The sequence below is a fragment of the Cetorhinus maximus genome, chromosome 13, assembly GCF_964194155.1.
Source record: "Cetorhinus maximus chromosome 13, sCetMax3.hap1.1, whole genome shotgun sequence".
NCBI lineage: Eukaryota > Metazoa > Chordata > Chondrichthyes > Lamniformes > Cetorhinidae > Cetorhinus > Cetorhinus maximus.
In genome coordinates this window covers 33797898-33933935 of record NC_135891.1, presented here as the reverse complement: position 1 = coordinate 33933935, position 136038 = coordinate 33797898, and the positions used below count along the sequence as shown (strand labels likewise).

At 43.3% G+C, this 136038-nt stretch overlaps 1 protein-coding gene and 1 long non-coding RNA gene across 2 annotated transcripts; one reads left to right on the top strand and one right to left on the bottom strand.

Moving 5' to 3' along the window:
• Positions 1 to 24582: 24582 nt before the first annotated feature.
• On the bottom strand, positions 24583 to 113149 carry ptgis (prostaglandin I2 (prostacyclin) synthase). The gene is made up of 10 exons (XM_078555236.1): positions 113057 to 113149; positions 77688 to 77811; positions 69926 to 70104; positions 65939 to 66082; positions 63277 to 63431; positions 62865 to 63046; positions 43602 to 43755; positions 40015 to 40196; positions 36436 to 36587; positions 24583 to 33457 (listed from the first exon to the last, which is right to left on the bottom strand). Exons 1-10 carry the CDS (start codon positions 113125 to 113127, stop codon positions 33310 to 33312), a joined length of 1491 nt encoding a protein of 496 aa, XP_078411362.1. The 5' UTR covers positions 113128 to 113149; the 3' UTR covers positions 24583 to 33309.
• An 8762-nt stretch (positions 113150 to 121911) lies between these two features.
• LOC144688536 (uncharacterized) lies at positions 121912 to 122648 on the top strand. Its single transcript, XR_013578431.1, has 3 exons — positions 121912 to 121981; positions 122143 to 122297; positions 122512 to 122648. It is a non-coding gene; the product is annotated as an uncharacterized LOC144688536 (long non-coding RNA).
• Positions 122649 to 136038: the final 13390 nt, after the last annotated feature.

Genomic DNA, 136038 nt, shown 5'->3' with positions numbered 1-136038 from the left:
ACAGTCCGAGCTGATCTCAGGCCCAGTCATCTGGCAAATGGAGGTCATGCTTTCCTTTGAGAGGCAGAGTCTCCTTCGGTATTGCACCTCAGACACAGTGAGGTAGCTGCATTGCTGCCTGTAAACCCTGGCAGCAGGATAGTGGCATTTTCTGTGGCCCTATCCACCATGGACTACCTGCTGGCCCTGCACCCCTTGTGCCTGTGCCTGGCCTCCCACAGGTCCCTCCCCTGGAAGCTGCATAGGGACACCTGGCCTCCTCTCCCATCTGCCCCTCTCTTTCTCTTCAGAGGAAGTGTCACCAGCAGAGACCACAATCCCCATTACCAGGGTTATGGAAGGCTGTCTGATACCTGGAAGGGTCCACACGGTCTTGCAGACGGCATTGAGTCCTGAAATGAAGCCTAGAATTGCTAGGAATGAAGCCCCAAACAGAGATGAAGCTGCCAAGTATCAATAAGCAACCAACTGCAAACTATTTCCGAAACTCTTCACTACTCACACTGGCAATGCTGCTGAGCCTTTTTATCCCGTCCTTGGATGAGGCTTGTGAAAATGTCGGCTGGTCGCCTGCCCGTTTTGTCCATGCGACGAACAGAAAATCGCACGGGCAAGGAAAAATCACAGTCAATTGGACTCAAGGGCCTTAAGAGGCTGCTTAATTAATGGCAGGAACCTACGCACACCCGATGAGCAAAATATTGCGCGAGTGCGTGATGATGTTGGGATGCACACCCTACTTCATCGTGCAATATTTTACTTCCGATTGGGTCGGGCACACGTCCACCCACAGGATGAAAAATTCTGCCCCATAACCCTTTCTATTTTGCCTGGTGTGATCAGTCATTTGGCAACTAACAGCGTAGAGTAGCACTACAATACCCCATGCTAAAACTAGTGTGTGAATTGAGCAGTATTTTGGAGTTTTGAAATAATTATTACATTGCTATGAGTACATTACAGATTGTATAAGCAAAGAGGTGCAGGATGAAGTGATTGAGGCTCCCTAACATTGTTATCAAGTGAGACAATATGCAGGGCACTGAGAACTTCAGCATCCACTGGAACATCATGATGAATAGGCAAAGATGTAGCTAGAAAAATAATTTTTGGACATCACTTGTACAGTTGTTAGCACTGTCCAAAATCCTGGCATTGTGTAAACCATGACACCTCCCCGACACTTCTGTCAAATATTCCTTCGATAAAATTCATATCATGGTTGCAAATTTTATTCTACAAAAATAAGCTTGAGTCTGGCTAAATTTCCTGACTGCAGTTCCAAAACAGAAATAAAATACAGACAGCTACATCAAATTCAATGCAGAGAAACTTAATTTACAATGGATTAGCCAAAAAACAAACATTAAAATATGTTGGACTCTCACTTGAAATAGGTGTGAAGTCAATGCCTCTCAGCCAAAGCCAACTTTGAGAAGGCCAAACCATTTTCCAGTTCCAGCCTCAGTTTTATGCAGTTGGCAATATGCTAGAACCAAGTTAATGCCCTGTAGTATCTCCCTGGTTGTAGGAATTGTCTGGCTTCCACTCTGAGCCCACTGACAGGCCTAAGGTTATAGCTTCATGTCATGTGTTGGCTTGCTGGCATTACACAAAACAAACAAGTTTAGTGGCATAGTTGATAAAATATTCCAGCCAAATCAACTAGAGAGTAAACATACAAGCTGTTAGTTGCAATTTATTTCTCCTAACTATTGGCTATGCACAAACTTGAGGCATACATTTTAGGATGAGCGGTTTCTGAATAATGCGGAAACAGATAAGTTTCTTTTACTATTTGTCTACAAAGAACTTGCATATGACTAATAAGCTACTAAAATGGCAGTGTTTCGAAGTTTTACATTTCCCTAAAAAGAACTTTGTGGTGGCTGGCTAGCTGTTGTCTTCTATAGAATCTTTTACTGTTCAAGGCAAGTTTCTGCTTTTTATTCTTTTCGCTTAACCTCCAATAGCTGGTGAAAGTTCTTCTTTTGTCACCAAACTAGGAACCTGCAACTTGCTATTATTTTACAAAGCTAGTAACTAGTTAACTAATCAAATAAATAAATAAGTAAGGTTAGGCAGGCATGGCAGGGCAGGCAGTGTGCCATAAGGGCAACATGAGGGAGTTTGTAGAAAGCACTGCAATCCCCAATAACCAGATCTGTGGTGAGTGTCTGCAGCTTGACCAACTTTGGCTCAGAGTTGCTGAGCTAGGGGTCCAAGCTGCAGACATTGCGGGGCATCAGGGAGTGGGGAGAGTTACCTGGACACTTTTTTCCAGGAGATAGTCACATCCCATAGGTTAAATAGAACTCTAGAGTCAGTTAATGGTCAGGGATAGCAGGGTGTGACTGGAATGGAGATCCAGGATGTAATGATGGAGATGCCTTTGCCCATGACTTTGATGAACAGGTGCTTGCTACCTGTGTGGATGAGAAAAAGGACTGTTGGGTGGATGAGAAAATTGACCATTGCACTATGGTGCAGGATACCATTAAAGTAGAGGGAGTGAAAAGGAGGTGGTAATGATGGGGGACAGGGGATAGATAGTGTCCCCTGCAACCACGACTGGGAGTCTGAAGGTTGTATTGCACGGTGCCAGAGTTAAAGTCATTGCCACATGACTGGAGATGAATTTGAAGTAGAAGATGGAAGATTCAGTTGTCGTAGTCCACGTAGGAACCAATGACAGAGGTAGAACTAAGAATGATGTTCTGCTGAGAGAGTTTGAGGAATTAGGGTCCAAATTAATAAATCAAAGGTAAGTATCTCTGGATTGTTACCTGAATCATGCACCAATTGGCACAGGATCAAACGGATTATAAAATTAAATGTGTGGCTCAAAGAGTAATGTGGGAAGAAGGGGTTTCGATTCATGAGGCACTGGCATCAGTACTGGCAAAACAAGGAGCTGTTCCATTGTGATAGGTCCCACTTAAACCAGCTGGAATCAGTGTCCTGGTGAATTGTATACCTAGGACTGTGGATAAGGCTTTAAACTAAAATGTGAGCGGTGAGGGTCAAGTGAATGGAGATTAATAAATCTAAGGAGAAAAGTCAGGGCCATTGAGCACTGTGGTGTTTTGGGTAAAGACGAGAAGAGCGGGACAAGAAGGGACAGAGAGTTTAATGGTAAGAGTGAATCAGCGAATAAGGTCCATGCAAAGAACAATAGTTCTACAAGAAAAATTCAAGGCTCTTTCTCTAAATGTATGAAACAGTTGTAGATAGATGAATAGCAGCGATTGGCTCCGTGCCCATTCCCGACTGGCCCACCCAACGGGGAGAAAATTCTCCACTTAGTTAAAGATCATCTGGGGAAAAGTGATCAGAGTACAAGTGAAATCCATTTTAAGGCTGAAAGTGACATACTCCAGGCCTAAACAAGAATTTTAAACTTAAAGTGAAGCTAATTACATGGGTATGAGGGAACAGCTAACTAAGGTTGATTGGGTAAACAAGAGGCAAAGGTATGGAGGCAAATAAACAATGGGAAATATTTAAAGAAACAATTCAAAATGTTCAACAAAAATACATTCCATTGAAAAACAAAATCTCAGTGAGAAAGTTCCATCTGTGGCTTGCTAGGGAAATTAAGGATAGCGTTAGCTTAAAAGAAGAGGTTTATAATGTTACAAAGAATATTAGTAAGCCTGGTGATTGGGAGCATTTTAGGAACCAGCAGAGAGTGACCAAAAAGTTGATAAAAAGGGAAAATTAGAACATGAGTAAACTCGCCAGAAATACAAAAACAGATTGGAAGAGCTTTTACAAGTATATAAAGAGGGCTGTAGCTAAAGTAAAAGTTTGCTCCCTTAGAGGCAGAGACAGAGGAAATTATTATGGGAAATAAGGAAATGGCAAAGATATTGAACAAAGAATTTGTGTCTGTCTTTGCAGTTCAAGACACAAATTAGATGCCAGAAATAGAGGGTAACCAAGGAGCTAATAAGTGTGAAGAACATAAGATAATTAATCGCGGCAAAGCAAAAGTATTGGAGAAACGTAAGGGACAAAAATCTGACAAATTCTCAGGACCTAATGGCCTACATCCTAGGATTCTAAAAGAGATAGCTGCAGAGATAGCGGATGCACTGGTCATGATTTGCACTGTAACTCCTGATACTGATTGATCCAGGTACCAGAGACACTTATGCATGCAGTCAGCTCACATTGCGTACGTCGGCACATGCAAGGTTTCTTGCACTGCTGATATTATTGGTGTGTGCCCATGAATCTGGTGCCAGCATGGGTTTATGTCTGTGCACAGTGACATCACTCGCTGCCTCCAGCTCAGGGAGCTCTCCTGTCTGCTGTTGGCCTGCTACCTCCGCAACCTCTCGCTCGCCCATTCTTGCATGACTCTTGTCCCTTGCCAATCACTGGTAAAACCTCTATTTTGTCCAAACACGACAGCTTTCTTCTCTGGGTTTCAGTTGGTTGATTGAAAACTTAATTTCTTCAAGCATGTTCACACTCCACAGCAAGAGTTCCAACTCGTTGCAAAACCGAAAGGGTTTCAAATTCCAGAACCATTAACTTCTCCAGCTTTTCAATAACTTGAAACAAAGCAATTAATTGTACACAGCTTGATTGTGTAAATTGGAGTCAATAGCTCCTCCACTTCTACACAAGAGATTTTTTCCTGGTTAACAAAAATCTGTACCATTGTTTTGAAATATATTTTAATATGTAATATGATAATATATTAATACAGAAAGCAATGTGAGAGGCGCATCTACTGAAACAAACAAGAGTGGGTAGTTATATTAACATGCACTAATGTTATGACACAGCAGTTGGTAAAGGCTGAGTTTTTAAATCCCGGAAGGAAACTTGAACAACTGTCATAACCGATATTTTCAGTTGGTATTTTTGAGATGCAGCTCTGAATTCAGGAATAAGGCTACCAAGCCTCAAAAGGTTTCTTATATAAAACTAAATAAACATTTATTAATTTAACAACAAATTAAACACATGCACATGTCCACAAATTACTACCATAATAACTTTTAAACAAATCCCCAAATTAATCACTCCCAGGTAAATCTGCACCAAGGCAACAATAACCCATAGGGCAGAATTTTCCCCCATCGGGGGGGGAAGTTGAAGATCGGGCACGCTGCCATTTTACGTGGGCGGGACTATTAAGGCCCACACAGCGTGACGTCCACAAGGAAGCGCTATACGATCCCTGTGCAAGTGTGGGGGGGGGGGGGGGGGGTGGTCCCTGAGCCGAGAGTGCGCTCTTTTGCGCATGCGCGTGAAAGAGCGCACTCATCTCCCTGAGGCAAAGTGCTGCCTCAGGAAGATCTGCTGTACAGTTAAAAACCTGAAAAAAAGAAAAAAAAAATTCCTTGACATGTTCCCTCATGAATTGGGACATGTCCATAACTGTTAAAAATACTTTAATTAAATTTTTAAAAACCTACATGAAACCTCATCCTGCTCGTGGATGGGGTTTCATGCTTTTTCTAATGCCCGCCAGGGCTCCTGGCCCACCCGCCAACCTTAAGGTTGGACGGGCAGGTCCAATAATTACTTTAATGACCCTGTCAATGGCCTCAATTGGCCATTGACAGGTCGGCAGGTACACAGCTGATTTTGCTGAGTCCCTGCCTATCTGAAAATTTAAATGGGGCGCGGTGACATCAGGCGTTCCGCCCGACGTCACCGTGTATCATTTTACGCGTCGGCAAGCGGGCCTCGCCTCCCGCTCGCCAACAGGAAAATCCTGGCCGTAGACTTTAGACAGACACCAGGCAAAGCACATTTGACCTTACAAATTCAAAATGAGGTCCCTTACAATTTGGTTCCTTTGCAGACACAGTTGTAGGTTTACAGGCTACAGGCTGGTTAGAGCTGCCTCTGACTTACACATACAAACTCCTTTCTGTTTATGCCTAGCTTTTCCTTTGAATGTAAATTTTCCATGGTATCCTAGGCTTTTAATGTCACATCTTCTAACAATAACATTTTCATCCCACTAATTTCATTAGTAATATAAATACATTGCTTGGCGTCTCCCAGCCAAGTGCAAGATTTTACTCCCACTCTTTATTCAACAAATGCAAAATTACACTTTACCTTCTACTCTCCTTGCTGTTTACCCAATTAACATCTCAAACTACTATACATCAAAACACCCAAACAAGCTGGCTTTAATCCAATTAAGACACACACATAGACACAGACCCCACTACAATTCCAATTTAAAAATAATTTCCAATTATTTCCAATAACATTAGAGACATTAATATCTCTTCATGACATTAAAATGTCAGATTAAAACTCCTTCCCTCCTTCTGCCTTTGTTACATCTGCACCATCTTTGATGCAAGCAGCTGCCTGAGATATTGTTGATTTTTGACGTCACGGACACTGAAAGCACATTTGTGGGTGGTGCGCCCTCTGCAGTAGCAGTATCACCAAAATCAACCTGTGATTTTCCAAAATTCTTTAGGTTCTAGAATGGCCCCTGTTAGCAAATGTAATACTGCTATTCAAGAAAAGATGGAAAGAAAAAGCAGGGGACTACAGACCAGTTAGCCTGACATCTGTCATTGAACAAATGCTGGAATGTATTCTAAAGGAAGTCTTAACAATATATTTAGAAAATCGTAGTATGATCGAACAAAGTCAGCATGATTTTATGAAAAGGAAATTATGTCTGATGAATTTGTTTGAGTTTTCTGAAGGTGTAACTAGGAGCATAGCTAAAAGGGAACCAGTAGATGTAATATACTTGGATTTCCAAAAGGCGTTTAGCTAAGGTGCCACCCCAAAGGTTAATAGACATGATACGGTCTCATGAAATTAGGGATAATATATTAGCATGGATTTAGGATTAGTTAGTGGACAGGAAGCAGAGAGTGGGGATAAATGGGCCTGTTTCAAGTTGACAGACTGTATGTTGTATAGTGCTGTAAAGATCAGTACTGAAACCTTAGCTATTTACAATCTATATTAATGGCTTAGATGAAGAGCAGACAGCAATGTATCTAAATTTGTTGACAACACAGTTAGGTAGGAATGTAACCTGTGAGGAGGACACAAAGGAGCTGAAAAGAGATATGGGCAGTTTAAGCGAGTGGAGAAAGGCAAGGTTATTCACTTTGATCATAAGAATAGAAAAACAGATTATTTTTTAAAAGGTGCGAAGCTTTTGTCGATGTTCAGAGGGACTTGGGTTTACTCATACAAGGAACAGAGAAAGTTAATGTGAAGGCACAGTTATGAAGGCAAATGAAATGTTGGCTATTATTGCAAGGGGATTAGACTATAAGAATAAGGAGGTCTTGCTACAATTGTATAGGACTTTGGTGACATTGAGAGGCTGTTTCCCCTGGCTGTGGAATCTAGAACATGGGGCCACAGTCTCGGATAAGGGGTTGATCATTTAGGACTTCGATGAGGAGAAATGTTTTCAATCAAAGGATTGTGAATCATTGGAATTGTCTACCACAGGGGATTCTGGAAGTTCCATTGTACAGGATATTCAAGACGGAGATTGATAGTTTTTGATCTCTTGGAAGTGGGCAGGAAAGTAGAATTGAGATAGAAGATCAGCCATGATTATATTGAATGGCAGTCCAGGTATGAGGGGCCAAATGGCTCACTCCTGCTCTTATATCTTAAGTTCTTATGCTTCTTTTGAGACAAGGAGAATAAAGGATCTGCGCTCATCCATTCACTATTTACAAACCCTTCCATTTACAGCCTTGCTTTGGCGATGACGGTTTCACTTTCTTGTGCTTTTTTCTTTTAAGGCACGCCATAGTTGCAACCTGGGGCTTTCAGAACAAGAAGCTTTTAATTCCATAGGTTGATTAAATAGCCCTCTCGCTTTGAGGTGCATTTCATTTACTCACCTTGGTGACATTTTTGTCACTGAATTTTTTTGGACCTCCTTAACTGTATGCTAGGTAGAGAACACCTCACTGACTTGATAGGGCACCATTTCCCATACACAGTTCTAAAGCCTGCTGAGCCAAAGATTGCCAATCATGACCGCAAAGTGTGCCTGCTTGCCTGCCACCAGGGCATCTATTCTCCAAGCAATTCAGCAGTCATATTCACATTTATTTGACCATTATATTCAGGCACATAAACAAACATCCTGCCTGCACATGGGATATTTTCGGTAGTCTGCGGAGGGTACAAGCCAGAAGAAAGACTAGCTGGCGTCTGCTACTTTTTACTATTATTAGTGCAATGGGCAGACTGCACGCAAAGTAGAGAAATGAGCTTGATGTAGCTTGTGAAAGGCGTGTAAATCCTTTATGAAATAACAAATGCCTGTTAGCCTTGAAGCATTTTGATATGAAGCGGTCCGCTAGAGATTTCAAGGCAACAGTAAATCAGTCCAACAGTGGAATGATTGTCACTGAAGCATTCTTTTATACTGGAACTCGAATAGCTATTTTAACTACTTTTAAATAACTAAACTGAACTCATATTGTGTTATAGTTTAGTGGTAGTAATGAACCCGAAAGACAAGGGTTACATTTTAATGTATTTCCACTAGCCGGTAGTGTGAGAATGACAATTTCTTTAGAGTTTAGCTTTGAAAATGCCTTTAAAGGTCAATATTTCCAGTAGCTACAAAGCCAGATCTGAAATGGATTTTCTAATTGCCACTGGGAAATTGTCTCATTGTTATCAAAGCACATGTGCCATATAGTTACATTTAGAAACACAATATTGCATAGCAGGTTGTGTCCTAACAGGAGACCACGTGGAGTGAGGTATGTTAACTATTACATATTTATATGTACCACAGTACCACATTATGTTTTGCATTTACTAAGTGAGTAATCACGGGTGCCTCAATGACAGATTATTTATTAATAGTAGTGGGGAATTTTAATTGCTCTGTTGTGGAGGGGAGAGGGTAACCCTCAACAGTGTTTTTGTATCAATTTCTTCTTCATTTTAGCACTAGGGGAAGTCAGAAATAGAAAGTATTTATTTTAAATATATAATGTTAATACTCTCAGAACTGTATTGTCAAATCTTAGACTGTCAGCATTTAAAATCTACATCTTTGACCAAGCTTTTGGACACCTGTCCTGATATCGCTTTCTGTCATTGCCTTGGGACATTTTGGTAGGTTAAAAATCAAATTTCTGTTGTTGTTGTGGCAGCTGGAGAGGGAGGATGAAGTCTATTGACTTGGTAAAATATGAAATCCAAGCCAGAATAGGTCAGATTTTCAGCAACCTTGAGGGACTTGACAAACTGACCAACAAACAGCCTCCAAACCAACAGCAGAACTCTAAACAATAAGTGAATTAACTGAAATCCAGTAACCTCTCTGCCAGAAAACTGCCAAATAAAGTCAACATTCATTAATCGATATGACGTCAAATTCCCTCCTTGGTTTTCCCACCTCATTAGAACTGGTATAGTTAAACAGCCTATTACAATGCTATGCCAATAGGTGAAATGTGATATATTTGCCTCCATGGGCAGCATTTCCCCCCCCACCTGGGGGGCTGTGCGGGAGTGGGTTCCCGATCGGCACCCCCAGTTGGGGGCGTGCCACCATTTTACGTGGGCGGGCCAATTAAGGCCCGCCCAGCGTGACGTGCACCCAGAAGCACTCTGTGCTCCCTGTGTGGGCGGGGGGGATTCTCTGAGCTGGGAGTGCGCTATGCGCGAAAGAGCGCACAGATCTCCCTGAGGCAATGAGCTGCCTCACGGATTCCGGCTCAAATTTGAAAAACAGATTAAAGAATAGGAAAAATTTCACTGACACATCCCCCAATGTCACACTGTCACATGAGCTGGGACATGTCCATAAATTTTATTTGAAGAGTATGTTAAGATTTTAAAACCCTTATGAAACCTCATCCCACCCGTGGATGAGGTTTCATGTTTTTTCTGAAGGTCAACCTTAAGGTTGGACGGGCAGGTCCATTAAGTGTTTTAAGTACCTCACTAATGGTCTTAAGTGGCTGTTGTTGGGTTGGCAGGTGTGCAGCCGACTCGGCTGTGTGCCCGCTGACCTGAAAACCTGAAAACCTAAATGACATGGGGCGACGCCCTATATCACCCCGCGTCGTTTTACGGGGGGGGCCTGCCCCCGCTTGCCGAACAGAAAATGCTGCCCCATGTGTACTTTAATGATTCTTGATGCAAGGGACACTGTGCTTTCCTGGTATATAGGGCTGAATTTTGCCGTTGGCGAGTAGGGGGCGGGGCCCGCTCGCTGACGCGCAAAATGACACGGGATGATGTCGGGGGGAACCCCTGACGTCATCCCGCCCCATTTAAATCTTCAGGAAGGTGGGCGGACAGCGAAACCTGCTGCAGGCCTGCTGACTGTCAATGGCCAATTGAGGCCATTGACAGGATCATTTAAACAATTAAAGGACCTGCCCGTCCAACCTTAAGGTTGGCGGGCAGGCTAGGAGCCCTGGCGGGAATTGAAAAAACATGAAACCTCATCCACTGGCGGGATGAGGCTTCATGTTGGGATTTTAAAAGTTTAATAAAGTTTTGGTGAAATTTATTAACATATCCCATCTCGTGTGACATTGTCACATGAGGGGGACATGTTAAGGATTTTTTTTCTATTTTTAATGTTTACACAACTTTCAGTGCTCTCCCTGAGGCTGCGCTTAGCCTCAAGGAGATGTGCGCTCTTTCGTGCGCATGCGCATGCTCAAAAGATTGCACTCTCGCATTTGGGGAGTCCTCCCCCCTACCTGCACTGGAAGTGCATAGCGCTTCCCGTCGGACGTCACGCTGGGCGGGCCTTAATTGACCCGCTCGCGTAAAATGGCAGTGGGTCCCACTTCTCCAGCGGGGATTGGCTTCCTGCCCAGCGGAGATTGGGTCGGGCCCGCCCGCCCAGCAGGCAGAAAATTCTGCCCATAATGTTGATAATGACATTAGTCTCAAAAGTGGGCCAGTTTCTTTTGAAGCAGTTTTCCCTTTCTTCTGTCTATTATATCCTGTGTCATGCCCAGTACTGACAGCCCATATTCTGAACTGCAAACTAATTTTATATGTTAAAAAGACTGGACAAAAAGGGTGGAAAAGATAGCCGACCAAGGCCACTTGACTTCTTTTGTGGATTAGAACCACTCCTCTGTCTCAAGAGGGAACCAAAGAACATTCCAGACCAATGTGGTCAATGTGCTTCCCTGAACCTAATCAAAGGGTAATTATCTGATTTGCAAGGGTTGTTTTAAAACAAAGACACTGACTGTCTCAAACCCTCAGAGGTGTTAACCCACAACACAGGGTGTAGAATTAACATGAACTATACCTTAATGGAAAAGACCTTGAACTCATGAAAAGTCACATGGAGAAAGCCATGTTTTCTCCGCCGATGCTGCCAGACCTGCTGAGTTTTTCCAGGTAATTCTGTTTTTGCCATGTTTTCTTTGTCTGTTTAAAAGATCAGCTATGCAAACAGTTCCACCAAAGCATCAGAAGCATCAGTTCAGCCAGTCTGTGAACCAGACTCAGAAACAAGCTGGGAGACATCAGGCAGCCAGAATATGTAACTTGTTCAACTAACCTCCTAGCTATTAGACTACAAGAAGCCTCATAGCCTGCTGGGAACCCTTCACTTTACAAGACCCTCACTCCAACTTTAAATCATTGAATTCATTCAAAAGACCAGAGGCCTACCACATGGGAGACCAGAGATTGTAAACCAAAGACTAAGGCCAGGATTTTCTGGCCCCACCATGACAGGACCCACTGCAGGAGATTCGGCGGCTCAGTGAAAAGTCCATTGACTTTCAGTGGGACTGGACAATCCTGGCAGCAGGCGGGGCTGGGAAATGCCAACCTAAGATAACTGGTAATCTGTAAAAGTGCATGACCTTTATCTGTATCTAATCTTTGTGTATAGAGAATGAGTGTGTCTGATGGTGAGTTTAATTCGGGGTGTCTGAGAATAAATAATCTTCTTTATTTTTAAACTTACAAAAGCTTTCTGCTGAAATATTTAATCGGGATTCACACTCAAACAGGATAAGAAAAGGCGCACCTCTTTCCATACAAAAGATACTGATCAGGGGAAGCAAGAGAGCACATGCATTCTATCTGTGACACCTATGTTTAATGGCATGCAGAGGTGTAACTGACAAGAGACTAGTTCCTTACATGTCTTTTCTATATTATCGTTATCACAATATGTTGTTTGATGCTATAGATATGTGTGAAAGCCTGACTACCTTTAATAGCACATAATTTGGCCCTTTTCCTGGGGCTTAGATACCAGGAATACACAGGTGCTCATTATATCCAGAGCATTTAAAGTACAAGTGGAGGCAAAAGCATTCCATGATGTATTCCCATAATTGTCATAGAAGAATGGCTGTTTGAAAGCATCCCAATCAAGTTATGTAATCTTACATGACAGAAGGGAGGTTCAGTGTGATCAATAGCCAACAAATGTCTGACTACTGCACTAACCTGTAAGGGCACGCAGTACAGGTCTATTAAAACTAGTAGCAGTCTATTGCAACCTTCACACTGGCACCACCTCTTTCCAGGCATACTGTAATATTAACCCAAGGAGACAGGCTATGGACTGGCAAATGGGGTCATTTTCCTCACAATTAGCACCTCCACTTCAGTGCCAATCAATTGTGCGATTGGACGCAGTCACTGTTCTATAGATTCAGACCTATATTTAGGTATTCATTTTCTTTCTTTGTGTTTGTCACTTTTAGTATTGTCCCATTTAAACAAAAACTTTTAATGTGTAAAAATTTGAGATGTTTTTATCCTGCTCAAAGGACGTAACAGATTTTTGTTGCTTTATTCTGCCACTTTCCCACTAATTGTTTACACTCATTTGAAATTTTAGCGCTGCAGAATTTCCCATTTACTGTGGCCCCTGCATACCTGCGTCCATATTTGTGGCTGGAGCGACGAATGATTATTATTATTTTTTATTCATTCATGGTATGTGGGCTTTGCTGGTTAGGCCAGCATTTATTGCCCATCCCTAGTTGCCCTTGAAAAGGTAGTGGTGAGCTGCCTTCTTGAACCGCTGCAGCCCATGTGGTGTAGGTATACCCACAGTGCTGTTCGGAAGAGAGTTTCAGGATTTTGACCCAGCGACAGTGAAGGAACGGCGATATATTCCCAAATCAGGATGGTGAATGACTTGGAGGGGAACTTCCAGGTGTTGGTGTTCCCATCTATCTGCTGCCCCTGTTCTTCTAGATGGTAGTGGTCGTGGGCTTGAAAGGTGCTGTTGAAGGAGCCTTGGTGAATTCCTGCAATGCATCTTGTAGAGGTTACACACTGCTGCTACTGTGTGTCGGTGGTGGAGGGTGTGAATGTTTGTGGATATGATGCCAATCAAGCGAGCTGCTTTTTCCTGGACAGTGTCAAGCTTCTTGTGTGTTGTGGGAGCTGCACTCATCCAGCTCATACAAACAGAATGATCCTGAAAAATTATGTGTGATTGCCATGTTACCATCATGTTAAGATCTATACCATTTAACTATTTAGAACTGACTTATAGAAATTCACAAATATCAGATCCACACTAGTGAAGCATTCTATAGCTTGAATATCATGGGTCAATATCTTTGTAGTCAACTTGAATTGATAATATTAGAAATCAAAATTAATGAACAATCACCTACAAATGCTGAGTTTAGAATATGCAAATTCAAAGAAATTGCGCACATACAATGGAACTTGTTCAGAACCCCAACTACAGTGCAACTAATCAACATCAGCTACAAAAGAATTTTAGGCACAGGCTGCTCCAGGCTCTTAATCTCTCTTTCCAATGTTTGACTTTGCCTCTTTTGAACTTAGAAATAACTGTGTCTGGTATTATTGTGTGATTCTTAATGTGCTTTCAGGAAACCTTAGAGAAAGCATTAATCTTCTTTAAAAAATGGCTGATACTGCCATTGAAATAGAGAACAGTGAAAATTGATATGCATGCATTAAGCATTTGCACAATAATATCACATAGTAATTTTTAGGATTTTATTTCCATTACCTTGACAATGGAGCCACAAGTCACACTCTCAAGCAGAGTTTGTGGCAGTTCCAATTGACTAGCATTATTTTTAATCACATCCTGTCATTACAAAATGAGGTTGATGAATTAACAGCAAATGCAAAGAATATTAAGTGCATTCAATATTGCAAACAATTGTCTGTAGTGGAATTATTTTGCTTAACAGTCTTCAGAGAGTGTGGCTGCTTCTCACCTGGCTGGACTGGAATACAATTTCACTTTTTTGTTGTTTTCAATTTCTGTTTCAGAACATTTGTTCTGTTTTATGAAACACCTGCATAGTCTGTATATATTTCTTTCTCTCTTAAAACCTCATTATAATGCCCAACCTAATGCATTGTCAAAGCAATTATTCCAGAACATGGGCCCCAAGGAGACATTAAAACTGCAGTGATGCTATTGTAGGAACGTAGAAAGAGTCAAAAAAATAATCTGACACCTAGGTCGGAATTTTCTGTCCCCGTTAGCGTTGGGTGCCATGGCAGGTGTGAGCGGACAATATGGCTGGAAGGCCAAAAATCGGTTTCACGGTGTTGTGAAACCAGTTTGCGATCATCCACTCCAGCGGTCAATGGCGGGCCTTGTTTCCCGCCGCTGGACGTCGGGAGTGTCATTTTAATACATCTGCATATAATTATAATCCGTGCCCGCCGGAATCATGCCCCCACGCTGGATCATCCAGGTGCCAATGTGCTTCACAACTGTACATAAGCAACATGCACTTGCCAAGCTGCACTTCACTCGGCACTTTGAGGTTTTCCTACCTTGCTTTGGGCAGCACTTGCAGTCATCAGCACCAGGCTTCACAGGCAGCACCACATCACTTTCAGGGGGGCTCACAGGCAGGTCTGCACCTACCAGTAAGGTGCAGGGGGCTTTTTAATGGCTGAAGGACTACGGCTTATTTGGGGAAGAAGGGAGAAGAGGCTGCAGGACAAAGGCTATACTGGGGAAGAGGGGTATCCCAGGGTGTGTGCGGGGGCACATGTTGATCTGTGCAAGAGGCCTCAAGATGGTCAGGGCTGAGGAGGCAGTCTCCAGAGGAGATGAGGCCAGATGGAGATGTGAGGGTGTGTGTGTATGAGAGTGAGTGATGATGTCCCTTGAGCTGACAGTGAGTGAGATGCCAGTGAATGTGCGATGGCCTTGTTAGCGTGTGAGTTTAGAGTGATGAGATGTTTGCCTTACCCTGGTGGCACGGATGAGATCATTCATCCGCTTTCTGCACTGGATGGCCAACCTCTTCTGTGCAGCATTGGCACTGACCACCACTGCCACCGTCTCCCAAACCAGCGTGGTGAGATTGCTGGACCTCCTGCAGCCAGAGCTGGGGTGAAGGACATCACGGCAGCCTCCAAAAGGCATTCTAGTGATGGCTCACTGAACTCTTCTTGGCTTTCAGGGCCCTGTCTTCACTGGAGCAGTCCTGTGCTGCAAACATTGAGAACTGTGTGCGTGGCTGCAGTTTAGATATGGCACCCGAAGTGAGGAAATGGTGAGGTAATGGCATGGTGGGCAATTCAGAGACCGCCTGCCAGCGAGACGGCGTGTTTCCTGTGGCTGCATAATTAATGAGTTGGGAAGCGGAAGATATGGCGTGAAAAGCCGCCACTGCGGCTGGCGGGTAAAATGTCCTTTGTCCTGTCCGCTACTGCACCTGCTACTGCTAGTGCAAATCTGGGGCGATTCTGCCCCTAAACACACTCAGTGACACTTATCATTAGCTGGAGGTTGCAAACTGGAACCGCAGAACCCTGATGCCACTGTAAATAAGTTTGGGTCTGAAAACCTTCTTTCCCATTACAGGAAATCTTATAACAATTATGTTATGGTGCTAAATTATAACAGGCCTTAACTGGACAGGAGAAGTCATAATATGTTTGGAAGAGCCAGTGTAAATCAACTCTACAAGCTTGCAGTGAACCTGAAGGTGATGTGCTCTCAGCTCACTGTGTGCTGCATAAAAACTCTTGAAGGGCTAGTCTCAGAATGGTACTCAGGTGTCAGCCTTGGCTCTGTAGTCATAATTTCATTTTTGTGTCGGAAGTTCATGGATTTAGGTCCACTCCAGAGACCTGGTTACATTCCTGCCTATAGGCAGGAACCTCAGTGCAATACTGAAAGAGCTCTGCTCTGTTGATGATGCTGCCTTTCAGATAATATATTAAACTAATGCCCAATTTGTCTTCTCAGGTCAACATAAAATACCCAATAACACTATTTTAAGAGTCAATGAGCTCCCTTGGTGTCGACATCAACCAACACTTTATAAAACAAGTCATCCGATCATTTATTTCATTATTGTTTCCAGAACCTTACTTTATGAAAATTAGATGCCACATTGCCTACATTAGACAACAGTGGTTATACTTCAAAAGTACTTCATGGAGTCAAAGGTGTCCAGTCGGGAGAGATAAAGGGTGAGACGAAGCAGGGGTAGTAAGGATAGTGAAGAAGCAAAAGGGAAGGGGTGTAATTTTTTTATATTGGTGCTGTGCAGATTGAAGTGCTGCTCAGGTGCTTCATTTTCATTAAGGACTCGTCCCCTAATTTACATCTTTTGCACAGCTTCTGGTGCCCATGATGCCATCCATTATAATGCCATTGGTGTCTCAGCCATATTGCAAACCTCATCCTTCACACTGTTAGGATCAGAAAAGGCTAATTGCTTATAGCAAGGCCAGACTGGAGTGAAGCAAAACATTCCCGATGCAACAGAGCAGGTGAGATTACTGTATTGGTATTCTCAGAGTATAGTGGTGACATAATATTCACTTCTTCCCCGATATGATGACTTCACATGAAAGTGCCATTCCAGAGTCACTTCTAATAATACACTGAATGGGCCTCTGCCATTGGAATATCAGATTCATATTGTAATTGAAACTTCAATGTTGGTGAAGCCCTGACTACTTAATGCACACACTGCACTTATATTGTAATTGGCAACTCCATTTATAAGAAACATAACAAAGCAAAGAACAGGAAAAGACTAGCTGGACCACTAAGACTGCCTCAAACTGTTGTGGTGCAACTTATATAAATCATGAACCCCCAGCAGCAATCTCTGTTTATATCAACCAGTTTATAATGTAGGGACAAAGTATAACAGTAGGAAATTCCTCATATCATTAAAAGTGATCAAATAGGTTCCAAAAGACAACCTCCCAATACCCCACCTCTTATTTGTGTATAGTGATACAGTCAAAGTCACTGCTGAATGTTTGCTGCAAATCTGCTTTCACTGCACGAGGTAGCAACTCTCAAAAGAAATACCACCTGATATCAAACTTTTTTTTACATTTAAGTGACTAATACTCATGTTCCCTGCTTCTCCCTAACCTATCTATCTCAAATAGCCTATCCATGTGGACTGAATCTATTTCATTATTTTAAAGACATCAATCAAACCTCCTCAAAATCTGTGTTTTCCTGGTTAAGAAGCACAAGCTGTCTAAGCCTACTATGGTAAATAAGAGCCTTAAAATTATGTATCGATCTAGTGGCTGTCCTCTGAAACTTTTCCAAGGCTTCTATGTGAGGGAAAGAAAACTGGATGCAATGGGGATAATTTTCACCTTCACTTTTTGGGCAATAAACTGGTGGAGCATATCAGTTGCCTATGATAGAAACTGAATGGTGTTCATTTCAGCTGCGTTCAATAACAGGCAGATGATCCACTCTGCCATTTTGCCATGTAAGCAGTGAATATGAAAATTAGCCCCAGTTTTCTAAGTGAGGCCCAACCAATGTTTTATGTAAGGACAATATAGCAATTTGTGTTTTGCATTTATTCATCCTCGCAATATACCCTAGCATTCCATTTACCTCTGTTAGTCCCCATGTGGCACTGGTCATTGACCTTCAGAGATCATGTACTTCAACACCCAGGTCCTGCACAACAGCAATACAAGTTAGCAAAATACTGTGGATGCTGGAAATTTGAAATAAAAACAGAAAATGCTGTAAATACTCAGCAGGTCAGATAGCATCTGTGGTAAGACAAACAGAGTTAACCTTTCAGGTCAATGACCTTCGATGAAAGGTCATTGACTTGAGAGTATTTCCAGCATTTTCTGATTTTAGTCCTACTCAACAGCCTTAAGCCTGCACCCTCCATGGTGTACACATGCTTGATGTTAACCTTACACATGTGCATAACAGCACATTTACCTACAATAAATGGCACCCACCAGATGCAGGTTCATTTTCTCATCATATCCAGATCTGTCTGTAATCTATATTTCTTATCACAGGTCCTAATGCCCACATGAATCTTTTCACCATTATAAACTTGCACATGGTTCCCCAGAAATCTTCATGGTGATCATTGACATGTTTGATATCCTATATGTCAGAATGGGAGAAAATAACCACCCTTCACACCCCTCTTCTGTGTTTTCTGATACCCTTACCTCCTCTTCTGCTTTGACGTCCCAGTGCGTTCTCTGTAAATTTCTGTAAGCCCTCAACTGTGTTGGCTCAGCCACTTAGGGAATTCCACAACCTCCCAGCAACAGCTGAGTTCCTGGTCATGACTCACGTTAATAAAGTGACTTCTCAGCTTTTCTAGTAAAAGCAGAGATAGAGCTTAAACTTCCCAAGCCCACTAAGGAAGTAGGGGAAGGGATAAAGTCATTTGGAGCTGTGGCAGGGGCTGACCGGCCATTTTACAGCCTGCCTGATTTTCCTTTAAAGGAAAATCCATCAGTGTGTACGACAGATGGCTGCTCCACTACTGCCCAGCAGTGAAAATTAAAAGCTACTACCTGGAGTCAATACTAAGTGCAGTCTGCAAATAAGGTGAGGGTTAGAGGTCAGGGGATAATTAGACCAGTTTATGCAAATATAATTCAGTCCCCCTTTTTAAGCCATGCATATGTCATTTTTAATAGTTATATTATAATTTCCTATATTTACATTTCCAATGCAAGTTGCCAATGTAAATTTGTTATTACACCCTCCTGCCAGGATGATGCTCCAGCACCTCCACTGGGGGGAGGTTATAATTACAGCTTAATAAGTTTCCCCAGGTAGTTTCCATTATAAATAGGAATGCCGGAATTTATAATGGAAAAAGATCACAGGAAGTACATATAGATGCAGGTTATAATATATAATGGGGGCGAGAAATTCATTGAAAATAGATTGAAATGCAAGCAAACATTTGATTAAATCACATTTTTGGTGCGAAGCCTTGCCCGCCAGAAGCTCACATCATAACGCTGAACGGGAAGCTTATGGGCAGGGTTCCTATTGATTCCTGCTATTCACTCCAAGGAGAAAAAGGTGCTCTGGCCACAGTGCAAATTCAGGACCCTGACCCTGTAAGGTGTATACAAGCAATTGCCCCCTGCAGCATACATGCTGGATCACAGCAATGATTTCAACCATTAGTTTGCTTGCTTTCAGAGGGCTGCTAAAAATCTACGTCCCACCAAGAAAATGTGATTTAATGTCTTTAATCTCAATGGACATAGAGTAGCTCAAGATTAATGAAGAAAATTTATTACATATCTTACAGAATTCTGCAAGCTTTGGCACAGTACAATTGTGTGGGAAGATTTTGTGCTTATAGATGAGCATTGGCAGAGGACCAGATATAGCATAGTTTTCCACAACCGCCGTTTTATTACATGCTACTACCAATCTAGCAGACAGGAGAATACAACAGAAACAGTTCTTTGTTAAAAGGCAGTCTTGTGTTGATGGTATAGCTGCATAATGTCACAGGATTCATGCCTTCTCCCCTTTTCTTTGCAAAACAGAACATACAGATGATGACAACCATCTTGCCTGGGTGATTGAGCAATTAAAACCGTTCCAATTATTAAATTGCTCTCAAACCACCCACAATTTTTATGCAGGCTTCTAGGTGAATGGCTAAGCCATCAGACCAAAGTTATTGAGGCCCTTCTTTAAATAGATGAGGCAGATTTGGATCTGTGAATCCATGTCTCCTGACTGCAATGGGATGTGTTTACATTTACATGCAATTTGAACTCACTTTCCTATTTCTGCAGTGAGAATTCTGCATCCACGCAATAGATTCTAGGAAATGTGGGTCAAGCTCAAATAGGGTATAGAGCTGGTAAAGGGTCATCACTCCTATTTTTTTTCCGAATTCCTTGGATTTGGCACACACAGATATTAGGCAGAAAAAGTCAGGTCTCACACAAACAACAATTCGATGCCTTTTCCAATGGCTTTCACAAAGTGTCAGCAAAGCCCTGGGTTCTAGCTCTGGATTGTTTTGATGAGCTGAACACGGCAGGGTGATAGTTTGGCTGTACAATAGTTCTTGAGTATCCTTAGGGCAGGTGGGGGAAAAATCAAGCAGGTTCCTATTCCGTATCAATATCTAGAGATGGAAATTGCATATGTTGTCATTATTGAGGCAGGACTTGTCTTTATTATTGCATAGAGGGCTACCATTGACAGTCATTCACAGGTATGAAGGACTGACTTTTATGCTTTGGGCAGGAAGCAGGAGTTGTGACCTTTTCCAGGTCCCGAATCCACCCCTGGGTTTCGACCAGGATGCCCCCTTAATTGATATGAAGATAGGTTCCCTGACCAATTAAAGGCTGGGGCTGGGCTCTCAAAGCTGAAGGGCCAATAGGAGGCCTTCCAGCTTGACAGGAGCAGCAGACTGCATAGAGGGTGAGTAATTGAGAGGGTGCTTCAAGATGAAGGCACTGTCTCACCAACTTTTAAAAAATACTTTCAATAAATAACAGATTCAACAGCCAGGCTACCACAATGTGAAGGGACAGGGAGATTGCAGGGGAGCAATCTTTGGCAGGGAGGGCGTTTAGGCCTCTTGTCTCGCTGGCACTCTCCAACATGTCACTGGTGCATGCCTCCAGGCAGTTAAACTGCCCCCGTTACATCGGAAACTGAGGGAAATTTCCTGTGAGCCTCTTTTAGCTGCTCTTAACAAGGCTCTAAATGAGCCTAATAGGCTGCCTGCCTCACAGGAACCTGCATTGGAAAAATATCTGTCGCCGGGGATGGTATCAGGAGATTGGCATGCCACCGATGCCAGTATTTTTGAGCCTTGTTAACCTTTGTTCCTGAGCTCAGCCAGGCCCAAGAATTCAACACAAAGAGTAGCCAAATGGGGAGATACCAGAAAGCTGTCAGATTCCATGAGGGTAGGCCTTAGCTTTGTGCAATTCTGTAAAATGTGATAGCAAGTCAGCAGCCCATTTGATATCTCTCTAGATTTTTATAAAGTTAATAGAAATAAAAATCAGTAGTTTGGTGTCGTCTTCTGCTGTATGGCTGACAAGGAAGCACCCCTGCTCTTACCACCTACCATCAGGCCTATTGGAAGGATTTACAGGCTGATAATCACATTATGAAGACACCTTCCATGGCCACCAGGTCCTGATGTGGGACTTGAACAAGGGGTCCTGGCCCAGAGGTAGGGAGCTGACCACTGTACCACAGGACCTCTCCCAAATTAAAGACACAGTTCCAAAAAATAACAATCTATAAACCTTATAATTGTAACAATTTATAAAATATCCATCTTACAGCAAAAATCACTGAAATGCAAATCACAAAAATGAAAGCTTACAACTCATATTAAGGTGACCACTTTTAACCAAGTTTTTCTTTTTTACACATAGCTTTAAACTTCGTTATATATTTCATTCATAGTTGGTAGTACAAATTGCAATGGGATCCAACTTTAACTTTACTCTTCTGGTGGAAAGTAGGCATGTGGGCATTTAAAAACAAGCGGCTTGCTTACTCACTTGGGACTCAATCCTTTCTCAGTATCTTCAGTATTAACCTGCATGGTAAGTGTCCATTGCAGTGGGCTTCAGATCTTCAGCCAGAACCTGGGGAGAGGCGAAGACTTCAGAGGAACTGATGAGCAGAGGAACCTAATTAAGACTTTCTGTGTCTCAAATGCTGTTGAGTGACTATTGGTGCACTGGGAAACTGTTTAATAGTCAAGTTTAAGAGACTGAGTGGGTGAGGATGTGCCTCCCTTCCCAATGGAGACTCTGGGGAAAACTGACCCTGGCTTAAGAATTGTAGAGCCCAGAGCTCATGGGTAGTCAACAAAAATGTAGGATACTCAAGGAACATTGTACTTGGTACAGGATCTGCGTCAATTCTTTGATGATGCGTGGCAATAAACAGCAGTGATTATGCAATCCAGAGCCCTCATTTGTGGCAAAACTTCAGAGAAGCTTACAGATCTCAAAGTATCGAATGACATTTCACTGGAAAGCAGCAGACATTTTCCTAAGAAATGATCAGAAACCAGTGTCTACAGGTTCATGAATGGCAGATCATTGGCAGTTAGGCCCAGTGAACAAACACAATACAATCTGTGTCTTGCTCATCATATTTCCCTTTCGTTGGCTGCCTGTGCATGTTCTTCAACTGGAAACCTAAATGTTTGTCTGCAGAAGGTCTTATGAATGTAACTATCAGTGTCTAGAAATTTTTTTTGCACAATTACCCTGATTTTGGACATAATTTAAACTGAGATCAAAGCAATTGATAACATATAAATGATAGAAAAGCTATTTACTGTGGGCTGAATTTTAACTTAAATGGCAGATTTAGGTCAGGTGGGAGGGTTAAAACACTAGGAATCTGTTTCCTGAATCAAACCCACCACCAACCTGCCCATTTCCAGCTTTAACTGAAATCAGGAAGTGGGTAGGCAGCTAATCCCCTCCAAGGAAGTGAATGCAAGGAGCCTCATTTTCGTGCAGGTTTTGAACTTTAACTGCTGTCAGCGGGGTTTCCACAGGGTTGGGAAGCCTGGCAGCTTCCTCAAGGTGAGGACTCGAGAGATTCAAGAGGTAAGTGCCTTCATATTATTGCCTGGATCCAGGTGCCTGACTGAGGAGCCTTCGCGATCAGACACTAATTACTCCCTCCCCCACACCTCCCCACTAGGCCGTGATCCTACCACGAGGCCTCACCCTATCTCACTCCTCCACAACCACCACCTCTAACGCCTTTCCAATTTTCCAGCTGAGTTATCACCTACACCCCCCATTCGCACAGGCCCAGGCTCCTGAAACATCCCCCAGGATCGGCAGACTCCTTATTGTTACCACATCCCAGCCCCACCTCTGATCGTTCCCCTGGTTGTCCCTACCCCTTGCCAATAGATGCACCCCCTACCCCACCTCCTCCTCCGCCCTCCCCGCCCACCCACCCCACCGTTTCAGCTATCCACTCCCACCATCCCACCCCAAATTGACCCTTAGTCTGTCCTCAGTGTGGACTTAACTGCTGCTGCGGCCTTCAGTGACCGACTCCCCTCTGCTATCCCACACTGCTCACCCAATGGAAGCCCAGCTGCTAGTCAGGCTGGACCTCCAGGTGTGGTGGAAAAACTGATCTGTGACATCAGAGACACACTGAGGAGTTAAAGCTCCACAAGGTGTGGAGGAAATCTTGAATTGTGGCCCCCCCCCCCCCCAACAACTAACTAACCCCACTAACCCATTCCCTGTAGGTCTATCCGTAAGTGTGTTATGAAGCAGCTTGTTTCCTGACTGAGTTACTGACAGCAGGAATGATGAACACAGCACATTACATCGTGAACCTGTTTCTGCATGCTCAATAACAACTTGAAGAGAGTAAGAGAGTGATGATAAATATTCCAGCAAATAAGTGGTGAAAGAGTACATCACAAAATTGATGTGGTGTTCAAGCATTTGACAGGAAGGTCCTGCACTTTTCTAGGTTAGGATATTATTATGCAGCAAATTGCTTTCACTTCTTGCGCGGTACTCTGAAACACTAACAACCTATTCACATCTAAAAATTGTGGAACTCTTGGGCATGTCCTTGTTCCACCATCAACAGTTATTATCAATGGCAAGACCTTTATTACACAGCAGTACTAATTAGGCTGATCAGAGTTACGCTGACTGAGTGGTAGCCAAAGGACATGAAGTCAGCAGTGGGTTGCCCTCCTGCTGTGATAAGTAACCATAATTGCCTTTGGAACATTGCAGCAACTGGTGCAGTTAAGCAATCTGTGCAGTGGAACCACATTGAAAAACATTGCTGTTGCTGTATGGTTTATGGATTAATGTCAGAATGCAAATACATGAGGAGGGCATGTCTCAGTTTTGTCAGACTATGTACAGCAGGGTATTCTATCTGTATTGTTGACCTGGTAATCTTTAAAACAGTCTTTAGTGGCATTTCCAATACTAATTTGTGCTATGTGATGTCATACAAAGGTTTAATCGCATCTATCATTATCAGCTACTAGCAATTTTATAAAAAATGTCTCTGATAGAAATTTGATTTATTTTTTAGAGCAGTGAAATCTGTGAGATTTACCTCTGTTGTATCAGCTATTTAAAGTGTAACTTACAGTTTCTACTGAATACAATTTGCCTGTTATTCATGTTTAATCTATGTTGATTTTAGTTTGACGGTTACAGTAAAAGTTTTAAAAAGTGAAATGTGTTCATCGTTCTTTTTTCTCTTTGGGCTCATTTGGGAAGTTTGATTCTTTCACGATCTCCACTTGGATCGGAACAATAGAGAAAATGTTTAAATCAATATTTGCACTGAGAAATAATATTTACTTAAGTTCAAATATTATAACATGATTGTTCAAAAGATTTTTTTTAAATCCCAAATCATACACAATTCATTATACAAATATCAGAAAGTCTATATTCTGTTATAATTTTCTGACACATAAACAAAGGCTAAGTTTTCTAATTCAAAAACATATATTAATAATTTTAATTAAAAAACAGAAACCACTATCATAAAGATAATAAAAATTGATTTTATTATGGAAACAAATAATTTCGACAATCTGAAGGTTTTTAAAACTCAAATTTGGTATCTTACTATGGCCTCTCGATTCAACTTAGCTTCACTTCTGGTCTTTTGCACCTTGGGGGAGTTCCACAAAGTGGACTTTTCTCTTCATCAATATTTGTTTTATATGGCAATGTATGTTAATCATAGGACCTCTTGAAAGTGTAAAATTGTACATTAACTGTAGTGCCAAAAACTTTCACCTTTCACAAACATTGTGCCCTACAACAGTAACCTTTTTCTGACACAATAATGCTGACAGCACTAACTGTGTCACCTCACTGAATAGTAATTCTAGTATCTTCATAGAAGCAGATGTTTTCCACCACATGACATGACAAACTCAGTCTTTGGAAGCACTGCCCTTCTGAGAGGCCAAGGAAGCTGAGCCTGCTTGTAAACTCAATTACACAGATAATATCTCCTACATCCTCAAACTCTCTGATGTTTCCTCCCTCTGCTCATCACCCGCAGGCTTCTCCACATCAGGCTGTTACTGCCATTGATGGTCATCATTCTGCTTGTCCGAGTTCTAATCTGAACAAGCTGTGACACCACCATCCTGATCCTGAGTCTCAATACCTCAAAAGTGTGCAAGTTAGTCTCTCAGTAGAAGTAATGTCAACAAACCCTTTCCCAGTGGGAAATAAGAAAGCAGCTGTGAGCACTGAGCATTTGTTGATGTCCAGATGCTTGACTTTTAATGACTTCCGTGGATTGAAAATCTTGTCTTCGTTTCAATGACGAGTTTCAGCAAGCCTGAGAAACTCGTGTCTGTCCGCAAGCATTACCCAGACCTCCCTGTCGCTTGCCATTTCAACACTCCACCCTGCTCTCATGCCCACACATCCATCCTTGGCCTGCTGTAATGTTCCAGTGAGGCTCAATGCAAACTGGAGGAACAGCACCTCATCTTCCGACTAGGCACTTTACAGCCTTCCGGACTGAATATTGAGTTCAACAATTTTAGATCATGAACTCTCTCCTCCATCCCCACCCCCTTTCCAATCCCCCCTTTTTTCCAATAATTTATATAGATTTTTCTTTTCCCACCTATTTCCATTATTTTTAAATGTATTTCCATCCATTGTTTTATCTCTACCTTTCAGCCTATTTCAATCCCTTCCCCCCACCCCACCCCACCCCCACTAGGGCTATCTGTACCTTGCTCGTCCTGCTTTCTACCCTTAATGTCACCTATTAGCACATTCCTTAGATAATATCACCACCTTCATCACCTCTTTGTCCTTTTGTCTATGACATCTTTCGGCAATCTCCACCTATCACTGGCCCTCTATCCAGCTCTACTTGTCCCACCCCCCCACCCCCCCTTAAACCAGCTTATATTTCACCTCTCTTCTATTTTTCCTCAGTTCTGTTGAAGAGTCATACGGACTCGAAACTTTAACTGTGTTCCTCTCCGCAGATGCTGTCAGACCTGCTGAATTTTTCCAGGTATTTTTATTTTTGTTTTTATATTTAACTTAAATCCCATTTCAAAATCTTGGGCAAAGCCCTTATTTAAATATTATAAGCAGTAATCTGCTTCTCTGGAGGAAATTACACATGCCCATTAAGACATACTTGAGTTAAACCCAGAAGTCAGCAAGTTGGAGCCAGCTTCCAGATACATGGATATTTCCACTGACTTTAACCACCCTCCTGAGCCCAACCCATGCACTTTTTACTGTTAAAATTCTCTCCTTATCTCTATAGATTATCTCAAAAGTATAAATAAAATTACATACATAAAGTCAATATTTAAATAGTTTGAATAAAGTATTAACAAATACATGTTACAAATATGTGCCTTGTGTAAATGCATAAATTTCATTGCTGTACTAAATGAGAATATGATTGTATCAGTTAAATAAAAGGCTTGAATTTATAAAGCACTTTTCACAACCTCAGGATATCACAATGTCAACTAAGTATTTCAGAAGATTAATGATTTTTGTAATGTAAGAAACATGGCAGCCAATTTGCACACAAGATCACGGAGGGAGTAATAATTATGGTCACATGAAATACCCTTATATTCCATCCAGCTCATTGATGTGTACATGTCAACTCTCACAAGCTTATTATGAGAGATGTGATTTCTGAGCATCACTCAAGATCTTGCACTGGGACTTTCAAACTCATGACTCTTTTTGCCTAATGCACACGTGTCTGCAAAAGTCCCCAAGGCTTTTCCCTAAATGTACCAGGTCAGTGGACAGTTAGCGCTGAGTTGTGGCTGACAGTGATCTGAAGGTAATTTCTACATCAGGACGAAGAATAAGCCTAACTTCAAACCAATTTTCAAGTGGGATTGGCGGCCTGCCCAGTCTCAGTTAAGGCACGAGGACACTACGCCATCTTTCAGTGTACAACATGGACGATTCATAGAAAGTGATTAAACCTATCTAAAGTTTTGCATTTTTAAAACCTGTGCAGATCTGATCACTAGCAGACTGGTCACTTACAGAAGATGATTAAAAGCGGTAAAACTGGTTTTAAATGTTGCAAAGTTTGAAACACATTTCATTCAATTTCTCTGAAATTGTTTATTTTTTACCTTTTCAGATTATTTAGTAAGGGGTAAACACTAAATATTTTATTGGGCTGAAAATCATGCAGCCCTCACAGGAGAAGCTAATATATAGCAAATAAGTGCATTTTTAATTCAGGAGGCTTACAAGCTTCATTGCCTTTTGTTTTTCCAGTTCAGTGTTTAACTAACTTGCTTGAGTCATTTGATGAGGTAACAGACAAGGTTGATGAGGTTAATGCTGTTGATGTGGTAAAAGGTGTTTGATAAAGTACCACACAACAAACCAGTGAGCAAAGTTAGAGCACATGGAATAAAAGGGACAGTAGCAAGATGGATACAAAATTGACTAGGTGACAGGAAACAGAGAGTAATGGTTAATGGTTGTTTTTTTGGACTGAAGGAAGGTTTATAGTGGAGTTCCCAGGGATCGGTGTTAGGATCCCTTCTCTTCCTGATATATTAATGACCTAGACTTTGGTGTACAGGGCAGAATCAAAATTTGCAGGTGATGCAAAACTTGGAAGTATTGAGAACTGTGAGGAGGATAGTGTAGAAGTTCAAAAGAACATAGACAGTTTGGTGGAATAGGCAGACAAGTAGCAGGTGAAATTTAATGCAGAGAAGTGCAAAGTAATTCATTTTGGTAGAAAGAACATGAAGAGACAATATAAAATAAAGGGTAGAATTCTAAAGGAGCAGAGGGACGTGGGTATATATGTGCATTGAACGTGGCAGGACAAGTTAAGAGAGTGGTTAATAAAACATATGGCATCCTAGGCTTTATCAATAGGAGTACAGAGTAGAGGGGAGGCAGTGGTGTAGTGGAATTGTCACTGGACTAGTACTTCAGAGCCCTAGTGTAATTCCCTGGGGGTCCAGGTTCAAATCCCACCATGGCAGGTGATGAATTTGAATTCAGTAAAATATCTGGAATGAAAAGTCTAATGATGACCATGAAATCGTTGTTGATTGTCATAAAAACCCATTGGGTTCACTAAAGCCCTTTAGGGAAAGAAATCTGCTGGCCTACATGTGACTTCAGACCCACAGCAATATGGTTACCTCTGAAATGTCCTAGCAAGCCACTCAGTTCTCAAGGAATGGGCAATAAATGCTGGCCCAGCCAACAATGTGCACATCTTATGAATGAATAAAAAAAACAGAGCAGCTATGTTAAATCTGTGTAAAACACTGGGTTTGGTCTCAAGTGGAGTATTGCATCCACACTTTAGGAAGGAAGTGAAGGCCCATTTGGAGGGTGCAGAAAAAATTCATGAGAATAGTTCCAGGGATGAGGAATTTCAGTTACATAGATAGATTGCAGAAATTATGACTGTTTTCTTTGGAGAAGAGAAGGTTGTGAGGAAATTTAATAGAGTTACTCAAAATCATGAGAGGTCTGGACTGAGTATAGAGAGAAACTGTCCCCATTAGTGCAAGGATTGAAAACCAGAGGGCACAGAATTATGGTAATTGGCAAAAGAAGCAATGATGACATGAAGAAAAACTTTTTCACACAAGTGGCAAGGATCTGGAATTGCACTGCCTGTGAGTGTGGTAGAGGCAGGTTCAATTGAGGCTTTCAAAAGGCAATTGGATTATTATCTGAAAAGGAAGAATGTTCAGGGCTACAGGGAGAAGGCAGGAGAGTGGCACTAAGTGAATTGCTCTTTCAGAGAGCCAGCATAGGCACAATGGGCTGAATGGCCTTCTTCTATGCTGTAACCATTCTACGATGCTATGATTGTGTAATATGCACTGGTTCACTGAATCCACAGATTTATTAATATTACCTTGTAGAACTTTTAATTTGTTAAGTATTGCTTAGGTGTACATATTACCATGGCATTTTTCCTAGAGGGCAGTCTTCAGTTCCAACGCTGTTAATATTTGACAGGTGCTTACATGGAGATATATTTTCCTTTCTGACAATTTTTTATCTGTCTTTTCAGGGGTTTTTTTGACTGGCATGAGTTGTGTAAAATTTCTATTGGTCATGTCGGAAAAGATAAATTAAAGTAAGTGGCGCTACTACAGGTGCAAATATAATGCAGACCAGAGGAGTTCCCTACCCAGTAAATAAAAGCAGACTTTCAGGTGAACGCTCATTTTGCCTTGTTTGTTCTAAGGACATCAGCATTGGAAATTTGGGAATAAACAACCTCAAAAAGTACCTGTGGCAGTATCTTTAGGTTGGCGAGTGGAGGGCGGGGCCCACTCGCCGACACGTAAAATGACGCGGGATGACGTCGGGCGGAACTTCCGACGTTACCCCATGTCCATTTTCAGGTTGGCGGGGGTGCAGCTGAATCAGCTGTGTGCCCACCGACCTGTCAACAGCCTATTGAGGCCATTTAAAAAGTCATTAACCTAATTAATGGACCTGCCCATCCAACCTTAGGGTTGGCGGGTAGGCTGGGAGCCCTGGTGGGCTTTAGAAAAAGCATGAAACCTCATCCACGGGTGGGATGAAGTTTCTTGAGGGTTTTTAAAAATGTAATAAATGTTTGAGTTAAAGTGATGGACATGTCCCAACTCATGTGACAGTGTCACATGAGAGGACATGTCAGGGAAATTTTTTCAACATTTAACTTCAAAGTTTTAATTCTGAGCCGATCTCCCTGAGGCTGCACTTAGCCTCAGGGAGATTGGTGCGCTCTTTTATGCGCATGTGTGAAAGAACGCACTCCCAGCTGAGGGAATCCCCCTTACCCGCACAGGGTGCTTCCTGGGGGACGTCACACTGGGCAGGCCTTAACTGGGCCGCCCAGTTAAAATGGTGGCATGCCCCCAATTGGGGGCTCCGATCGGAGGTGCGCCTGCCCGCGCCCGCTCCTGCACTTCCCCTGGAAACTTATAAACATGTAAGTTGAGCTGTGGCCTGGAAAATGCAACAGTAGTTAACAGGCTTTTTTAGTCTAATACAGCAGACTTTTAAGTCAGAGAATTGCAAATACTCATTACTTTTTGTCAAGTCATTGCAAAACATGGATTATGCTGATTGTGTTTGCAGATCATTTCACAAAACTCGTAAAGCTGACGTTTCCTGATTCAAACATTGCAGAAACATTTTCCTGAGGGAAAACAAAAAAACACTGCAATAACAAAAGCTCTTGCCAATCTCTATTCTGAATCAGTTGTAACTCATACCAAAACAGGCCCTATTGCTTTAATGGTGGGTGAGAGTAATGATGTTTGCAGTGAACAAGGAGGTTTGCATAATTATTAGGTACTCTCATCAGACTTTTAAAACTGTAAAAAGCGACCTCTTGGCCATGGAAGTACATAACATGACAAATGCAGAAAACTTGTTTAGTGTTATGAATTCCATTTTTGTTAGCCACCACTTTTCATGAGAGAATGTTGTTGGTTCCTCTCCTTACTGCCTTTTTAATTTTGTAAAGCATTTTCAAATATATTAATAGAATTGTTGTAAAAAGCTCTGACCACTATTGAGGTTTATAAATCAGGTGTCATTCTATATTGATTTATGTTTGAAAAAATAGCAACTTATGATTTATAAACCAAATCTCTTGACTTTTAACAGTTTGCCTCTTGACTTCTGAGACAATAGGATAGGCGTTACTGAACCTATATTCCAGATTGATTTCTTTGTTTGATCCTACTTATCTTTCCAATCATTATCTGGTCATTATATCATTGCTGTTTGTGGGAGCTTGCTATGTGCAAATTGGCTGCTGCATTTCCTATATTACATTAGCGCCTACAAACATTCCTCTATTCTGTATGCATGCACGACACACAGCAACCTGAAAGGTAGCCCTTTTAATGTACTGCATCTGCACAGCCAAGCAAAATATTTAAAGGTTCCACACATTCAAATGAACAGGCTTAGCACAATGAGGGAAATTCAGAGGGGACATTAGCAATACACTTCAAAAGCACTTCATTCACTGGGAAGTGCTCTGGAGTGTCCTGAGGTTGTGAAAGGTGCTTTATAAATGCATATTTTTAAAATTTTAATCTCTCACGAGTTTTGTCAGTTCCTTCTGATTGTGTTCAGTGGCAATATATTGAATAAATTTACAAGCCAAAGCAAGTAAAATCTGAAGTTTGAACAAGGGCCTGAATTTCATGCTACCCCCCAGTGGGTTTTTAGACGGGTGGGAGACGTAAAATTGAAAGAACTGGATTCCCTCTGGGTTCCTGCGTGCCCCGACGCTGCAGCAATTTTATGCTGGGGCAGGCAAGGCTTTGGACAGGATGCCTGCCCTTGCCCAAATTGAGGCTGTTAAGTGGCCAATTACTGGCCACTTAAGGGCCGTTTCCCACCCAACCTCAATTTTTAGGCTGGCAGGAGGACTTACATGGCATGTGGGAAGCCTGAAAAAGAATGGGCTTAGATCTGCGGCTGGAAGGGGGGTTGGGCGGGGGACACCACCATCAGAAGTCCCCTTCTAACTGCGGGTGCCCTCTCCTTAAGGCCCAGAGGTTGCTGGACCTCCCTGTCCTCTGCCCCAGCCTTTCCTCTGATACCCCAATGGCACCCTTTGCACCCCACCCTCCCCCAAGGCCTTCCCTACCCTCCTCGCCCTGGGACCCCTTAAATTTACCTTGTCCTTTGGTCTCGGGGCTTAGGCTCAGGCATCTTCCTGAAGTTCCTCTTTAGTTCACTGCAGCTCTTGTCACTGCAGGGACTGGAGAGCTGCTGGACAATCAGATTGGCTGGTATGTCCCAAAGACGGGACTTCCTCCCGAGTGAGGGGTGGAAACCCGCTTGCAGCCAATTGATGCTCATTCGAGTGTGAAGTGGCTGCAGGGCACTCTTAGTTGGCGGAGATGTGTTCCCTGCTGACTGTTCGGGTGGCAGAAAGGGAATGTCCACCATCTGAAAAATTCAGGCCAAGAAGGTAGTTCTGAGAGTACATTGAACAGTGAGAACTTGCTCCTTCGACATACCCTGAAAAATTGTAGTGTTTGAATAAAAAAAAGTAGATGCACTTCTCTGATGGCATTAAACATGCTTACTTTTTGGTGAAGTCTGACTGTTCACCTTATTTTCTGACTGATGATAAGTCATCATTAATTCTTTTTATTCCCTCTTGACTGAGAGAGTGCCTTTGCAAAGCCAGTAAAATGCAGTTGAGACTGAACAATAAAACAGAAGACAGCTCACTATTGATCTAGAAATATCAAAACCACCCAGGCAGATGCACTCTAGGCAGTCTCCTTAGCTAACATCACTGGAACTTGTCAGCTTTTCCAATTAAAAGCAGCATGTTGGTGATACTTTGTCTATTTTCATGCAAAAATGGCACATTAGTGAACTGACATTGCAGAGTTCTAACTGGCTAATACCTCTTCAATTGGCATAGTAAAATATGAGATTAATTCTATAGTTATTTCATGAGTTATCTCATTTATACTATGATGCCAAACTCTGAAATGGTCAGTTAACTAATGTGTGTCATTGGTACATAACAATAGATGGGGGTTGGATTAAACCTGTTATTTGAGATTCTGTCATTCTTTTCACAGCAAAAAATGATCATTATTGTCATAAAAGGCTTTGCAGTTTTTCAATTTTTTAAATATTAAAGAAAACAGGGACAATAAAAAGGCTCAAAAGTGTTTTGGCTAAAACTATTTTCAAGCCCTTCACTTCATTCATTTATCCTAACAGAGGTTAGCTTACTTGAAAGAAAAACTCTCATTATTTCTTGCTATGTAATTCTCACAGAGATTCTGTTCCGAACTATAATAACACTTTTCCAAAAATGTCGCTTGTTAACTCCGCTCTCCATCAACTGGTCTTTGTAAAAGGAGAACAATTGCTGAACGCAACAGGAAAAGATGAATTTTCATCAAGTGAATAAGGATGTTTGAGTTGCAAAAACAAGCGTGATAAAAATCCCTGGCACACTGGAGGATTCCGATGTCTGTTGCTTTGTTGTCCTTTGGGCTATTCAACCTTGAGTTTATACTGAAACATGATATCATTTTCTGGCTGCATCAGTCCAAATCCGTATCTGCTTGTGTTAAAGGCTGGGATGTCTGTCTTTGGATTAGTAAGCTGAAAATCGAAACAGCTTAACATGATAAAAACAAACCTGTAAAACAAAACGTACAATTAATTTCAGTTAAATTCAATGAAGGTTGTTAGATAAGTGATGCAGCTGAATGTTTACAGTTAAAGATATTTCTCTAATACAGGAGGCCAAATTTTCATGAAGGAGACGGGAAGCAGGAGTCAGGTGAGTTCCCGACTTCACAAACCTGACTTCGTTAAGGAGGCTCAGCCTCCTATATTTTCATTCTGGGGAGGCAGGGGACAGATGGAGTCAGGATCGCTGCCTCCTGAAGCAGGCCCGAGGTGGCAACGGAGGCGGTGCATGGCAAAGCACATCTCCACTTGCTATCTTTTTATCCCTTCATGGGATGTGGGCTTTGCTGGCTAGGCCATGATTTGTTGCTCATCCCTAATTGCACTTGAGAGGGTGGTGGTGCTCTGTCTTCTTAAACCGCTACAGGTCATGTAGTGCAGACACACCCACAGTGCTGTTAGGAAGGGAATTCCAGGATTTTGACCCAGCGACAGTGAAGGAACAGTGATATATTTCCAAGTCAGGATGGTGAGTGGCTTGGAGGGGAACTTCCAGGTTGTGGTGTTCCCATGTGTTTGCTGCTTTTGTCCATCTAGGTGGAAGAGGTCATGGTTTGGAAGGTGCTCTTGAAGAAGCCTTAGTGAGTTGCTGCAATGTATCTTGCATATAGCGCACACTGCTGCAACTGTGTGTTGGTAGTGGAGAGAGCAAATATTTAAGTTGGTGCATGGTATGCCAATCAAACAAATTGCTTTGTCCTGGCTGGTGTTGAGCTTGAGTGTTGTTGAAGTTGCACTCATCGAGGTAAATGGAGAGTATTCCATCACACTCCTGGCACGTGCCTTGTAGATGGTGGACAGACTTTGGGGAGTCAGGAGGTGAGTTACTTGCAACAGAATTCCAAGCCTCTGACCTGCTCTTGTAGCCACAGTATTTATATAGCTGGTCCAGTTTAGTTTCTGGTCAGTTCTAGCCCCCAGGATGTTGATGGTGGGGGATTCAACAATGATAATGTCATTGAATGTCAATGGGGGATGGTCAGATTTTCTCTTGCTAGAGATGGTCATTGCCTGGCACTTGTATAGTGCAAATGTTACTTGTCACTAATCAACCTAAGCCTGAATATTGTCCAGGTCTTGCTGCATATGAACACGGACTGCTTCAATATCTGAGGAGTTGCGAATGGTACTGAACATTCTGCAATCATCAGTGAACATCCCTACTTCTGACCTACGATGGAGAGAAGGTCATTGATGAAGCAGCTGAAGATGGTTGAGCCTAGGACACGGCTTTGAGGAACTCCTGCAATGCTGTCCTGGGACTGAGACAAGTGCCTCCACAACCACAGGGGAGTGACAGCTTTGTTTGATTGACATCTTTATTACCTTGTAAAAACATTATCTTTCTTTGAAGAGTTTTTTCAATGCCCATGTGTTTATTTACACAAGGTTAAGAGGTGTGAAGTGTATAAATGCATTTTTGTCATTGATACTATGAATGGCTGTGATTGATTGACAGCTTTATGAGAAGGTCAGGGGCAATGTATTTCAAAAGGAATGTTGAATGGATTTTTTTTTTGGTTCCCAACTCGGAACTTGGTTTCTCCATGGATCATAACTCCTCTGAGGCACCGTGTTTCATATTTACTAACAGAACAAGCCCAACTCCATCAAAATTTCATGGGGTGGAGAGGTTGAAATGCCCTGCAATAGTGTTGGCAAGGGTGGAAATGCTACATGCAGGCTGGCTGTTCTCACCCTTATCCTGCACCAGAAAAAGTTGCTGGAAACGTGAACTGGGGTGGGAACCCCGGAATCAGGTCCTGCCCCCCATTTTTAAAATCCTCCCAATTCAGCCCATCTCCATGAAAATCTGGACCAGAGTCACTGGTGTTCTTGGTTTGCCTGATCTGTAGACTGACATTTTCCTTTCTGTTTTCACCTTCTCCGTGAACTGGGTGGATAGAATAGCCTTGATACGAAATAAACAAATGGAGGTGACCACTTCAAACTGAGCAGGAAGAGTGGCATAAGTTTTTACTATCACAGGAAAGAAAACTTTGGGCAGAGATTTCTCAGAATTTTCCCAATTTCCTGTCACAAATTCAGAAGTCCTGGAAAAACAGTGCGAGCATCCATTTTTAGCTACTTGTGCTGTTCCTCCAGGAGTTCCATTGAAACTCCCATGGAAATTCCTAGCACTTGTTTGCACCATATAGCACTCCAGTCCAAAACAGACAAACCTCTCTTAGCTGAGATAGGCAGCAATACAATTCAAACTGGCTTTCAACCATAGTCATCTGCCTGCTCTTGTTGGTGCTATGAAGGTGATGAAACTTATGTGACACTGAGCCATTTCAGGCAGCTAGGGGATTTACCAGGAGGTCTTGTGGCACAGATGGTCTTATCCCTGTCTCTGAGGCAGAAGCTCTGGGTTCAAGTCCCACTCCGGGACCTGTTGGCCAAGGAAGGTGTGTTTATAATGCAGCCAAACAGTTTTGAGTATCAACCTACAAATCCTTCCAACACATGCCACAGGCAGTAAGAGTAGGAGTGATTCCTGGTCAGCCATGTGATGGTAAGAAAGTTGGAGCCTCTATCATCACTATCCATAGCTCCAGCCTATAGCATGTAGGTAAAAGTGCATGTTGCCACAGCAACTCTCCCTCCCTGAGTGAACTGTAACATACCACCACCACATGGGGATCTCTGCAATATAGCCATGTATTTGTCAGGTGACATATGGATTTTTCAGCAGAGTTCTGGGGAATTCATCAAGTTTTGCATTACAACAAGACAGCAACAGGTTATGACATTTCAGTTTTTTGGCGTTGCTGGCTTTCCTGTCACTTAAGATACATTAGTTGCTTTGTGAGCTTGTTACAGTTGAACCTGGTAATTTCTCAAGGCGAGTTATACAGAAATATTTGCACTTTATAGGCAAATGACAAATGAGATTTTTCTGTGAATCTATATGACACTTACACTTTTAGGCTAGTAATTGCAAAGGATTGTCCAACACAAACATTGGTTCCTGCACCCCAAGGCATGTTGTAGTACTTCAGCTGTTTTCCACCCTTGAAGAAATCTGTTTTCTTTGTTCCATTTTGGTTCAAAAACCGGTCATACTTAAATTTCTGTAAGTTCAATAAGAAAATGTCATAGCTAAAGTCATATGTCTTGCACAAAAACAAAAATACCTGGAAAAACTCAGCAGGTCTGGCAGCATCTGTGGAGAGGAGCACAGTTAACGTTTCAAGTCCGAATGACCCTTCAACAGAACTAAATAAAAATAGAAGAGAGGTGAAATCATTATTTCTACTTTTACTTAGTTCTGTTGAAGGGTCATTCGGACTCGAAACGTTAACTGTGTTCCTCTCCGCAGATGCTGCCAGACCTGCTGAGTTTTTCCAGGTATTTTTGTTTTTGTTTTGGATTTCCAGCACCCGCAGTTTTTTGCTTTTATCATATATCTTGGAGTTTAGTGACGCAGTAGCAAAATAGTTCACAAGAAAGGAAGGCATGGAATAGAGAGCAAGCTGCTGAGAAGGATTGAAAATTGGCAATGCCACAGAGAGCTCAGTTCTATGGCAAAGGATGCCCTAGATATCAGTACTGGGAACATTGCCATTGACAGTATATATGATTTATATAGAACTAGGCATAAAAACAAAGCTATCCAATTTTGTAGATGACAACAAATTGGGGTGAGGTGGTTCTAAAGAATAGGTAAGAGGTGCCAAAGCACAAAGTGATCTAGATAGATAGTGCTAGATCTTTGAAAAGTAGGCTAATGTGTGGAAAATGGCATTTAATGTAAAAAAATTGCAAGCCAATGAGAACTGAAGATATGTCAACAGTGCTGTGGCAATGTTAATAACCAAGACTAGAACAGTGCAGAATTCAAAAGTGGACCACAGATCTCTGTAACTTTCTATTACAGGTAGTTATTGGGCAGAAATTTCTCCCCGTCGGGGGGTGTTGTGCGGGGGCAGGCACGGACCTGATCGAGGCCACACCACTATTTTACGTGGGCGGGCCAATTAAGTGCTGTGCGCTCCCTGTGTGGACGGGGGTGGGGGGGGTGCGATTCCCTGAGTCGGGGCCTGCGCTCTTTTGCGAATGTGTTTCACCACATTTCTACTTGTCTTTAGTTCTGAAGAAGAGTCATACGGACTCGAAACATTAACTCTGTCTTTCTCTCCACAGATGCTGTCAGACCTGCTAAGATTTTCCAGCAATTTTTGTTTTTGTGTAAGAGGCAAAGGAGGTCAACTGTGTTAATAAGGAGGGAATTGAATGGATATTTAATAAGTGAAGTGATTGAAAGTCAAGAGGGGTGGCATAGTAGATGCTATCTTCTGGACCCTAGGGTCTGCCTGATGCAGTGTAATGATTGTGTCCAGGTCTGTAACTTCCTGTTTCTATGTAGTGATGATCACAGAAATGTGATTTCTACCATTTTTGGTGTCCCTTATGGTCAATGATCTCAGCTAGAGTTTAATCTTAACTGTTCTCTTCAAGACTTACTGTGGCAGAGTCAATAATGGCTTGTATTTTCATGGCCTTCAACAAGGTTGTTGTTAAAATGGCTTCAAATTTCATTTGGTCTTATAGTCAAAGTCGTCTTGTTTTCAGTTAAAGCCACATAACAATTTAATGCTGTCATTCCAATGCCCCTGTTCGATTACAATTCTGTTACTGCTGTTTGACTGGCAATTATTGACACCAACAATAATGAATTATTAATGTTGAGGCATCAGTTAAATTTCTAACCCTAGCCACCACAGTGAAATGCTTTGGCATTGATCAATAAAAAAATAATTGGTTTCATTTGCTGTATAGTTAAGTCACAATATTCGCTCACTTGGCTCCAGCCATGCCTTTTATATATCCAAAAAGTAAGCAATTATGAGAAAAGCTTTGAAGCAATGTTGTTCTTCCCTGAGGGGTAGGACATCCATTTCAGTCAGCATTGACTGATACAGAGCAGTATTTGTGCCAGTCAGGAGACTGCCCTCCTAGCTGAAGGAGACTCCCAGATGAAGTCATCAGTAAATATACCAGAAATAACAGTGCTAATTACAGCACCATGAGTGATATCAGTGAGAATATAATGTTGTCCTTGTAAAGTCTGTATTTGGTTTGCTTTCAGCTGGTATTCTTGTAAAAGAAAATAAGGACATATAATGATCTACAGGATGCAGAATTTGCTTTGGCAGCCCTGCTCTGCAACCTTTATCACCGAGAAGGACAAGAGCAGCAATGTGGTTGGAACCATTGTCCCTAAGTCACGACTTAAACATATAACGTGGCTTCTTCATTGTTGCTGAGTCAATATTCAGGAATTTCTCATCTGCCACCATATTGAATGCACCAAAATGATTGCAGCAGTTCAAGGAGAAAGCTCATCACCCCCTTCTCACAGAAACTATGGATGAGAAATAAAGATAGTATTGCCAGCATTTCACAATCCTGAGAACAAAATTTTAGTAATGTCTTTTAACAGCCAGTATTCTCCTCTGTCATACTACCTGACATCAGAGCACTGCCCCTAAGGAAGGTAATTCTAGCCAGGGAGATTTTAACCCTACCCTTCTAGTGGAAACAGAGCGGGTAAACAGTTAAAATGCTCAGGAAGTGACTTACCTGCCACTTCCCCCTGACAATCCTGATTTTAACCTGCTCCTTTGAGCAGATATCAAAGGCATCCATCTAAATTCAGTAAGGTCCTTCCTTCACTAAAATGCAAATGACTTCATCAGGTCCTGACTGCAATTTTAACTAAGGCCTGTGCAACAAAACTGCTGCATCTTCTCTGTTAGCCTGAAGCAGGTCAGGCATGTGAAGAGGTGCTGTGAGGTAGGTTTTTACTTTCACTTGTGTGGCAGAAGGGTACTCTGCCAGACTTCACAAGGAATATTTTGGTCTCCCCTACCTCAGACCCATACCTGCACTCTAACACTCCACCCCACCACCACCCTCATCCCCACCACCGGCCCCCAGCTTCCCTCCCACGAGACCACTACAGAATCTTCTTCCCAGAATTATCTGTGTGCCTGTGTGTAACAATGCGACTTCCAATATCCTGAAGGCCAGCAACATGGTAATGAAGTCTGGTATGATTGATGCATCCTCACGCTGCCACCATTTGGGTCAAACTAACTGATCCATGTGGTTTCCCACCAGAAGCTAAAACTGATCCAAACAACTTGTCCACAGGACACCACCTTCCACAATGCAACATCTCTTTAGTACTGAATTGAACTTCCGCCTAGATTTGGAAGTCAAGTCCTGGACCAGTGGGACTTCTGTCTCAGCAGCAAGAGTATGAGCAATTGAACCAAATTGATAGCTTGAACTTTGCTTTAGTTACAGTAAGTTTTTAAAACATCATTCAATTATGTTTGGTAATGATTTTGAACTACGGTCTTTGTCAGCTGGTAAAGGACAATACTGTTGAATTGATACCATTTTAGTAATATATTTATACCATGTAGATTTTCACAAGTGAATGGTTTCTCAGCCATTTATGAAATGCACCATTAGATGAATCTAACTTACCTCAGGTTCTTCATAGATATCTGGGTCCATCTGGGGACTTAAATAAGGAAACAGGCAGAGTCTGTCTCCCATGCGGAGGTGATATGTTCTGCCATCTGCAAGCTGCAGTATCATGTCCTGTAGAACTTCTCTGGTAATAAATGGCGCTGCTGTCAGCCGCAGAGTCTCATTTAAAACACTATCTGTTAACAAAAAGGAAGGGCCTTCACTGCATTTTCTGAAATTAAAGTGAATTAATCCACCTAGTTTGCCCACACTGTTCTGTTGAATTTTCCAGTGAAAAATAATAGGGATACTGATAACACACAAGGAATCCATTTTATTATCATTTTTACACTATCATGAACTTAGCACTGTTTGCTCTGAAATTACACTGAAGGATAGATTTGCTGGTTGCAAAATCTCATCCCCAAATAAGCAAAATGTATTCTAATGCAGATTCTGAAGCCACCAGGAGAGATCACTATCTCCTTTAAGCCATTGCAAGCTCTTAGAATAGAATGGTTACAGCACAGCAGGAGGACAATTGGCTTATTGAGTCCATGTCGGCTCTCTGCAAGAATAACTCACTTAGTCCCAATCCTCCGCCCTTTCCCAGGAGACCTTCAAGTTTAGTCCCTTCAGGATTCTTAGCCCATGGAGCATAAGTCCCAGGAGTGCAGGAACAGGTGAGTTTTTGGGGTTTCTGGGCGGGGATGGTAAGGAAGGCCTGGGGGTGGATGGTGGAGGATTGGGCTGTCGAGGGAGAGGCCAGGGTGGGGAGGGAGGTCCAGTGGCCACCAGACTTTAAGTGGGGGGGTGTTTGGCTGAAGGTAGAAGGGGGCTTCTGATGTAGGTGCCTCTCCCTTCCTGCCTGAGGCCCAAACCTGATCATTTTCGGGTTTCCCCCATACCCAGGAAATCCTCCCGCCAGCCTAAAAATTGAGGCTGGATGGGAAATGGCCCTTAAATGGTCAATAATTAACAGTTAAGGGGCTCAATTGGGGCAAAGGTGGGCCTCGCCTGCTCCGAGACCTTGCCCGCCTCAGCGTAAAATTGCTGAGAGGTTGGGGCAGGCGGGAACCCAGCAGGATGCCCATTCGTGCTATTTCACGCTCCCCCCGACCTAAAAACCCACCTGCGGCAGGGCATGAAATTCAGGCCTAAGTCATTAATATATATCAAGGAAAGCAGTGTTCTCAGTAATAATCCCTGGGGCACCTCACTTCCTACAATCCAAAAAAACACCAATGTTCACCAATACTCCATTTCCTGTCTCTCAGCCAATTTTGTATTCATGCTGCTTCTGTCCCTTTTATTCCATGGGCTGCAACTTTCCTGACAAGCCTATAATGTAGCACTTTACCAAATGCCTTTTGGAAGTTCAGATACATCATATCTACTGCATTACCTTCATCAACCCTCTCTTCAGCACAATTTTCCTTTAACAATTTGATGCTGGTTTCCCTTAATTATCCAAGTGACCCATTAATTTTGTCCTGGATTATTGTTTCTAAGAGCTTTCCCAGCACTGAGATTAAACTGACCGGCCTGTAGTTGTTTGGTTTATCCTTACATCCTTTTTTGAACAAGTGCATAGCATTTGCAATTCTCCAGTCTCCTAGCACAACCCATACATCTAAGGAAGATTATGACTACCACCTCCACAATTTCTACCCTTACTTCCCTCAGCATCTTCAGATGGTTCTGGTGACGTATCAACTTTAAGTACGGCCAGTCTTTCTTCTAATTCTTTGTCAACTCTTAGCCCATCCAGTATCTCAATCACCCCATCTTTCACTATGATTTTGGCACCATCTTTTTCCTTGGTAAGGACAGTTGCCAAGTACTCATTTAATATCTCAGTCATGAGTGCTGCCTCCATGCTTGATGTGCTTTTTGGTCCCTAACTGGCCTACCCCTCTTCTTGCTACCTTTTTACTATTTTTATATGCCTATAAAAGACTTTGGATTCCCTTTCATGATGGCTGTCAGTCTTTTCTCATACTATTTCTTTCCTGCCCTTTTTCCCTTTTTCACTTACCTTCTGAACTTTCTAAACCTTGCCCTTCCACATTGTGATAATTAGGTTGACTCCATATGAAACTAGCTAGTGACTGCTTAAACTCCTTTCATGTAAACATAAGATAAATAAGAAATAGCAGCAGGAGTAGAACACATGGCCCTTTGAATTTGCTCCACCACTCATTGCCATTATGGCCGATCTTCTGCCTCATCTCCACTTTCCTGCCCACTCCCCATATCTGCTTGATTCTCTGAGAGATCAAAGATCTATTTATCTCAGCCGTGAATATATTCAATGGTGGATCATCCCCTCTGGGGCAGAGAATTCCAAAGATTCATAAACCCCTGTGTATTGAGATTTCTTCTAATTTCAGTTCTAAATTATTGACCCCTTCTCTTGAAAACCATGTCCCCCATCTTAGATTCCCAGCTAGGGAAACAACCTCTCAGTTTCTACCCTGTCAAGCTCTTTCAGAATCTTGTCTAATTCAATGAGATCACTTCTCATTCTTTTGAATTCCAGAGAGTACAGGCCTAATTTGCTCAACCTCTCATCATAGACCAACCTTCTCATCCCAGGGGCCAAACTAGTGAACCTTCACTGTACCGCCTCCAATGCAAGTTTACCCTTCCGTAGATATGGAGATCAAAACGCCACACAGTACTCCAGTTGTGGTCTCGCCAAAGCCCTATACAATTGAGTAAGACGTCTTTAATCTTGCCTTCCAATCCCTTTGCAATAAAGGCCATGCATGCCATTTGCCTTCCTAATTGCTCACTGTATTTGCATGCTAACTTTATGTTCTTTGTACAAACATACCCAAATCTCTCTGAACATCAACATTTAAAAAGTTCATGCCTTTTTGAAAAAAATCTGCTTTTCTCTTCTTACTACCAAAGTGAACAACCTCATTTCTCATGTTATACTTCATCTGCCACCTTGTTGCCCACTCACTTGATCTGTATATGTAGGACTCTTTCACCTAATACAAAGAGAATAATTTCATCCGGCATTCTTGACTAGCTTTGAAACCAAGTGCTACAGACAAAGGACTATGTATGAACTTATTCCCTGGTCCCAATAAAGTTCAACTGTGTTTAATTTAGATGAGAAGTTCACATGATCAAATATTAATTACAAGTTGACCAGACACTATCTATACAATAGTCATTTTTACATTAGTCTTAGCATGACATTTGTACCAATGCTTCCCAATGTGTGGGTCTCATGCACCCAACAGTAACACAAAAATAAACTTGCCAGATCCACAACATTGCATATGCATGAAAATAGACCCCAAAAAGGAAACATGAAAATGTCAGTGCACTTAATCTTCAAATTTAGTTACTATTAGAAAAAAAATCACACCAGAAAATAAAACTACAACAGAACTGTAAATCCACAAATTCCAAACCATAAATTAAAGATATTCCTATGAAAATTGAAGTAGGGTTGGATCCATGGCCTACATTTGGCTAGGAGCTACTCACACTATTTTACAAAAACTATTATGATAATTGGTTATTAACTTTTGGTAATTATGAAATGAATAAAGCAACATTTTAAGTAAAGAAAATGGTACCGAAAATTGGAGTATTGTCAAGAACATCCTGGCTAATAGTGGACATTGCATGGTTAAAGCCAATTTTCTTGATTTCTTCCTGGACTGCAGACATTGTTTCTGGATGTTTCAGCAGGAATAATAGGAGCCAAAATGCTGCAGGCCCAACATTACCCTAAAAAAAAATCAAAAATTTATGTTGTTACATCTTTTGACAGGAAAGTTTTTATTTATTGAGCTTTTCAGTACATGTGCCAATGTGAAGTGCCAATGGCCATAAATAGACATGTAGGACACAGTTTGGAGAAATCTTTGTTGACAGACCCTCTGGAAAACTGTCAGAGATTCAAGACAGAAAATGATTGAGCTTCTATACATTCTCTGACTAAGAAACCTTCACAGTATCTAATGAACTGCACAGTTGCCTTTTCTATATCAATTTTAATATGGTATACGTGTTTTTTTAAAGTAGGGAATGAAACAGCCTTTCATAATAAAAGAGCCAAATTTATTTTTCTTTGCAATGTATCAAGTCCGTATTTTTTATACTTGTGTTTCTCAGTGTCAGTTTGTAACTCCCAGTACTGTTAACACATATAATTTCTGATGAGAGTGCCAATCTTCCATTAGCCCTGGCAACTTCACTTATTTTTGTATCTTCTGATTCTGCCACTGAGTTTCTGATTTAGAATGTTAGGTTTCTTGGTTTCACTACTTGGTATATCCAAAGCATCTCCAGCTTGGTGTCTCTTCCTAAGCCCCAACTATTATCTCACTGTTTTGAGCACCTCTACCTTTTCCTTTAAGGACCGCTGCTCAGGCTGCTCAAACCTTCGAAATGCAAGTTGGTTCATATGCCAACATCATAAGGCAGTTTGACGGTTATCTTACTGGACTAGTGATCTAGAGGTCTGGACTAATAATCCAGAGGTATGAGTACAAATTCCATCACAGCAGCTGACAAACTTAAATTCTGTTAATTAAATAAATCTGTTATTAAAAGTGAGGAAGAATAATGGTGACCATGAAACTATGAATAGTCGTAAAACCATACCTGATTCACTAATGTCCTTTAGGGAAGGAAACCTGCTGTCCTTACCTGGTCTGGCCTACATGTGACTCCAGAGCCACAGCAATGTGAATGACTCTTAACCACCCCCTTAAATGGCTTAACAAGCCGCATTGTTATGCCAAACTGGTGCAACATAACAACAAAACCAGGCATCGATCTAGACATAAAATTAAGACATAGCGAAGGAGCACCCAGCCCATTCAGCCCTTCAACATTTTCCTCATTAATACCAGGGGACTTGTGCCAAAATTAGGAGAGCAGTTCGACAGCCTGACATAGTCATACTCACTGAATTGTACCTTATAGCCAAATGTCCCAGCTACCTCCATCACCATCCTTGGTTATGTCCTGTCCCACTGACATAAGAAACCCACCAGAGGTAGCGGCACACTGGTATACAAATGGGGGAGGGAGTCCTCAACATTGACTCCAGACCCTATGAAGTCTCGCGGCATCAGGTCAAACATAATCAAGGAAACCTTTGGTTGATTACAACTTACCATGCTCCCTCAGCTGATCAACATTACTTGGAAGAAGCACTGAGGACAGTAAGGGCATAGATTATACTCTCGGTCAGAACTTCAATGTCCAAGAGTGACTCAATGGCACCAATATTGACAGAGCTAGCAAAAGCCTCACTGGCTCTGAAGATGGAAATGGATGAGCAATGATTGGAGCTAGGTTTATTTTCTTTTTTAAAAAAGCCAGATGCCCAGTCATGATTCTGGAGGTGCAACCCCTCCAGGGGTCGATATTTTTAAAACATTCATTCATGGGATGTGGGTGTCGCTGGCCAGACCAGCAATTTTTGCCCTTCCCTAATTGGCCCTTGAGAAGGTGGTGGTGAGCTGTCTTCTTGAACCGCTGCAGTCCATGTGGTGTAGGTACACCCACAGTGCTGTTAGGGAGGGAGTTACAGGATTTTGACCCAGCGACAGTGAAGGAATGGCGATATATCTCTAAGTCAGGATGGTGAATGGCTTGCAGGGGAACTTACAGGTGGTGTTTTTCACATTTATCTGCTGCCCTTGTCCTTCTAGATGGTAGTGATCATGGGTTTGAAAGTTGCTGTCTAAGGAGGCTTAGTGAGTTTCTGCAGTGCATCTTGTAGATAGGACACACTGCTGCTACTGTGCGTCAGTGGTGGAGTGAGTGAATGTTTGTGGATGGGGTGCCAGTCAAGTGGGCTACTTTGTCCTGGATGTTGTCAAGCTTCTTTAGTATTGTTGGAGATGCATTCATCCAGGCAAGTGGAGAGTATTCCATCACACCCCTGACTTGTGCCTTGTAAATGGTGGACAGGCTTTGGGGAGTCAGGAAGTGAGCTTCTTGTCGCAGGATTCCTAGCCTCTGACCTGCTCTTGTAGCCACAGTATTCATATGGCTAGCCCAGTTCCGTTTCTGGTCAATGGTAATCCCCAGGATGTGGCCTAGAGGCCGTTATGGGTCTGCTGGGGGAGTATCTCGCATGATCTATTATTCCCCTCGCAGACCCCACTGCCCTGAACCCACCATGTAGGCCTAGACATGGTCCAATGCGACCTCCATTGCCGACCAAAAATCCCAGTCAGCATATGAACACAAATGGGCTGCTCTCCACCCCCTTACAAAATAGCTGGGGGTCAAGATAGTGGCGATGATCCTGCACAGAGGCTGGCAGTGTCAAATTGCATGTGTGCCTCTGACCCAACCTTTTCAAAATTCAGCCCTTGGTCACAGATCCTAATATCTCTTTCTCTGGCTCGGCAGTAGTTTTTTCCTTTGGCTCTGTGAAGCACAATGGGACATTTTATTCTCTGCTGAAGCCTTCTATAAATACACTCTATTGTTGTTTCCTCACACTTTTTGAAGCATGTTAGTCTGAAATTGTGCATTAAGTGGTTTAAAAAAAGTATAATGTCTGCCTTTCCCTCCCCACTCCCCCCATTCAAATGGCCAAGTGGATAAAGATATTTAGCACAGAGGTTCAAGATGTGTCATCATTTGTGAAACAGTATTCCAGCAAGAAACAGCAACCTTCGGAGAAAGGCAGGGAGAAATTGGAAGTGAAAAGAGTTTCACATCCAAAAGTTCATTTGACAGGAATGGAGACTTTTACATTTCCACCAGTTTAGAAAGATAATCACTATTGCCCAACCTGATTGACCTTGTTTAACTTGTAATTTTAGACCTTATTTAGTGTGCACTGATGAAACTTAGCCATAATTTGATAAATACTTTCAGCTCCCTTTCATCCTGTGATCATTAAAATTATTTGTGCTGAGGATCTCCAGTAGAGAACTATTGTCATAATCTATCTAATGTCCCAACAAAGCTGCATTTGGATTTAAAAGCAAAGCAAATTGCAATATTTTGGTTATATTTTTCACTATTCTATAAATTCCTACAATATACAAATCTTGAATTAAGTGTGAATATTGGGTGGAATTGTCCCAGATTTGCACTAAGTGCGGTGGTGGGCAGGGAAAACGTTGTTTTACCCATCGGCCGTACCGGTGGGTTTTTACACCGTATCATCCCAAACCCACTGCATCAGTTATGCGTTCTTGGGAAACACGCCATTTCAATGGTGGGCGGGGTCTCATTCGCCCACCATACCAACACCTCTCCGCTTCATCACTCCGGGCGCCATATTTAAAGTCCAGCCATGCGCACACTTCTCAGTGCTTCCAGCCCACAACTACTGCAGGGAAGATGTCCACAAAAGGCAAAAAGACTGCAGCCCCCAGGTTTAATGATACATCACTGGAATGCCTTTTGGACACTGTGGAGATCTGCTGCGATGTCCTCTACTCCCGCCATGGCCGCAGGATGGGCAGTGGCATCACCAAACCAGCATGGCTGGCGGTGGCTGCTGTGGTCAGCACCAATGCCCTTCAAAAGAGGACAGCCACCCAATGAAGCTACAGGATGAATGGTCTCATCCGTTCCACCAGGGAAATTCACTCTTCTCATCACTCTCAACTCACACACTCACAAACCCATCACACATCCACAGAGATCTCACACCTCAAGGCAAAACACCACTAACTCTCACACACACCCTCACATCTCCATCAGGCTCACACCCTCTCGAGCTCACATCCTCACCCTGTCCATGGCTCCTCTCACCACATAAACATTCCACGCAGTGCCATGTGTCCTGATCACACTCCATCTGGTTTCATGTAGGAGAAGCCTGCTCACATCAGCAGGGAGAGGTCCCAAACAGAGAGTGGAGTGGCCCACATTAGGCCCCCCCACTCACTTTGAGGAGCGTGCCATCGTGCTGATAGGTGAGGATGTGGACCCTGCCTGCAGTGACGGTGAGGTCAGGGGTGAAGACCCACCTGAGGATCCTGCATCACATCACCCCTCCCCCAATGCAACTGTGAGTGCTCTCTCTCCTGCTTTAGATTCTGCTGCCATGCACTATTATCTCTACTTTTGTTCACAAGGAGCACTGCCAAGGGACTGACACCCTCAGCCAACCAGTCCCTCAGCTCCATCCAGGTCTTCATCCGCAGCCAAGAGGACACCACCTCTGAAGTGAAGAGGTGGAAATAAGAAGCCTGGAAAGCCCATCAAACCACTTACCCCCACCCTCCACCAGTGCAGAGTCACACACCTCGGTGTGACCTAGATCTAGAGCAGGCTTGGGTTCACAATCTGGTGGTCACCGCACGGACACATGTCCACAGCAGGAGGAGGCAGGTTTGTGCAAGCTCCACGGCACTCGGAGAACTGCGGGGGATCAGGCATCTGTGAGGTCCGAGGCAGATGATGAACCTCTGGATTTGGTCTTCCAATTCATCCTGGAGAGTCAGCAGAAGGCGGGGGAACATCACGCAGAGCTGTTGAAAGCCCTCAACAGACCGGCATACGAGTTGGAGGAGTGCGGCCACCTGCTCTCTGATGCAGTGATGCTCACATGTGTGTGCATGAAGTTCTCCATGGGGAGGATGGCAGACGCCATGGAGACCCTAGTCCAGCGGAACGCAGAGATATCTGCGCTCCATCACGGGAGCCATGGGTGAGTTCCTGCAGTGGCAACGCAAGAGGGAAACTGGGCACCTCAACATCCCTCCAGGTGCTCCTTCCCCTCAACGAGTCAGGCTGGGACCCTCGGGCACCTGAAGGGAGGAGGAGCAGCAGCTGGATACCGCTGGGTCATCCACTCAGGAATCTCAGAGGCTGTCCTCTCCCTCCGAGTCCCCTTTGCCTGTGACCCCCTCAACCTCATCCTCTGTCACCACAGAGGGTGCAGCCAGCCCACAAGTGATTCTGGAGGGAAAAGTGTATGTGTGGCAGGGCCTATCAGAGCCTTGTTCAAGCACTCTCACATGCACACGATCCTTCACGTATCACACTTACCTCAATGTCCTGAGCATTTTCAATGCTGCCTGCTGGGATTCATTTTCAGTTGTCCATCTGAGCTGACCTGCATCTCCACCCACTGATCACACTCCCATGAAGAACTTGACCAGGCCCACCACGACTGTCGTTTCACTTTCAATTTGGGCAGCATGGTCTGGATTCGCTTTTTCGTAAGCTCCCCGTCTTCTCCCCTCCCCCAGTCACCCATTTCCTTTCCCACATCACAGTTGACCCCCCTCCCCTGGCATCACCTTCCACTTCCCCTCCGTGACCTACCAGCCACAACCCTTTTCCTTCGGGGATGTCCAGGTGAATGTGCACATTCCCTTCCTTCCTCAAAATCTCACCCCCATCCACATTAACCTCCCTGACCTCCTCCTTCCCACCCCCAGGGTCCATGTCTGTCTCCGAGTCCCCACCAACCACCCTCGCCGTCCCTTCTATCTCTACCGTTGAACCCTCACCCTCCCACCCTGCCGCCTCACTCTGCCTTCAGTCATTCTCACCATTCCTTCATACCATGCCCACCCTCAGTTCGCACTCCAGGAGGGAGACATGGACCTATCAGACCCCTCCCTTGCACTTTCGCCTGCATCTCCCCCACTTCACACCCTTCCCCCCCTTTGCAGCCCTACCTCCCTGGAATCCCTTCCACCCTTCGCACCCCTTCCTACCTAGAACCCCTTCCCCCTTCATGCTCCATTCCTCCACCCTGGAACCCCTTCCATCCCTGGAACTCCTGCCCCCCCTTAGTCCTCCCACCTCCCCTGTATTACCCCACCGCTTAGTCCTTCCCCCCTCCCGACTCCTTCCTCCAGCCTTACCTCTTCCTCCAGCCTCATTCCTTCTTCCAGCCTTACTCCTTCCCCCTTACTGACTCTCTCAGACACACCTTCTTCTTCCTCCACTCTTACTTCTTCTCCCACCCTTACTCCTTCCCCTCTCCGTACTCCTTCCTCCTCCTGGACTCCCTCCTGTCTCTGCACTCTTTCCTCCCCCCACACTCCCTCCCCTCTCCACATTCCTTCCTCCTACTGGACTCCCTCCCCTCTCTGCACTATTTCCTCCCCCTAGACTCCCTCCCCTATCTGCACCCTTTCCTCTCCCTGGAATCTCTCCCCTCTCCACATTCCTTCACTTGCACCTTCCACACCTCCCTTACACCTACCTCCCCAATTGCTGTCTTCTACCCTGTTACCCCCTCCTCCCCGTTACTCCCTCTCCCAACTCCCAACCTCCACACCCGACACCTTCAATCCCCCCACAACCTCACCCACCATGATACCTTCATTACCCCCTCCCACCCTCACCTCCCAACACCTTCATTCCACCTCTCCCAACCTCACCCCATGACACTTTCATTACCCCCTCACAACCTCACCACCCCATGACACCTTCATTCCCCCCTCCCAACCTCACCCCACCGACACCTTCATTTCCCCCCCCCAACCTCACCCCACCGACACCTTCATTCCCTCCCTCCCAACCTCACCCGCTGATGCCTTCAATGGTGACTATCCAACTTCCGTGAATTTCTTCGCAGCAGAGCCATGACCATGAGAAGTCCCCCAGCATGCCATGGACGTTCCTCCAGTGTGTCGTTGCTGTCGGGCTCCAGCATCTTCTGCTTCTTGGATGTCCGCGATGTGAGCAAGGCCCTGGCAGTGAGCCCTGACTTCTGCACATCGTAGTTGTCAAGATATGTTTTACGCAAGCGTGTTTTCCCACTGATGTGGGCGGACGATCCAGCAGAGGGGGGCGGGGGGGAACGTTTCCAGCGGGCTGGCCCTATAATGATATGCTGATCTATTACAATGAGGTTCCCTACATCTGATGGCAGAGAATGCGGCCCGCCAGCAGCGGGCTGAGCAGATGATCACAAACTAGTTTCACGCCGTCATGAAGCAGATCGCTCCATCTCCTCCAATCACGCCACTAAACATGCCAGATGCTAGCGGGCATGGAAATTCCCAGCCACTGTCTTTCAATTTAGAATAAATTCTAAATTTGTCAGCAATTTTGATTCATATTAATATCCTAGGAAACTGGTAACCTTGAAGTACATGCATTGTCATGGAATTAATATGGAGGTTGGTTTCCAGTTACAGCATTGGTAATGCACCAAGTCTAATCAATCAGATCACTCAAAATGGCAATTTGTCCTCGATTTCCATCAAACCAGTCTACTCCTCTTTCTGACCATTTAGACTTTACAGTCTTCAGTGAATTGGTTATAAATTGAAAGTGTCATTAAAATATTGAACATATTTTGCTATAATTATCTTTCATAGAGACTAGAAATACACAATTCAATCAAATTTATCTGAAATTGCTAGATATGAAAACTCACTTAATCAAGTGCACTCAAGTTATTTTCACTTACGGTTTGCCAATGGAAAGAACAGATTACACTTTAATCTGCGGAATATCAAAAGGGCATCTCATTATCAGGACCCCACTTAATAGCTGAGCAGTTTCCAAAGAATTATTAATTGTAGCATCCTTACAATTTTCCTTCCTTCCCCATATCATAGACTTTACTGCAGATTGTTATATAGGGGATAATTGAGTTTAGGAGTTCAGATATCATTAGGCAGGGATCTTTATGTCATCACTACCATTGGTGAAGATTAAGGACGTGGGGAAAATTTCCAGGTTCTTCCAATCTCCTACTGAACGTTTATGGAAAATCGTGAAAACCACAGGGAATCAAAATAAATGGCTGAATTTAGTCATTAATGGAATTTTTATGAAGTATGTGGGTGGGGGAGAGCAGAATTCACCAATTCCAATTAAATGTATCTATTTCACAAATGGAAAACAAAGGAGATATTCTCTCCTCTTCCCCGCTACTCAACTCCTCAATCTAGAGTCAATATTCCATCAATGCCAACATGTTCACTGCCCAAACAACAAAAGGCCCCTCAGAAATAGGTGAAAAATGGGGGGATGCTCCTGTTAATCAAATGTAGAGAATTTCCATGGGGTTCTCCCAATCTCCCATTGTAACTTCAACAGAAGATTGGTGGAAATCCTAGAGAAATGTCTACAAGAAGATTCTGCTGGTCTTCATTTGACATGGATTGGTAATTTGGAAAACGCTTGCAGAAATTCTAGCCATACATAGAAAGAAAGAACTTAATTTTATATAATGTAGTTAATAAAGTACTTCACAAACAATTCAGTAATTTTGAAGTGAGTGTAGTGACTATTGTAATAAAGGATAAGATCTGACAAACAGAATTGTGAAATGACCAGCTAATCTAGTTTTAAAGATTTTTTTTTATTATTCATTCATGTGATGTGAGTGTTACTGGCATGGCCAACATTTAAATCCCATCTCTAATTGCCCTTGAGAAGGTGGTGGTGAGCTACCTTCTTGAACTGCTACAGCCCGTGTTGCGTAGGTGCCCTCAGAGTGCTGTTAGGGAGGAATTTCCAGGATTTTGACCCGGCGACAGTGAAGGAGCAGTGATATAGGCTGGAATTTTCCGGCCCCGTTGTGGCGGGGAGATTTGGCGGCCCAGCCAAAAGTCCATTGACTTTCAGCGGGACTGGACGATTCCGGTGGTGGGGCCGGAAAATACTGCCCATAGTTTCAAGTCAGGATAGTGAGTGACTGGGAGGGAAATTTGCTGCTGGTGCTGTTTCCTTGCCTCTGCTATCCTTGTTCTTCTGGGTGGTAGAAGTTGCTGAAAGGTGCTGCGGATGGAGGCTTGGCGAGTTGTTACAATGCATCTTGTAGATGGTACATACTGCTGTCACTGTGGTGGAGGGAGTGAATATTTAAGGTAGTGAATGGGATGCCGATCAAGCAGGCTGTTTGGTCCAGGATAGCCTTGAGCTTCTTGAGTGTTGTTGGAGATGCATTTATCTAAGCCAATGTCTCATCACACTGCTGACCTGTGCTTTGTAGGTGGTGGACAGGGGAATAAGGAGATTAGTTACTCACTGCTGAATTCCTAGCCTCTGACCTGCTCATGTAGCCATAGTATTTGTATGGCTGGTCCAATTCAGTTTCTGGTAATTGGTGACCCCCAGCATGTTGATGGTGGGAGATTCAAAGTAATTCCACTGGGAAATGGTAAAATTCTCTCTTGTTGGAGATAATCACTGCCTAGCCCTTGTGAGACGTGAATGTTACTTGCCACTTATCAGCCCAAGCCCGAATGTTATCCAGGTCTTTCTGCATACAGGAACAGAATGCTTTGGTAAATAGTTAGGGAGTTGTGAATGATACTGAACACTGTGCAACCATGGAGAACTATACCCTGATTCCCACTGACTTCAATTTTGTTAAGTCTCCTTGATGCCACATGGTCAAATGCTGCCTTGATGTCAAAGGCAGTCATTCTCACCTCACCTTTAATGATGTTAGTTGAGGGATAAATGATAGTCAAAAAAACTCTCCTATTCTTGCTTCAAATAATGCCTTGAGTTATTTTACATTCACCTATGAAGGGTGGCAGAGGCTCCAATTAATGTTTGATCTGAAAGGCAGAACCTTTAACAATACAGCACTTCATCGGCATTGCAATGAAGGGTTAATTTAGATTATATGCTCAACCTATAACTTTCCAACTCAGAGGTAGTGCTACGACAGAGTCACAGCTGACACCGGATAGGTGTTACAAATGGATGAAATTATATCTGAAGGTTATGGGACTCTAGAAAAAGGCATCAATAGGTGAAAATAGATTGAAGCTGCTGTACATGTACAAGCAGTGGCTGTAGCTTTGATGATAACAATTACAGCTGCTTGCTAGAATCAGCAGGAGTAAGACATGTTTAGGAATCATTCAGTGTCACAAAACAAAACTTTCATCTGCATTAAATATCTCTGCCCCCACCTGCAACAAAACAGGGGCAAGGTAACCCATGGTGCATTCTACAGTATATTGTTATAGATGTAACTGTTCACAAAGGACAATTTCCCTTTTTTTCACCTGGCTGGTTTTCACCTTTTTTTTTGCTAAAATGAGATACTCATAATTTGTAAAAGGATACATTTGCTGCAGATTCTTAGAAAATGCATATGGTTATCTAACAAAACAAAAAGAATCAATGAATTTTGTCCTTGGCTTTTATATTTTTAACCTTCATGTATTAGGATAGAAACAACAATTCAAATCATTAAAAAAATCTTACACCCAGAGGAAATGAGAATACATAATGCTAATAATAACAGACAAAATGTCACGTACTATACGTAATGCTAACTGAGCGTTTTACCTTCTGAGATTGCAACACCATGGTCAAGGACATGTATATCTATTCCAAGACTTTAAAGCTTCACCTAGTGGTTATGAAACAGTACTGACAATATAAAAGCAAGCCCTTCAATTTTCATACATTGAATAGGCAGAGGATGAATCAGAGATTGCTATTTTTTTCTCTCAAGTGATCAGATCACGACAAAAATAGCTTTTTAATAAGATACCACTCAAGGGAGAATAATAGCACTTATCACAGCATGAATGAAGAGCCAAGAATGACTTGCATTAAGATAACCATTTACACCATCTCTCAGCATTGTCCCAAAAAACTTCACACAATGAGTTATTTTGAAGTGGAGTGACTTTTGTTCTATAAGCCAACGGGCTAGTCCTTTTACAAGATCCCACAAACAGAACTGAGCTGAACAACTAGTTAATATATTTTTATTTGGTCTTATTGATTGGAGGTGAGATGCTGGCCAGAATACCAAAATAGAGCTCCCTGTTCTTCACAGACCAAAAAAAGATGATTATAATTGTTGAATTTAATTAGAAAACACAGCTGCTGCCATGAACTCAATGAAACATCATTCCCCATCCTTTAACTTGCTCAGAATTAGAAACTGAAAAGGTTTTACTAACTTAGGCTTTAACACTTTACCTAATAGCTCCTATCTGGGCCATGGTTGCTAAAACGTTTTACTGCTCTTTCTTCCACATAACTCTACATTCAGCCATTTCTGTTAAATGATGAATTAATTTACTAATTTACTGTTGCAAATTGAATTCCAAAAATCAGGTTCTAACTGCTGCTAAATGTTAGAAAGAAGTGACTGTTTTACACCCCAATATAATAGCTATGTTAAGACAAAATTAATAAGTTGCTTTTGGGAGGTGAGGCTCCCAGTCAACACCCCAGCTTGCCGAAATCGTGGATCAGAGGATTGGGTGGGGGATCAGCCAATGGAAGTGTTGTGATTTGGGCATTGACCTGTGCTGCTGGTGAGTGAGGCATCACATCAGTAGCCTTATCTCAAAACATTTAGATAATTGTTAAATGATTATTGCTCAATGCTCACTGGTAGTTTAATCTCAAACAAAATATAATTACCAGAGCAAGAAATTTATTTTTTATGAAGGTTCCAAAAAAGAATTATGCTCCATCACGGGGAATACGTTTTGTGAAATACAGATTTGCCAATAATGGTAATTGAGGCTAACCTTTAAAGTGTTAACTTTGTCTTGGTGGTAGCACTCTGACCTCTGATCAGAGATTTATGGGTTCAAGCCACAGTCCAGGAGATAACCCAGCCTGGCACTTCGATGTGTTACTGTTGGATTGCTACACTGTCAGAGGTGCTTTCTCTCAAGTGAAAGGGTAACTTCATCTGCCCTCTCCAGTATACATAAAAGATCTCATGGCACTATTGAAGAAAAAGAAGGGAATGCTCTAAGTGTCTTGGCTAATGTGATCTTTCAACCAGCACCACCTTAACAGACTATACAGTTATTTATTTCATTTCTGTTTGTGGACCCTCATTATACACAAATTATTCCCCGACATAATAACAATAACTATCCAAAAGTACCTAGTTGGTATGAAGTGCTTTGAAATGACCAGAATTTGTGAAACGAGCTATATAAATTCCTTTTCCCTATAAGGCAGTATGATTTGCCGTAGTAATATAACCACATAGCAATAAGAGTATACCATTCAGCCCATTGAGCCAATTCTGCCTCTCAGTTAGAGCTGTATCTTAACTCCATTTATCTGTCTTGGTTCCATATCTCTTAACTCCCTTACCTAATCTCATTTTGTAATATTTAATTGGTGCCCCACCTCAACAGTATTTTGAGGAAGGGTGTTCCGGATTTCTGCTACCCTATTTGTGAAGAAATGCTTCCTAACATCGTCCCTGAAAGACCTAAGTTATGCTCTCTTGTTTGGACTCCTCCACCAGACAAAATAGTTTCCCTCTATCTACCATATAAAAACCTTTAATTATCTTAAAAACTTCAATCAGATCCTTAAACTCAAGGGAATACAAGCAAATCTATGCAAACTGTTCTCATAATATAGTTCTGCATTAATTCTGGTGAATCTGTCTTGCCCTACTCCAAGGTCAATAGCTCCTTTGTGACCAGAACTGTAGGATTCCAGATGCAGTCTAACCAGAGTATTATGCAACTTTTCTTTTCGTTTCATTGGATATAAGCGTTGCTGGCAAGACCAGCATTTGTTGCTCATTGCTAATCGGCCCTTGAGAAAGTGGTGGTGAGCCACTTTCTTGAACTGCTGCAATGCCTCTGGTGAAGGTATGTACACAGTGCTATTGGGAAGGAAGTTTCAAGATTTTGACCCAGTTACAGTGAAGGAATGGTGATATAGCTCCAAGTCAGGTAGGTGTGTGGCTTGGAGGGGAACGTACAGGTGGTAGTGTTCCCATGTGCCTGCTGTCCTTGTCCTTCTAGGTGGTATGGGCTGCAGGTTTGGAAGGTGCTGTCAAAGGAAGCTTGGCAAGTTGCTGCAGTGCATCATATAGATGGTACACACTACTGCCACTGTGTCTAGGTGGTGGAGGGAGTGAATGTTTAAGATGGTGTATGGGGTGTTGCTCAAGCAGGCTGCTAGGTCCTGGATGGTGTTGAGCTTCTTGAGTGTTGTTGGAGCTGCACTTATCCAGGCAATTGGAAAGTATTCCATCACACTCCTGATTTGTGCCTTGTAGATGGTGGACAAGCTTTGGAGAGCCAGGAGCTGAGTTACTTGCGTAGGGTTCCTAGCCTCTGACCTGCTCTCGTAGCCACAGTATTTATATGGTTGGTCCATTAACTTTCTGGTCAATGGTAAACAAAAGGATGTTGATAGTGGGGGAATTCAGCGATGGTAATGCCATGGAAAGTCAAGGGGAGATGATTTGATTCTCTCTTGATTGAGATCGTCATTGCCTGGCACTTTTGTGGCATGAATGTTACTTGCCACTTATCAGCCCAAGCTGGAACGTTATTCAGGTCTTTCTGCATGCGGGTATGGATGTTTCAGTATCTGAGGAGTTGGGAATGGTATTGAACATTGTGCAATCAACAGTGAACATCCTCACTTCTGACTTTATTATGAAGGGAAGGACTTTGATGAAGCAGCTGAAGATGGCTGGGCCCACAACACTACCCGAGGAACTCCTGCAGCATTGTCCTGGGACTGAGATAAATGGTCTCCAAAAACCACAAACCACCTCCCTTTGTGCTAGGTGAGACTCAAACCAGTGGGGATTTTTACGCTGATTCCCACTGACTTCAACTTTTCCAGGGCTCCTTGATGCTACACTCAGTCAAATGCTGCCTTCTTGTCAAGGTCAGTCACTCTCATCTCTGGAATTCAGCTCTTTTATCCGTGTTTGGACCAAAGCTATAATGAGGCCTGGAGCCAGATTGCCCTGGTGGAACCCAAACCGAGCATTGGTAAGCAGATTATTGCTGTTAAGCGCCACTTGGTAGCATTGTTGAAGACACCTTCCATCACTTTGCTGATGATTGAAAGTAGGCTGATGGGGCTGGGTTTTGTGGATAGGGTATACCTAGGCAATTTTCCACATTGTGCGGTAGATACCAGTGTTATAGCTGCACAGGAGTAACTTGGCTAGGGATGTGGCTAGTTCTGGAGCCCAAGTCTTCAGTACTACAGCCAGGATGATGTCAGGGCCCATAGTATTGGTAGTAGTTGTCAGGGCCCAACTGTGGTATTTTATTCCACCCCCTTGAGATAAAGACTAACATTCTATTGACATTTTTATTTACTGTCCCTCTGACTTTTCCTCACTCCTTCTAGGAAGATACATTCTGCTGGCTGTTGGTATCCCAAACTATGCTCTGAGAGGCCACCGTGCAGAGAATCACAAAGAAATTGCCATGCTCTACTACGTTTTGGCACAACATTTTATTGCACTGTACATCTGTTCCAACTTTCCAATAATTTCCTGTTCGATGTAAGCCAAAAGGCAAATTCTTCCAAGAAGCATAATGAAAATGTAGAAGGCAAGATTTCAGTTGCATAACACTATTTTATGCAACATTGCTTTTAAAATATAAAATATTGTATAATATTTATCTATGGAATTACGAATAATTACCACTCAGACTACTTTAATGAGTACATTTATGGGCTCAATGTCTTTGACAGAGGTATCCTATCCTCTCTTTTATTTGTGCCTGAAATAGTCATGAAATAGTAGAAGGATAAGAGGGAAATCTTTAAAGGCAAAAATGGCTTGGGATCATTTTACAGTATAAGGGACTAACACTGCAGTACAATGTAACAGGATCTAGTATTATCATGCAATCTCTGTTTAAAATAGCACTGGTTCCAGCCTGATCTGTGCTCCCCTAAGCAGTATGTGCTGCCAAGGAACTGCTCACAGTATGTGTGCCAGTAAACAGAACCTGTGGGGATACTCCACCAACCTGTGACACTGCTTCAGTTCCAGTGCAGCCCCATAATAGAAAATATTCATGTAATGTGCAAAGTTTCTGTATTTCCTGGGTTACTGACAAGGGGCTGGACCATCCAGAAACTGTAAGTTCCAGAAAATGCAAGCAAAAAGACTCAGTCAGCTTCCATAGAAAGAATGCTTCAAATACAGATACTGGATTCTCATAAAAATAGATTGAAGAGCCCATTTTATTTGACAATCACTCCTTGCCAACTATTAATATAATATAATGGTACTAAATTTATCTTTCACTACTCCAGGGTAAGTGGAGGGGGTGCACTGCTGGAAACAGTATCATCTGCCATATTTTGATGTTCAGCTCATTCAAATTGTCTGGTTTTTGTGAGAACATAGGTCTCATAAATAAAATGGTTGATTTCTATGTTCCAAGATGCGGGTTGTTTTGTTGTTTCAAAGCATGTTATACATCAAGGGATATATTTTCCAATCTTTACAAATGGTTAAATGCACTCCAACAACATTCTGAACATTTTCAGATAAGTGTTTACCCATTTAGAATAAAGTGTTAATGCCTGTCTAGAATAGAGAATATTATGTAAATTTTATGTCTTGAGTAAAGGAGTTCGTTGGCCAACCAAACTCTAACTGTACGCTTTCCTATGTTCTCATATTTGCTGCTTGCAATCAATAACGGGGAGTGACCCTGATGTCAGAATAAATAGTGATGGTTTATTGAGACATAAGGCAGAGCACCAGATCATATGTGCTCACTCAGAAACCTCCAGAACTACACTTACAGTTCCCAGTTGCCCGTGCTGTACAGTGATTCGCCAGTGCTGCCACATGTACACTTGCATTCTCTTAAAGGGACAGGGCACCTCACTTTGCCACAGCACCCCCCCCCCCCCCACCCCCCTTTACTTAAAAGTATAGCTAACAAGCTTAAAACGCATTAAGTATTTAAACAAAAACTATTTACAGGCCAAGTCTCTCAGGAGGCCTTCTTTGATGGGTTGAGCATCGTAGCCCAACAACCTTGGCTGGTGTTTCCGAGACCTCCTTTCCAGGGGCAGTTGCCCACTATGTCCCTCAGTGGATGATTTCACCATCTTCCAGGTGCAGATACAATCACTCCTGCTGCCCCTCCCCTCCAAGCTGAAACAGATAAAGGGCAACAGGCACAAAGCAATACAGCGACGAGCTACATGATGTGTGAGGAAAAAGAGGAAAAGGAAAAAATAAATTCTTTTTGGTTTTCTTTCCGATTAATATCAATAATTTCTCTTTTTCTTCCCGCATGTTCTTTTCTTGATGGCACTGACCCGTATCCCTGTCTTCTCTTTAATTCCGCTGTTGGCTGGACTAGACTCAGGCACGAGCTGAACGTGAATGAGCTCAGTAGTTGGGTTTTCGGGCACCTCTTCTGAAAATTCAGTGCCCTGTAAATTTAAAACTTCAGGGCTTTTACGCAGCTGCTGCTTCAGCTCTGTCAATTCTTTCCGATTCTCATTCATAGTTTCCTGGAGAATCGCATATCATTGCCCCTTCCTAGCTAATTTGTTCCTTAACTCGGCCAGAGACAGGCTTAACTCTTCCTTTTCTTCATATTATTTTCATGGCACAAATTGGGGGCTGATTGAATTTTGTAGCGTATGAAAGTCCTTTAATAGATTTTCCATTTCCTTTCAAAGGATGCAGACTTCAGCTTGAACTCTGACCTGGTGTGACACTTCTATGGGCTTCTCCCGTTGGGTCTTTCCGTACTCAATTTTTCTTGCAGCAACACTTCCGGTTTCGAATTTGGAACTTAGTGGGCCTCAAGATTTATCTCTCCCAGCCAGTTCCTTCTGAGGAGACTTGGTCTCCTGCCTGATAGTACAAATAGGGGTAATTTTGCAGACTGTTCCTCATACTGCACCTTGACTTGACATATCCCTTTCACATTTATTTCTTCACCCGGGTATGTCCTCAGCTTTGCGTCTGAAACTTCTAACTTCAAAGGATGGGTTCCTTTACTCAGATATCTGAATGTATGTTCTCCAATGATGGACATCAACGCTCCTGTATCAACTTCCATCTTAATGGGTTGTCCGTTAACTGTAATGACTACTTGGATTGGTTTGGTTCTACCCACCTTGAGGTTAAATACGAATGGATGTCTGATTCTATTTCTTCTGGCTCTTCTATGAGGCATGTTTCACGATTTTTCCTTCTGCCTTTATAGTGTTGTTTTAGCCTTTCTCTGCAGTGCCGCCTTCTGTGGCCATAGCGGTGGCAGAAAACGCACTCGACTTCTTTGAGTTGCTGTTCACTCACTGGAGGCCTGGATGTATTTCTCTCATTCCTTTTGTGGGCTTTCACTTCAATATCATTGTTTTTCAGTGGTCTGGAGCTAGAGAGTGTTTCCTGCCTTTCCATGGAGTCCGGAGTTTTCATGCCATTTGTTGCCGGATTGTCCCACTCGACCAGATGGACGGCGCCATTTTGTGTATCTTTTATAACTTCGGATTTTCTAACAGCACTCTCTATCGCGGTAGCTAATTCTAATGCCTTACTGAAGTCTAGACTAGGTTTGGCTAGCAAAAGCCTTTGGATAGTATCATCTCCAATCCTACATATCAGCATCTCAACATATCATTAATGGACTTTCCGAATTCGCAATGCTCAGTCAATGCCTTTAAAATGGCCACATAGTCAGCTATTGTCTCCTCCGGAAGCCTGTTCCTTGAACTGAACTTGAAGCGCTGCATAGTAACTGAGGGCTTTGGTTTCAGGTGGCTCTGTACAATTTTTATTAACTCGTCGAAAGTCTTCGAGTCTGGGGCGCTAGGTGACGTAAGGTTGTGGATCAGCCTGTACATTTTTCTCCCGAATGAGCACAAAAGAATCGTCCTCTTCTTCTCCTCCCCCACGATGTCATTAGCAGTAAGGCGTTAGGTATTTGACATACTGAGACAATCATCTGAAATGGGGTCGAATGGATCGACATGCCTGAACAGCGGCATCAGGAACACCTGCAAGGGGACTGCATTTCCGATAAGCTTTCCAGGTAATGACAAATTTAGGTGTTTGGCTTACCGCGGAGTTGCGCTCTCCCTGGGATCTCTTATAATTTTCTGTCCATAGCCATTTTTCACATATTTACTTTTTTAAATGCATTGCCGCTTTAAGAACAGTCACCTTTTTTTAAGTCTGTCTCTATACTGTTGGCTTTTCTCTGCTGGGTTTCGCGCTCTTTTCGAGTTTTGGTGGGATCCCTGCGATCGCTATTCTGCAGAGTTTTTAAAATTTTTTAACGGCAGCACTGCTTTCTGTTCCAATTGCCAGCTGTCACCTATTTTATAAGATAAGTACAGATGCTCTTTGCTTACTCATCTTGAAATTTATTTTTTCAATCCCATCCTCGTCAGCACTTTTATATCTTGTATAAATGAGTTTGTTGGCCAACCGAACTCTAACTGCATGCCTTCCTATGTTCTCATCAATTGCTGCTTGCAATCAATAATGGGGAGACACTGATGTAAGAATAAACAGTGATGGTTTATTGAGACATAGGGCAGAGCACCAGATCATACGTGCTCACTCAGAAACCTCCGGAAATAGACTTACAGTTCTCAGTTGCCCGTGCTGTACAGTGATTCGCCAGTGCTGTCACATGATCGGTATACTTGCATTCTGTTAAAGGGACAGGGTACCTCACTTTGCCACAGTAAATTAATTTATAATTTATACATGAATTTTATTAGTTGTAAAATATTCCTCTAAAAGTCTTAAGTTGCATTTTTTTAACACATCAAAACAGATAAACTGCTGAAATGGTACTTTGCTAAATTTACAAAATCATAATTAATAATCAATTAAAAATGTGTGTCCTTATTTTAAAAATATTGATAAATGAAAGTTTGAATCTCGATGAATTTAGGGGACAAAGTACACTCAACAGAATCCAATTTACAATTTACTGTGTTGGATATCTGTCACATGAATACTAGAAGTAATTGCTTATCAATAAATTCTTCTGTTAAAATATTAAGTGGCTTAGATATCCTACCTATACTTGAATGTGAAGATTTTAAAATGTTATTACTGCATTCAGATAAGGTGGAGATATTTGGGGCAGACATTATGCTACCTAAATCTAAGTGTAGGTTTGCAACAGTGAAAGGCATTTCCTTTTGCAGTGATTTCCTACCTGTGTGGCCCACAGCTGTAGTACCATTGCTCGTGCCTGCATGTCAGGATGCATGCCCTGTCTCTGAAGGTAGTTCCGGTAGCTTTCAAGCCAGCTGCTTCTGTTCACTTTTGAATTTAGATTCTCCACAGACATCAACCGCCATAGGCTTTTCTTCACCAAGGCAGCCTCCTTCTTCTCACCTTCCAAAAGTAAAATAAGTAATTTATTTACCAATCTGCTGTAATTTATATTAATTAAAGATGATTTCAAAGTATTAAATTATGATGAGCAAAAATTAAAAACGACTGTCAATTAGACCTGCAAATATTTTAAATTATATACTAATATAATTTGTTTCAAGACAATTTTTCTTCAGCGTCACTACACGTTTGGTTAATATGACACAGATGATTTGCTAATGGTGACTCACCAGCTGATAGCGTTGATGAGGCTAATTTCATCAAGATTTGGTCCAGTCTCTTGTATGTACTGTAGAGTTGTGCTGAATGAATTCCATCTTTAACTTTTGATGTTTGCTCATTAATTTGTGCAGCTTCATTTCCGAACATCGCAAGGTATCCCGTCCTAATTAAACAATGAAAGCGTCTGCTAGTCATTATCTCAGGTACTGATTCTTGACAAGAAAATTAACATTTTTCCCAAGTGATTTAAAAACTGCTTTGGAATTCATCAGGGCATTTTATTTTGAAGTGACATTGCTCATATGTAATTTCCTGTTTTTTCATAAATGCAAGCACATCTTTACAGCATATAATGCAAGGATCTATTTTCTGATCATCAGCACTAGCAAAACAAACAGTTTGAAATTGGACAGAAACCAAATCCATTGTCCGTCATGATCAAGCGGTATTGTAAATCGATGGATGAAACTGTTGTTGAAAAGGAGCAGAAGGTTTATTACAATCTTAAACTCATTGGTAATGATATGTGGACAAGCTCAAACACAACTTCCCATCATTTTCACTGTGTTAATCTCATGTATATAAGCCAGGCCTTTCGGGGAATTTCATTCAACACAGACAGGGAATCAGCATTTAAACAGAGATCTGTGATTTTCAAATACTACAATGTGAAACTGTCAGTTTAGTGAAGATTTATAGGACAAGGATTATCATTATCAAATTATTTTTCTCGATACTCGGTAACAGCTTTGGATGAGATTTTTTTTGGTTACTGCATCTATAATTTACAACATGGGCCTGCAGTAGGAACCCCACTAATTTTATGTTATTCGGAGGAAGAAAAGGAGGAAAGGAGGGATGTTAGACAGTTTGGAGGATGTAATCTCAAGTTAATCGCAAATGAGATTACACTTGGGACAAACTGTCTTTTTCCATTGTTATCTGTCTCTAAGGCAGAAGCATACCCACATTGGCATTTCTGAGGAAAGCTTTTTTTGTTAGTCATTTGAGGAGCAGCACTAGCAGTGGGATCAGCTTGAAACTGACCTCCAGTTAATCTCCATCACAATGAGTTGTGTGTTACTGTCAAGGTTGTCACAGTTTTGAGTTTTTGATTTTCATTTTAAGGCAGTTTACAGTGCTGTGCTTTCTTGAACCACACAAAAGAATGACTTCCTCCACAATGGTGACTTGGCATCTGTGGCCATTTTTAAATTCAGCAGTTTTAAAAGTTGCTGAGAGAGCACCTCAAGATGGAGAAGTCCTCTTTCTCCCTTACCCACAATGGCAGACTGTGGCTCCTTCCACGCTGGAGGGTTTCCTATTGGCCCTCCAGTTTTATGAGCCTGCCTGCCATCCATTGGGCAGAGAGCACGTCCTCTGTCCAGGAATTGGTCAATTCAAGGAAAGTCTTTGCCAGATGACTGCTCCCGATGCAGTGCAACACCGGGATCCTCATTTGACCCTGACACCGGAGTCCCGGCCCAAAACCTAAAATCCTACAGCTGGAGTGTAACATTCTTTATTCATTCATGGGGTGTAGGCTTCGCTGGCTAGGCCAGCATTTATTGCCCATCCCTAATTGCCCTTGAAAACGTGGTGGTAAGCTGCCTTCTTGAACCTCTGCAGTCCATGTAGCTCATACACTCATAGGTACACCCATAGTGCTGTTAGGGAGAGAGTCCAGGATTTTGACCCAGTGACAGTGAAGGAATGGCGGTATATTTTCAAGTCAGGATGGTGAGTAACTTGGAGGGGAACTTCCAAGTGGTGGTGTTCCTATCTGTCTGCTGCCCTTGTCCTCCTAGATGGTAGTGATCATGGGTTTGGGAGGTGCTGTCTAAGGAACCTTGGTGAATTCCTGCAGTCCATCTAGTAAATGGTACTGTGCGTCTGTGGTGGAGAGAGTGAATGTTTGTGGATGTGGTGTCAATCAAGCGGGCTGCTTTGTCCTGGATGGTGTAGCCCGAGTAAGTGTGATAACTGCATGTGCTGAAGTATGATTTTTAAATAATTTATACTTATGGATTACCTGTGAACATATTAAATTGAATGCTATGCTTTTCCAAAACCACGTGAGTGCAATACATTATTGTGATGCTAAGCTGGCCCCATGCAGTCAGGAAACTGAAGTATTTAATTGGCTGTTGAGCATTTTGGGATGTCTTAAAACTGTGTAATGCATTATATAAATGCAACTTCCCTCTCTTTTCTTTTTTTCTCAGTATAGACCTAGATTGAATTTGGGATCCACCTGGTCTCCATGATTCAACTATGCACTGTTTTGAACCAGCAAAGCTGCAATTTATCTGTCATAATTAATTTCAAAGTTCTACTGATTCAGGATTCTGACCAGAGACACTTTAGTCTGTAAAGCTCAGGACCATATCAGTTAATGTATTTTACTACCATTTTTACAAAATAACCTTATGTTCTGCTTAGTTTCTAATATCAGCACATTGGTATTTACTGCTGAAAAATAGTGTGTCCTACAAAGCAACTATTTCAGAATGCAAAAATTTTTTACAAAGACTAGCCTAACTTGTACATACATTTATACTCTCTTTTTCAGAAATAAATTTGACATTGAAAAATAGCTTACACAACAAGCTCATACTCTCAGCTTCAGAGTAGAATACACATAAGTGCAGAAAGTCATCATAACCCTACCTGAACATAGCATCATAACAGAAGTTGAATAACCCTTCTTTCTTCCAGGCGTTCTTTGTTCCATTTTCATTAATCGGTAAAATTGTTTTAAGATTAGACAGAAATGCCTGTGTCAACGAAGAAAGGTTTTTCCCTTGAAGTTGCCTGACATAAACAAAAATAATCAGCATTAACAGTCACAAAATGCCTTTAAATTCATAATTTAGAGATTTCTGAACAAGAAGTAACTCAATAAATAATTAATAATTTTCCTGGACTATAATACCTCTTAAATGTGTTATAAATGAACTGTTTTTTGTTAAGCCATGATGTGAGACTACAAATGGCCAAGGGTAAGTTTGATAATGAGCTGTGGATGCACCATTATCTTTCTTGCAGCTATTAACATTCTTACTAAACTTTATAAAGCAACATTTTCACTGATTAAAACTTGCTTACAGGGAAGTCACTACATAATTGTTCCCTATTGTAAGCTGCTTTACATATAGCTGTAACCTTTGTGGTTTTGCTTCATACTGATGCAACTATAGTGGCTCCAGAGCAAAGTAGAGAGAGATTTGAATTTTTCCTTCACACCCGATTTATATTACACACATTTTATCATTGGTGCAAAACCAAATTTACTTCAGAACTCAGTTTTTATCATTCTTTGGAACAAATATCCCTGTTTACCTTCCTGGATATCTTGGCACCGTAAAGGAGGTGAAAGCAGTTGTTTTCAAATGTGGATAACAATTAAGATTCATCATCTCACCAAATTTCCACAACACCTCTCTGCCTCTTCTGACAGGCGGCGCTAATTCTCTGAAGGCTAGCCACGAGCAGCAGTGATACAAACACTGCCATTTTCAAGGGATCAACTAAATTTGTGTGCCATTAAATAATCAGCAGAATGAAATATGCAAAAAAACTCAAAGTGAGCTAACAAAAAGCTATCGATCCTACAAGCATTTTAGATGAATGATAATCATATGCAGTTGAACCTATTGCGAAATTTAAATCTGTAAATCCATGGCAAGCAAAGGTGAGCACTTTTAATTACACAAGTTTTATTTAGATTTATTTGTCATTTTATACCTCCATATTTCCTCATAGGATATAATAAAGTACTTTAATTAAACAATTGCTGTCCCCCTAAGAAACAATCAATGTCTGCTCCGAACTGAACTCAGAAGCTTATAAAACTCATTCTGAAGTAAACTAGATTGTCAAATGTCCCAAATGTGCATTGTTTGGATCACAGAATATTTTTATATTTCATTATTGTGTTGTTGGCATCATATTAGCAGGACAAGGTGATCTTAAATGCTATGAAATTGGGGTAAACAGACAGTTTGCAAATAACTTTATAATGGTTTTTGCTAATCAGATTGAACTAGATTTTTGAAGAGACAGTGGCCATGCAAAGTGGTTTGTAGCTCCTAGAGTGGTTTTGATGGGCTGGAATTTACTGGTCACACTGATCACTTATTTTAAAATGTGACTTAAGGAGCTAATACTAAGGCAGAAGTGTTAATTTCCCCTTTATGTTCAACTTCTCAGAGATATAATAAATTAATTAAAGTAACAGAATGCATATCTACGCACCACATGGAATCATTGACCCTGATAACTAGCCAGAGGCAGGTTCAGTGTTTTTGATGACGCCTGCACCTGTGGGAAGCAAACCCAAGCATTCATGCCATCACAGACAAAGGTAATATCATTACTGGACCTGGCAAATGTCCTTTCAATGACATGCTTTTAGCATTTATATACAATGGATTGAGATCCTGGATATCTCTCCAGTAGGGCCTTGGAAGGATCCGGAAGAAAAGAATTTGAGGGTGGCTTTGACAGGCACTGGTGATGTGTGGCCACTAGCTCCAGCAGGGAGCAGGTCTTCCTTGAGAGGAAGCAGATGTTTGCAACCACCTGACATGCCAATCTCAACTTTCGTCTGCACTGCTCCTCCACTGCCGAGTATCTGTTAGTCTCAAGCTATTACTTGGGAAGTATCTTCTGTAACCTCAGCCTTTCTGCTGCTTCTCCCCTCTGTCTGTCACCTACAGCTCCACAGCAGGTTCCTGCTGCTGTTAATGGTCATCATGCTCCATGTCTGAGATCCAATCAAAGGAAGCCATGGCACCATTCATCCTGATCGTGAGCCTTAATACCTCCAAAGTGTGCAAATTAGCCTCTCAGTGCAAGTATTCTCAATAAATCCTTTCCCAATGGGAGGTAATAAAGCAACTGTGAGCACAGAGCATTTGTTGATATCTGCAAGCCTGTTTTTTAATGAGCCCCATGAATGGTGATCAGTCATCTAACCTTCATTTCAATGGCAAGTATCATGAAGACCAAAAAAACCCTTGCAGGCCATTTTAAATTTAAATCCTTCTGAAAATCTTCAAATTTCTTTATTTAAATATTAAAAGCAGGACCTGTCTGGTGGATGAGATTATGCACATGCATCGAAAGTGCCTGATTTAAACCTGGAAGATGACATGTTGGAGCAGGTTTCCGGAAGAGTTGACATTTTCACTGACTTTAGTGACCCTCATGAACCCAAACTGCACTATTCACTGTCACAATTCCCCACATTGTTTTCTTGTTAATAGTCTCTGTGCCAATTGAGATGGAAATGTTGTAGGATTTACACCAATGATGGTATAACTACTATTGAAAATCTACCTCGTGATTTTGCATTCTGGAACAGTTTAACTCTCCAGCTCTTAATGACAACTGATTTTTCAATGTGAGAAAAGTCACTTTAAGTGAAAAATTGAACATTTCTGCTCTCCTGAACTTTCATAGCATCACTCCTGAGTATGGAGAATTTCATTGTCCTACACACACTAGGTATTGTTCTGAATTAAAGTTCACCTCGTAACATTTATGTCATAGCTGCTGCTCTACAGAACAAAAGTTACATGGGAAGTACGAGTTATTTTTGCAATGTAACTTTTGGAAGGATGCATCAAAATCAAGGCCAAAATCTTATGCTGTTTGTGAGGGTATGCGCCCGACCCCAAAATCACGCGGGAAGACGTCGGGCCGGTGTGCATCCCAAGGTCCCTTCTCTTGGTGCCCGCCCTCTTCCTGCACCCCCCCCCGCCCCCCACCGCAAGCAGTGTTGAGACTTTCTTAGTGTGTGTTTCACACTGGCTGGCCATTAATTGGCCAGCTAGCATGAAATTGCATTCAGGGGCTGATCGTGGGCAGAAGCGCATTTCGCAGCCACTTCTGGGCCCACTGATCACACGCACCTGACGAATGTAAGATTCAGGCCCAAGTGAAGGTCACTGGGCTAACATGGCAAACAGGAAATGTAAATTTAGCTCACTTACTCCATCATATGACTGGACAGGGATAGTGAAGAAAAGCATGTCTGTAAAAGGGAAAAACTGTCTTGATGGCACATAATCATCCTATTTAAGAAATATTGACATGTGCCAACAGACTGTTGTGCATGCAGCCTCATTCACATCTTCCTGATATATTTGTGCATTTTAAACTCCCATCACTTTAGAAAAATAATCTTCAGCTCCAATTTCGGCTGAATTTTGAATGCTAACAATGATGGCTATGGAAAGCGATATTTTGAGAGTGTGTCATGGTCTCACCAATGACAAGGAATCAATCAATCAAGTTAATCCTCAAGAGTGTCAAGAAAGAAAAAAATTTTTAAATGAGTGACAGAAACCATGAAAATCAATTGCAAAATATTTTGTTTGCCTCTGCAAATTCAGTGTCAAGCTTGATTTACATTTTGGAAAGATGCATGTGCCTATGTAACTGTAAATGATAATTTATGTAGCTAACCATTGTTTTTATGTTTCACTTATCTGAATTATTGCTTTATTTGAAATGGAACTCATTTCCATACAATAAAGTCATTTAGCCTGTCACATACTTCAGTGGAAATTAGAATGGATTGATTACCATGCCATTGATTTCCTTCTCAATATGTTTATAATATATATTCTGTGACTGCAGGATACATACGTTTTCATCAAAGCTTTTTCTTTGCTGTGATCATGGTCAGGAAACTGAAGGTTGAAGATTCTATCCATTAAAATTAATGCATACTTTGTGAAGTTCAGCTTTGCGCTGGATTCTGTCACAACTGAATCGAATGAATGAGGATCAAGTAATACCGTTATAAATCGTCCTGCTATTTGGATCTAAGTGAAAAAAAAATCAACAGCCTTGTATTAGAATTCTCCATAATGAAATCCACACAGTTTGCTCTTGTGAGCAGATTTGTCCCACATTTGCACGGAGTGCGATAGCGGGCTGGAAACAGGACATTTTACCTGCTGGCCGCAATGACAGCTTTTCATGCCTCTTTGTCTGCTTCCCGCCTCATTAATTATGCAACCACAGGAAACACACCATTTCGTCATCTCACTGGCAAGTGGCCTCTGAATTGCCTGCCATGCCTTTACCACACCATTTCCTTGCTCCGGGTGCCATATTTAAACTGCAGCCACACACATAGTTCTCAATGCTTACAGCCCAGGACTGCTCCAGTGAAGTCATGGCCCCGAAAGCCAAGAAGAGTTCAGTCACCCATCACTGGAATGCCTTTTAGAGGCTGCCTTGATGTCCTCCACCCCAGCAACCTCACCCCTCTGGCTTGGGAGGCGATGGCAGTGGTGGTCAATGCCAAAGCTGCACAGAAGAGGTTGGCCATCCAGTGCAGAAAGAGGGTGAATGATATCACCCGTGCCGCCAGGGTAAGGAACCATCTCATCACTCTAAACTCACACAGTCACAAAGCCATCACACAGACACTGGCATCTCACTCACTGCCAGCTCAAGGGACACCATCACTCACTCTCTCACACACACCCTCACATCTCCATCTGGCCTCATCTCCTCTGGAGACTGCCTCCTCAGCCCTCACCATCTTGAGGCCATTTGCACAGATCAACATGTGCCCCCACACACACCCTGGGACATCCCTTCCCCAGTACAGTCCTTGCCCTGCAGCCTGTTCTCTTGCCTTAAGCCATTCCTCCCTCTTCCCCAAACAAACCCTTGGCCTGCAGCCATTAAAAAGACACCCCTGCCTGGCCTGGTGGATAGAGACCTGCCCATGAGCTCCCCTAAAAACGATGTGGTGCTGCCTGAGAAGCCTGGCGCTGATGACCGTAAGTGCTGCCCGAAGCCAGGTAGACAAACAAACCTCGAAGTCTCGAGCGAAGTGCAGCTCGCCAGTTGCACATCGCTTATGTACAGTTGTGGAACACATCGGTGTGACAGATGATCCATCGTGAGGGGATGATTCCGGTCAGCTGGTCTTATAATGATATGCAGATGTATGAAAATGAAGTTCCTGACGTCAGGTGGTGGGCAACACGGCCTGCCCTTGACAGGCTTAGCGGACATTTGCAAACTGGTTTCACGACGACGTGAAACTGATTTTTGGCCTTCCCATCATTTTGTCCGCTGATGCCTGCCATGACGTCTGACGCCAACAGACATGGAAAATTCCGCCCTATATTTTGTTAAAATGTTGGAGGTTAGAATGGACAGTGTGGGTGTTTCTAAAAAAAATTTTCCACCATACAGGGACTTTTGTTTTCAAAGAAACAAGAGATGTATTAGAAAATGCTTGAGACGGTTTGAAAGTGACATATTTCAAAATAATTATAGATCCGTGAAAATTTATTTATTTATAATTTCTATTATTATAATTAGTTTTAAGCACATTGGAAGTTTAAATAGTCCATTCCATCCTGTTAATATTATCCTAAAACTGCAATAAAGGGAGTTTTGTGATACTTAATACTTGACAGTCTTCAGAGTACCTACCCTTTTCTTTCCAGTTACATTTGTTAATTTTTAACTGAGAAAATATTGCTATTTAGGAAATCTCTGCAAGTATTATGAAAAAGATTTACATGACAAATTGAAACAATTTGAAATCTTAAATCTGCACATAAGTTTCTGTCCATAAAGCTTCACTTCCGGTTGTTTATGCACTTTTTTACAGACATTCATGCCCAACATAATCAGGGGGACACCAAAATCATTGAAAAGGGGGAGTGTAATGAACTAGATGTACAGGTTTCTTACGTGAAACAGACTACTTTATCACAGAGCTCTTTTAGGGGTTACATGCTTGAACCAGGCCCATGACTTGAAAGCTCCGCTCCCAGGATTACCCATGCTTACAGCTCATTCGTCAGAACAATCACGTGACCCCTAAAGGCAGTAGGAAAGGTAATACTGCTAATCGCTACATTTCCTCCCCCTTTAGTTTTTTTTTACATTTCCTATTTACAAAGAGTATTTTAATCCAGGTCATGTGACTAAAGAGTAAGTCTTTCAGGTGGTTTTCTAATTTGGTTAGAGCAGTGTAGCTCTACCACTTGGGATTCTCCCACTGGATCGACATGATCAGGAACTGCAGCATCAGGGACATCCTTAGACAGTGGCAGTTCAGGATTAGGTAATTCAACAGAGACATCAGGTATGTCTATTCTAGGTCAATCTGTCACCTTAGGGATTAAAGAATTGACATCAATTACAGGTGGAATAGCTGGTTGTTGGAATGTTCCACTACTCCTTAGATGACCCACATGTTTCCAAACAATCCGGTCTTCCACTTGCACTTGGAATGACAAAGGTCCATTTTCAGAGACCATTATACCAGGAACCCAGCTAGGTCCATTTCCAAAATTCCGCACGAAAGCTGCATCTTCCACTGTAAATCTTCGAGCTTTGCTATGAATATCATGATTCAATTTTTGACTGCTCCGATTCTTCTCTACCTTCCCCTCTAAGTTTGGAAACACCAGACTTAACCTTGTACGAAAGTGGCATTTAATCAGTAATTCAGACGGTGTTGCATTAGGAGTCATACAAAAATTGAGAAGAAAATGTGAAAGTCAAGTTTCTAAAATAGCTTCAGATAACTTCTTCATTCCTGATTTGAAAGTTTGCACTACTCTTTCTGCTAACCCATTTGATGAGGGATGATATGGTGCTGTTTTAATATGCTTAATTCCATTTAAACTCATGAATCTCTGAAATTCTGGACTAGTGAAGACAGTACCTTTATCCGCGACAATGACTTCCGGTGGGCCATGTACACTAAAACATTGGCACAGTTTTTCAATAGCTGCACACAATGTCAGTGATCTAACTTCATACACATCCATCCACTTAGAATGCGTATCGATGATCAATAAAAACATGGTACCTAAAAATGGAGCTACATAGCCTATATGTGGTCTAACCCAGAGTCGACCAGCCCACTCCCACGGATGCAGTGGAGTTGAAAGGGCAACTTCTGTTGTTGCAGACATTGGAGACAGTGCTTGACCATGCTTTCAATGTCACTGTCAATGCCTGGCCACCAGACATAGCTTCGCACAAGCATCTTCACCTTTGATATGCCTGAATGCGCACTGTGAAGCTCTGTCAAGAGTGGTTCTCTTCCTTGTGAAGGGATGACGACTCTTGATTCCCACAACAAGATTCCATCTTGACAACTTAACTCTGTTTTACGGGCATGGAATGGTCTATCTCATCGGACATTGGTGAATTTGACCATTCTTGCAATACCAGATCTCGGACTTTTGACAAAATTGGATCCCTGTTTGTCCAATTCCTTATTGCTTCACACTGACAGATGAAGAGCCCAAGAAGTTCAGCAAAAGCACAACTTCTTGTGGCACTGGGGCATGTACAATGCTATCTGGCAATGGAAGACGACTGAGTGCTTCTACATTTGCAATGTGCACACCAGGACGGTACATAAAGGTGTACTCATAATATCAAAGCCCAACGTTGAATTCTTGCTGAGGCTTTGGTGCAATTTTATCCTCACTGAATAAACCCATTAGTGGTTTATGGTCCAACATTATGGTGAAATGTCATCCATGCAGGTACTGATGGAATTTCTTCACTCCAAATATTATGAATAAACCTTCCTTTTCAAGTTGTGAATAACCCTTCTCGGCTGCAAAGAGGGTTCTGGAGACATAGCCTATTGGCCTTTCGGAACCATGTTTCATCCTGTGTGACAACACAGCTCCCACCCCATAAGGAGATGCATCACAGGTTAATATTAATTCTTTTGATGGGTCATAATGTACAAGTAGACATGATGAGTGCAATAGCTTTTTGACTTTTACAAAGGCTTCTTCCTGTTGCACATCCCATGACCAATGACAGTTCTTTTTCAATAATAAGTGTAGAGGTGCTAACACTGTTGACAAGTTTGGCAAGAAGCGACCATAATAATTTATCATGCCCAAAAAGGACTTGAGTTTAGTGACACTGGTTGGAGGGGGTGACTCTTTGATTACCCTGACTTTCTCCTCTACAGGATGCAGCCACTGGACATCCACTCAGTGACCCAAGTAAGTGACTCTTATCGCTTGGAATGTACATTTCTCTTCCTTCCTTCAATCGTATACCCACTTCCAAAAATCTTCTAAAAACCTCAAGGTTGGCCAAATGTTCGGCGTCTGTTGATCCTGTGACCAGAACATCATCCAGATACACTACTACTCAGGGAAGTCCTTGCAATAGGCTTTCCATGGTCCTTTAGAAGATTGCACATGCAGATGATACATCAAAGGGTAGGCGTGTATATTGGTACAGGCCTTTGTGCGTGCTGATGGTTAGAAACCCTCTAGATGAGCTGTTCAGCTCTAGCTGTTGGAATGCATGGCTCATGTCCAGTTGGGTGTAGGATCTTCCTCCAGCAAGTTTAACATACGAATCTTCTATCCCTGGGTTAGGATATTTATCTAATTTAGCAGCCTTGTTCATGGTTAATTTGTAGTCTCCGCAAATGTAAATAGTTTGATCAGGTTTCATCACAGGGACAAAAGCAAAATACTGCGGATGCTGGAAATCTAGAACAAAAACAAAAATACCTGGAAAAACTCAGCAGGTCTGACAGCATCTGCATCCTCTCCGCAGGTGCTGTCAGACCTGTTGAGTTTTTCCAGGTATTATTGTTTTTGTTAATCACAGGGACAATGGGCACTACACATTCTGAAAATTGAACTGGCTGGATGATGCCTAGCTTCTCCAAATAGCACAATTCTGCATCCACCTTCTCCTTTAGGGCATAGGGCACAGGTCTGGCCTTAAAAACCGAGGTGTTGCCTCCAAATCTACATATATTTTTGTTTGCAAGCCTTTTATCTTTCTGAATTCATCACAAAATACACTGTCATACATAGTTAACAGCTCAGGAATTCCATCTGTTCTCACTTGAAATATTTCTGACCAGTTGAGCTCAATTTTTTGTAACCAATCGTGGCCCAGAAGACTAGGTCCTTCACCTGTTACTATAATCACTGGAAGTTAAGCTGTCTGTTGCCTATAGGGCACAGGTACTTTGGCGATGCCCTTTACCTATATTGACTCTCCAGTGCATGTCTTGACTCTGGAGAGTCAATACAGGTAAAGCTTACAAGCAAAAATATATGTTCATTTAGAGCCGTGGTTTGCTCCAGATTTATCGGCTGGGTACCTTGATTTAGTATTTAAATGTGTGTTCCCCCACCACTGTGGTCGAGGCTCCCATGTCTACCTCCATGACTAGAGGCTTCCCACTGACTTGAAGGGTGATGGCTATTGGTTCAGTTTTTACTGCTTTGACATTGTATAGGGCTAGATATCAGTCTCGGCAGCTTCGGGTTCAATTATATTGTGCACCTCAATCATCTTGGTCTGCTGTCTGATTGGCTGTCTCGATTTCGCCCTGCATTGCTTTATTACATGCCCTTTTTTGTGACAGTAATGGCATTCTGCCTCCTTAAATCTGCAGGTTTCCGGTTCATGGTTAACCCCACATCGGTAACAGATTAATTTCTGCATTGCTGCTGTGATGCTTCCACTAGGCATTTTTGTTTTTCGAGCAGCAGAGACTGTCTTTCGCTTCACTGCTGTCTCTCCGGTTTTCGCGCCACGCCTGGCAGTAGGTTCCCGCCCCAACTGAAGAACGGTGCCATGTTGCACACTCTATAAAGCCTGCGGGTTCCACCCTGCACTTCCCATTGCTAGCGCTATTTCCATGGCGTGCTTCAAATTGATGTTAACTTCTGCAAGTAAATGGCGCTGAATGGAGTCGTCGTGAATGCCACAAACTAACCGGTCCCGCAACAGGTCTTTGAGTCTATCTCCAAAGTTGCAGTGCTCAGTCAACTGCTTTAACTTCACTATATAAGTTGCGATGGACTTTCCTGGGTCCCTTATTCTGGAGTTAAACTTAAATTTCTGCATTATTACCAATGGTTTTGGCTGAAAATGCATCTTCACAAGGTCTACCAACTCGTTAAAAGAATTAGAATTGGGCGGGTTCGGGGCTGTCAGACTGCGGATGAGGTTATATGTCTTGCTACCACAGACACTTTTAAGAATTGTTTTCTGCTTCTCCTCTGCTGTTATTCCAGTCGCTACAAAATAAAAACCAAGGCGCTTTATGTACTGGTTCCAGTCTTCCATGGATGCGTCGTAATGGTCGATTCTGCCGAAGATTGGAATGACTGGTGAGTATACTTTTCTTTCTTTCCTCAAGAATTGAAGTACTCACATTCTCAAGGCGAGGCGCAGTGTCAGAGCTATTATACCCTCTTCGCCAATTGTAATGAACTTGATGTACCGGACAGGTTTCTTACTTGAAACAGCTAACTTTATTACAAAGCTCTTTTAGAAACTACATGCTTGAACCAGGTCCATGACTAGAAAGCTCTGCCCCCAGGATTACCCACGCTTAGGACTCATTCATCAGCACAATCACATGACCGCTAAAGGCAGTAGGAAAGGTTATACCTACAATCACTACAGAGATCATTAAAGGAAGCAAAAAAATAGAATGACAGTCCACTGCACCAAAAAGCTGGCGATCAGAAATCTGTGAGTTACAGCATGCAAGAAATATAACAATGACATAGTCCTGGTGCAGAAATTAACATTACTTTTAAGACTGCAACTAAATCTTCCAGTAGGTATTAATTTAACATTGTTATTAACCTGTTTAACATGAATGAGTTAACAGTGATATAAAAACAATGACGATTGTAAAATTTAATCTTACAAGTCTGTAATAATGAAAAATTAGCTGGAAATAAATACTTTATGTGAACTATTTAACATTTTTTAACATTCAATTGTTTTGTTTTCACATCATTTTGCCAATGATTCTCAGCATCTTTTCTTCATTCTCCCTACTTTCCTGGAATAACTTTTAGTAACACCAGATGGCAGTGAAAGTCAGCCTTCTTTGAGATTTTCTTGTGTCCATCTGCCTTGAAGAACCTTCTATAAGACTGAGCTTTAACATTATACATAACTAATATTTAACAACTGCTTCAGTGACTATGATAGCAAAAAATAGTTTTCCAATTTATCTTCCTTGCTGGGCATGATAATACATTTTAATATATTTCTCTTTCATACAAGTTCAAATTCGAATCATAATATCATGAACACACCAGTTGATAATAGTGATAATAATTCTCTTCACATTAGAATGGTTTAGGTTATTGTATTTTTTACAATTTTATATTTGATTTATTCTTTGTACTAGAACATAACACTGTCCTATTCTTCAATTAAGAATGTGGATGAGTTTAGGTTGTGTACCCAAGGCCAACTGAATGAGAGATCTGCTGTACTGTTGGTGTAGCAGTAACAATAAAAATAAAATTGCCATAGAAGCAGCATTAAATGGAAACAAGTATATTTGGAAATTTGCAGATAGAGTTCAGTATCAAAATGAAAGAGCTCTTACTGTGAAGATGTCTCCATATTTTTTCTTCATTTTCAATAAAAATTTGGCACTATCCTTGCCAAATTCAAAGGCATGCCCCAGCCATGGGACGATACCTTTATCAAGAGGTGGCTCATTTGATAACCTAAAGGAACAAATAAAATATTAATTCTTAAGTTCACTGTTACTACTATCACTATTACTCATATGGAAATGAAAACATGTATGCCTGAAAGAAAACATTAACATAAATGGGTTAAAACCTGAATTAAAACACACAGAGGAGCCTAGTATACAGAAGGGGAAGACTCCGCCTTATCAGAATTCCTTGAATTCTTTGTGGGCTGTGGCACCTCAAGTGGATTGTGGTAAATCCAATCAACCTAGACTTTTAGATGGCAAAGCTTCACATGCAACACTATTAGCTAAACTCAATGTTGTGGGGATTCAGAATTAATCTATTTGAGATTGGCTGAAGGGTAGAAAAATTGTTAGGAATCCTACTGTAGTCAAAACATGTTGGGGAAGTGCTGAGTGGGCTGCCCCGGCATTTAGTGTGAAGTTGCTGCTGCTGCTTCTAATTTACATCATTGACTTGGACTCATAATTCCAATGCAAACTGGTCAAATTTGCAGCTAATACAAAACCAGGAAAGGGACAATGGAATCAGTGGATGCAGCTTAAAAGTTAGAAAAGATGTTGGTCAAAATAAGCAAGTGGGAAGAGTATAGTAGATGAAATTTAATATGGATAAAATGTAAACTACTGCACATAAGTAATATAATGGGCAACAGACATACTTCATAAATGGTGCTAATGTGGCTATAGGTGAAACTTTTTCGAGTTATCAACAGTCACAGATTGCAACTCTTTCGAGTACAATCACAGTTCTTGGTTTTCCGGGAGTGGGACATGAACCCACAACCCTCTGATTCAAAGGCGAGGGTGCTATGAACTGAGCCACAGCTGACACCTCATGGCTATAGGTGAAACGCTTTCGAGTTATCAACAGTCACAGATTGCAACTCTTTCGAGTACAATCACAGTTCTTGGTTTCCAGGAGTGGGACATGAACCCACAACTCTCTGATTCAAAGGCGAGGGTGCTATGAACTGAGCCACAGCTGACACCTCCAATGGCTATAGGTGAAGTTGAACAGAACCTTGTTGACTCAAAACCCAATATGTTCACCCAATAAAGAGCAGTGATTCACAAAGGCAATTGAACATTCAGCTACATGGTCAAAACAGAATACAAATTGTGGGAATATGGGTTCACACCACCTGTGTACCTCAATGTCTTAGCTATTAGTGGGATCAGTACACAATAAGTTAAAATAGCTTTCAGTTTTGCTGAACAGGGATGATTTGTGAAGTAGACTGAAGGCAAGGATGAGGAGCTGAAAGAATATGTGAATGTCATTCATTCGTGTCTTGAGGGTCAGGGTAGGAGTTGCTTTGGTCACTGTGATTATAGTAATAAAGTGATTGATGAGCTTAAGTGGACCATATAATCACGATAACAGAATAATTAGGAGAAGTTGAGATGAACAAGTGTATCTTCTTGGTGCCATGTGATATATTCAATGTCACATTCCGTGTCTTTTGATGTATTACGTGTTATTGGTAGTATGCCACTATGTAGAAATGCAGAGATTGTAGGGTTGGTCTAAGAATTTTGAGTGAATCATTGTATGTTGTAGCCACATTGGATTGTGGAGTGCGATGTATCTGAGTTCTTATATTGCGAACTTAATAAAGAACCATGTAAGCATACTGGAATCACATGGAATGATTTGCCTGAACAATCATGTTGGATTGCGTAACATGAGCTACTTAAACATATAATTCTGCGGTTGGCACAACGGGTGCCTGTGGGCTCCAGTGTTTAAAGTGATGAAAAAAATAGAATAAGAAAGCAGTCCCAATGCAAAACAGATGAAGTCACAATTATGCTGTGCGTCACACTGAGAAAACAGACAGTGAGAACTACACTCAGTTCCGATCACTGAGAAACAAGGGAGACATTTAAGCAGTTGGAGGCAAAGAAAAGCCACAAGGCTGAAGCTGAGTCTTAAGGGGGAATTTTAACTCTTCCAAAATCAGCTGGAAAACAGTGGGAGAATGGTTTAAATAGAGTGGCTCCATTCCCTACTCAAGTCCAGCCAATCCCAAGCCTTCGGCAACTTATTCTAAGAGCTAGCCTAAGTGGCTGTTAATGGGTGGATTTACCATGATAATTTTTAATAGCACAATTATGTCAAAGTAGTTACAAATTGATGAAGAAACGCAACATTATCATTCAATTGAAATAAACTACACTGCAAACCTCCCAAAGTTTCTTTTAGACTAAGATTGAGGTGAAGTACATAATATATTGACAGTTCCTCCATTAATGACTTTAAATGAAACCGCTTCAAGCAGACTCTGATAGATATGTGTTGGAAGTGAAAAAATAATATGATGTGTGACTGATTTAAAATGTTTAAGAATATATAATGTATGAATGAATGCAGAACTGTATGTTTATATCAATCCACAATGAATTGGTAGGAAAGAAGCAAGCATCAAGCACTTTTGTGATATATCAGGAACCCACAAAAAATAAAATGAAAAACTAAATTAAACTGAAATTTGGTAAATTTCTGAGCCTGTGCCTATCATATCAAGAACATAAAGAAAAAAAGGTGATCACTTTAGGGAACATTGAACAACAAAGCTACCTACACTGGACAGTCACAACAGTCTGAGTCAGCCATCCATTGTTCCATGGGTAGCAATTATTCGGTGGGCGAGCGGGGCCTGGGCCCACTTGTTGATGCATAAAATAACGCGGGGTGATGTCGGGCGTGCATCCCGACGTCACCCCGTGTCATTTAGATTCTCAGTTTGGCGGGCGCGCAGCTGAATCGGCTGCGCGCTCACCGAACAGTCAGCAGCCACTTAAGGCCTTTAGAAAAGTAATTTACCTAATTAGTGGGCCTGTCTGTCCAACCTTACGGCTGGCGGGCAGGCTAAGAGCCCAGGCAGCCTCTGAAAAGGCATGAAACCTCAACCATGGGTGGGATGAGGTTTCATGAGGGATTTAAAATGTTTGGAAAATTTTTAAATAAAATAATGGACATGTCCCAGCTCATGTGACAGTATCACATGAAGGGACATGTCAGGAATATTTTTTTTCTGCCTTTGATGCAGCACTTTGCCTCAGGGAGATCTGTACACTCTTTTGCGCACATTCCCGGCTCAGGGAATCCCCCCCCCCCCCCCCCACCCCACCCCACCCCGGCCCGTCCACATAAAATGTCGATGCGCCCCCAACTGGGGGTGCCCATCGGGAACCCGCCTGCCCGTGCCCACTCCCACACAACCCTCCCGATAGGGGGAAAATGCTGCCCCATGTTATAGTGAAGCAATGAAAACCAGTAAGGAGAAAGACAAAAATGGAAGAGAAGGAAACAGGAATTTTTTACCTTGCAGATTTTCCAGTTGAACTGGAATTGATCACACTGAAAATTACTCAGTGACATGCTTTGCTGCATCTCTGGTTTTTATTTTGATTGTCCTACTTCCTGCTACTCACACCTGGAAATGTCAATACGCCTTGCTCATATATGGCAGGGTGTATTTTTAGAAATTAAGAAAATTCATCCTCTAATGGACTTCCTGCTGGTTACTCCCTGGCACCTAGTTGCTATGGTGCTGGAGAGTTGAGATGGAGATTGAAATCACCAAGAAAGAGAAGCCACTCAGAGAGAGGCTGAGGGAGGAAACAAAGAAGGATATTTCAGTGAGAAACTGGGGGTGAGGCTTCGGAGGGGCACAGGGAAAGAGGATTTTAAAGGAGAGATGAATGGGGTGGAGAAAGGAGAGCTGCTTGAAGAAGAGGGGGGCACCAGGGGTGTAGCAGGAGAGACCAAGGGCTGGATTTTAAGAGAGAGGGGCAGGGTGTACTGCACGCATCCCCCCAACCCTCAGTTAAAAAGTTCTCAGAACTAAAGTCTGCGCCGGAGCAATAACACACTGCAGGCAGCAACAGCAAGGAGAGTGTGAGACTTCTGTCTCTCACTGGGAGGAAGTACTGCTCTTGGGGGCTGCCAGAGCTCTTGCTGTCCTGGCAGCACCAGAGCTCTGTAGTGGGCACTGTTGGGACTGGAAGCAGGCTCAGGATGGATCCCAGACACAGGCAAGTGAGGGATATCAGGCAGAGAGGAATCAGGCACCTTAGGGAGGGGGCAGAGATGGGTGGGGGGTGTAGGTTTTGCAGTGCTGGTGGGGAGGAGAGAAGGGGATACTATCTTTGATTTTTGTGGGGAGGGTGTCCCTGATGAGCAAAGGCTACCCCCAAAGATAGCGCCCCCTCCCTGCTCATTCCAAAATGTCTTGAAAAAACAGGTTGCTCACCCAACCGTGTTATGGCGTGGGCAGCATAACGTTGAAGTCAGTTGGCTCGTTAACAAGCACAATTGACAATTAATTAATTATTTACATATGGTGGGCGAGCTTCTGATTTCTGCACCCGACCATCCTCCATATTATGGGGGACAGCTCGGGGGTGGGCAAGAAGACAATGGGCTTGCCATCCTTGGTATTTTACATGCTCCCTCCCCCACTGAAAATATGCCCAGCAGGGCCTTAAAATTCAGCCCCACTATGTGATTTGGTGATTAGGGCCACAGTACCGCCATGCTAGTCAGAAAACTTCAGCAATTTAATGGAGATTTACTCTTTGTACAATAACTTCACCAACAAAGTAATTTTCATTCTGTATCAACATTTTGGTCAATAAATACGCCCACCTGTGTCATGTTACCAAAATGTAAAGGGCTATTGTTTTGCTGGGAATATAGGGCAGAATTTGTTGCTCGGTGTGCAGGCACATGCCCAACACGCTGGAGCGTGAAATAGCGCGTGATGATGTCCGGCGAGCGTGCGATATTTCAGTCGGTGGGCACGCACAAGGGTTGGCAGCGCGCCCGCTGACAATTAAGAGGCCTATTAAGGCCATTAACGTATTAATCAGCCATGCTTTTTCACTGCCCGTCCAATGGTTGGTGGGCAGGTGAATCGGCCAGGCAGCCTTTGCCTTTTTGAGGAAACCTTATCCAAGGGCGGGATAAGATTTCCAATATTAATTTTAAAAATTAAAATGTTTGCACAGAATTTTCATCTGGTATATGCTCTGGTGGCTGATTCTGATGCATGGGCATTTTTTCCCGCTTTTTACAATCTTTATTTTTGGCATTTAAATTCTTCAGCTCCCTGAGGCAGCTCTCTGCCTTCAGGGAGCTTTCATTCCGTGCTCCCTTGCACCCGCGCTGACTTCAGTGCTCGCCCTCCTCCCACCCCCATCCCAACAACGCTGGGCCTTTCAGTGCACCTTTCACGCTGGCTGGTCGTTAATTGGCCAGCCCGCGTGAAATGGCAATCGGGGGTCTGTTCCCCAGCCGCTCCCAGGCCCTCCAATCGCGGATGCCCGCCAAGCTAAAAATCCTGCCCATAGTATTCTTTATTACTTAAGTTGCATGACAATGTTTCAGGGAGCCAAGTCTATATAACTACCCAAATATATTTTTCAATGTTTGAAACATCAGTTGAATGTTCAAGCATTTACTTGGAAACAGTATTCAAATAATCGCAAATCCTGTAAACTGCTCTGATACTGAGGGAAAATGTATAAAACTGCAGAACATGACCCTGGTGGGAATAAAGGCATTAAGAAAGCAAACAGAGAAATTTAATATGAAGTCATGTGCTAATCTCAACATCAGGCCTAATTTCAAGCCTAGACAGAATACAAGGCAATTGGGAATGAGATGTATGGTTCAAGAATATGACCACAATCAAGGGAGCTTTAATATTTTAAACAACAAGAGTAAAATCATAAGGTCACCAAGACTTTACCATTCTATTTAAATGGCGAGCGTGGAGACAAACCATGTTATCAGTCGGTGTACTACAATAAAAAATATTCCTGACCCCAATATTATATAGCAAGAGGTGAGGAATTTACTGGTGCTTCCTATATCAAAAATAAAGGATACCTCATATTGAAGTATACATCAGTAATCCAATTTCAAACTTCAGATGATGTGGTAAACTATGAAATCTTACTGTAGGAAGTATAAAAAATATAAATGCAGGAAACCTGGAATTAAAATTAAAAATGTGGAAATATATGACCAATCCATTAGCATCTGCAATGAGAAAAGACAGATGAATACATTGGGAAGGTCTACATTGGAAACAATCTCTCTTACAGATGCTAATCAATCAACTTTGTATTTACGGTATTTTCTGTTTTTGTATCATTTGGATACGATATTAGGTCTTAAATGCCCCAAACATCAAACACATTATCATGGGAATGCTCGAGTGCCTGTTAGGTAGGAAATAAGGAAAAATCGATCAGCGGGTTACTGCATTATTTGTGTTATATAAATTCAAGTTGTTGCTCTACTTAATATTAATGAAATTCAATTCTCAAACAATTAAGAGCATGAAGCAAATATAGCATCATGTCTGCTTTCAAAATGATCATGCCATTTAAGGTAAATGTTGTAAGATAGCTAAATGTTAGGAATTGCAAATTTACTTGAGCGGGCCGACATTCCAAAATTACAGGAACCAATCATTCTGTCATATTATCCTATTATTTTTCAAACAACAATGTCAGTTTGTTCCAATTTGCCTTTTCAAATGTGCTGATAAAACCAGCTGGACATTTCCACTGAGCAGATTTCTGGCTGACACAAATGGAAACGGAATGGAAAGAAATGGGTGAAATACAGCTGGGAACTTCCTTCCGACTGAAACAGCCAGAACAATATTTGTAGGTACACAATATTAGCTGTGAATAAAAACTGGCCTATTTCTTTTCTGAGTGAGGCTCCATCAAAATTGGGCCTCAAGCCTAATCTGTGTACCAGTCAGTGAAAGCGGACTCCAATAGAGTGTCCAACTTGCAATTAAGACCTTACCAAAATTGTCCGGCTTGGTTGCTGAGCTGGGCCACTAGTAAGCCCTGTGGTGGTAGGGAGGGGAGGTGAATGGGAGAATGGGGAGCATAGGAGCGAGCACAAGGAGACAGTGCCTCATAGTGTTGCTGTGAAGGCAGAAGAAGCTCTCCTTCAGATGAAAGATTGAGCGGAGCATGTGTGGTACATGCAGTATCCAGTTCTGGAAAATTTGACAGTGGGATCTTTAAACAGGCCTCAAGCCCATGACTAGCATATTCAACAGCCCTTACATCCAAATGTGCATTTCATGCCCAAAATACAGAAGTCATGGAGGCAAATCTCCTTCCTCCATCCTGTAGTCTGTGTTTTAAGTGTACTCGCTGCTGACCTTGAATGAAGCCTCGCTGAGGGATTAAGTGATCTCTGTGGAAGATCTTGCCAAAGGGCAAATGATTGCAACATTCTTTCATTGTTTTTTCCTGTGTCAAACTGCAGTGGTATCACCAAGCTATCCAAGCAGCCAAGCACATTTTTGCGTAAAACAAAATGAGGATTGGGGAATGCACATAGGGTTAAGGTAGAAACTGAAATATCAAGAACAATTTAAAAAAAATATTTTTAAAACCTAGTTTAGAACATAAAGGGCAGAATTTTCTGGCTGATGTGCGGGTGGTGGAGCCCGCACGTCAGCGCTTAAAATGTCGCGCGAGCGTCCCGACGTCAACACGCGGCATTGCTATATTTAGGTCGGCGGGTGCGCACAGCAGTGGGACGCACGCCCGCCATTAATTAAAGGCCTCGTTAAGGCCCTTAACTTGCCAATCAATGAGGATTTTGAGGGGCCCGTGCGAACTTTGGCTCGGCGCACAGGCCCAACGGGCAGGCGGGTAGGAGATTTTTTATTAAAACTCATGCACTGGGGGTATATGTGGACTCAGAGGGGTTGTTCACGTTTTTCATTAAGTATTTAATGCAGAAAGTGTATTAAACTTGCCTGTGTGATTGTTAGCAGTTCAGATCGATTTCCAAAAGCTTTTTGTGTACTTTGAAACCAGTCTGCAGACAGTAATCTTTATCGGGCCTGCAGCTTTCCAGTGGCCTCCATTTAACCTGGGTATGGGTTCTGACATCTTCACTGGAGGCAGCTCCTCTGAGGAGGAAGGGAGGGATAGAATAAGGAGGAGGCCAGGAGTGGATAATCAGCCTCCAGGGGAGCCACCTTTGGGAGGCCAGGCGCAAGCACAAGGGGCGCAGGGCCAAGAGGTTGTCCAAGGTGGAAGGGGCCACAGAAGACGCCACTATCCTGCTGCCAGGGTATACAGGCGGCAAAGCAGCTACTTCAATATGACTGAGGTGCAGTGCCGAAGGAGGCTCTGTCTCTCAAGGGAAACAGTCAACTATATCTGTCAGATGATCGGCCCTGAGATATCTCCTAACTGTGTGGGTGGACACCCCATGCCAGGGACTCTGAAGCTCACAGTTGCCCTCCACTTCTATGCCTCTGGCTCCTTTCAGGGCTCGGTGGGTGATCTGTGTGGTGTCTCCCAACCAGCTGTCCACGCTTGAGTCAAGCAGGTTACAGACGCTCTGTTCAGCCGTGCATTGACCTTCATCCACTTCCGCTGTGACTAGGCAAGTCAGGCACAGCGAGCCAGAGGCTTCGCAGCCATTGCTGGCTTTCCCTGCGTCCAGTGTGCTATAGACTGCACACATGTGGCCATCAAGATTCAGACGGGTAATGACCGTTGAATGCTGGCAGTTTGCTGTCAAAAGCTCTACATCTTCAGGGCTGTCATGAAGATATTAATGTATATAATGTTATTAGAAATTATTTTAAATTGGACTTGATGTATGGTCTGTGTTTGTGGGTGTGAGTGTGTGTGTCTTAATTGGATTAAAGCCTTCTCTGATGTATAGTAGTTTTGAGATGTTAAACAGTAAGGGAGAGGGTACATTTGCATTTTGTTGAATAAACCATTCAAAGACTGGGGGTGAAATCTTGCACCTAGCTAGGAGACACCAAGCAATATGTTTATATTATAAATAAAATTGGTACTATGAAAGACACGCCAAGTGTAAAATGATGCGCGATGACATGGGGTGTGTGCCCCAACATCATCGCAAACTCGCGCGATATTTCGTTCGGCGGGCACGCGCTGGAGTTGGCTGCGCGCCCACTGATAATTAAAAGGCCTATTAAGGCCATTAACAAGTTAATTAAAATCTAATTTACTCTGCCCGTCCAACCTTACGGTTGGCAGGCAGACAAAAAGGCCAAACAGCCTTTACATTTTTTAGGAAACTTCATCCACGAGCGGGATGAGGCTTCCTAAAGCAAATAAATATTAAATAAAAACTTTGTTTTGGAATTAAAAACATGTCCCATCTCACGTAACAGAGTCACATGAGGGGACGTGTTTTAAAAAAATTTTTACTCTCTTTATTAATTTTTTTAAAAAGCGCCTCAATCTCCCTGAGGCAGCTCTGAGCCTCAGGGAGATTGAAGCGCTCTTTCACACGCGTGCGTGGACTGTGCATGAGGCCTGGCTCTCCCTCCTCCCCCCCCGCCCGCACAGGTAGCACTGAGCGCTGCCACTCGCGTTCCACACAGAGTGGGCCTTAATTGGCCCGCCCGTGTGACATCACGGTGCGGAGCTGATCGCGGGTGCTGGTCGGCTTCACAACCACCCCCGCCCGCTCCTGAAGAGGGAAAAATTCTGGCCATAATATACAGCATAATGCTTTTTTCATATTCTAGTTATCACAATAAATGGAGAGGAACAATTTTGTACATCTTTTTGACAAATATTTTCATGTATTTTAACAACTTGCTTTACATCTGCTTAGTTGGAGAAATGTTTAGATTTTAGATTTTTCTAATATTTTATGCTAAGTATTGACTAGACTAGTAAACAATCACACACACATTCAGCAATTCAACTAGCTGATATTGAACATATGGAAACATGTTCATGCCAAATTAAGAGTCATAATAGTTAAAGCCAATATCATTCTAACAGGAAGTAAAATCAATGTATAGAAATGTACCCATAAGATGAAATCTTTTAGCGAGTTTACAAATAACCTTGTGAAGACTGTTGTGCTACTAATCTGGAATGATTCTACTCAGATGATAGGTGGAATTTAATCTAGGTGACAGTCTTGCGTGCTGCTGGAGAGCTGGTGAGAGACTGCATCACCTCCTTTGGGGAAGGCCTGCCAAATTGTTGTCAGTCAGGCACTTAAGTGGTCAGCAGTGAGCCTTCCCCAGGATCAAGGACTCTGGGGGCAGAAATCCCACTCCTGAGAGCTGCTTGCCAACCGAAGGCTGGCAGCTCCTCATTGCTGTCAGCACCACCAGGTCAGCGGTGGTACCTTCCAGAGGCCCAGGATCAGTGACGGACCCAGGCCACAGGTGATTGAGGGCAAGATGGGATGAGGGTTGATGGCTGGGGGTGACAGGGAGCTGGGAATAAAGGGCAGGGTTAGTTCTCAGTGGACCTCTCCCCTTCCCAATGCTGGGTCCCTCGATTGAGCACTGGGGACCTGACAGTGAGGCACCACCCCCTCCCTGGGAGCACTACAAGCAAACCTGACAGGGTGGTTGAATACCAGCGACAGCGGGGTGAGGCCCTTAAGTGGGCATTAATTGCCCACTTAAGGGCTTGAATTGGCAGTGGGATGGGATGGCTGTCCATCAGGGCAGCAGCGGAAACGGAGTGGGGACTCCACCAGGCACCCTCCCCTCCCTGCCCCCCTCCCCACCCCCACCCCCCGATTAAATGCCCCTGCCTCCAAACCCATCTTGTGTAATAGATCTCTCTCTAGATGACTATCATTAAAATTAATAGGAATCACAATCCTTTCTACTCCAAGATACTGAGATTAATTTTAATCCTTCCCCCTTCCCCACAACGGGCAGGAATAGGGTTGGAGGGGGGTTCGTGGTTGTGACATTGATTGATCTCACTTAATGGACTAGATATTGCCATAAGATGATAGCAAAAGTATCAGCATTCACTGCCATTGGTCTTCTGAAACTGACAGCAATCTCGGGGGGAAAAGTGTTCCCCTTCAGATTTTATGTGTGTGAACACTGAACACAATAAAACTTCTGTCATGTAACTGAATTTTTATGATGATTAATTTCTTTTCTAATTGACGTAGGTTTAAAATTATACGATACTGTGACAGAGAAAAGTTTATTTATTGTGATGATAAATTGAAAGATTGTGAAATCAAGGGTGTGCTTTCCTTCTGTTAACTTCAGCAGACACATTATAGTGAGGGCAAGATGCAATTTCTTGTATGGTTGGGGAAATTTCACCCATGCCTCAAATTGTTAGATCAGTAGTTAAGATAGCATTAGCTCCAAATGAATGCTTTTGTTTAGAGAGTTGAGAAATGTGTATTTAACTACTTAATTAATCAGCAGATTTCATCACACTTTCAAGTTCAAAACAGACAGCAGGAAATACCACATTAATATTTTAGTAATTCTTGTAGTTTGTCAGTACAAAATGAGTTGCTAGTAAATGGGCTACTATTGTTTTGTGATTGGCTATGTGATCTCATTGATCAAAGGTCCAGTTTTGAGAATGATGGAAAGTAACAGCATCATTTGAAAGGCCTGCTTCTGGATGAAACATCAAACCAAGGGCCCCATTTGCCCTCACTTAAAGGATCCCATGGCACTATTTCAAAGAACAGTAGGGAAGTTATCCCCAGTGTCCTGCTCAGTATTTTTCCCTCAATCAACATCACTGAAAAATCTGATTATCTGGCTGTCACTTTGCTGTTTGGGGGAGTTTGCCGAGTTTGCCATGTTTTCAACATTACAGCCGTTGATACACTTCAAAAGTACTTCATTAGCTGTAAAGCCCTTTTGGACGTCCTTTGATGGTGAAAGGCACTATATAAATCCATGCCACTCTTTTGTGAGGGAAGCACCAAAGAGTAGTCATCTCTTCCTCTTCTGTACAAGTTACTAACCTGATACAGATTTCATCTCATTCTGAAGCCCTAAAAAAAATTGCAGCGTTAATCTTTGGTTGGGGGGGTTGGGGGGAGGGCTCCCTTTCTTATCTTTGGTGCCTCAGGTCATGCCGCAGCACTGTAGCATTTCCCTGGCTGGTAGTGGTGAGCTCCCTCAGTGTGGCAACAATCCCTTTGAGAGCCAATATTGAATTCCTAATGAGACCCAACCCATGGAAATGTGTCCGAGTCACTGCAGCAGGTGGAAGTCCTGTGCCAGTCTAGTTCTACCAGTGGACCTGCCTCAGTGGGAAACCTAAAAAGACAAAAGAAAAAGAAAGACTTGGACCTGGATTTTTCCTATGGCAGCGGGCTGGGTGGGTGCGGAGCCAATCACCGCCCACGATCGGCTGTGCGCCACCATTTTACATGGGCGAGCCAATTAAGCCTAGCGTAATGCACAGCCAGTAGCGCTCAGCGCTACCTGTGCAGGCAGGGAGAGGAGGGAGAGTCGGGGCCTGCATGCGTGCGAGAGAGCGCAGCAATCTCCCTGAGGCACAGAGCTGCCTCGGGGAGATTGAATGAATAATGAAAAAGTTCAATAAATGATGTGAAAATTTGTTTAAACATGTCCCCTCATGTGATAGTGTCACATGAGTTGGGACATGTTTATAAAAGTGGGAAATAAATATTTATTTATTTTGTAAAAGCTTCAGGAAACCTTATCCAGCCCGTGGATGAGGTTTCCTAAAAAATGCAAAGGCCGCTTGGGCTTTTCGCCTGCCCGCCAACCTTAAGGTTGGATGGGCAGTGTCCTTAACTAATGTAATTAATTCCTCAATGGCCTTAATCGACCCTTAACATTTCGGCGGGCGCACAGCCGACTCCGGCGCGCACCCGCCGAACAAAATGACAAGATGACGCGCGATGATGTTGGGACGCACACCCGATATCATCGTGCGTAATTTTACAGATCGGCGTGTCAGGCCCACCCCCGCACACCAATCGGAAGATTCTGCCCATGCATTTATATAGCACTTTTCACAGCCATGTCTCAAAGCGCTTTCCAGCCAATGAAGCACTTTTTGAAGTGAAGTTACTCTTGTAATGCAGGAAGTGCAGCAGCTAATTTGTGTTTAGCAAATTCCTACAAACAGTGGGAATTTGACCAGATAATATGTTTTGGTGCAATTGATTGAGAGATAAATATTGATCAGGACCAGGGTTAACTTCCCTGCTCTGCTTCTAAATAATGCCACGGGATCTTTTACATCTTTTGAGCAGGTAAATGGGGCCTCTGTTTAAAATCTCATCTGAAAGATACGACAGTGCAATGCTCCCTCAGTATTGCACTGGTTGATTTTTGTGTTAAGGCCCTGGAGTGGATCTTGAACCTGGCCCATAAGATATAAAATCTGATGGTAAAAATGTAAACAAGTCATTTACTGTGGACGTTTTCTAAACTGCCACCCCCCCACTGTTTGAGTCTGCATGCAACCCATCCCTCTTGTGGGGAGGCAGGGGGGCCCTTTCCTATTCGAGAGCCTGCGGGCATCTTCTCCCATTCATACATGCAGTATCCCTTTCAACCCCTTGCTTGTTAGCGTTTCAGTTACTCTTATTGGGGTCCAGCTTCCCACCCCTTTGTCTACCCTCTGCCTCCCATTGTTCCCGCTCTGCCTCCTTGTAAAGCCTTCCTGCCCCTCTGCCTTCCATCATGCACACTTCCCCCAAACTCTTGCAAAGCCTTCCTTCCCCACTGCCCCCATGTGTTTACCAATCCCCACCACACCACCCCTCCAACCTACTGCATAGTCTTTCTTTCCCATTGCCTTCGTGTGTTCAACAATCCCCGCCCCAACGCCCCCCCAACCACTTCCCTGGCTCATATGTTGGTTTCTGAATGTTCAGCCCTGTCTGAGTACCACTGCACTGTGGTGTCCTTCTGGACAATGGTGGAACCCAACGGGAGCAAACCACCCCTAAACGCCACCCTGGTCGCAATACTGGTCAGTGTCTGAAAGTTGAGCCCTGCCTGAGTATCGCTGAACAGTGCAGTCCTTGTGACTACGGAGGCAAGCACCGGGAGCAGACCAACCCTACAGCCCCAGCAGCGTGGTGTTCCACGGGCATCAGAACAAGACCAGCGCAGCGTTGTGGAAGGTAGGCTATTTGTGTTGCACTCTCCTCAAAGTCACGAGCAAATTAAGGCCCGACGTATGCATGCCACCCTTTTTCAAAGAAAGTTCAGACCGACGTGGTTTCCCGCTGGTGTGACGCAAAATTGGAAGGTGGCACGTGAATCCAGCAAGAAACTAATTTCATGAGCATTCATAGATGGTAATGAATGCAAATGGCGTTCATGCCACAACTCAGCGGGATACCCAACCTGCCATTAACCTGCCATCGGGAGAATCATAGGCCAGGATTTTACTTATGGTAGGTGGGTTGGGCGGGAGCGGGCGCGCAGCCGATTGCCGCCCGCGATCAGCTCCATGCTGCCATCTTACACGGGCGGGCCAATTAAGGTCCGCCCAGCGTGAATCGCGGCTCCCGAGAACAGCGGGAAGGGATGGGTGGCGGTGGGAGGCCAATGACAGCCGGGTCCTATGGTGACCTGGCAGCCTATTCAAAAACAGCACAGGCTGCCTTCCAAAGGCTGCTACCGATGTCGCACAGGAGGATGTCAGACAGTGCTCTCAGAGTGCAGGCCAGGCGGGAGGGCAGGTCGGCGGGGCAGTCTGCCCCAAGATGTTCAGAGGAGTGCCTCACTGCCCACCTTGAGGAGGTGGCAGCACACCGCGACATCCTTGTGCCAAGGGACAGGAGGAGGAGGCCCCCCCACATAATAAAATGTGCCTGGGAGGAGGTGGCAGAAAGGGTCAGCTCCCGCGATGTGGTGAGACGCACCTGGATGCAGTGCTGCAAGCGGTTCAATGACCCTTGCAATTGGGAAGGGTGAGTACCATGTTGGCATGGGTCACTTAGCACAGCAGTTAAGCAGCCCCCCCCCCCACCCCCCCCACTCACCCTTACCCCACAACTCAGAATTTTGTTTTTGCATTCATTCATTCACGGGATGTGACCTTCGCTGGGTGGGCCAGCATTTATTGCCCATCCCTAGTTGGCCCTGAGAAGGTGGTGCTGAGATGCCTTCTGTATCCACTGCATGTGGTGCAGGTACGCCCACAGTAGTATTTAGGGGCGAGCTCCAGGATTTTGGCCAAGCCACAGTGGTGGAGCACTGAAACATTTCAAAGTCAGGATGCTGAGTGACTTGGAGGGGAACTTCCAGATGGCGGGGCAGCCATCTATCTGCTGCCCTTGTCCTTCTAGGTGGTAGTGCTTGTGGGTTTGGAAGATCTTAGAGTGTGAGTGGCAAATGTGATGGAGGCAGCATCTGGGCAAGGGGGTCAGCCCTGGCTGCTTGGAGTGAGTGTATTGCGGCTCCATATTGGATGAGCCCTGCAATGTTTCACTCAGGTGGGGGTGGCAAGGCTGCAATGGCAAAGCAGGTACAGGATGGACTAATCAATGTCCCTCTCTTCTTTCAGGTGAAGAAAGCCCACAGTGATGCCAAGTGGCTGAGGACTGGCGGAGGGCAGCCCCACCTTCTCATCTTGACCCAATACGAGCAGGAGGCACTGGAGCTGGAGAGGCACCATGCGCCCAGGTCAACCAGCCGCGGTGAGGTTGGGGTGGTAAGGGTGGGAGGTAAGAGTGCCATGCCCTGAGGTCACAATGTCTGTCATTGCAAACATTCCACTGTTGACTGTATATTGATTTCAGCATCCGACATGGGTTGCCCATTGATAATGGAAGGAGGAGCGCATCCTGATCTGGGTGCCATGCACGTTAACAGTGTAACGACTTCTCCTAATCAAATGTCCTTGTTCTTCCTTTCAGCGTCTCTGGAGCACGGCCACACTCAGGAGGTAGAGGGACCGCCACTGACCCCTGAGGGCCCAGAAGATATAAACGCACCAGCATCACACCATCTCAGCCAGGCAGGAACCAGCGCAGATACCAGCACCTTGGTGGGGATTAGATCATCGGCTGGTATCTCGGTGCACAGCGATGAGGGCACTTCACACTCACTTGAGGTGCAGGCTGAGGCAGAGAGTGCCCAGGGTGCCGGCAGGAGGAGGACTACTGGGGACCAGGAACGTGCTCAGTCAGTGGCTGATGTGCCTCTGGAGTCGTCCCTGAGGCGGCAGATGCTGGATGTCCAGCAGGGTGTGCGGGAGGATCTGGCGGAGACACATGAGGGAATGTGTGCCATGGTCTCCGTGATGGAGGAGTCCATGCGGAGCATGAGCAATGCAGTGACCCTCATGGCCGAGCTCACTGCCTCCTCCATGGACAGAGTGGCGACTCTCATGGAGAGGCTCCTCCAGGAGAACAATCAGGGCTTCCTAAGGATACACTTGGACCTGCAAGCCCTTAAAGAGGCATTGTCCTCAGGTGGTCAGTGTCAGTTTGGGAGATGGATTGGGCACCCAGTATCCCAGCTAGGTGTCCATCCATCAATGGTGAGAAGGGGCGGGTCCAAAGCGACCTCACGTTGGGCAGCAGCTGCCTGTCATCTCTGCAGGCTCCTCTCAGGGCGCTCCGGATGACAGCAGCAGCTCCTCCGCCCCTCTGCCAGTGACCGTGGCATCTGATGAGGTTGTGGCGACTGGGGAGATGCAGCTGTGCCACAGGCTGCTTCCTCCTAGTTGGGGCCAGCACAGTCTCCACGGGCCAAAGGACGCCTGCGAAGGTCACCTGCCACTGGATTCTCCACTCCTGCCACGAAACCCACCGCAGACTGGATAGGAGAATTCCACCCATTGTGATTATTTGAAATTTGGCATTCTTGCATTTGTCCTGATGAGTGTAAGACCAAAAGCTTCAGCAACATTTCTCTCTTTGCAGCAAAAAAACAACTACCTGAACTTTAAGTGATTTAAAATGAATGAAATAGATTTTGCTTCCCTGTGCCTGGGGTCATTGGAGCCCTTAGGCATAGTGCATAGCTAAAAAATTGAAAGGGTGGAATCACTTGGCCATTACATTAAGTGACGGAAAATTGGACAGGGCCCCCTTATTGATGCATAATCCCCTCACCGGACTTTCCTATGTACTGTGTCCAGGTGATCCAATATGCCCAGGCACAGGGATAGAGAAATCAGCTGCCATGCATCTGATTCTAATATTTTGTTAAAATTAAATGTTGATACATCCTAAAACTTTGGCTCACCTCTTCAGCTTTCCGCTCCTCGTTCAGCACTAATGGGCCTAATCTGAGTAGCCAATCAATATAATGTCAGTCAGTGAAAACATCTGTAATATCTAGAGAACTTTCAATAAGTTGTGGCCTTGTTGTGATTCAGTTCTTTGTGAGAATTTACACCAGTCACCTCCTCTGTATATAAAGCTGTAATGCTTGCCAACAGTTCTATAATAAATGTTTGAATATAACAATTAGATTTTCTGCTCTTGACATTAGTAGTTATTTATTATGCTATCTAGATTTGAAAAAATGTAGGAGGAACCTGTGAAATTCTCATCTTTGATACTTACTTACGTAAGCAGGCCTAAAATCAGCAAAGAGAAGAATTTTATTCCCATTTATCGCCTGACCAACTGGGCATGGTATTAAATTTGTATTTTAAATATAGCCCATGTCAGCAGTGAAAATGAATGAGGTGAAGCAATGCCAACAATTCAGCATCTTTTGACTTCAATTCCTGGAGCAGAATTTTATGTCCAATGGGCGGGCACGTGTCCAACCCGATTAGGTGTAAAATAGTGCGTGGTGACATCGGGCGAGCGTCCTGATACCATCGCGCACTTGCCGACAATTAAGAGGCATGTTAAGGCCCTTAAGCAGGTAATTAAGTTGTATTTTTTGCTGCCCGTCCAACCGTTCGGTTGGCAGGCGGGCGAATTAGCCAGGCAGCCTTTGGATTTTTTATGACACCCCACCCATGGGCGGGATGAGGTTTCCAGAAGTAATTAAAAAAAAGAAACATTTTTCAACATCATTTTAAACATGTCCCTCTTCATGTGACTGAGTCACACATGGGGACTTTTTTCTCTCATTTTTAAAGCGCTTATTTTTGTGTCCACAATTCTTCAGCTCCCTGAGGCAGCTCTGTGCCTTCAGGGAGCTTTCAGTGCCCACTCCCTCACGCATGAGCAGACTTTAGTGTTTGCCCTCCTCCTGCCCCCACCCCAGCAGCGCTGACGTTCTCAGCGCACCTTTCATGCTGGCTGGCCATTAATTAACCCGATTACGGGCAGCGGTCGGTTTTGCGGCCGCTCCCAGCCCGCCCACCTCGCCCACCGGATGAAGGGAAAATCCTAAACAAAAACAAAAATAACTGGAAAAACTCAGCAGGTCTGGCAGCATCTGCGGAGAGGAGCACAGTTAACATTTGGAGTCCGAATGACCCTTCAACAGAACTAAGTAAAAATAGAAGAGAGGTGAAATATAAGCTGGTTTATTTCACCTCTCTTCTATTTTTCCTTAGTTCTGTTGAAGAGTCATACGGACTCGAAACGTTAACTGTGCTCCTCTCCACAGATGCTGCCAGACCTGCTGAGTTTTTCCAGGTGTTTTTGTTTTTGTTTTGGATTTCCAGCATCCGCAGTCTTTTGCTTTTATGTCTCTGCATCTGATCGAATCCAGGTTGCACAGTACCAAGATCGTTATCAGCGCTCTGAGGTTTCTACATGTTGCAACTTTACTGAATGTTTTCAGTGATCTTGTTTTCTCTGCATACTGTTGAATCCTCTGATGGCTGGGAGGTATGCGTACTCACAGAAAAGATAACAAATATAGCCAATGCAAGAACAGAGGATTTGGGGTGTGAATAGTATTGTCTTGTTAAGTACTTTAAACAGTTCAAAGGAAGAAGACGCAATCTCATTGGTGACCACGGAAGATCAAGGGTAAGAGTACAATTAATCCAATGAAGGTTTTGATCAACCCCATCGTTTCTAGTGCAGCTTTTAAGAAAAACCAGTGAATTGAATCAGAAGCTTAGCATTAAGAGAGAGAGGGAGAGAGAGAGGGCCAAATTGATATCTTCTAAAGAGCTGCAATATGTCTAAAATCTAAAAATCAGAAAGCATTATAATTTGTGAACAAATGCAAAATAATATAGATGCTGGAAATCTGAAATAAGAACAGGAAATGCTGGAAATACTCAGCGTGACATAAAATCATCAACTTGAAACACTTGGCTGGATTTTATTTCCAGGGTCCTGATCCCAACACTGGGCTGAATTCCAGGTCGGGAACCCAGAAGTGGCTGTGGGGGCCACTGGAGGATATTTCTGAAGGGGTCAGTTAAGAGGCTACCTCTGGGAACCCTGCCCAATTAGATGATGGGCAGGATTCACAACCAGGAGGGCCAATGGGAGCGGCCAAGGTTCTGGGCAGCTGGCAGCCCCACCTGGAGAAATGGGCACTGCCACTAAAAGTCTAGACAGCAAGGGCACCTGAAGATGGAGGCACCCTCTGAAGATTTGTACGAAGTATACCATAGCCACAGCTGGCAGTCCATCATAGCAGAGGGGGAGGCCCTCCAAAGGAATGCCTACAGCCGCAGCTGTGGCCCTCCTATGCACCTCTCCCCTCTCTAGCCTGCTGCTGGGAAGCCACCACCATTCCATCCCCTGCCCATCTGACAGCTGGAAAATCCCTACAGCATTTTTAAAATTCTTTCACAAGATCTGGGATTCACTGCCTAGACCAGCATTTATTGCCCATCCCTAATTTCCCTTGAGAAGGTGGTGGTGAGCTATCTTCTTGAACCACTGCAGTCCATGTGGTGTAGGTACCCCCACAGTGCTGTAAGGGTTCCAGGATTTTGACCCAGCGACAGTGAAGGAACGGCGATATAGTTCCAAGTCAGAGTAGTGAGTGGCTTGGAGGAGAACTTGCAAGTGGTGGTGTTCCAATGCATCTGCTTCCTTGACCTTCTAGGTAGGATATGAAGAGTGCCCTCCACTGGCACTTTAAATGTCCTAATTCGCTGGCAGATGGGTTGCCGTCACCTCCCAAGATGCTGCCTCCCTGAAAATAGGCTGGAGGCGGAACCACACTGTCAGACGGATATGTGGACTGGTGATGAGAAATTGCTGCACGTCCACTTCCCTTCCAAATGAAAATTCATCCCATTATGCTCTGTTCTCCTATCCACAAATGCTGCCTGACTTGCTGAGTATTTCCAGTATTTTCTGCTTTTATTAACATTCAATAAAACCTATCAGACTCAGGGTAAACCAATGTGCAATTAATTTATTAGGTAGAATTTGAATCAATTAGGAAAATATTTGAAGGTGGCTCTGTCTGAAGATGGCTCTCTCCATTTCAAAATAAAGGCAATGAATAATATCTGCAGGTATCAGTTCTGAGCCAGAGTAAATGTAGAGATGAAAACTTTAAAGAGAAGTTCTGGGACCAGCTTTTTGTAGAATTTGTCCGGAAGGCATGTACTTCAGGTGTTTTATCAGTTTTAAAGAAGCCTATGTCCTGGAGCACCACTTCCATTCCTCGCTCCCGAGCTCCCTGCTCTTCCTCTTGGTTCAAATGCATTAATGTCTATTCTGCTAATGATACGTGGGCCTCAGGAGGAACTCTGAATTCCAATTGATGAAGATCAGAATAAATTACACAGCTAGTCTCCTCAAGATGTTCATGTTTGTCATTACCTGTGCTCATTACAGGATAGTGTCTCCTCAAGACAGTAAATGTCCTGGGTTATCACCATCTCATAGTGTTGGATATTCTGCAGAAACATTTGAAATGGGTTGTTCATTCTGCAGGAGGAGAACTTTGGAGGTCAATAACACAGATGTGAACAGAGTCAAGTTGAGAAATCCACTCGTCTAGTCACCCTCCAGGAAACCAAAGCCTCCCTTCCTTACGAGAAATTACATTGCACTTTCTCAGCTCAAGGCAGCTGAAGTCCTGCAAAATAATGGGACTGAATCTGAAAAACTGGAGACAACAATCTGTAAACTTTCATTCTCAAGTTAAGACTGCGATGCAGCCTCTGGGGGAGGTTCATTGATTCTTCTGTTGCTAATGGGTACTTGTGTTATTTACAACACATACCAGAGTAGGGATAGGGAACGAAAAGCAGTGTTTGCCAAAATACACAACTCTGTGCCCAGAGTTATTTTAATTGGTGCTGGGACTTCTCTAACCAGATGCTCATCTTTAGTTTCTTTTCTCAGACTCTTTGCTTCTCTTCTATTTTAACTTTATTGTTTCTGGCTTATTGCCTTATTGTTTTTACTCTTTCTCTTAAACATTGATTTCTACCTTTCTCTTCCAGCTTATGCTGTTTCTTTCATCGCTGCCTCCATTGATTGTCTTTCAGACAACCAGACGGCTAGATTTGCAGTTAATGCTCCACCATCAGGGATGTTTTACAGCATACTAACTGATGCCAGACCCTAATATTTAGCAATTTTGGCAGTTGCCACAACTATAAAATAGATCTAATTTCTAAACCATAGAAATAGCAATCCTGGGAATTCTCTTCCAAACTTATATGAGATTCAGTTAAAGACTATTCTCATCAAGAGTGGGAGAACTGTGGTAATGCTCACATTATCCTAATTTTGACTAACTCAAACTGGGCAATAGGCATTATTTATAGCGACAATTTGTAGCTGTCAAGCATGTGCATGTTTGCACAAGATCTGTACTTTTGCTCCTTTATAATATATTATTTTGTGTCACTTATAGGTAAAATTATAAAGAAGAAGTGATCAGCCTGATAAGACATCAAGCAGCTCCAGTTAGATAATAATATCACTCCTCCTGCCTTTTATTCATGATATGAACCAGGACCCACCTGTGTCAGTGCAATTCCCAAGCCTGATTGTGAAGAAGACACTGAGACCAAGATGCTTTGATTGAGACTGTTTATTGCTTGCCACAGAGCTTACTTCTCCACTCTAACTCCAGAGACCCAGTACTGGCTGACTCTTCTTTATATCCACAGTAACTAATCAATACCCATACACTTGTTCACCTTATTACCTTCAACTCTTGGGTATTTAACACCCATCAAACATAACCTATTAGATACTAAGTCTGTCTGCCCAGATTACTCTAACAACCAGTTGTGGAGCATGGAAACCACCTTATGGGTTACTAAGAGTATAGTTATCATACCAATTTTGCATCACTGTAATGTGCTTCCACTTCAGGATTTGCAAAAATTGTAGTATAAATCCAGAATGATGCTTTTACCTCACCTTAGTGGGATGCAGTAGGATAAAATGGTGGAGAAATTAATGGCTGAGAAATTAGATTAAGCAATGTGGCATGGACTGGGCACACAGAATGCTCACCTCAATGGAACAGTTAGGTCCAAGGTTGATCATAATTGAATTTTGGGCCTCATCTAAATTAGACTGCTAAGCTCTGCATCCCCAGGCAGCATGCTGATGAAGTAAGTGGCCATTGATTTCTGGCTGGTCAGGTAGTGCCTGTTGTGTCTCCTAGATATTTTACCAGTTTAGAAGAACTTATGTAACTGTTTTAAGTCTGTGGAAATACCTGTACTGCACACAATACATTTCAAATGTACTGGCTAGGAGCAGTGCAGCATGTAACTATTCTCTTTAAATAACACTGCTACTGCTACATCTGCTCTCTCAACTTGTCCCACCCAGTGGTGGGTGCACTGGATTTACTAAAATGCACGCAAGTCAAAATGATAGCTGATGGATGATGGCTGCACAAAATTCGGAGGCCTACTGCTCATTTTTCTAGTGCAAAACAGACAACTGTTAGTTAAAAATTGCTCCCAGAACCTTGTCATTCTTTCACTATGCCAAGCTCTTACAATGTTAAATGATGTGAATCCATACATTAGAAGTTGCTTATCATAATGTTTAATAAAGTTCCAAAATATTTGTATTCATTCCTGTGCAAGCTATCCAATTTAAGGCATGCAGCTACCCCTAATGAAGGTATTAACAAATCATTGTTGAAGAAATTATTGAAGAAGTTGTCCTTTGGGTACCAGCAAGATTTATGACTGTACTGTTTATCATTGATAGCTGGTAGGGATTATTGTTGTTATGATTTATCATTGGTAGGTTTTACCACTAACAGTGTTCGTAGCTAGTAAGGGTTAGGCTAACAGGATTCACGTCTGGTGAGGTTTAGGCAGGTAAGGTTTACCAACGTTATGATTTGCTGAATATTGATTTCAAGCAGCAACCCCACCCCAACAATCACCATCCCTGCAAAACTCCCATCACAAGTTGGCCAAACCAGGCTGAGCAGTGCGTGCCAACTATTAAATTTGGTGTGGCCAGATGTTTCTACACCAGTATTGTGTCATGTGCATCATCATGATCATCTAAACATCTCCCCTTTACATTCAACAGCATTCCCATCACTGAATTCCCCATCATCAACATCCTGGGGGGTTACTGACCAGAAATTGAACTGGACCAGACAGATAAATACTATAGCTACAAGAGCAGGTCAGAGGCTGGGTCCCCATTGACTATCCATACTACAAGGTATGAATCAGGAATATGATGGAACCACCCTCTGCACATCTTGTGAGTGCAGCCCCAATAACACCAAAGAAGCTTTTCACCATCCAGGACAAAGCAGCCTGCTTGATCGACACCCATCCACCGCCTTATACATTCACTCCCTCCACCACCGACACACAGTGGCAGCAGAGTGTTCCATATGCAAGATCCACTGCGGCAATTCACCAGGCCTCCATCAACAGCATCTTCCAAACTGGCTACCTCTATCCCCGAGAAGGATTTCCCCCTCCAAATCACACACCATGACATTGGAACTGTATCTTCGTTCCTTCACTGTTGCTGGATCAAAATCCTGGAACTCCCTTCCTAACAGCACTATAGGTGTACCTACACCAAATGGACTATGGGGCAGTTCAACAAGGCAGCTCACCACTACCATTTCCAGGGCAATTATGGATGGGCAACAAATGCTGAGCTTGCCAGCAAGACTCACATCGCATGAAACAATAAAGAAAAACAATTAGGTGAGGAAGAGAGCCCTGAGCATGAATCAGAACAAAAAAAAAATAACAAAAATAAAGCTTGCCTATATAAAAACAGAAAGTGCTGGGAAAACTCAACGGGTCTGGCAGCATCTGTGGAGAGTAACAGAATTAAGGTTCGAGTCCAATATGACTTCTTCAGGACTAACGAGAGGTAGAAATGTGATGGGTTTTATGCTGTTGAAAAAGAGGGGAAGGGCATAAGACCATAAGACATAGGAGCAGAAATTAGGCCATTTGGCCCATCGAGTCTGCTCCGCCATTCAGTCATGGCTGATAAGTTTCTCAACCCCATTCTCTCGCCTTCTCCCCGTAACCTTTAATCCCCTTACCAATCAAGAACCTATCTATCTTGGTCTTAAATACACTCAATGACCTGGTCTCCACAGCCTTCTGTGGCAATGAATTCCATAGATTCACCACTCTCTGGCTAAAGAAGTTTCTCCTCATCTCTGTTCTAAAAGGTCTTCCCTTTACTCTGAGGCTGTGCCCTCGGGTCCTAGTCTCTCCTACTAATGGAAACATCTTCCCCACGTCCACTCTATCCAGGCCTTTCAGTATTCTGTAAGTTTCAGTCAGATCCCCCATCATCCTTCTAAACTCCATCGAGTATAGACCCAGAGTCCTCAAACGTTCCTCATATGTTAAGCCTTTCATTCCTGGGATCATTCTCGTGAACCTCCTCTGGACCCTCTCCAGGGCAAGCACATCCTTCCTGAGATACGGGGCCCAAAATTGCTCACAATATTCTAAATGTGGTCTGACCAGAGCCTTATAAAGCCTCAGCAGCACATCCCTGCTTTTATATTCTAGTCCTCTCGAAATAAATGCCAACATTACATTTGCCTTCCTAAATACTGACTCAACCTGCAAGTTAACCTTAAGAGAATCCTGGACTAGGACTCCCAAGTCCCTTTGCATTCCAGAGTTCTGAATTTTCTCCCCATTTAGAAAATAGTCTATGCTTCTATTCTTCCTATCTTCCTACCAAAGTGCATGACCTCACACTTCCCCACGTTGTATTCCATCTGCCACTTCTTTGCCCATTCTCCTAACCTGTCCAAATCCTTCTGCAGCCTCCCACCTCCTCAATACTACCTGTCCCTCCACCTATCTTTGTATCATCTGCAAACTTAGCCAGGATGCCCTCAGTTCCTTCATCTAGATCATTAATGTATAAAGTGAAAAGTTGTGGTCCCAACACTGACCCCTGAGGAACTCCACTAGTCACCAGCCGCCATCCTGAGAAGGACCCCCTTATCCCCACTCTCTGCCTCCTGCCAGACAGCCAATATTCTATCCATGCTAGTACCTTGCCTCTAACACCATGGGCTCTTATCTTACTGAGCAGCCTCCTGTGCGGCACCCTGTCAAAGGCCTTCTGGAAGTCCAAGTAGATAACATCCATTAGCTCTCCTTTGTCAGGTGGAACAAAAACAGGACAAGTATTGGTTAGAGGGTGGAGAAAATAAATACCAAAGATGTCATGGAACAAAAGGCAAAGGGAGTGGTAAAAAGTGGTTGTAGTAAAGAAGCAAAGCACAGGTCGAGAGTAGATATTTATAGCAGGATAAAGGTCAGCTCAATCTGAAAGCATAAACAAGATACAGGCTGGCACTTTCAGCAAAGAAAAAAATCAAAAATCGAAATGGAGGATGGAGTTCATGCACTGAAGCTGTTGAACTCAATGTTAAGTCTAGAAGGCTGTTAAGTGCCTAATCGGAAGATGAGGTCCTCATCCTCCAGCTTGCTTTGGACTTCACTGAAATATTGCAACAAACCGATGACAGAAATGTGAGCAAGAGAGCAAGATGGTGAATTGAAATGAGAAGTAACCGGAAGGTCGGGATCATGCATGCGGACTGAGCAGATGTGTTCCACAGAGCTATTCCCAGTTTGCGTTTGGTCTCTTCAATGTAGAGGGGACCACATTGTGAACAACGAATATAGTGGACTAAATTGAAAGAAGTAGAGCTTCATCCTTGGAGAGTGAGGAGAGAGGAAGTAAAAGGTCATACTGACTCAAAACATTAACTCTGTTTTTCTCTCTCCACAGATGCTGCCAGACCTGCTGAGTTTTTCCAGCATTTTCTGTTTTTATTTAAGTAAAGCGATTGCATTGGAAAACGCTGTGGGAAGGGGATGGGGTATTGGGGGTGATAGAAGAGTAGACCGGAAGGTCACAGAGGGAATGATACCTTTGGAATGCTGATGGAGGAGAGGGGTGGGGGGAGATGTGTTTGGTGGTGGCATCATGCTGGAGGTGGCGGAAATGGTGGAGGATGATCCTTTGAATGGTGGGGTGGAAAGTGAGGACAAGGGAACACTATTGTGGTTCTGGGAGGGAGGGAAAGGGGTGAAGGCAGAAGCACAGGAAATGGGTTGAACATGGTTGAGGGTCCTGTCAGCCACATTAGGGAGATTCCTTGGTTAAGCAACAAGGAAGACATGTTAGAAGTGCATTGTGGAAAGCTGCATCATCAGAATAGGTGTGATGGAGGTGAGAAACTGGGAGAATGGAATGGAACTCTTACAGGAAGCAGGGTGTGAGGAAGTGTAGTTGATGTAGCTGTGGGAGTCAGTAGCTCATAATGATTATTAGTAGACAGTATATTCCCAGAAATAGAGACAGAGAAGCCAAGGAAAGGAAAGGACACGTTGGAGAGAGACCATGTGAGAAGGGTGGAAATTGGAAGCAAACTTGATAAATTTTTCCAGTTCCGAATGAGAGCAGGAAATGGCACCAATTGATGCACCGGAGATAGAGTTATGGGCGGGGGCCTGAGTCAGACTGGACCAAATGCCAAGTGCTTTTTTACAGTCTGTATCTTGTTTATGCTTTCAGACTCAGTTGAGCTTTATTTTGCTATTCTGGACCCATGCTTTGTTTCTTTACTACAACCATTACCACTTCCTCACCTTTTGTTCCATAACATCTTTGGTATTTAATCTCTCCTGCCCTCTAACCCATTCCTCACCTTCCTTTTTGTTCTATCTGCTCTTACCCCCTTTATCAACAGCTTGAATCCCATCACATTTCTGCCTCTCTTCAGTTCTGAAGACTCATATTAGATTTGAAACATTAACTCTGTTTCTCTCTCCACAGATGCTGTCAGACCTGCTGAATTTTTCCAGCATTTCCTCATTTCATTTCAGATCTCCAGCATCCACAGCATTTTGCCTATAAAGATTATCCTGTGCTGAATTTAGCAATTGCCATTAAGTCCCACCACGGGGTTGAAAGCGGGAGGCAACTCCGCTTTGGTGGGTGGCTGGTGCCAGGACCCAGGGTGGCATATTGCAGTGGTGGCCATTTAACAGGTCTTCACCGGTGTTGCTGTCCAATTAAAGATGGTGCCCCATCCCCAACAGCAATGGTCCAATCAGAGAGTTGGGAACTTAGCAGCCTCAGCAGTGTCACTGGCACCGTTGCATCAAGGTTGACCATTGCTGTTGGAGGGGCCTCTCTGTGAAGTCCCTTTGGAAGGCTGCCTTTGAGTGCCCTCTGGGAAGTCCCCAGGCTTCATTGGGCAGTTTCCCCACATGGCGATGGGCCTTCTAGATGCAGGCAAAATACAGGAAGTGGCCCTTAATTGGTCACAAGTAGCTCAACTGGCCTCCTGTCAGGCTTCCAAACTGCCATCTTTCCCATTGCTGGTAATGTGCCATGGTGGTGGGAAGAAATCGGGCACCCCTTCCAGTGCTTTCCCCCGCCAATTAGCCAGCACTCCAACCCCCCAGCCCATCCCATAAGACCCATAAAGTTCAACCCCATAAACCTAATGAACTTGCTTCAATAATGAAATGACATTTCAAGGAAGAGAAATATATGATGACGTTTTTACTGGTTGGTGTGGCAGTATAAGAGCTCTTTTAAAATAAATTGAGAAATTTGTAAATGGAACTTGGCAAAAGTAGCAGTTTCAGTTCAACCATAGGTTACATGTGCACTCAACCATTCACACACCCAGCTAACAACAAAGCAGGGACGTGACAACAAAAATAAAAACGCCTACTCACAGCTGATCTAAACCTAACTTATAGACACACCTAGCACAGAAATGAGCAAACTTTTAGTACCATTGTCAAAAGCCTCACCCACAAATGATTTTAACACTAGCTATTCAGTTAATCCTTTGCTTTTTTTAGTTTTTCATGGCTGCTGATTTACTGAGATCACTCCACACTGCTGATGTAGGCCAGCTTCATCCCCATTGTAGGGTAGACGTCCTGTCATTCAGCAGCTCTGCTCTGAGCTAGAAGCAGGATTTTACTGACCACACGATGCTCCCCACCCCACCCCTGCTGGGCATGCTTTTGGCATAAACTATGATGGGTGTCTTGCCCACCACCTTCCCACCCACCCCCAACCCGGTTGCCATAATACGGATGGCGGGTGGGTGCTAAAATCAGCAGCCCGCCCACCATTTCTAAAAAAATTAATTGTTAACAAGCCAATTGACCTGAATATTATTCTGCCCATGCCATAATACGGTTGGTGAGGGCAGGTAGGGCAAGATTCAGAAGGTCGTTTTTTAAATAACTTTGTGAAAAAGTTGGGGATTGGTAGGGGTGTACATCTTTTGGGGGGGGTACCTAGTGTGCATCAGGGGCACCCCCCAGCTTTGTGCCTCCCTACCTGGCCTCCAAAACCCACTCCCTATCCCTCTCCCTAGGCTCCCCGATCCCTTCCCGCCTTAAAATCCCGGCACTTGCCTTATTTGGGTCCTCTGGGATCCATTGCTCTTCATCATGGGCCTGCTTAATCCCAGCAGTGCACACTATTGGAGTTCAGGCACTGCCGGAACGGCAAGAGCAGCCGGCCAATCAGATTGGCCGGCCGGTCTTGAGGGTGGGACATCATCCCACTGTGGGGGTGGGTGGAAGTCTGACTCTCACCTTCTCAAAGCCACTTGCAGCGTGTTAATGCATGTTAACGGCACTATTGAATGTCGGTTGGTGCAGCACCGACATTTGTTCTGGGGGAGGGGGCAGGAACGCCTTACCGCCTCTCCCCCCACCCGCCCCCGAAATTCAGCCCCAGGACTTGTTCGCCATGGAAGGTGTGTTCATGACACAGTTCATGCAGGATGATAATCAGCCTGCTAATTCTTCCAACGCTTCCTCACTAGTACCAAAAGGAAAAAGAAGTGTTTGAAGATATGAAACAATCCCCCATTGCACCATTTTCAAAATAAAAAACACAAAAGCCTGGGTTAAAAAACAATAATTGAAATTACAATGCTGAATTGAATTTGTACTTCAATTGCCAAAATAAATAGTTATGATGCTATTTGACTGTAGATTAATCCACAGTCAAATTTATCAAATTATCAACTTTGTTGCCACTACTGTACCCTGACAATTAAACAGAAGAAATCCCTGTGACAGATGACAAGTAGCATACTTGCCTCTTCAACAGAGACTGAGGAATCAAAGGGGGTTTCCCTAGGCAACTCTCATTTCCTTTGTAGTGGGCAGATTCAAAGCAGTTAAGCAAATGACCTGAGGACAGGTCATGTCCATCTCTTCTGGGGTTGCAGGCAGGGAACAAAGTGTACTGTTAGGAAAAAACGTCAGTTAATTTATTTTGATAAACACCAATTTACATTACAATACAGATTCTCAGCTCAGAACTGGGATCCGTGAGCAGTTAAATATCAAAGTATTAGGCATTATTTGAAAAGTAAACCTAATTAAATCAGAATTATTTGCAATATATTACATTACATTAATAACTAGGAAAAGATAGTGGATCCCACTTATCACTAACAGTTTGCATTTTTAGCAGTTTTGCTGAAATACAAAAGAACCTTTCATTTCTAATCGACTATTGTTTCTCTGCTGTCATGGATCTTATCACATAAATGTTTAATACCGCGTACCAAATTCTTCTTTTAACAGAGGAATTAATCTGTTCAATTTAAATGGATTAACACCTCCATTCAGTTAGCTGAGAGAGGAATTTGGTATGGGTTCATTAAGGATTTATGTGATAACATCTCCCGCTGTTACTTCTAACTGTTAGAGCTCATTTTGAAAGTTTACTGTTCTGAAAAGACTCAGTAAAATTATTTCCACCTTTACAACCACTGGGTCCAAAATTCTGAGTTGCTTAGTTTCATGCATACGTGTGATCGTTCTGGTAAAAACGGTCAGGATTTTGGTATAAATCATATATACCAGAATTAACATGATATAACAAGTACATGGCAGCAGGCCACCAAAGTGATGTATGTGTGAAAATTACAGGGCAATGAGACCCAAAGCTATTCTAGATATTCACCATTTTACGTATGAATTGTACTGCTTGTTTCTTTGGTAGCACTGGATGGCAACTTGGTTAATGTCCCATTAAGCAACGGTAGATTTTATACCCTCTTCCTACACTAACGGAGGGATTTTCTGGACCCGCCCGCCACTGCGATCTTCCGGTCCCGCTGAAAGTCAATGGACTTCTGGCTGGGGCGCCGCCTTGCCCACAACAGGGCCAGAAAATCCCGACCTAAGTGTCGGATTTTCCGGTCCCGTGGCCCCACTGAAGTCAATGGACCTTTTGCTCGTCCGTCAAATTATCCATTCCGCCTGCGACGCTACCCATGGTGGCTGGGACCAGAAAATTTACACATATGTATGTGCCTCTTCTCCAAGGGCAGAATATTGCGCTCATCGGGTGGGCACACACTGGACCCTAACGAGTGTAAAATGACACGTGGTGATGTCAGACGAACGCCCTGACGTCACTGAGCACTCGCGCAGTATTTCGGTCGGCGGGCGTGCACAGGAGTCGGTAGAGCGCCCACTGACAATTAACAAGCCTATTAAGGCCATTAAAGATCAAATTAAATGAAATTTTTTCTGCCCACCCAACACTATGGTTGGCAGGCAGACGAAAAGGCCAAGCGGCCTTTGGATTTTTTGCGAAACCTCATCCACGGGCGGGATGGGGTTTCAATCAGTCATCAAAATAAAATGTAAAATTTTTCAATCTAATTTCTAACTTGCCCCTCCTCGCCTGACAGAGTCACCTGAGGGGACACGTTGCAAATATTTAAAAAAATCTTTCTTCTTTATTTTCAAAAATCTTCATCTTCCCTGAGGCAGCTCTGGGGAGATTTTCCTGCGCGCACTTGCACGTATGCGCGAACTTCTGTGCTCGCCCTCCTCCCCTCCGCCCCCCCCACCCTCCCACACGCAGGCAGCACTGAGTGCTGCAGCGCACATTTCATGCGTTGGCCTGCCAGCGTGAAATCGCGGTTGGGCCCCGATTGCGAGTGGTGGTCACGGCTGCTCACGGGCCCACCTGCCACATCCGCCCCAAGTATTGCCTAGCTCCTACTGTCCTCACTGGTTCCCCATCCTTCTGTTCCCTAATTCTTTCCTACCCAGCCTTCTCTCACCCACGGCCATCTAATTCTGCATATCGCTCCCGCCCCCTGCCCCTTCCTGTTCACTCTAATATCTATTTATAACCATTTGGGGCCTAGCTCTGACCATTGTCCCTCACAGCATATAGGAGGCACAGCGGGACACTTTGCAAAACTCTACCCATATAAATTAGCTGACTTGCACGTCATGGAAGTCTTGCTCCACCTCTGTTTCAATGGCATGGTTGGAAATTCAAGCTTTTTGTCTTTGTTATTTCCCATAGAATATTGCCGTTGGCCTGCGGGGGCGGGCCCGACACGTTGATGCGTAAAATGATGCAAGATGATGTCGGGCATGCGTCCTGACGTCATCGCGCATTATTTTGATATTTTGATTGGCGGGCGCGTGCTGGAGTCGGCTGTGCGCCCACCGAACTGTCAACGGCCTATTAAGGCCATTTAAAAAGTAATTTACCCTATTAACATCACTGCCCGTCCAACCTTAAGTTTGGCGGGCAGGCGAAGAGCCCAAGTGGCCTTCGTGTTTTTCAGGAAACCTCATCTGCAGGCTCTGACTCTCCCTCCTCCTCCCACCCACACAGGTAGCACTGAGGACTACCATAAGACCATAAGACGTAGGAGCAGAAGTAGGCCATTCAGCCCATCGAGTCTGCTCTGCCATTCAATGAGATCATGGCTGATCTGATAATCGTCAACTCCTTTCCTGTCTTTTTTCTATAACCCTTGATTCCCTTACTGATTAAAAATCTGTCTATCTCAGCCTTAAATATACTTAACGACCCAGCTTCTACGGCCCTGTGCGGTAAAGAATTCCACTGATTGACTACCCTCTGAGAAGAAATTCCTCCTCATCTCTGTTTTAAATGGGCGCCCCCTTACTCTAAGATTATGCCCTCTGGTCCTAGACTCTTCCACAAGGGGAAACAATCTCTCAGCAACTACAATGTCAAGCCCCCTAAGAATCTTATATGTTTCAATAAGGTTGCCTCTCATTCTTCTAAACTCCAATGAGTACAGGCCCAACCTAATCAATCTCTCCTCATAAGAAAATCCCTCCATATCTGGGATTAACCTAGTGAACCTTCTCTGGACTGCCTCCAATGCCAGTATAATTTTCTTTAGATAAGGGGACCAAAATTGTTCACAGTATTCTAGGTGTGGTCTAACTAGTGCCTTGTACAGTTTTAGCAAGACTTCCCTATTTTTATACCCTACTCCCTTTGAAATAAAGGCCAACATTCCATTTGCCTTCCCTATTGCCTATTGAACTTGTATGTTAGCTTTTTGGGATTCATGCACAAGGACTCCCAAATCCCTCTGTGCTGCAGCCTTCTGCAGTCTTTCTCCATTTAAATAATATTCTGCTCCTCTATTCTTCCTGCCAAAGTGCATAACCTCACACTTTCCCACATTATATTCCATCTGCCAAGTTTTTGCCCACTCACTTAACCAGTCTGTATCCCTCTGTAGAATTCTTGTGTCATCCTCACTATTTGCCTTCCCACCTATTTTTGTGTCATCCACAAACTTGGCGATAGTACATTCACTTCCCTCATTTAAGTCATTAATATATATTGTAAATAATTGAGGCCCCAGCACTGATCCCTGTGGCACTCCACTAATTACAGATTGCCATCCTGAAAATGCCCCCCTTATCCCAACTCTCTGTCTTCTATCAGTTAGCCAATCCTCTGTCCATGCTAATATACTCCCCCAACACCAGGGGCTCTTATCTTATTAAATAGCCTTATGTGCCGTACTTTATCGAATGCCTTTCGGAAATCCAAATATATCACATCTACTGGTTCCCCTTTATCTATCCTGCTTGTTACATCCTAAAAGAATTCTAATAAATTTGTTAGACATGATTTCCCCTTCATGAAGCAATGCTGACTCTGCTTGATTAGATTATGTATTTCTAAATGCTCTGCTACTACATCCTTTATAATAGACTCCAACATTTTCCCAATGACAGATGTTAAGCTAACTGGCCTATTGTTACCTGTTTTTTGTCTCCCTCACATTTTGAATAAGGGTGTCACATTGGCCCTTCTCTCATCCTCTGGGACATTTCCAGAACCTAAGGGATTGCTATGAGTGCATCCAAAATCTCTGTAGCTACTTCCTTTAATATCCTAGGATGCAACCCATCAGGTCCAGGGAACCTATCGGCCTTTAGCCCCATTAGTTTCCCTAGTACTTTTTCTTTAGTGATAGTTATTGTATTTATTTCCTCCCCCCATTTTGCCCCTTGATTATTGAGGCGTCCTCTTGGCTGGAGGTGAGGATGTGGATGGAGCTGAGGGACTGGCTGGCTGAGGGATCGGTCGCTTGACAGAGCTCACATCTCAAGGGACAATGCCACTAACTCTCACACACACCCTCACATCTCCAGTTAGTGGCATTGAGGTGTGAGCTCCCTGTGGCTATGTGATGCACTTGTGAATGCGTGACTTGAGAGTGATGAGAACCATCAACTCAATGAGACCATTCATCCTGTAGCGGCTGTCCTCCCCTGCAGGGCATTGGCCCTGACCACTGCCTCCCAAGCTGGACTAACAAGGCTTCCACCCACCCCGCGGCCAGAGCGGTGATAAAGGACACCACGGCGAGCCTCCACTACGCCCAAAAGGCGATTGACGGACGTGTCATTGAACCTGGGGGCTGTAGTCCCCCCGCCCCCCAGGGCCATGTCCTCCCCGCAGCAGCTGTGGGCTGGAAGCACCAAGAGGTGTGCGTGTGGCTGGACTTTAAAAATGGCGCCCGGCATGCTGAAGCACTACCGGGCGTGGGTTACGCTGGGCGGGCCTTAATTGGCCCTCCAGCGTAAAATGGCTGCGCGCAGCCGATCGTGGGCTGCAATTGGCTCCGTGCCCGCGTGCCATATGAAAATTTCACCCCATATAGTTTTTGTATATACATTTTTATCATTTTATTTTGGTCAACAGAATAATGCCATTTCTTTGATGGCGTCCTGAAGAATATGAATGTGGAAATATTGCAGATAGATATAAAGAACGACAGAGAATGGCTTAAAGGTTAATCAGGAGAAAGAAATGAGAGTATGAGAGGAAGCTAGCTAGAAATGTAAAAACGGGTGGCAAGAGTTTCTACAGGTACTTAAAAAGGAAAAGAGTAATTGGCCCACCCACGTAAAATAGCGGCATGGACCCGATCGGGGGTGCCAATCGGGATCACGCCAGCCCCCGCACAACCCCCCAGACGGGGGGAAATTTCTGGCCTATGTGTTTGATTTGTTGTTAAATTAATACATGCTTGATTTAGTTTTATATAAAAAACCTTTCAAGGCTCAGCGGCCTTATTCCTGAATTCAAAGCTGCATCTCAAACATACTAATTGAAAATATAGATTATGATGGTTATTCAAGTTTCCCTCTGGGATTTAAACAACACAGCCTTTACCAACTGCTGTGTCATAACAGTAAAAACGAGGAACCATCCCTGGAATTAAGAAATGCAATGTGTTACTCAGGAGGATTTGCTTTACTTCATGATGAAATACAGACACAGATCTCTGTGATGTTTATCATTTCAAACATATCAAATCATGTTATTTCAAGTAGTTGAACTAAGTGACGATAACATATGGCAGGAAACTCTCCTCACAGTAGTTATTGCCAGGTCAGAGCCCCATTAATTATTGAGAATCTTGAAAGAAATAGACAACCTTAAACCTAATGCATGCAATAACTCCGCACCACATACATATTTATATACTTGACTATCACGAAAACTTGCAACAGCGTACCAAAAAACTTTAATTAATTTTTAGAGCTTTGAATCACATTGCAGTACTTGTAACTATTTAATTTTTTTCTAAACTGGATAATCAAAATACAAAAACATCAGTGGTTTTATCAACAGATTAAATTACATGAGAAAAGATATGTGCCCTGGAATTTAAGTTCCAATTCAAACATTCACCCGCTACTCTGCTTTTCCTACAAAAGGAAATAGAACATTTATTTATTGTTATTCAACTTACCTGACCCTCTGCCGTTTAAGGTAGAGTATAACTAACAGAATAGCTGCAAAGAACAAAGTGTACCACTGCATTCTTGTCCCACAAAAATGCCTTCTTCACTTCTTCTGTAGCAGTACTTAATGAGCTTTGTGTGGGATCTTTGAATTCCAATTGTAAGAACTGGTTTAAATCTAAAGGCTGATAACCCAAACAGCAACAGGTTTGACTTGCCTTATGACTTTCAGACAGTCAAAGTGGCACAGGGCAAAATGACGCAGCCTTTATAACTGAGATTTCTAACTTCAGAATATGGCATCTTTCCATTACTTGAGCCCTCCCCTTTTAAATCGACATGCTATAAGATTCAAGTTTTTTTTAAAATATGAAAAGTCTTGTTACATGACGTACAAACCAGAACTAATCTGCTACTTTGGATATTTCTCTGAAGAGGCAACTCAGAGGTAGAGGATTTAGTTAAATAACTTGCAGTTCCTGACTTGCAAAAAAATCTGTTCAGATTACGCCAACTTTGAGATGGCTAGTAAAGGTATCAGAATCACGTAATTCTAAAATATTATAATTTACATTAGCTGAGAAAAGCTGAGAAAACTATAAATAGTAAGTATGAACTTCTGTTTGGGTGATTATATCAATCAATATTTAATATTCAAAGATAGAGAAAATTAGGTTTCAACAACTTTGTTTCCTAACTTCTAGATGTCCACGAGACGTCCAGCTGTGGAGAAGATGGCTAGCTGTCCAGGAACTGTCCATCCGTCCAGGAACTGTCCATCCATCCAGGAACTGTCCAGCTGTCCAAGAGATGCCCAGGTGTCCAGAAGCTGTTCAGATGTCAGCTGTCCAGGCAAGGTCCAGCTGTCAAATCTGTCAAAGCAAGCCAGGAAATGTCAAACCTATCAAAGCTATCCAGGGGGAGAATTTTCTCCTCATTGGGGGCGTTGGGCGGGAGTGGGCGCGCAGCCGATCGCCACCCGCGATCGGCTGTGCAGTGCCATTTTACGTGGGCGGGCCAACTAAGGCCCTCCCAGCGTGACACGCACCCAGAAGCGCCACGCGCTCCCTTTATGGCAGGGGAGTAGGCTGAGTCGGGGCCTGCGCTCGTTTGCGCATGCGCAAAATAGCGCAGAAATCTCTGCCTCAGGGAGATCAGTTTGATATTTTAATATTTAAATAATGGGGGAAAAAAAATTTAAGACATGTCCTCTCATGTGACAGTGTCTATGAATTTTTTTGAAAGTTTTTAGTAAAGTTTAAAAACCTTCATGAAACCTCATCCCGCCCGTGGATGAGGTTTCATGATAAATGCGAAGGCTGCCTGGGCTGTTTGCCTGCCCATCAACCTTAAGGTTGGACAGGCAGCTCAGTTAATTATTTTAATTGCTGTTTAAATGGCTTTAATAGGCCTTTGACAGTTCGGCAGGCGCGCAGCTGACTCCGGTGCGCACTCGCCGAACTCAAGATCGGAATGACGCGTGGTGAAGTCAGGCCGCACGCCTGAAGTCACCGTGCCTCATTTTACTCGTCAGCGAGCGGGGCCCACACCAGCTCGCTGACCCAAGATTCTGACCCAGGAATGTAAAAGCTGTCAAAGAAACTGTCCAAGGATACTAGGTGAGTTGACATGGAGGGGGTAAGGACAAAGGGTGGTGGGTGCATGGGTTGGCATTAAGTTAGCAAAGGAGGTATGAGGCAATGGGGTGGGTAGAGGAACATTAAGTTGGCAATGGGGTATGAGGGGCCATGGGGGGTGGATAGAGGGTAACTAAGTTTGCCTAGGTGCTATGAGGGGTGGGCGGGGGCATGGGTTGACATGGGTTGAGCATAGGGAGTGTGTAGGAGGATGGGGCTGGTGGTGAGGGGTGAGGTCTGGAGGGATGTTTTTTGTTTTATTATTATTTTATTTATTTAAATACAGTGCTGGGGCACAGAGGCAGGCCTTACACCCAGCCCTCCTCCGTGCCTGGCAGCCTGTGGATTCATTCTGAGCCACCTGCCCTGACTCCTATTTTAGCCCACCTCACCCAACCAAAAATCCCATCTACGCTGGGCCATTTTTAAAGGTCTGGTTCATTGAGTTGGTAAATCACCCAATTCTGCGATCCCAACCTAGCCACAAAAACCTGGGCATGTCTGTGTAATTTCATAATTTGTTAATTTAATTATTGGTTTGTTGCAATTGCAGTTTGACTACCTATGTACATCATCTCTTGAAAGGACAATGGGCAGGATATTGAGATTGGCGAGCGGGGGGTGGTGCTTTGACCTAGTTAGCTTATTACACTGAATACAACATGAAATTAATCTATAAAGAGTATATAAGTTTTTAAGAAACCATTCTATCCTGAGTGTAGAACTTAAAAAAGTGAAATAATAATTTAAGTGTAAAAGTTTGATTGCAGTGTCAGTTCTGCTATTTAGGGTTAATTTCTCAGTTTGCCGCCAAAGTACACTGCTTTCAATTACTCTATTTCTTCTGGCACTTTTTTATGTGTTACACGGTTATAGGTACACATATATCTGATAGATTCTACCCTTCTTACCATGATATATTCTGTTGTCACTACACATGAAGGATGCTGCTTGGACATCGTGAAGTAGTCTTGAATAAGTTACAAGGTCATCCTTTTTAACAATACTGAACTATGTACATCTTTACAGTCGGCATGGAGAGGACTCCATACTAGTTCCTTACATATTGCTACACATCTCTAGACTGGCCCCAGCTCTAGGTCATTGCCTTCTTACATCACCATGTAGGCAGTACTGTACTGTCTCATGTTAGCACTTTACATACCAGATACTTCTACTACAATAAGATAAAAGCAAAATACTGCGGATGCTACAACAATATCTACATTGTTTCCACAGCTAATTACATTAAATATTAAGGGTGTGTATTGTTTTGCTGACCCACAGAAATACAAAAATCCATTCTATGTTGTCCGCCATGTCATGTGCTGAAATTAAGATGATTGTTTCTAGCTGTGTTGACATAAGTCATTGAAAGGTAAGTGAATTAGCTTAAAACTGGCCTAAAAATGACTTACAACTCTCATCAGTGAGGCAGCTATTGTTGATAAACAACTTATCAACACATGTTGAGTAAGCTACTCAGGCCAGTCAAATTCAAATATTTAAATATACAATAATTGACTTCTGAAAAATACTTAAACAAAACGCAAAAGGTCAACTCATCTCTGCTCGTGTTGGCTCAGTGTCGGTCCTCAGAATGATCTGTTTTCCTCATGCTGTCTTCACTTATTGTAAGCAGTTAATGTTCTTATATGAATAAGTGCATCTCTCATACACCAAAAATCTTGTACAAGCTTCCACATGAAGGTGAATTTACAAAGGACGGAGATCGTGTCAGGTTTGTCTGTGAGCGTTCCAATTTATAATTTTGTAATCTCTGTGCCAGTTTTTGAAGCTCATGGATAAGGAAAATTAATTTCTAAGAATCAAAATATTATGACTATCAATGTAAGTCACTAAGACTGAAGAGAGTAGTGTGAGGGGACTAAAAGACCTCACACTGTATATTTTTGTTAAATATATATATAGATATCCTCATGGTTGTTTCTGAAACATTAAAAACTGGACAAAGACCTCTTAAAATGGCTGAAACTATGCCTGTCTGTGACCCTCAAACAAAGGGAGCTACCTGGCAGCATCAATGAAACTCACGCCCCGTTATCTCTGAAGATTTTCAGGAGAGGGAGCAAGAAAGAGAAAGAGCGCGCAAGGGGACACAAAAGAGAGAGATAAAGGGAAGCACAGGAGACAGAACAGGAAAGGGAAAGAGAATTTCACCTCTGAAAATTGGAATTGGAGCCAGCAGCTCAAAGGGAGAAAGAGACCAGACAGCTGGCAGCTGCGAGGGAAAATCTCTTGCTACCCAGTAGCACCCCCTATCTTCCTAACCCAGAACCACTCTCTGAGACCCTCAAGTATGCCAGGTTCATTCCCAAATTCGAAGAGAGTGACGTGGAGGCTTTTTTTTGCCAATTTTGATGAAGTAGCAGGACAGCTAAAATGGCCATCAGATATCTGGACATTTTTAATTCAAGGGCAGCTGTCAGGGGGAGCCCAAGAGGTCTGCTCTATGCTGACTCATGTGTCCATAAATTATGAGCAGACCAAGGCTGCCATCCCAAGTCCCTAGAGTTAGCCCCAGAGGCATATCACCAGCAATTCCAGAATGCTAATGTCCCAATGGATAGTGCAGCAGGGCAGGCAGAGACTCTCACTACAGAAACTTACCCCTTGGAGGGCATGACAATATGTGTGTCTGAGCCAGACAAACTCCCAGAGAGCTTCTAGAGTTTTGTCCTTTCAGGATTGGTGACCCCCTACCCATCCCAAAATGTGAGCAAGTCTGTTGTACTGCTCCAGGACACATGGGCCACTCAGTCCTTGATGTTGGAGGGAAATGTAAGCCTACCGCCTCCCCACCCCGCCCCACCCCCAACCCCCCCTCCGAGTCCTCCCTGAAGGTCAAAGTCCTGATCAGTGAAGTGGGAGGAGGATCTGTGTTTGCACCCTCCCTGGGGTCCATCTGTAGTGTGACTACGTTTCAGGCCCTGTCATGGTAAGAATTGTCCCTGAACTACCAGTAGCAGGAATTTATTTCCTCCTTGGAAACAATTTGGTTGGCAGCAAGGTGTTAGTCAGCAAAAGAAAAGAAGCCAACATCAACCAGCAGAAATTTGCATGCGAGCAGGAGGCTGGGGAAGGTCCAGAGGCCCAAGAAATGTGATATAGTTCCCCTAAACATTGAGCGAGGGTTGCTCAAAGTAGCAAGGCCGAAGCCTGGCCTGTAAAGTCAAAAGAGGAGACAGCCTAACAGAATACCCCTGAATTAAACAGGGACCAGGCAAGTCCTAAAGCAGAGAAAGAAATAGTGAGGGAGATGCCCCACGTAGTCCAAGAGCCTGAAGGAAGGCAAGCTATTAAACCAGGAAAGACAAAGTTTTAAAAATTGCCAGAAGCATGGCTGCCAGAAACCTTATTCCTCATACCAAATAGGGACAAAGGGAGTTCCCAAATAGATGAGCATATAGGGAGTGAGATACCTCCCCTAGCTGAAAAGCCACAAAGGAGTGTAGCTGGCTCTTCCCCCCTACTCAAGGGCAGTGAGGTTCCAGGGGACATGGAACAAGTTAGGAGAGCGCCCGCACCCAGTCCAAAGGCCCCAGCTGAGAAACCATTGATTGTTCTGGCAAATAGCTTTATGGCGAATTTAAATGGGGACCAGGAAAGTTCCCAAATTGGCCCAGAAAGAGTGAGGGTGATGCCTCACTTAGTTGAAAAGCCACCAGGAGGCACAGTGAGAGCTGGCTATCCACTAGAGGGTGGTAGTGTTCTGAAAGACATGGAGCCTACTACCCAACTGTCTAGCAGAGGGGTCCCAACCAGATTAGATCCCATACCCACCCACCTCAATGCAGAATCACAAGGCAACCTGACAGGTTTGCCCACCGCATTTAAAATGATCCATAACAACCCCTCAGGCTACAGCACTGTAGCTCCATCAGGTATTGATGCGGGAGAGACCGCTTCCAGAAGGCAATCTTCCTATCATCTGGGCCCAGAAAGACAGGCCCAGGTTCAGCAGCAGACTGCCCCCCTGTTGCCGTGCCAACCTAAAACACCTAACAACTGAAACTGGAACACCTCAGCTGTGCTAGCGCATGAGCTGGACATTGAACTGGAATCCCATAAAGAGGCCAAAAACCCATTAAAACACCTCAATCTCCTGACAATCAGCCTAACGACTGTCCCTGGGTTTGAACAGCTGAACCCACTGGTTACCAAGATGGACAGGGAGGAGCCAAGCTGGACCCGAGCAGCTCAGTCCTATGATCGAAAGGCCTGACACTCACAGAGTGAGATACCCAGTATTTCCCTATAGATAGCTTGATCATCACTCATCCCCTGAGTGCTAACCACCCTGTAAAACCCCAGACCCTTTAGAGGATACTTAATCAGGAGTTGGACAGGAAGAGGTCTGAAACCAAGGGCTTTGATTAGGCCCGATCCCCAACAAAGGAAAATTCAGAACTCTAGCCCCGAATAGACTTCTCCATAAAGAATATTTTGAACCTTCCCAGGTCACCTGAACACTTTCACATCCCAGGACCAGACAATGCGCTTACTGATGCACTAACCCAGATTTAAACCTCCAAAAAAGGAAAATGCAGCAGGGAACTGCCTTTGCCTCTGCTAACTGTGTGTCTGACGTGGGGTGTGAATGAGAGAATGAAGGCATATTTCTTTACTTCCTATCTCTGCATGCCCATCTCACCGTGTGAAGTCAACACCACCAGAAAAGTGAATTATACAGCATCAGTTTTCAACCTGCCGACTTACATGAAGGATGCCTCACTGGACTTTGATCCTGGACCCTGAAACCCATGTGAAATGCTATGGGCAGAATTTTACTCCCGCAGGCAGGCGTGTGCCTGATTCGATTAGGCATAAAATAGTGCGCGATGACGTCAGGTGAGTGTCCTGTTGTCATCGCATACTCGCGTGATATTTCAGTCAGTGGAGCGTGCGGGAGTCGGTAACATGCCCACCGACAATTAAGAGGCCTATTAAGGCCATTAAAGTTTCAATTAGCGCGGATTTTTCACTGCCTGTCCAATGTTATGGTTGGCGGGTGTGCGAATCAGCCAGGCGGCCTTTGCATTTTTAAGGAAACCTCATCCAAGGGTGGGAAGAGGTTTCTGAGATTAATTTAAAAAGGGTGAAAATGTAGGATACAAATTTCAGCATCCATATGTTTAGGTGATTCATTCTGAAGCCTGGGCATTTTTTCCGGATTTTTAAATCTGTTTTTATTGAGTTTAAGTTCTTCAGCTTCCTGAGGCAGCTCTCTGCCTTCAGGGAGCTTTCATTCCGCACTCCCATGAGCCTGCGCTGATTTCAGCGCTTGCACTCCTCCCACCCCCACCCCCACCCCGGCAGCCCTGAGCTTTTCAGTGCGCGCTTCACGTTGGCTGGCCGTTAATTAGCCAGCCAGCGTGAAATTGCGGTTGGGGGCCAATCGCGGTCAGCCGTCCGTTCCCTGGCTGCTCCCGGGCCCGCCGATCTGAAAATCCTTCCCTATTTCTTTCCTCTGTGTTCTCTGCACTGTAAATGTTTCCTTTCTCTATCCCTCTTTTGATGTATGTGTGCAAAGGAGGCAAAGTTACGACCCTCCTCCCATGTTTGAGTGTGTGCAAACAAACTAATCCTTTGAGTTCATCCCATCTCAAGTTTGCTTTGGAGTTATTAATAGAAATTGGATCACACTAAAAATGAGGGATCAGGAAATATGCTTATAAAGGGAAAAGCAAATCCAAAACACTTTCTGTTTACGGACGGGTGGTGTGAGGAGAAATTAGTGCTGTTTAAATTAACCACTCTCCTGTCCATAAGAATGGTCCTGAAACACCTCCCTTGGTCTCTAGTCCTAGCTCTGGTAGAAGACCGACCCAGGAAAATGAGTAAAACCCAGTAATGTTGGATTGTTGCTGTTTTAGGGAGTTTGTACAAGTCAGGAGATGCTTCTACCCCTTTGGGATGGCCAAGGGTGAACCCAAGGCCAGAGAAGCCCTAAGCCAGGGTTCCAAAAATAGCGTCAGTCAAGGCTCAATTTTACAATAGTGGCCAGCATGCCAAATGTATGGAAAGATGCTGACCTCCAAAAATCCCTATGTTGTACTGGGTTTAGGCCAGGCAATCGGCCTGGACACCCGAACAGATTTAAAAAAAAAAAAATCATAGGTAAGTCCATTTGCTCAGGAGACCAATATAGCTACTGTGAGGATTGTGGGAACACTGGGCAACACACCTCCCATGGATGGGCAGACGCCAGAGATTTTGGCAGGGATCAGCAGGTGTGTGTTTACTGTTACTCACTCACTTGAGGGATTTTATCTGTGCACCTGTTGGAACTTCACCACACTTTATCAAATATTTCTGGTAGGGTGAAGTACTGTGAGCAATAGGGGAGGTTGAAAAGCTCTTCATGACAGTATGTGGTAAAAACAGGCAATTCAGGTTCAATTATCTTACTGTGATTTTAATAGTTTGCTTTCATGACAAACCACAGCTGCATTACGGCAAAAGCTGGCCTTTACAGAACATAGCTGACAATCAGAGTGTTCCACTTCCCTCTGCCTGCCTGCACGTCAGCTAGCTTTATGTAAGATGCCTCCTCTTCCTCCTACTCTCCCAGAGAGTTATAAATCTCTCAGCTAGCTGCATAAATCTCTTCTGGTTGCAAGATTGTGAAGAATTATGATCTTACTCCTGTTGACTGGACTGTATAGCAACACCCTTCTGAAGCATACGAAACAATGAAACTCAAACACTGCTTCAGCATGCCTGTGCTAAGCTCCACAATACCTCCCATATTCCTTAATGTATTACCACTCTGATGCTACGTGCGACTTGCTGCATGCTTGGCATCATGATGAAGACTTACCAAGTGATAAGGGGATCCGTTGTTCTTCCCTCCTCTTTTGTTTCATCCCAAATAAGAGCGTGCTTTTCTTCCAGTTTTCAATTCTAATGAAAGATCCCCATGCTCAAACGTTAATTAACTTTTCTATTGACATGTACTTTTAAACCTAATGAATTTTCCATAATTTTCTGTTTTAATTTCAGATTCCACCATTTGCAGCTTTTTTAAATTTCTTTTTATTCATATACTAATACTCTTGTCAAGAAAAAGTTAAGTTAAAAGTACAGGCTTCAGGGCATGATATTCGTGATACTGTTTACTTGGAGGGAAACAATATCACAACTATTATGCCCTGAGTCCTGTAATTTTTTAAATCTCAAGCTGCCAAATAGATCAGTGGAGAGTAAAATCGGGTGAGCTGTAAAATGGACATCCAACTTGAAATTGGCCAGTTCCTGCCAGGCGCAGAAAAGGTTCAAATTAGTGCTTGGCTTACCTACGAGTAAACCAATCAGCAATCCACCAAGCTACAATAAACGAAGTTGATAGGATAGTAGAAGTATTTTAAATAGTACTGTTGTTACAAGTTCTGGCTTCTAGAAAAGAGTCTCCAGTGAAAATTTCCCCTGAACAGGATATTGTGGAGAAAATAATTGCCTGGAATTCCCATCTGCATTTTCTGGCAAAGGATCAGTGGAACATTCAGAAATGACTAACAATGAACCATTTACTTCATTTCTTCAGGGATTCTACCAATATTCCACCAAAGCTACAGGACAAAGCTGAGGGGTGAGTCAATGGCTCAAATGAATAATGCCCTCAAAGAATCCAGAAGACATTTACACTGATTAATGAGAGTTGTGGCCCACCAGTGTTATTTCCTTTCTGAAAGGTCTCTGATAGTTACGTCATTTGTTATTTTAAGTTGCAGGGAGGCTATTTTTATCATGAATCCAATTATGTTCTATGACTATAAGGTCATTTCCTTTCTTTCCGCTTTCAGTCCTACAAGAAAGAAGTGGTATGGAAGAATGATCGGTTCATTGTCCATGATTTTCCCTGATCACGCTGAACAATTTAAAAATGTTTGATGTTGGAAAGTTTGTCTAACTGTATGAAGCCCCAATTAAATTAAATATGTTATGCAAAGGCCAAGTTGTTAATTTGAGGCTGCGACAGGAATATGTACAAAGCAGTGTATGGTGAGGATCGAAAGCAGTTCGTTGACCTCCATTGACAATTCATTAGGACTAGATTTGCACTAATTCTAGGATCGGCAGTTGTAGCTTTCTGAATTTTGAAAATTTGGTGGAAGTGGATTCTATAAGTAATATTAAAAGGGACTTGGACAGGTACTTGAGGGTGAAGAACTTAAAGGGTTATGGACAAACAACAGTGGCTTTTAGACTCAGCACAACTGGTCTTTCAAAGAACCAGTACCAGCACAACTGGTCTTTCAAAGAGCCTGTACAGGTATATCTGGCTGCTTAGATTACAAGCTCAAGTTTTTGGAATGGGGCCTAAACCCATAACATTAAGTCTCAGAAGGAGGAACACAAACACTGAGCTAAGGTTTAAAGCACTACAGCATTTGAGACAAGCTGAGGTACTACATATAAATCTTATCCTTTGCTTTTAATCCAAACAGCAGTTTATGTTATAAACTTACAATTTAATTATTTGCCAGACCTCAGGTGGAAACTTTCTGTGTTGGTTTACTCAAAAAGACTTTTACATTTAAAGTTTTCTGTTCTCATTAATTACATTCATCAGGATTCATACTGAAATAACAGTGCTCAGTATTTGCCATTTTCAGTCATATTTTAACACTGTTTGCTATTTAGAACTATCTATTATGCAAAGCCTTGAAAGCTGATCTAGAATTCCCCTTCACATGTGCGGTGTAGTCTTTCCAGCTCAGTCTAAAGAGTAGTTGCTGCTCATACATCAAACGGATCAGTTTGCATAGCTGTCAGTCATCCATGCTTTGCGTGGTTTAGACATTTTTGTGTTGCACCTCTCGTCGCTCCCATCTCAATGGGAGCTAAATCACCCCATAACAATTTGAGGATCATCTCTTCCTGCACAAGGTTTCAGCATATACAGGAAAGATAACACACAAAGGATAATGAAGTGATTCCATTGGGCCCTGCTTTCTAATAAAAATATTCTTGGGATATGGGCATTGTTGGCAAAGCTGACATTGTATTGTCAATCCCTAGTTACACCTACAAAAGGTGGTGGTGGGCCTTCTTCTTGAAGTGTTGCAATTGTATGTAAAATAAGATGGTGATTTTTAGTAAAAGTCAATCATTCTCAGACTAAATAAACTAACAGGGCCCGAAGGAAGCCATCTTAGAAGTAACATGTGATTCCTTAATGGTAATCACTTTAGATATTGTTATACTGACAATGAATTAGACAAGCCGGCAACTGATGATTTTAAGATAGTGAGCCTCAATTTTGAAGAACACTAGAATGGATCAATAGTTATTTTAAAAGGCTTGACTTACTTATTTAAAAGGAAGTGTTTTAACAAAATGCATTACACTGTAATATTGAAAACTTCTGTCAGCTTTCAAGATTATTGCAGTGTATACCCTACAATGATAGAATATATCACAATGTATAGAAACGTGTGCCAGTAACATCAAAATTGCAAGCAGTTTGTCTTTTAATAACAATCAAAGATTTAACCCTGGATCATTAAGAGAACTGGCATTTTTAGTTCACCCTTTATATAACTTTAGCTGCGGTATGCTACTTTCTTAGTCTTTACATTTTTAATTAAGATCTTAATCGATTAACTTGCTAGAAATACTTTTGTAGTTTTAAAACAAACAAGACAGGTCTGCACTATTGGAGTGTATATAGCTAGCAAAAAAGAGATCAGGACAGCTGAGACCTTGATACATCAACTCATACGAATGACACAAAATGGCTACAAAGCAATTTTATATCAGATTAGAAGAAAGTTTAGAAACCAGTTATACAAAATAGAAACCAAAGTTATGCAAAATATAAAGTCTCATGTGAGAAATAAGATTAAAAGAACACACTGAACAAGCTCATGGTTCTATTATCAAACTTAATTACGCACAAAGGCTAAGATCAATTAAGCTAAATTAAAGAATGTGTCAGCCAATCAACGGGTGACAAGGCCCCATTAACATGTGGAGAGAGAGGGTCCTGCACTTCTCTAAGGGTTAAAAATCCCATTTCCAGAGACATCGTTAGCTACCTGCATTCAGACTGAAGATAAGAAGATACACACTTCTGTGGAACTGATCACTCATTAAAAGTCGTACAAGTTTTTTGGATATCATGAGAATGCTTTTACCCTTTTGGCTTATGTACTTGAATTAGTTCAGTGTAGAAAGAAGTCAAAGAATGATACTTATGAAAATGTTTAATTGTATGGATGCATGAGTCCTAGATATTTTGATCTAACTATTTCTGTATTATAATTCCATAATTCTTTATTACAACTCAGTAATAATTTTTCTTCTTCTTTAGATAGTGAATTCAAAGAAGCTTTATTTAAAGAGTCACGCCTTGTCTTGTGGGTTTAAAGTCTCGTTTGGAACCTGAGAGTTAAAATGAATTACTGGTGAATTGGGTTGATTTCAATTGGAATCCATCCAAAAATCCAACACAATCTTCATGGCAGGAGAATTTTCATGTGGGCGTGCAGGACGTGTAAAGTGACGCGCGGTGACGTTGGGCGTGTGTCCTGACATCACCTGCGTGTCATTCAGATCTTCCGTTTGGAGGCAGCTATACGCCCGCCAAACTGTATAAAACCTGTTAAGGCTATTAATAAACCAATTAAACCAATTGTCAACGCTGCCCATACAACCTTAAGGTTGGCGGGCAGGCGAAGAGCCCAAGCGGCCTTTGAGGTTTTAGTGAAACCTCATCCACGGGCGCATGCGCGCGAAATTGGCCTGCCCACGTAAAATGGCGGTGTGCAGCCGTTCGCGGGCTGCGATCCGGTCCGTTCCCACCTGCTTCCGACTGGCCCGCCCACCCGACAGAGAGAAAATTCTTCCCATGGTGAAGGTACTAGCACAACTTGTTTGCTGCAGTGTCGATGAAGGCATGGTGAGAGGATATATAACCAAGTTGGGATGGTATGTGACATGAAGCAAGTTATGTTCCCATACATCTGCTGCCTTGCCCTTCTCGGTGGTTGGCGTTACGGGTTCGAGAGTTGTTGCTGAAGAAACCGTGTTGACTTGCTGCAGTGCATACAGTGGATAGTACACACAGCAGCAATAGCACACCAGTTGTGCAGGGGCTGGATGTTTAAGCTGGTGGTAGGCTGCCAAGCAAATAGACTGTTTGTCCTGGATGGTCATATTTAATGCCTGAAAAGAGTTAGCTACATTGGGGTAATTTTATGAATATACACTAATGTTGTGGAGCTTCACCTGTTGAGAGTGCTCCCACACAATTTCCATCCATTAATCTGGATGGAAAATCATTGGTAATGTGATCAAGTTTAGCATTAGCATCATAAATTCTGACAGTTGTCCATTTTTTATTGTTTATTTTAAATCCATTGTGAAAAGTACTAGAGGTTCATCCTGTTAGGTTTGTCATTATACTTAAAAGCTGTTGTAACCCAGGCCTAGGATGAATTCCACTGCATTTAAATTTGGATTTCAGGATACTGATGTCATCATTTGTATTGTTAAGCCCAGTTCGCACACATCTCTGGCAGCCAACTCATATTTCCAGTTTTTCTTGGATCTATAATTCTGCTACTGGGCTATGGGAGCTGGATTTCTTATAAAAACACAGGGCGAGATTGCTAGCAGAGGAGAATCAACAATAATTGAGGAATGGTATTCTAGATAAAATTAAAATCAGAAAAAAGTTGGAAATCAACAGCAGATCAGCCAGAGAAAGGGGAAATTCATGCTTTGGATGCATAGCCTTTATAAGAACTGCAAACCATAAGATATTCACTGTGAGATTGAATCGCGTAGATTGAAGCTGATGGTGGTAAAGGAGCAACAGTAGCATGAAAGTAGTGAGAATGAGATTCTGCAAAGGTACAAGGTGTAGACATGAGACAGAAGAGAAGGAAAAGCAATGTGTTGGATCCTGGTCCTTAGTTTAGTGGACTATTGGATCCGGGTTGCACGCTTGTTTCGGGTTGACCGAGTTGGCACCACAGACCGAGTAGATCAGCAGACAGTTCTTATGTAGAACACATTCTATTTATTTACAAAGGAACTCAGCAGAAACACTTATGTGCTTACAACTCAAACTCTGTCTCTACATTTCAGGCTTTAAATCTAGACTACTGACTACTAAGGTAGCCCACACTACTCTGCTATTGGATACTAAGATCATGTGATGTTCCATTATAACATTCTTCTTAAAGGTATATTACACATCAGGTTACCACAAATGGCCACACAAAAATACATTGACAGAACAAGGCACACTGACGACAAGACCAGTGAGCAAGAACTCAGCCCTTTAGGCAGCCACAGTATCAAATATGGCTGCATTCCAAATCTTTAAGAAGGAGATAATACTGAGTAATTCTTAAGCACTCTTGAACTGTTAGATAAGTAATAAATTCAGAGTAAATAAAAATGGATAGGTAGTTGGTCTATTGTTTAGCAGCAATGTCACAAAACAAAAACAGAATTACCTGGAAAAACTCAGCAGGTCTGGCAGCATTGGCGGAGAAGAAAAGAGTTGACGTTTCAAGTCCTCATGACCTTTCAACCTTCAATGTCACAAGCCCGTCCACAGTCCTCAACAAGTTTAACATAGCTTCATTACTTTTGAATTTTATACGCATAGAAATAAATCCCAGTACTTTGCTAGCATTTCAATTGCTTTGCCGGTCCGTGAGGCTGCTTTTATTGATTTGTTCACCTGTATCCCTAGATCCCTTTGCTCTTCTGCCCTATACAACTTATTTTCTAAGGTGCAGGTGATGCTTCTATTTTTTTGTATCAAAATGAATCACCTCATATATATTTATGTTTAAGTTCATTTGCCACTTAACTTCCCAGTCCACATGCTTTTGAACATGTTCTTGCATTATGATGATTTTCTGATGTTAGTTAATTCCCACCGTTTGCTATCATCTGCAAATTTTGATTGTTCCTAAATCTAAACCATTAACATAAGTTATGAATAACAGTGATCCAACATTGATCCTACAATGATTTCTACCTTCCTCCAAACGGAATAAATGCACTTTATCCCTACTCTGCTATTTTTTTTTACCAATTTGCTATCCATTCAGCTATTTGTGCCCTGACTCTACATTCCCTAACCTTTGTCACAAGCTTACAGTGTGATATTTTATCGAAGGCTTTTTGTATATGCCACCTACTACAGTACCCTTAACTACTCTTTCCATTGCTGCTTCAAAGGAACTCTATTAAATTAGTTAAGCATGAATTATACTATTGGAATCCATGCTGACTATCGTATTTTCCATCTTTAGATTTCCTTCTGCCATTTTAGGAAATATCCTGGAATATATGCATTCACTGATGTTAATTTGACTAGTCTCACCTGCCAAGGATTTGTGCCATCTCTCTTTGGACAGACAGGAACACCATTAGCTGTCTGCCTCTTAAAAATATTAGGGGCAGGGTTTTTATCTTGTCGGGCGGGGGCAGTGGGCCCGGGAGTGGTCAGAAAACTGACCACTGCCTGCGATCGGGCCCCAGCCGCCATTTAATGCTATCTGGCCAACTAAAGGCCAGCCAGCATCAATCGTGCGCTCCAATGATTGGCACTGCCAGAGTGGGGGGGTCGGGAGGAGGGTGAGCGTGGACGTTTGCGCATGCGCACAGGTGCTCGCATTGAAAGCTCCCTGAAGCCACAGAGCTGCCTCAGAGAGCTGAAGAATTTTAAAAACGTAAATAAAGAATTAAAAAATGTCCCCTCATGTGACTCTGTCACATGAGCAAGGACATGTTATAAATGAGATTTAAACATTTTTATTTTATTTTTAATTCCTGTTGGAAACCTCATCCTGCCCATGGATGAGGTTTTATAAAAAATCCAAAGGCCACCTGGCTGATTCACCTGACCGCCAAAGATGGGCCATGAAAAATTGCATTTAATTATTACTTTAATGGCCTTAATAGGTCTGTTAATTGTCGGCAGGCATGCTGCCAACTCCCATGTGTGTGCGCTGACTGAAATATCGCGTGAGTGCGCGATGATGTCGGGATGCTCACCTGACATCATCGCACGTCACTTTACGCTTGAGCGGATCAGGCGCGCGTCAGCCTGCTCAACAAAAAGTCCTGGCCTAGGATCAGGATCTTACATTTGCAAATTGGGACTTCTGCTGTCCTGCACATGTGCAGAATTCAATATGATGATGTTGGATTGCAAACCCATCGTCAACATGCCGGTTTTCCATAATGTGGTGAGTGGGTGGGCAACAAAATCGGCAGCCTATCTGCCATTTAAAAAAGAACGTTGAAGGGCAACTGAGCTTATTAACAAGCCAATTGACCCGAATTTTAAACCGCCATGCCATAATGCAGTTGGCCTGGGCAGGCGGGTGATAGTGAGGTGAAGACGTGGGAAGGAAGGGGGGGTACATCCATTGCCCTATGCACATCAGGGGCACCCACCATCCCCCAGGATGATATCCCCCTTTGTGCCTCCCAACCTGGCCTCCAAACCCTGCATTCTCAACCCCCCTCGCAAGGATGCCTGATCACAGCCCACCCAAAAATCCTGGATGTACACATGTCCATATCCTCCAGGATACATTGCTTTCTTTATTGTTGGCCTACTTGCAGTGCCCACTGCTGAGCTCTCATGCCAGTGGGACTGCTAGAGCTGCTGGCCAATCAGATTGGCCAGTAGCTTTTGAGGGCGGGACTTCCTCCCGCTGAGGGGCAGAAGTCCCACTCTCTGCTGTTGAGGCTGCCGGCAGCATGTTATTGCTGCAGGGTGGCCTTTTTTTAAGTCAGTTGGTTAGTGAGCAATGCGCCACCTGCCCCTGTAAAATCCAGCCCCAGGTCTCTACTATCTCCTCTTTGGTTTCCTTGAATATGCATGGATACCTAGACTTTTATCCTCTTTTAGTTTTGCTAGTTTGCCAATTAAACTTTCCCTTTTTTCCCAACCATCTTAAAATTCTTTTTAATCTCATCTTCTTGTGAAATCTTTATTATTATCTTCTTTAGTAAAAACTGAATTGAAGCAGGTAGGCCCTTACCTTGATTTTGGTGTGGAGCATACATTGGGAGGGCATTACTTGAGCTGACCAATCCCCCTTGCTAAATGGCATCAGTGGAAGACTCTATCAATTTTTGTGGTTGAGTCTCTTCAGGCAGTCTGCTGTTTGGGACAGCAATAAATCAAATAGTCAAAGATTGCTGGTGGGCCTTGTGAGAAAGGACTCCAGAATGCTAGGGGAAATTAGCCAATTTAGATAATGAAGGTCGATATCACAATTTTTAGCTGCCAACCCAGCAGGTCACACAAGAAATTTGGGATGTCTTGTGTGTTATCAGCTGAAGGCCTGTTCTCTTTAATTAAATACAGTCGCTTGGTAGAATATATGGTATATATGGTATATTGGCAGAACTTGAATATTACTGAAAAGAGAATCATGGTGCCACAGCTTTTTGCCTTGCACTCATCAAGGCAAATGCAAGAATGCCAAATTTCAAATGATTACAACAATTTATACCACAGGAGAAAAGGGTGCTGATTAGTTAGCAAGTTGACTCTGATTGGCCAAGGTGTTGCCATGGAGAAAGCATCCAGGAACTATAGGCTCCCTAGCTCATGGATAATTCAAAAAGAGGGTAAGGCTTGAACATGTTGCTTTTGTTTTTAGAGCACGGGTTCCTGTGTATGAATGTATGTCGTTTGTAGCAAGCGTAAATGAGTCACGTTACAAACTTGACTGATTATCTTCACTTGGTTGTTAGCGTAGCCAATAGCACACTCAGGATTGTTTAGCAAGTGTTGCCCAATCATGGAATCACATCTAACAGTAGACATTTTGTTTTGGGTTTTGCAAGCATGGGCTGGTTGAGTAGTCTGTACTCTATTTATTGCGAACAACTAAAGGAATATGGCGTTTGATTTGATCAGCCTCAAATTATATTGGAAAGGCCAAGTATTACAAAACATTGAACAACAGGTTAAAGAAGCCATTTCATGCTGCTAATAAGCAATGGCTACATAAGTGGCATTTTCCACGAATAGGATGCTGCCTTCAGTCCAAAAAGACATTCTGCTTACCACATAATTGAGCAACATTGTGCATGAATTTCACTGCTAGTGTGATGCTAGGTACATAGGCTCTAAATCCCAACGATAGACCGATCAAATCAAACAGTATGTTTGAAGTTTTGATTTTGGGCCTGTGCTGAGTTAACTGGTCTCTGCCAGTAATATAGGGTGTGACAATTGACTAGTGAGAGACAAAATGAGCCAAGGTTTCCACTCCTGACTGTGATCAGTAATCTTTTCCATGAGATAAACTTGTGTAGATTTGTGCAAGAACAGATTTGGACTTAGCTATGAGGCTCTCCATTATCTCACAGCAAGGGCTCGTGCCTTCAGAAGAGGAGGAAGGGGTGGGGGAAGTTGAATTTAATCACAAAATAGAGGCAGTAGGTAGAAAACTGGCAGTACTTAATAAAGAATTAGAAACTGATAGCATCCATGAGCCTTCTACCATTTTTTTTATTAGTTCATGGGATGTGGGTGTCACTGGCTAGGCTAGTATTTATTGCCCATCCCTAATTGCCCTTGTTCAGAGGGCATTTAAGAGTCAATCACATTGCTGTGGGTCTGGAGTCACATGTGGGCCAGACCAGGTAAGGACAGCAAATTTCCTTCCCTAAAGGACATTAGTGAACCAGATGGGGTTTTTTAAAATGACAATTGACAATGGTTTCATTGTCCAAATTCAAACAGATTTGATTTTATTCAGCTAAAGTACCTCCTAGAATTATGATTTGTGGTGAGATAGGGGAAGAACTGTAAATCATTATGTTAGCAGGTGATAACATTTTATGTAATCAAATTCCTATTTTATCACAGTAAAAATGTCTTGAAAACATACTTAAGAACTTGCAGCAACCACTAGAAGAAACTATTGGCAAAGTAGATGGGCGTTGAATGGTGTTGAGTATTCTGCTGAACATATTGCAAAGCTAAACTCAGACCAGTCCATGGAACAAATTTTTTTGGTTTATAAATATTTATGAAATAATAGAAAGACTATCTCGTCCATTTAGCCTGTTTCACACAGTTATGATGCCAAAAGCATCATTATTGGACATCCGCCTGCCCCAACCAGCAGCAGCCACGTAATCTCCTTGGGGGAGGATGTAGATGTCTGTGGATGCACAGCAATTACACATTTACTATAATTGATAAACCAATATAAGATAATGGAGAAGCTAAATCTTGTATTTCTTAATAAAGTATTAAAGTTGCTGCCACTAGACTTTTGGATCTATTACTTAGTAAGATTAGCCAGAGTGGCTCATATCTGACATGGGGTAATTCAAGACTCTAAAGAGCTGTTAAAAATATATCAAGGGGCTTGCAAAGCACATATCCCACCTCTTTAATCAGCCTTGGATGAATGCCATCTCGACTGGCTGCCCGATCTATATCAAGGTGCTTTACTCTGGCTAGAATTATATCCTCAGCTATTTTAATACTTTACTTCTTATATCTACCATACAAATCTACTCATGCTGGCAATTGAACATCATGGGCAGCATTTTCCTGTTGGCGAGCGGGGGGGCGGGGCCCGCTTACCGACACGTGGTGATGTCGGGCGGGCATCCCAATGTCACCGCACATCATTTAGATTTTCAGTTCGGCGAGCGTGCACCAGAGTCGGCTGTGCGCCCGCTGAACTATCAAAGGCCCATTAAGGCCATTTAAAACCTAATTAACTCAATTAAATGAGCCGCCCATCCAACCTTAAGGTCGTTGGGCAGGTGACGAGCCCAGGCGGCCTTTGCATTTTTCATGAAACCTCATCCACGGGCGGGATGAGGTTTCATGAAGTGTTTTAAAATCTAATAAAAATTTTTACATTAATTCTTTGACATGCCCCAGCTCATGTGACAATGTCACATGAGGGGACATGTTTTAAAAGTTTTTTTTCTCATTCGTTTAAAGTTACACATGTCAAACTAATCTCCCTGAGGCACAGAGGTGCCTCAGGGAGATTTCTGCGCTCTTCCACGGGCATGTACGAAAGAGCACAGGAAACGACTCAGGGATACTGCCCCCGCCCGCACAGGGAGCGCACAGTGCTTCTGGGCAAGCGTCACGATAGGCCAGCCTTAATTGGCCCGCCAACATAAAATGGCGGCGCGGCACTGATTGGGGGCGCCGATTGGGTTCGCACTCACCCCCGCCCGCCCCCGCATAACCCCACCCCCACCCCGACGAGGGGAGAATTTTTCCCCATATTTAGAAATAAAGACTAGGTGCAAAGTGATCATTTAATACCACTGGGAGTCCTTGGCAGTTCTTTTGCTCCTGTTTCTTTAATTGCCCTCTGCCTCCTAACAAATACATGAATCCTGTGCTATGCTAGTTTAATAAGTATTTCTTTCAACTGCAGTACAAATAACAGACAATAATTTTCTTTATATCTATATTAGAGATTTTTGTTATTGCTGTATATACTCAGCTCTCAGAAGCAATATTTAAAAGGTTTGCACTGGGAATTGGAATTCAAGAACTAGTAATCCAGACATTGTGGCTGGGATTTTCCGTGCTTGCTGGCATTGGGCATGTTTGGTGGCATGAGCAGACAACATGGCGAGAAGGCCAAAAATCAGATTCACAATGTTGTGAAAACGAGTTTGCGATCGTCCACTCTGCCTGCCGATGGCTGGCCATGTTTCCCAACGTTGGACATCGGGAACCTCATTGTAATACATCAGCATATCATTATGAGGCCAGCCCACCGGAATCGTCCTTCCCTGCTGAATCGTCCGCCCAGATCACGCCGATGTGTTTCACAACAGCATATAAAAGGTGTGCACTTGGCGGGCTGCACTTTGAGGGGAATTCAGAGGTGAGTACACAGTAACCTTGTGCTTGCCTGGGTCACCTGTTGGACTTCAAGGTTGAAGCGCAATGGAGAGGGGGACGAGGGCAAGGGCTGCTCTGCAGTTGAGGCAGGTTGGGAGGGTGACAAGGGCTGCCCTGTGGTTGAGGTGACTTGGGGGTGGGGGAGCAAGAGCTGTCCTGTGGTTGAGGCGCGTTGGGGTGGGGCAAGGGCTGTCGTGCAGTTGAGGCAACTTGTGGGGTGGGCAAGGGTTGCCCTGTGGTTGAATGTAGCGCACAAGCATTCGGGGTGGGGGGTAGGGTGGGCTGTATAAAGTGACCATATCTCTGCAGCTGAGACAGTTCAGGTGCAGCTACATTGATATGATTGGAGTCGGGCTTCTAGCTTCTCTGCCCACTCAAGCAACGCTGATCAAGCGCTCCAGAGCCTTCTACCCCTCGGGCACAGACTGCAAAGTAGAGTGTTTTAGTGGACTGCAAAACAGTTGGATAACTGGGCACGTTGTACAATCTCCGTGCTAAAGCTGGCCATGGAGCAGTCACTGCTGGAGGAAGTCATCACTCAGGTTTGGACCAGTCTTCCCCGTGGTCCAAGCTAACAGTGCAGCCTTGCCGTGCGGGTTAGGAGAATGCCTGCGCCTGAGCTGAGAGCACAGCATACAGTCCAGTGGGCAAAGCTGTTGCCAATCGGTTGGGTGGAGTGGGGCGGAGGTGGGTAGGGTCTCAGGTAGCCATGCAGTGCACTAAACTCTGGCCATCCAAGTGGTGGCCAGCACTCTCCGGGAAGCGTTAATAGACCTTCAGACTTAACCAAGACAGGTTCTTAGTATACACATGCTAATCCACGCTAATCTTTCTTCCTACAGGAGAAGTACATCAGGATAATGGAGCCTGGTGAACTAGCTGTACCCCTCGTGGCATACAGAGAGTGAAGATGACAGAGAGGGAAGAGAGCAACTGAGGTGCCTTGTTGCACAGAGGGAGGAGCAGCACTCTTTGGAAAAAGGAGCGGCTAGGGCTCCCGCCCACACAGCCGAAGACCCACAGCGAGCCATCACTTGTCGGTGCCTAGCGAGACCCAGGGTCTATAGATGCTGCCTTTCATTCCTGCAGATGACCGAGAACCACTGTCGCCGAAGACTGCGCATGTCTAGGGAACTGGTCGGTCACATCTGCCAACTGCTACAATCGCCACGGGGATATTTGAGGGCATCCACTGCCAGTGGCCATGGAAGTGACCGTGGCACTCACTTTCTATACCAGTGGCTCCTTTCAGGACTCTGCAGGTGATCTTTGTGGGATATCACAAGCTTCCACCCACAAATGCATCCACGAGGTCACAGATGACATCTTTGCAAGGGCACACGACTTTGTGCATTTCGTCAAAGACCAGGACAGCCAGGATGCAAGAGTGAATGGAATTGCCCAGATCTCCCATTGGTTTCCCATTGGTGCAGGGTGCTATCGACTACACTCACATGGCGCTCAGATCTCCTTCACAATATGCGGTCAACAGCAAGGGATTCCATTCACTGAATGTGCAGCTGGTGTGCGATCACCACAAATGCATCCTGCAGGTCTGCCCATGGTTTCCAGGGAGTGTGCACGACTCCCATGTTCTCAGTCGGTCACAGATCCCTGAAGTCTTCCAGGGCCCACAGAAGCTGCAGAGATGGCTCCTTGGGGACAAGGGCTACCCACAGAGGACTTGGCTGATGACACCCATGTGGCGGACTCAGAGTGCAGCAGAGTGAAGGTATAACAAGGCTCATGCTGCAGCTCACAACTTTGTGAAATAGACCATCGGGATGCTGAAAATCAGGTTCTGGTGCCTGGACTGGTCTGGTGTAGCCCTGCAATATAGTCCACAGAGGGTGTCACGCATCATTGTCATCTGCTGCGCCCTTTACAACCTGACGCTGCAATGGGAGAGGAGTTGGCTGATGAGGAGATGGAGGAGCTGGAGGTCTCCACCGAGGAGGGGGACACCGACAGGAATGGGGGTGAGGAGGTCCTCGAAGATGGCAATGACGGGAATGAAGCCATCGCACTGGCCAGACCAGGCAGGCGGGGTTGGGAGGCCCTCATAGCTATTAGATTTGTGAAGGATGATGACGACATGCAGTGAGGAGACACCATAGTTGCATCTATGAATGTTTCACTCCAGTCTGGCTTATGGCAATGCACATAGCCTCTGTGACAATGCTCCCATCCTGAAGACACAGTGGAGAGTCTAATAGTCACTCGATTGGAGGAGGATATTGATGACATGCAGTGAGACACTCATAGGTCTTCACATAGCCTCTGAAAATGTCTGACTCCTGTCTGGCCGAGGGCAGCTCGCCTGCACTCTGTGATCAGGGTCATATCATAGAGGTGCAGTGGTGAAACATTAAAAGCATCTGATCGTTTGTCTGCTTTCAGCACCTGACCCCCTTCAGGAGCACAGCATCTCTGGCCA

What these genes read in the sequence shown, in the direction of transcription:
- ptgis (XM_078555236.1), bottom strand. Translation starts at nt 113,127, where the DNA reads ATGCAGTGGTACACTTTGTTCTTTGCAGCTATTCTGTTAGTTATACTC. An exon ending in AATATGGAGACATCTTCACA is followed by an intron (nt 70,105 to 77,687) that starts GTAAGAGCTCTT and finishes TTTTTCACTTAG; the next exon opens with ATCCAAATAGCAGGACGATT. An exon ending in TGACAATACTCCAATTTTCG is followed by an intron (nt 40,197 to 43,601) that starts GTACCATTTTCT and finishes TTTTGTTAACAG; the next exon opens with ATAGTGTTTTAAATGAGACT.